The sequence below is a fragment of the Coregonus clupeaformis genome, chromosome 27 (genome assembly GCF_020615455.1).
Source record: "Coregonus clupeaformis isolate EN_2021a chromosome 27, ASM2061545v1, whole genome shotgun sequence".
Lineage (NCBI taxonomy): Eukaryota > Metazoa > Chordata > Actinopteri > Salmoniformes > Salmonidae > Coregonus > Coregonus clupeaformis.
Window position 1 is genome coordinate 49,461,621 of NC_059218.1, and position 144,179 is coordinate 49,605,799.

General features: G+C 42.2%; 1 protein-coding gene across 5 annotated transcripts; it reads right to left on the minus strand.

The window, feature by feature from the left end:
- Positions 1-11,899: 11,899 nt before the first annotated feature.
- On the minus strand, positions 11,900-88,705 carry zeb2b (zinc finger E-box binding homeobox 2b). Of its 5 annotated transcripts, none has more exons than XM_041851648.2 (11): positions 88,431-88,705; positions 86,768-86,920; positions 66,740-66,745; positions 33,278-33,529; positions 29,251-29,319; positions 23,550-23,774; positions 22,326-22,540; positions 20,111-20,219; positions 17,657-19,746; positions 15,705-15,807; positions 11,900-13,989 (listed from the first exon to the last, which is right to left on the minus strand). In XM_041851648.2, the coding sequence occupies exons 2-11, from the start codon at positions 86,838-86,840 to the stop codon at positions 13,412-13,414; spliced, it is 3,720 nt and encodes a 1,239-aa protein (XP_041707582.1). In that variant the 5' UTR covers positions 86,841-86,920; positions 88,431-88,705; the 3' UTR covers positions 11,900-13,411. The 5 variants fall into 5 exon arrangements, with proteins under 5 accessions (XP_041707582.1, XP_041707578.1, XP_041707583.1 ...); XM_041851644.2 differs by having other exon boundaries at positions 15,627-15,807; XM_041851649.2 differs by lacking the exon at positions 66,740-66,745.
- Positions 88,706-144,179: the final 55,474 nt, after the last annotated feature.

Sequence of the window (144,179 nt, forward strand, 5' to 3'; positions counted from 1 at the left end):
TTTTCCAAGAAAAAACGAAAGAAAAAGATTATCATATGCAAAGTGTTCTAATGCCTTTATATTCATGTTATAGAATTTAAACTACTTCATCTTCTCTTCAGTTCCCTGGGGAACGTTCTCACCAAGTTTTTCAGTCGCACATTTTGTTGGTGACTTTAATTCAACTTGGCACATATTTCTTAGAATACAGTGAGGCTCAGGGGAAAACATAAATGTGGTCTCACTTGTTAGTGGAGGTTTTGTGCTAAAAAACGATCAGACAATGGCTGAGGGAAAGGCCCGCAGTACGTCTTGCGAGGTATTGACACAGGAGCTATTGCAGAACAAAGTGGATCCGTGAGAAAGGAGAGAGAGAGAGAGAGAGAGAAGAGAAAAAGAAAAGATTATCTTAATTATCATTCAGAAGCCGCTTAGAGCAGCACCTGTGCATGAATAATATCATTTATAGGCACATTGAGATGTGCATAATTCCCCTTAAATCATACACATTAACAGTATAACAAGGGATGAACAAGTCTGGCTCTCTCGCAGGCTCAACTCGGAGCGAGGGGTAGTCATTGTCAGCCCCTCACCTCCTCAATAAGAATGTAGTTCTTTATTCAAAGGTTCAGGCTTTCTTTTCATTCCAACATTTGACTACTCAATGTAGTCCGGTGGAGAGGTCTTATTAGGCTACATATGCCCAATTTCATATCTTGTTTTGGAGTTTCAGTTTTTCAGCACATGAAATAACTATGAGTGTGTTAGTGATTGTATGGCTTCAACCTGCATTAACTTAAAGAGGTTACAGTGCATTCTACACACACCACTGTCTAGGTGTGAGAACCATTTCATTTGATAAACAGTATAAGTGAATGACTCAGATATTCCCATGTCACAAATAATCTGTTTCATTTATGTCACTCACATCAAACGATACAGGATCATTTGGTGAATTACAATAAGCTTAGGTATACAAACCTGTGGGTGAATAAAGATAATACTCATGCTGTACAAGAGCTTGATAAATGCTAAATAAAGCATGGAACAAGAAGATCAGAATAACCTTTCCTACAAATTGTATAGCATGTCTGTCTCACAATAATGCATGCGAAATTCCGTGACACAAGAAGGCCTTGGAACAGCATTTATCATACAAATATTGAGTAAGGGTTAGGATACACACAGAATCTGCAGGCCTGTTTTAATCAAAGCTCATGGGGGTATAGTGAACAGGACAGATGAGGTAAGGCCTGCATCGAGATATAGGAAGGAAGGTTGAATATTCACATGTACAGGGTTGCAGATAATGATATTATAATTACAGGGTACAGTGAAGTTATTGTGCTCCGAGCTCCAACAATGCAGGACAAAGTGAAATAAAACAATAAAAATAGATAATAATACAAATGGAAATAATAATATATACATACAGTACAGCAACAAATGAAAGTAGAGTAGATCAGCACACAGAAATGTCAAGTATTCACCCACTGCAGACCACAACCCGCGCTGTCAAAAGTTCAGTGTAATAAGGGAAGCCTTTGTGTGGTACTAAAATCCAACAGGCCTCCGTTTGAGTGGAATACTTCAGGCCGAACAATGCCAACAGAGATATGGCATTTGCCTCCATACATCTTTAGGCTGCCGACCGTCCACTACAGTGGGATCCATGCAGTGTTTGTGTGTGTGTGTGTGTGTGTGTGTGTGTGTGTGTGTGTGTGTGTGTGTGTGTGTGTGTGTGTGTGTGTGTGTGTGTGTGTGTGTGTGTGTGTGTGTGTGTGAATGTGTGTGTGTGTGTGTGTGTGCAAAACCTACATGTTAATGATGTTATTAATGTAATGAATGGGAAGTGAGGAGATCAAGTTTTTAACAAAGGATTAATCTCACGGTAGAACTGTAGCAACCTTCTACCCCTCTCACTGGAAATGGGATAACATGGGGTTCATGACCCCTGAGGGTTGAGAGTCAAATCTCTCAAATCTTATTTGATATGTCAGTCATGGCTCCGAGTGGCAATTTTGAATAAAGCATGTTCTAAATAACTATGGGTTCTTATGACTGCTTATAGCAAGCGGTATAATTAAAGGAGCTACATGTAGAATTTTTCATTGTAATTTCAGAAAATGTCCATAATATATCTGCAGTACTAGTGGAATGATAGTGCTTTGACAATATTTCTTCACAAAAATATTATCTTGGGCCAATACAAAGTCGCATTCTAAATGGCAGACTTTCTATTTGACAAAAAAGCCAGACAGGCTTCTGTTGTCAAGATGGGAAAACTGCACCCTCCCTATCTTACATCTGCATCACTAAAAGGCGTGGTCATCTCCTCCTCAAGCACAACGAACAATGACAGACTTGGGCAAGCAGCGATGTAGAAATCGCTCAGTCATTTCCTGGTTGCAAAAATTCTACACCCTTCCTTCTATTTATAGTTTATGTGAGAATTCAAGAACTGTGTAGGGAACCATCTAAATCGATGTGAAATACCTTTTCAATGTTTCTACGGCTGTTTGAAGTTGGTGGATGAAACTGAAAGTAAAAAAGTCTCCACCATGGTCCATGCTATCTGGGATCCTTGGGACATAACCAGCATGGTCCATGCTATCCTTGGGACGTCGGAAAGCACTAACCTCTCCACCGTGTTGCGGGACATTGGATGCGGGGGAGGGGGAGAGTTGTTTATCGTGTTGTTTCAATTCACCTAGCTTCCACATGGGTGAGACATTCGACATGTAGCACCTTTAAGCAATAAGGCCCAAGGGTGTGTGGTATATGGCCAATATAACACAGCTAAGGGCTGTTCTTAAGAACGACGCAAGTGCCTGGATACAGCCCTTAACCGTGGTACATTGGCCATATACCACAAACCCCCAAGGTGGCTTATTGCTATTATAAACTCCTTACCAACGTAATTAGAACAGTAAACAAATAATTTTGCGTCATACCTGTGGTATATCGGCTTTCAGCCAATAAGCATAAAGGACCCAAACTACCTGGTTTATAATGCACTATACTCATTTGTAATTAATGCATTATAAATCCTGAGTGCCTCATATAAACTGTTACCAAAATCATGAATACACTCCTAATATCCTAGTATTCTGCCAGTATGGTTTTAGTAATTGTAGTTCATTGACCTCAGGACAAGTGTCACAATAAGATTAAAGAATAATCCAGAGGAAATCAGTTTGTATGAATATTCTAATATTATGATGTCCTGGTTTATATTGAAATATTTGAACTCTGCTTTATTTTTCTCCCCACTGTTTGATTTCTATAACATATTGCATCACAATAAATTATTCATGTCAATTAGCTTTTCATCTTCTAAGATACAAACTCATGTGATCCTTTTAACAACTATTTATTTCATAGCGAAACAGAGCTCTCCCTGGAAGCATACCACTATCGCCTGAGGACATATCTCTTAAATAAAAGCATCAGATCTTTGCATACCTACGATTTGCATATTAAAGGAATGGGAGATGAATGTTAGAAGTATTTGGCATAGCAATCTAATCATTGCACTACCTCTGACTAGAATTCAAATTCTTTTGGGTCTCCCTTCTGAGACATAACAGAAAGAAAATTAAGAGGATCTTTTCAAGTTCATTATTCTCAAGACTATTTGAGTGCTCAGCACACTTTTACTTGGAGCGACAAGCCTTAGTTGGTTGTATGGTGCTCTGATTCTATTTCTGACAACTCAATTCCCAGAATTAATGGATAGCCTGTATTCTATCAACATGGAGTGAGTGTCGTTGTCTTGAAGAAAGCCTGTTGTTCTAATGAACCTGAAGATGCTCTTGGCGTTTACCAGATTAACTTTTTGTACAGTATATACACTGAGCGTACAAAACATTAGGAACACCTGCTCTTTCCATGAAAGACTGACCAGGTGAACCCAGATGAAAGCTATGATCCCTTATTGATGTCAGTTGTTAAATTCACTTCAATCAGTGTAGATGAAGGGGGGAGACTGGTTAGAGAAGGCTTTTTAAACCTTGAGACAATTGAGACATGGATTGTGTCTGTGTGTCATTCAGAGAGTGAATGGGAAAGACACAAGATTTAAGTGCCTTTGAATGGGGTATGGTAGTAGGTGCCAGGTGCACTGGTTTGAGTGTGTCAAGAACTGCAACGCTGCTGGGTTTTTCACGCTCAACAGTTTCCCATGTGTATCAAGAACAGTCCACCACCCAAAGGACATCCAGCCAACTTGACACAACTGTGGGAAGCATTGGCGTCAACATGGGCCAGCATCCCTGTGAAATGCTTTCGACACCTTGTAGAGTCCATGCCCCGACAAATTGAAGCTGTTCTGAGGGCAAAAAGGGGTGCAACTCAATATTAGGAAGGTGTTCCTAATGTTTTGTACACTCAGTGTATGTAGATAAACCTTCTGGATATATCCAGATAAACTTTTTGGATATAGGGCTAGCCAGATGTCCAGCATTTTTGGAATAATAACATTTGGAGTAGTAATACTTTTATCACCATGAAGGTAATATCTTTGACAAGATAGAAAAAATATGAAGTACTATGATACCACATATGACCAGAGTTACAGTATAGCATATAAATCACATCCACTAATCATTGTAAGGTCATTATAATAGAAACTGCCCTTGCAATTGCAACCTATGCAGATAGAAGGTCCAGCGAGGTGGCATGAACCAAACTTATTACCCTTATCAAACTGGCACACCATTGATTCATGTGCCCTATGGGTATACATGCCCTGTATATGGGAAGACAGGACTCGAGGTTGCCTGCCCACCAAAGATGACTGACCATGGCTCTAATGTGGTCATGGGTGTCACGGGCATCACTGCCACACCATGTATCGTCACTTTGACCAGTCCTGAGTCTGACCCACTTGTCCGCCTGGTCCACCCATCCACACGGGGCAGTGCGGCCTTCCACTACATCATCCCCAATTGGGCCTGACACTACAGAGGTCAACAGTGATGCAATCTCACCACAGGGCTAATTAGGATATGCCTCCATAGGATATTAGAGGAAGTAGATGAAGTATCCTCCCATTAAAGTCCCTCTCAGGGGAGACAGCAGATTGAAGCTCCACTGATCACTTAAATGAACCTCTGAGGACGGAGGAGACACTCAACTCATCAAACTTCATTCCTGTCCACTCACTGGCTAACTTCAGTTTGGGAAATGTCAGCATTACAAGCAGTACCCCGGAGAGATAGTGTGTACATGATTGGATTAATGTCAACATTGTAAGCATGATGAAATTATGAATCTAATTAAGCAACATTACTCCTTGAAAATATAGAAACCATGTTATTATAAATCCACATAATGTGGATAGTTCAATAGCAAATATCTAAAACCAACATTGTGTCTATCTATTCAGCTGTAGTCCCTCCCGTGGAAGTTATCACGTTTCAATTTAATTTGCATGTCTCAAAGACAGCAGAAACAGAAGCATGCGATGTTGTCTTAACTGTGTAAATGTATTCGTTTGAAGGCATCAGTACACATAGAGGGCTGTGGAGCATCACCCGTCTATAGATGGATCCCATTAAAAGTGTTTCCTGGAAGGTCATGTCTCATATTACACACGGGACAGACGTGGAGAGTTACAGTAAGACTGGCTTTGTTACACACAGAACATCTCAGCTACCACAGTGGTACAGCCTGGTCCCTGCAGATAGCTAGCAGCTGCCAAGGTGGGCCACACCACCCACTTTGCTCTGGTTTCCCCCTCGACACAGCACAACACAGCACAACACAGCACAACACAGCACAACACAGCACAACACAGCACAACACAGCACAGCACAGCACAACACAGCACAGCACAACACAACACAGCACAACACAGCACAACACAGCACAGCACAACACAGCACAGCACAACACAACACAGCACAACACAGCACAGAGGCACTTCCCAACATTCTTCTAATTCTACTCAACTCCAGTCTTAACAGAAACAACCAACTTATTTTTCAAACGGTTCAGTGCTGAATCAAGTCTCTGGCGTGAGAGGTCTCTGGGATTCACAAACCCTGGTTTTAATGAAGTAAAAACAACACCCACACAACCATCGCTAGCTTTTCCTGTGCAAATTTGGAGATGATTACAAGTGAGAAAAGCAGAGGGGGGTCTGGCTTTCTATCAAATAAATCATGTTTTTATTCCTTCCTCTTCTTCTTGTCCACACATATTTCTAGGTGATTAGTAATGATGTATGTTCACAACCACAACTAGATCTCATTTACTGTTGATATGAGATAGGTCAATATATACGTGCACCCTTAAATCAGAACCTGCTTGATATTGACAAACAGTCAAGCTTACCTCTACATGAAGGAGACATACAGTATATTTTTGAAGAAAGATATACTGAAGATATTGCAGGGTAGTGATACAGGTGTCCACACTACAAACCCTCCATGAATGAATAATCTAGTGCTAGTAGCCTACTCATAGGCTTTCTACATGTCCTGGCAGACAAATTATAGAAATAATTATTTAACATAAATACAGTTTAACCACATGAAATGACATGCAAATTAAGTATGCATAATATTATAACCAGTGAATAAGTTGGTACTACAGCCTCAAAACCTCCCTTTTAGAGTGAAAATATTAACACTTTTACAATACAATTTTTGTGGCCTATGATTGAATAATACTTTCTCTGGGGTCTTTGATCTTATAAAGGGGAGGCAACTTTAAATGTTGTACAGATTAAGGTTTCAAAGCAAAAGAATGACTGAGAACCCTTTTTTTGTAGCATGAGTCAAGTATCATTACACTTCAAAGGTGCAGGCCTTACACTAAAGCTAATCATTAAATAACTATCTGAAAGGAAATATACCTAATTATAGGAAGCAAATGCATATTATGCATCTCTCTTGCTCACAGAGCTGAGTGCTAGGAAATACATATTAGCCATTGAGGATTATTACTACGTTCACCAGCCTCACAACTGTTTGCATTATCAGCCAGGTTTGTTCCACTGACGTCCATAGAAGATGGCTGAAATTACTTCCTTTGAGTACAATAATTATATGCTTACATGCAGATGACACTGTCCCTTTTTCAAAAAGAAAGAGAGACACAGACACTGCCTTTGCAAGATGGGCAGTTCAGTTAATAAAGTTACTTTTCGATCCGTCTCTATCAAAAAGTACATCAATCTCTTCAGTTATAACAATGTTAGTCCATAATTGGTCAGTGTTATAGGTCCCTAGCTACACTTTATCATACAGTCTCCTTCAAACAGAACAATGTGCTCTAAAGACTTATTTTATTGAAGCATGTAGTTGTATTAGATAGGCACTTCACCCTAACAAATTGATGAGAATTATGTGATATTATCAATACTAGCATACGTACATGTCCATGGAAGGAAATTATACTTCCAAAAAGTGCTTTATCTCAACAATGTTTGTTATATTCTTTCCTTTTTCTTGAGATATTAAGCTATGTAATTACTGTTAAGAGCATTAAGGAGTGATTTTAAGTATAATTTGCAGTTCATGAACTGTTAAAAAAAATTACACTTAATATAATTAACTGCTGTCATTAGGCCTAATCCCAGTAGGATAGGAGTGAATGCTTGCTTTAAGAAATTACATATACTGTACGTAAAATTGCATTTATTTCAATCCAACAAAAAGGTTTGGGCTGCAAAGGTTTGGCTCCCTCAATGGCATAAGTATCTATTTCCAGAGTGTGCAGTGTAAAAACAGTGTTAAGTCCATTAACTCAGGCGCTTATTCACCGTGCATAATCATATACCTACCATGTACTAACCTCATAAATTAATTGGCAATGGCCTCTTCAGAGCCAGCGCTAAACATTGTACAGGGGTTACAGAGGCCATACAAACATCTGAGCTTCAATCATTCCAGCTATTAACAATACCCTGTTTACTATAATTCAAGCTGCGTACAAATCATACCTTGACTTCAAAAAGGAGGGCAAGCAGACAATGAGTCTTGCAAGAGTTAAATGACTACACGAACCATACTTTGAATTACATCGTCCTTTTGTCGTCTGGTGGTGAAGTATCTAATTAAAATAGAGATATTTTCCTGTCAAAAATAGTGGGGACCATGTTTAATTAAGTCAAGAGGACAGTAACATATTAGTGATATGAAAGTCTAGGCAGTCATCCACCATTTGCATGATGCCTTTCATAAAAAATGCATGTGCCCATCTTGAAAACCCTGAAGGCGATCGCTAGCTTTCAGAAACCAGGCTATGGCCTAATCACCCTATATGGATAAAGGATCAAGCGTTTAACCCTCTCATTGATAAGGTTAAAGAAGTGTCACTTTGTCCTGACCAATGGTTTAATCACCTCGGAATCATCCCATCCTCCTATCCTATGGCATCACAGATGATCGTTGTCGTCTGCCATAACTGACCAGTAATTTAAATAGATATGATTACACCTACACCAGCATGCTGGGCCTAGCGTGAATTAAACTTCCCTAGAAATGTGTAATGAGTGATGTTCCCTGTACCCAGCTGAGGCCCTGCAGACACAGCCATGATCCAGCATTCTAATCACCCGTCAGCCAAAGCCGCTGTTGCTTCGCATTAGAACCTGTGTTTGTGCATATCAAAGATCCCACAAATGCGTTGGCAAAACACATAATCACTTTCCCCTCAGAGAGAGGGAGGGAGAGAGAGAGAGAAAGAGAGAGAGAGAGAGAGAGAGAGAGAGAGAGAGAGAGAGAGAGAGAGAGAGAGAGAGAGAGAGAGAGAGAGAGAGAGAGAGAGAGAGAGAGAGAGAGAGAGAGAGAGAGAGAGAAAGGTTTAGAGATGGAGAGAGATAGAAAGAGAGAGAGAGAGAGAGAGAGAGAGAGAGAGAGAGAGAGAGAGAGAGAGAGAGAGAGAGAGAGAGAGAGAGAGAGAGAGAGAGAGAGAGAGAGAGAGAGAGAGAGAGAGAGAGAGAGAGAGAAAGGGGGTAGAGATGGAGAGAGATAGAAAGAGAGAGAGAGAGAGAGAGAGAGAGAGAGGGGGGTAGAGATGGAGAGAGAGAGAGAGAGAGGTAGAGAGAGAGAGAAAGAGAGAGAGAGAGGGTGAGAGCGAGAGAGAGAGAGAGAGAGAGAGAGAGAGAGAGAGAGAGAGAGAGAGAGAGAGAGAGAGAGAGGGGATATTTTTATAAAGGGGTGAAAGTATGGATGGATAAACTGTGCAGACTGATTTGCAAGAAAAGAAAAACAAACAAAAAGGGAAGGGAAGTCTTGGTAGTGAAACTCCCTGAAAACTGTATCAATGTGTAACGTTGATGCAACAACAGTGTGCCTTCTCTATGTAGGGCTGTGGTTTGCTATGGTATGAGAGTGTATTGATGGACTGGGGAGGAGGGGTCCAACTCACCACAACACAAGACCAACATAGTCTAAATAGCTTACTTACATACAACGCCAGCTTCTCCTGCCATGCCTCCTTTCCATACCACGTCAACTATGCTGCTAGGGTGTGAACAAGTGCATCAAATGACAAATGCAAAATAATAAAAGTCTATGCAGGGGTCTTTGCTCCACACAACGCCCAACCCCCTCCGATTTTGGAGCATTGTTGTCTTTGTGCCTTTACTGCTCGCCTGCCTCCTCCTCGCTCTGCACCTGCTGCATTCATCAGAGCAGGGAATGCAGGCAGGGCAGGCTTGGACCTCTAGTACTCCCTCAACTGAGAGTGATGGTATTCAGTCTGCTTGTCCTGATACTTTACCTTGGAAATCAATACATGAGATACTGTTGAAATACATTATAATTGTATGTCATTGATAAAGAATGTATTGTGATCAATGCATACTATACATTTACAGTTGAATATAGGTCTGTGTAGTTGCCTGTGTTACACCCCTTTTACTAAAATCTTGAATTTTACATCATGGGGCAGAAATCCATGTGTGTTAGCATCTTTGTCGCAGATGGTGTAGCCTTTCATGATATACAAGACATTTAAAAAGTTGAGAACTCCTTGGCTTGCCACCATTCTCAACAGTGCATTGGAGCACAAACTTCACGAGAGACGCTGCCCTCCAATAAGGATATAGTTCTGGATGGGTGATTCTCTTTTATTATTGTCATCATCATTTTTTGTCTGTTTTTGTCCCACCACTGGCACACTGGTGCACCACCTGCTCTGGGTCTCTTTCTGCTTGGGCCAGACTGAACAGCTAACAGCTGGCTGCTCTTCTGACACTCTGATTGGATAATCCCTACTGGTCACTTGTGCTTCTCCTGCCTGCCTGTCATTGAACTTTCTCTCTCCCAGTGCCAGGTCTGGGCCTTCTTCACAGGGGCCGTCCTTCATACGCCCTGAGAATGATATGGGCAGCATATGGGGATACGTAAATAATTTAATGAGGTCAAAAGTCTGAGCTCTCCTCTCCTACTCGCTCACCCTGGATTTATCCTGGATCCTATATCAACATCCTCTTCCCTTGAAATTTTTTTTTTTTTGCTAAATGTTTACTAAATGTTTTGGAAATAAACTAAACGTTTTGGAAATAAGTTGCATATCCTGTATTCAGAGTTAATTCTACTGAATATACCTTTTATTCAGTTCAGTGGTACACACTTCTATACACACTTCTATTTCAATTTCCTTTTCATCTGAGAACTTGTGCACGCCAAGGCCCATAAAGTTTCCCTATATAACATGTCAGCGAGGTACAGTATGTGTTGAGCCAATGACAATATTAAGTAATGTAACTATAGTAAGACTTGGAGATATTTATGGAAGCAATTGTGGCACCCTGAAGGCAAAATCTGAGTCTATACATAAAACCAGTGATGAATCATCAGAGTTCATATGTTCCAAACACACCACCAATCTGGCCAAAACATATGGCAATATGACACTATTAGGAGTTACTGTAACAGCATGTTGTCATTGGGTGTTTTTTTCCTCCCAAACATTCGACTTGCTCGGATAAGTATTTTTAAATAATGTTTTAAAAGGAAATTGTTATATACTTCAACATGATTGACTGGGGCAACAAATAACAAGTACAACTTCCCTCCTAACGTCATGATCTTTTTTTTGTGGTGCAGAAGGGTATTAGAATGTGTCAAATACATTCCACCTGGAGTGTTCTATTCTCCTTGAAGGTATCTTCTCCTTACCTCTGATCTCTGTGGAAGATTTGCATTCTTAATCGTCCCAACAGTTAACAGTACATGGTTATATTCAATGGCTAATCATTTAAGACCTCCCCTTTTATCTGTGAGATAGCATCGAATGATCAGATGGCATCAGGATCAATATGAAAATTGGAATATGCAAAGCATGTTCTGTGTTTGGCATTGCTCAACCTTTTCCCTTTCATCTAAGCCTTTTGATGTTGCTTTGAATCTGCATATGCAGTGTGAGCTGTTAACAGCTATAAGTATCTTCACACGAAAGTACATTTAGCTGGCGTCCACCTTTAATTTTAATGACTTCATTTGTTTCTTAGTTTTTTCTCTCTCATGGTAATGTGACTGTAATTGAATAATCATTAAGTCTATTGAATGTTATAAAACGTTTGAAAATAATTGTAAAAATAATTAATTATTGTGTGACAGTGCGTAAAAAGTTGAAATCATATGAGGCAAACTTCCAATTTTGGGGGGAATGTGGGTCTTTGACTTTCAGACAACTCCTTTTCTGAGTGACAGGTGTAGTTATGTGGTTCTATAATAATAATAATAATAATAATATGCCATTTAGCAGACGCTTTTATCCAAAGCGACTTACAGTCATGCGTGCATACTTTTTTTTTTTTTTTTTTTTTTTTGTATGGGTGGTCCCGGGGATCGAACCCATTACCTTGGCGTTACAAGCGCCGTGCTCTACCAGCTGAGCTACAGAGGACCTCTAGCACTGCTACAAAAGCATTACAAAAATTAAAACATAAGGCATGGTGTGTTCTGTAATTTGGCTACTTTTATTCGAGCATGGTCATTTCCAAGAGAAATACAAATTAAAAATTCAATAATACTTTTACAAAGACATTTCAGGAAAGATTTTCTTCAGTCATGGTATCATACATTGTATCTTAACAGTCCCTCTTCATTTTTTTAGCAAAAAAAAAAAATGAAGAAAGTGGAATTTTTTTTGTTAAAAATACAGTGTTTTCACAATATTGTATAAAAGTTCCCAAATTTGGAATTTCCAGTAATTGGAAAATAAAGGAAATAAAACAAAATAATATCGTTGAAAATTCGCAATTCACAATTAATGTTTCAAAACACAATAAATGCTCTCTTTACGTAAAATTTGCCCCAATGATCAATGCCAAGTTCCTTTTTACTAAAATATATCTATATTTTGAAGAACTATAATACTGTACACTACAGTATGAAATAAATAAAATTAGGAAATATAAAATGGGCCACATAAATAAAATGTTATTCAACCTACAAACAAAATGAATGTAATTTTGTTGTTTCAAAAAATTTGTTTGGTGTAATACTGACAAAAGTTAATGAAATAAACCTGAAAATTGCACAAACATATGTAAACTAAGGAACTGCTGCCTAGTGTACTAATACTGACATGGGTGCGTCAAAGAGTAAGGTGAGCTATCTCTTAATACCGAAGCTGGTGAAGAGGTAACATGTGTCACCCTCCTTTCACACAATACAAGGATGGCACTTGCCGAAACACACAGATTAAAATGTTTGCATATAAGGCTTTTTCTTATCAAAAACACCTTACAAAGGCTTTATCCTTCATTGTTCACACGATCCTTCCATCTACTGTACTTGTCAAACCGTTTTCCCTTAATTTCAAGGTCTCTTTAAGACTTCAATATCTTAAAATGAAACAGGTAATATCTGTTAAGTTCCTTCACAGAGAAATTCTGAGGCCTAAAACTGTGTGGCTAGCTGGCCTGACGACAGGGCAAAACTATAGACAACACATTAAGTGAAAGATAAGTAATAAAACTGATGGACTGTAGTGTGGATACCACTGCTTTTTTCAACAGTATAAATATATACATAGGCAATACTTTTTTATTATTTTTGTAGTGATTATAGAAGCGAAGTGCAATTTGTACAAGTCACTAGTTTGTGCTATAAAGACTATGGAACACAGGGTTTTTAGGATGTTAGCACCACACATATTTTTAGGCCTTAATACTGTACAATTTTTAAAATGTATTAATTTATTCATTTTTCATTTTTGCATAATGCAGCCTCTTCTTACACAATTCTCCCCCCTCCCACCGACCCACCCTAAAATTGAACTTCAAATCAATGTCTCCTTGGGCAGACATATACAACCACCACCCATTGAGTCCTTCAATACAAAGCTTCCTAGAAGCTTCAGGCACGTGCATGTACAGCTTCAACACAGCAGCGTTTAAAACCAAGCAGGTAACAATACTGAACAGAAAAGTAAGATGGGAAGCTTTTGAAATGCAGTCATTTTATTACATGCCGTCCTCCATATTGTCCTCGTGATCCGATTTGGTTTCTGTTTTCCCGTCCAACGAACTATCGTCCATCGAGTGCTCTCCGTTCTCCTCCTCATCCCTCAACGTGTCTGGATCTGTGTCCATGCTCTTGTTCTCGCTCTCCTCTTCCTCCTCCTCAAAATCCTCTTCCCTACGTCCTATTTTCACGTACGTTCCTTCAACTTCCTTCTGACGATCTCTCATTCCTCCGTTCATCCCTCCGTCCCTCAGAATGCCCTCGCGGTCCTCCAGGTCGGGGTAGCCCTGAGGAGTCATACCCTGTAAGTAGGCCCGGCTCAATAGTAGCTCTGTGGGTTCTAGGTGGCCCTTCTCCCGGGCCTCTCTTTCGGCCGCCTCCCTCTCCTCAGCCTCCCTCTTGCAGTAAGAGTAACGGTGGTTCATGTGCTGGGAGTAGGAGCCCGAGTGAGAGAAGCGCTTCCCGCACTTGTCACACTGGTACGGTTTCTCGCCCGAGTGCAGTCGTGAATGTTCTATAAGGTGGTGCTTGTGTTTGAATGCCTTCTTGCAGATTTGACACTGGTGTGGCCGTTTACCTGAGGAGACACAAAGGGACAGGAAAGCAGACATGAGTTTCCCATCTCGCTACTTTGTTACTACATTTCACACAATTAAAAACATCAGGAGGAGAACAAACACAAACTGAACGTACGTTCAGATGATTCGAATGATATGAAGCATCTTGAACTATCATTACAATATCAATGCTAACTTTGTCATAATTTACTTGTTTATTCCAAATGAGAAGATAAACAGCTTAAAAAACCACTGGGTCTGCCATGTGTTTACATTATGAAATTCCTTCCTATCGCTAAAGCATGGAGGAACAGAATCACAAACACTTATTTTCGGCTTAAGTGCCACACTGATGGATGTAACATAAATAAACCATCGCAAACTAAACATACAGAAAGCTGTGACAAATAAATAAACAAATAGGAGATGAAAATTGAACAAGAGACTCCTATGGCTACCCTGATAATCTCAGTAGAATAATTATAGTTTCTAGATGCCTCTGTCCCTCAATTATTTTGGGACTCATCTCTACTCTATTCTGCTCACCATGTAAGATGGGATACCCTGAATACAAAAGTGTGAGACGAGAAACTCGAGCCGCCGTACATTGATGGAGTGAAATTTCATTACATCATGCTACCAAATGATCTGGCTAAATAAAAACTCCCCCAGCAGCCAGCAATGGTGGCTGGTCATGGTGTATATCATGGGGTAGGGAGTAGGGGACAGTTCCACCCCTTTTGAATTTACTACACCTCAGCAGATCCGGAAATATAACAGTCTATCTGACACAAATCATAAGACAGAGTTTCTCCTTTGGCATTTCAATCAGCTCGTGACACCACTTGTGACGCCAAGCACAGACACTAACACATCTGGCCAATTCCTAGCCACAAATAGCCCTGGAATGCCTTCGACACCTTCCATAGCTGCCATACTTGCAGCACACCTCTTAATACCACAACCAGATAAACTGCAGGCTACATAAAGCATGCAGTATTCTGCTCTGCTGTGTGCTGCGTATAGTCATGTGTGTAAAGAATGATGCAACCTAGTGAAAGAGGTTTATTGTGAGAAGTTTAAAAAAAAAAGTCATCAACACACAAATGTTCAATGGGTTAAACCAATCTATCACTGATTAGAGTGATAGTCAATAAAGGACCGTTTTGGTCAAGTGACACCGTCAGCAGTCTGTCTCTGTCTCTTTATGAGTTATATACGTGGGTATGGTTAGTGTGTTTTGTAAATCATAATAGGGTTAATAAAGTAGCATGTGATGGATTTAATTAGAAATGGTCAAGGATGACATTTACTTCAGACAGTGCCCTCATGCATTATGCAAAGCAATGACACAACATTTCGTTAGGCACTTTCTACCCCATTTTGATTTAAGTATGGAGCTTATATATTCAGATAAAGGTATTTCTGGCATAACCCTGATAATGTAATGTCTTGCTCTCCATATTTTAGTAAGTATTTCTCCTCACCCCTGTCAATGAAGAAACAAGTTAGGTCTCGATTTACATACAACTGAAAAAGAACAAAGCAAGAAAGAAATGGGGAATAAACAAAATAGAACAATTGAAAGGGTTTAGTAACACAAAACATTACAAATAAAAGCAATGGGGTAAAATAAGTGTTCTAGAACAGTATATACCTGTGTGTTCATATTTGTGTCTTAGGAGGGAACTGCTCTTCTGGAATGTTTTGTCGCACAAGTCACACGCGTACATACCACTTTCTGTCTTCTTAATCTTCTTCCGGGACAGACAGGAGTCTGAATCGGTCATGTCATCCAGTCCTGACATATAATCTGCTGTTCCGTCTAGCAGCTCCCCCTAGAAAATAACACATTTATCAATCCACACATGTCAACTAAATATAGGTACAGTACCTCCTGATGTTTGCCTGAATGAAAGACTGAATGGAACTTAGTGTTTGACCTAATTACTAACACTCCAATACAGAGCTCAGGTGTAAATATATATATATATATATATATAAAAGGTAGACTACATTGTAATGGTTGAGAATCTACCCTGAATGTTGTTGTTTTTTAATCCGTCCTCCATATATTTGAATTCACATTCGGTCTAATTTTATACATGAGAGAGTTTTAATTCTATATGTATCTGTTCTTTATAAGGGAAGATTAACCCGATAGGCTTAAACTAAATGAATGGTGGAAAATATTATTACATTAGAAGGTCATAATAATAAGAGAAAGCCCTTTGCGGGGCATATTGTCATATTCTTCTAATTTCCAACTCATAATGATTAAATCAAGAGGTGTTCTAAATGACCAATATTGAGAAGCACCATTGCTCTCATTAAGAAGTGCTCGCTCTGGTCTGACAATGATTCCTTTGGCGGGGACATTTTCTTTCTTACACTGTTTTTAAAGAACAGAGCTACTATCATTCCGCAATCAATTTGAGCTAAATGCCCGTAGCTGTATTTTTTAAATCTAATTTAATAACTTAGAATAGGAAACATTATTAATACTTTTTATCAAAATGGTTCCCTCAATGTTAAACAGCCTTCAGCATTCAGTGGGAATGAACATGGAGCCTGTGCATTATTAATCTGCATGTAGAAACTCATTTTGGCTTTAGAGAGCTACTCTCTTTAAAATAAAATACAAGAAAGTGGCAGAGAATTGGAGCTGGAGTCAGATCCTCTGTGCTGTGTGCAGCTTCAGGGCCTACCCTTTACCTATTGCACAGATCACGTACACTATTTCCCTCACACAATTCACAATTCAAAATACCTAAGAAAAAAACCCCAAATAAACTAGGCTGACACAGATTGATTTTAAAGGGTACGTAGTAGTGTTTTACTCTGGAATAGACTACACTGAACAGCTGGAGACGTGATGCTGCCTGCACTCTGCAGTAAGGACAATTCACGGTGGAGTCTGGCTACAACCGAATCCCCCACATTATAACCTCCTCTGAAACACCAATTATATGCTGATATTGCTAATGACGCCTGCTTGGAGAACTGAACAACTCCAGGCTCGTTTGACAGCTGGTTATCTACCTGACTGTGTTTTCTCCCTGGTTCAATGTGCTGCAGGTGAGCATTTGAGCTCATTAGAGTACATTTTAATTAGTGGCACAATGAGCAGATCATTTTAGAGAATCTGAGAGGAGAGAGAGAGAGAGAGAGAGAGAGAGAGAGAGAGAGAGAGAGAGAGAGAGAGAGAGAGAGAGAGAGAGAGAGAGAGAGAGAGAGAGAGAGAGAGAGAGAGAGAGAGAGAGAGAGAGAGAGAGAGAGAGAGAGAGAGAGAGACAGAGACAGAGACAGAGACAGAGACAGAGACAGAGACAGAGACAGAGACAGAGACAGAAACAGAGACTGACAGACAGAGACAGACATAGAGAGAGAGAGAAAGAGAGAGAGAGAGAGAGAGAGAGAGAGAGAGAGAGAGAGAGAGAGAGAGAGAGAGAGAGAGAGAGAGAGAGAGAGAGAGAGAGAGAGAGAGAGAGAGAGAGAGAGAGAGAGAGAGACGAGAGAGAGAGAGAGAGAGAGAGAGAGAGAGAGAGAGAGAGAGAGAGAGAGAGAGAGAGAGACAGAGAGAGAGAGAGAGAGAGAGAGAGAGAGAGAGAGAGAGAGAGAGAGAGAGAGAGAGAGAGGATAAACCTGAGGCTTAAAAACTAAACCACAAGTGGCTTATCTATTTACCTGGAAACCTGGCTTTCGCTGGTATTTTCTCCTCTGCTGCTGTTGCATCTCAGCAAAGGTAGCTGCTCCTGTTGCATAAGTGTAGGCCATGTGTGGTAGGAAGCCCATCTGATCCAGCCCTGGGTATGGCCTCAGCCCAGGCATGCTGGCCTGCATCGGAGACATGAAGGTGGCAGGTGGGAACGCGCTCTGTTGCGGAAGCGATGTGTACATAGGTTTGTTACCGAAGGGGTTCATCCCGAACAAGGGGCTGGTGCTTTTGTTGAGGTCTCCATTGTGGTGGTTCTGGCCTCTGGCTTCAAACTCCTTCTTGAGATAGGCCAGGTTAAGTGGCTCTTCGAAGTGCTCTCGTGGGGAGGGAACACTGGAGTGGTCATGGTGGTTAATACTGTTTAGTTTAGGTCTGCTCTTCAAGGTCATGGCGTGTTTGGGCTCCTTCATGAGCTTTGGCAGTGACAGGTCCAGTGGTTGTTCAGACTGGTTCATGTTGAGGTTCAGGTCCTCAGACATCAGGCTGTTTGGAGTATATGAGCTACTATGGGAGTTTTTGGAAGATGTGGAGGAAAGGTTCAAAGGAGAAGGTGTGCTGCTCCTTGAGTGGTGGTCCAATTTGGAGTGGTCACCCATGTGTTTGGTGTGTCCACTGAACGTGTTAGCTTTCATGAGTCTGAGTTGGTTCTCACAGTTGTTGACGTTGTTATGGTGCTCTGCAATGGAGGTGGGCGTGATATGGTGGTCACGGTTGCGGTCACGGTCATTAGACTTGATCAGGGACACTGGGGATCTAGCTGCCATTGAGTCTTTAGCGGGAGTGTGGTTGTGGTTGTTTGCGGCTAGAACCATATCTGGATGGTTGTTCCGTTGTTCTAGTGGTGGAGTTCTTGGGGTGCCGTACTGGTAGACTTTCCTCTGCTCGAACCACTCTTTGACGAATTCCTGAGGAAGGCCGACCGCTATGGAGATCTTCAGTAGTTCCTCTGAATTGGGCTCCATGTTCATAGCGAAGTAGGCCTTGAGCACTGACATGTGGTCCTTGTACGGGTTAATGGGGCTTTTCTCAGACAGCATGGACGAGAGCAGGAGGGCATGCTTCTCCGTAAACATCCCCTGTTTTGTGGGCATAAGGTTCTCGCTAGTCTGGAGAACTGTCTTGATCTCCTCATTCATTTTACACAGGTAACGTTCATGCTGATGCAAGGGAATTGGGCCTGGGAAGGCTTCTTTGCAGTATTGGCAAGAAAAGGGTGTAAACATAATATTGTTCTCATGCATCTTATCATCGGTACCTAAATCTAGCATGTGGTTGGATTTCTCTCGTTTGATAGTGCTAATTTGTCTCTTTGAGTCCGTGGTCAAGCTCTGAAGACAAGCTTTGGCTTCGTTCACTTTTTCTAATGTGTAGTCGATGATGCTTTTAGTGGCACCGTTATGGCTGACGACTGGAAGACCAACCTGGTGACCCACCTGTGACGTCAGTCCCTGTTTTTGCTCCTCGATCTGGTTCCCGAGCTCCTTCATGTAAGCCTTGAGTCTGGAGATCTCCTCCGGTTTGCAGTCCATCTTCTGCCTGCACACAGTGTTGTCCACGATCTGGAGCACCTTCTGGACCTCGCTCAGGTTGTTGCTCAGGGACGGGTAGCCCAGGAGCTGTTGTTCGATCCCCATCCCAAGGTGCTGCATGGGGCTCTGGGCTGAGCAGTGGATCCCTAGCGGGCTGCTGTTTCCCCCCATGCCTCCGTTCATGAAGGGCCCAGGTCCGCCAAAGCCGTGGGAGGCCATCATGAGTTTGTAGTCGTTGAAGTCTAGTGGTTCTGTTTTGATGTTCAGGTGGTGGTTGTTCTGGTCCTGGTGGTGGCCCAGGGGCTTGCCATTTCCGTTTCCGTTCTCTAGCTTGTGTCTCAGCTGGGTGATGGCGGTGTTAGTGGGGGAGGACGAGGCTGATGTAGGGGAAGAGCCTGTCTTCATGTTGTTGCGCATCCTCCCGTTGACTGCTATCAGGCCGATGCACTTCTTGCTGCTGATGTGAGAGCTATAGGAGCCTGAGTGAGAGAAGCGCTTCTTGCAGTTTGGGCATTCGTATGGCTTCTCACCTGAAAAGAGACAACAACGTATACTTTAAAACAATATCTGCCATGAACACATTTAAAATGGCATAATGAACACACATATTCTCAATTATTAAATATAAGTGGGCTGAGGGAAAATGTATCAAGAATGAACACCTTTAATTAATGCCAAATTAAAGTGTAAACACTGAACTAATTTCAGGGAATTAAACTGCTCAATTGTAAGATTGGCAGATAGAAACAAAGAAGCTCAAGTCATCCATTGGAACAGTGGGAGAGAGAAAAGAAAAAGGGAATCGATTTTTGTACACCCTATGAAGTTCACCACAGTCTTAAATCAAGGTTATGCATATTCAAAGAGGAGTGCACAGGCCCCCTTGCTACCCACCACTGTGAATCCGCAGGTGTTCCTTCAGATGGTGCTTGTATTTGAAGGCCTTGCCACATTCTGTGCATTTGAACTTGCGGTTGCCAGCCCCCTGGTTCAGCAGTTGGTGCTATAGAGAAAGAAGCAGGTATTTACATTAGTTCTACTCACAACATTACAGGGGGAAAAGAGTTCACTAAATAATCACAATCAGCCCTCGGTGCAATCGACCAACATGCCAAATGGCTTGTGTTGCTACACAGCCCATCTAGCCTCTTTTTACTTCCAACTCCAATGAGAGAGTACAAGAGTGGCGCTGATAACAGACGGAATCACATACCTTTTAATTTCCTGGCTCTCGAGCCAAGGAAGCATGCCTTTAGAATTTGGCAGCCAATAAAATAAACTAAATGAAAGGGGCTCTTTTTTAAATATAGTTTCCCCCTCATTAGAAACAAGCAATCTGATCTATTTTTATTAATTTGGGTAATCACTCGAAAGACTATTTCACAAGAAGTCCTTCCCCGTATTTCACATACCTGCATACAACAGTAATTATACATGAAGAAACATTACATTTCCATAAATGTTGAAATGTCTTAATTGGACCAGATTTCCACTAATCATTTGAATCCTCAAATGTCTCTTTAATAATCTTAGACTACGCTGGATAGGATGGGCCTAGGCCTTGATTCTCTGTTCAAAGGTAAACATCAGTTGCGGCCCCACAAATTTGCAATTCAAACAGGGGGAGGCCTCTGCCTGTTTCAAAATCCAAATGTAATAGTAATATCAACAACAATAACAGCGTACGTGTAAAAGGGGTGCGCACCAGGCGTGCACAATTAATTCAGAGTGGGAGGTGAGCATGTTAAATGGTTAGGCAATACAAAAGATCTCTCAGCAGCACTCGCTAAGCAGGCAGGCATAGCAGGAACAAGCAGCCAGCGTCCTGATCCAGCCTGACAACTGCTGGGGTGTGCTGACTCTACCCACATTCCTGGGGAGACAGATGGCGTAAGGGAGGACACAGGGAGGATTGTTCAAACGGCAGCAACCTTCAAAGATCAAGCAGGAGTGGGTCTGTCTGTCGGTGGGGCCGCCAAGCACCAGTCAGGGACCCCACCGCTCGTATGTTGCTGAGTTGCATAAACAAACAGCAACAGCTGCTTTGGCTCCCGCTGCTTCCCTCTGAGGACCGCCGTAAACTTTAGTTGTGCCAATAAGATACAGTCATTCTCTAACCCTAATTGTCAATGGCACCAACACCAGCAAATGTGTTTTTGGGGAAGGGGGACTTGCTTTCCTACATGACTCAGGGAAGGTTAGGGATGGGATGTTGGATGTTGTGGGCGGGGCGCATGGGCTGGGTATTCAAATATTATTGGCTCGTATTAATTGGATAAGAAGTGTTAAGAATTCCAGGTTATTTTAGAATTTTTTATGGTGTTTATGGCGAGGGGATCTTTTCCTAAGTAGAGACAGCTATCATGGGACATGGGATTGGGACTTGCCTGTAAGCGATGCCACAATTGTTTACTAACTTCTCAACACATTTTTATCTTTCTTTTCTCTTTATTTTTAACCCCAAGAGGACTTAAATTGTCACTACCGGTTTTGTTCAGATTCACGTATTTTTTAACATGGTTGGCAAGCAAATGTAACATCTATGAATAGAAGGTGGGTTTTTTCCACACAGGGAGTTGGATGTGATGCATGCAAATTGCCAACAAATTCCCAGGTTAGTTTATATAAAAAAAGACATTGGTAGTGAGTGAGACTCAATAATAAGTGTACATGTCGACTCTGTTTATGAAATGTAAGGAAATGGTGGAATGTATGACATAGTACTGCATAAAGGAAATGCTTGATTTTAAAGAACATAAAATCTACTAGTTGAAGTGAAATTAAGGAGCAGATAAAATGTCTAAATTGGAAATTAACATAATCATTCGATCGTGAACATAAGACTGCAAAATCATATCAGACGGGGCCATCAAAAAACCATTTAGGGCCTCAATTAAAGTTATTACCATTAAAAGATCTGCATCTTCAAAATGGCATGAAAAATTAATAATGATTGCCAATCAAAATGATATATTTTCCTCCAAGGGAGTGAAGGGGAAGGGAAGGGGAGAGGAAAGAGTGATTGAAAAAAGAAGAAGTGAGAAGTGCATATGATCCTGAAAGTGATTGAAAACAGCACCAAAAAAAAACGAGGGCATATGATCCTCACCTGATCTCTGCCGGGCTTGTGCGTGGCCATATGTCGCTCAAGCTGAGTGCGGTAAGCAAACGTGTAGTTACACAGGGGGCAGGCGAAGTTCTCCTCATTCTTCTCATGGCGGTACTTGATGTGCTCCTTGAGCGATGTCAAGCGCTTGTAACCCCGGTCGCAGTAGGGGCAGGTCAACAGTTGGGCGAAAGCATCTGGAGTTCCAGGTGGCAGGTCTGGGTAGGGGAGACGGGGGGAGAAGGGGAGGGGGGTTGGGGAGGGAAAGCGGTCCAAAAGGTCAGCAAATCAATGGCAGCTAATGGGCGTACTGCCCGGAATGGTATGGGAGGTATCACTGCAATCTGCTCTACAGAGTGCCATCGTCTCAGGCTGGCATCCCTGACACACACACACACACACACACACACATATGCACACGCACACACACATACAGACTCTGCTCTCTCTCTTATTTTATATCACATACTAAGACACATGGAAATTCAGACATACTCAAATGAATTAGCTTTTAATTGACCTATAGAATGTGTTGCATAATATACTTTTAGCTTAAGTAATTGTGTTGTTTCTTTGACTTTCGACACAAATTAAACATGATATCTAATCTTACACTGTCTTACACTGATATCTTACAAATGTCAGTCTGAAATAAAGCACCTTGACCTGGTTTTTAAGAACACTACCTTACCCAGCCTCCCCCTCGTCCTTCCTTGCTCCCCTTAACCATAGTTCCCTTGCCTAATTGCTTTTAAGTGACTTATTTAATACAATTTTTCTCACACTTTCATCATTTCTGAAGTATGTATCATAAATCCATTCTAATTCAATCCCTGTTCCCCCGGGGTCTGGGAGGTGTACTATCTTATTTCAGACCTCTGGCAGCTGCTGCTGCTTAAAGACTGAAGGACCGAAGGTAAACACAGAGGCATCCAGTGAAGAATCTGTGAGACCAACAGCTGCCCATGTCACTGAGCCACAGAGATGAAGAAGAGTCCAGCCACACCACTGCTGCTCTGTTCTCTTCTGCTGGCGTATGTAGCAAGAGTCTCAAAAGAGGAGTGCTGATCCAGGATCAGCTCACCCCTGTCTATGTAATCTTATTGATTGTGATCTAAAAGGCAAAACTGATCCTAAATCAGCACTCCTACTCTGAGACGCTTTATACATACAGCCCCTGTCCCCAGTTCTGTTCTTGCCCTCCCTGGCTGGTCTCTGGATTCTTACCATTTTCCTCCTGGCTGTTTGTTTCAGGCACTTCGGGCGTGCCCAGACGGGACAGCTCCTCTCCCTCGGGTGCTTCTGGGTAAATGATGGCAGTGTCACCCCGCTGCAGGTACTCAGCGATGCTGACCACGTGGCTGTGGCTCTCGCTCAGGCTCTCCTCCTGGAGCTTACTGCGCTTAGCGAAGAACTCCTCAAATTCTGAAGTGCAATCAACAACATTCTTAACTGAAAAGAAGAAGGGAAAGCGAGAAGGGGGAGGGAGAGAGAGAGCCAGAGAGAGAGAGAGAGAGAGAGAGAGAGAGAGAGAGAGAGAGAGAGAGAGAGAGAGAGAGAGAGAGAGAGAGAGAGAGAGAGAGAGAGAGAGAGAGAGAGAGAGAGAGAGAGAGAGAGAGAGAGAGAGAGAGAGAGAGCGAGAGAGAGAGAGAGAGAGAGAGAGAGAGAGAGAGAGAGAGAGAGAGAGAGAGAGAGAGAGAGAGAGAGAGATGGGTTTAAAAAATTGGATTCTTCACTCCCCAAGAGAAATGTGTGTTACAGCAATTCTGGGAACATGTTGGGTCTAAATGTGATGAAGAAACACCACAATAGACATTAAGGTAGTAGTTGTGGGAGAATACATCTGAATTACTGTGTTATCTTGTCACACAACAGCCACTAAAACAAGAAATATGAGTTAATCTTAGAAAAGTACCACCTTAAATCATGGGAAAGTATTTTAGATAAACATATTGTATTTACTTGAAACGTATTACCAGTTACACAATAAATGTGGGGAACACAATTTAAACTGGTCAAATTACTTCTAATTTTCCTTATCATACGTGATATGAAAATAATTTGTATTTTACCATTTTGAATCTTTGAGATTATCGAAAGACATCCATCTATTTAATTAAGCCTCAGTGTTTAAGCCTCTCAATCAACATTTTATTTACACATTGTGTAGCAACAGTACAATAAAATTCCCTGTGGGGTCAATAAAAGGGCTCTGGTTAGTTGATTGTCTGTGGAACAGATTACTGAGGACAAACCACAATGTTGCACAAATAAAGCCTTACCATAGTCAAGAAAGTACTTTCTAAAGCTGTCTTTCTGAAATTGCTGAAGTCACACATTGTGTGTTTTTTTTTCATATTCTCCAGTCCCTTCTCTTTGGGGAATCCCAAAGCTGCAGAGTAGAGATAGCTGGCTCCAATAGCAAACAAAGCTAATCAAAATCTGCAACCTTTATTAGTCAACAGAAGATGATAGACCCTCAACGGTTCACGTTAATTCAAAGCTATACCATACAGCATTCCAACAACCTGAGGCAAGTCTGTATTCTATTACCCCCTATCAATATCACTGTTATAACACTTGTCACATATAACATTGTTGTGCTAAATGTTACAGGAAGTCACACAAACTGTTTTATTTGACTGGATTTAGATAGTTACTTATTTAATTAGACATTTCCAAGCCAAGGTATATTTTTATAATGTGATTCGTTCAGTGATTATTTTATGGGCCCAATTTGTGAAAGGTCAAGGTAGTGGATTTGGTTGTCAAAAGTGGCATGAAAATGTCACTGGTGCCAAAGGATCTTTTATTAAATCGTATGAAACAACTGTTAACTAGGCAGCTCAATTTCCTGCATTCTCATTAGGACTTTGTGTAAACTATTTGAGAATCATTTATTGTAATTTAGAGACACAAAACTGTGAGGATGCTTGAGATCTCTATGTTGGATTCACAACTCACCGTTGAACAAATACAGTGGGGCAAAAAAGTATTTAGTCAGCCACCAATTGTGCAAGTTCTCCCACTTAAAAAGATGAGAGAGGCCTGTAATTTTCATCATAGGTACACGTCAACTATGACAGACAAAATGAGGAAAAAAAATCCAGAAAATCACGTTGTAGGATTTTTAATGGATTTATTTGCAAATTATGGTGGAAAATAAGTATTTGGTCAATAACAAAAGTTTCTCAATACTTTGTTATATACCCTTTGTTGGCAATGACACAGGTCAAACGTTTTCTGTAAGTCTTCACAAGGTTTTCACACACTGTTGCTGGTATTTTGGCCCATTCCTCCATGCAGATCTCCTCTAGAGCAATGATGTTTTGGGGCTGTCGCTGGGCAACACGGACTTTCAACTCCTTCCAAAGATTTTCTATGGGGTTGAGATCTGGAGACTGGCTAGGCCACTCCAGGACCTTGAAATGCTTCTTACGAAGCCACTCCTTCGTTGCCCGGGCGGTGTGTTTTGGATCATTGTCATGCTGAAAGACCCAGCCACGTTTCATCTTCAATGCCCTTGCTGATGGAAGGAGGTTTTCACTCAAAATCTCACGATACATAGCCCCATTCATTCTTTCCTTTACACGGATCAGTCGTCCTGGTCCCTTTGCAGAAAAACAGCCCCAAAGCATGATGTTTCCACCCGCATGCTTCACAGTAGGTATGGTGTTCTTTGGATGCAACTCAGCATTCTTCGTCCTCCAAACACGACAAGTTGAGTTTTTACCAAAAAGTTATATTTTGGTTTCATCTGACCATATGACATTCTCCCAATCCTCTTCTGGATCATCCAAATGCACTCTAGCAAACTTCAGATGGGCCTCGACATGTACTGGCTTAAGCAGGGGGACACGTCTAGCACTGCAGGATTTGAGTCCCTGGCGGCGTAGTGTGTTACTGATGGTAGGCTTTGTTACTTTGGTCCCAGCTCTCTGCAGGTCATTCACTAGGTCCCCCCGTGTGGTTCTGGGATTTTTGCTCACCGTTCTTGTGATCATTTTGACCCCACGGTGTGAGATCTTGCGTGGAGCCCCAGATCGAGGGAGATTATCAGTGGTCTTGTATGTCTTCCATTTCCTAATAATTGCTCCCACAGTTGATTTCTTCAAACCAAGCTGCTTACCTATTGCAGATTCAGTCTTCCCAGCCTGGTGCAGGTCTACAATTTTGTTTCTGGTGTCCTTTGACAGCTCTTTGGTCTTGGCCATAGTGGAGTTTGGAGTGTGACTGTTTGAGGTTGTGGACAGGTGTCTTTTATACTGATAACAAGTTCAAACAGGTGCCATTAATACAGGTAACGAGTGGAGGACAGAGGAGCCTCTTAAAGAAGAAGTTACAGGTCTGTGAGAGCCAGAAATCTTGCTTGTTTGTAGGTGACCAAATACTTATTTTCCACCATCATTTGCAAATAAATTCATTAAAAATCCTACAATATGATTTTCTGGATTTTTTTTCCTCAATTTGTCTGTCATAGTTGACGTGTACCTATGATGAAAATTACAGGCCTCTCATAATCTTTTTAAGTGGGAGAACTTGCACAATTGGTGGCTGACTAAATACTTTTTTTCCCCACTGTATGTATCTTAAGGTTTCAAAAATACATCAAAAAGATCAAATTTAGACTAATTAGATTTAGCAAATGAAATGTAATTTAGGATGTCACTGTATTGCCAACAAGCTACAAGCTCAACCTCATAATGCCTCCTTTTAAATTTCCCCTGTAAAATAACAGGGGAATTTCTTCTCTGTAATAGAGGAAATCACCTGGATAAAAGAGTGCCTAGGTGGCAAGACATGATTGCATTTTTCATTTCATAAATGAAATCACATGTAATCTAGTGTGGGTTTTTTCTTCCAATGCAGTGCCTCTACATTGTTTCCACAGCCTCAATGTCCTGAATGGAAACATTTGCGATGTCTAAATCTCCACACAAAAAGTTACGACACATGCACAGGAACGCGTGTGCACGCACACTCACAAACATGCATGCTCACACACACACACACATATTCTCACACACACACACACACACACACACACAAAATCTAAAAATATATAAATAAATAAAAAGAAGAATAGAAGATTCCTAAGGAAGGATTCCCATTATGTGGTGAGTGTTTACTCGAACGGTGCCAAGGCCAATTGTCAGCAGCGGTCAGGATGATATCATGGAGGGAGAACTTAATACCCAAGAGGCTTGTGGGTGGAAATCAGCTTTGTTTACTTAATTAAAAATGGCAGGTAGGATTTGGTTCCATAGTTTTGTGTAGAAAGGACCATGCAGGGACACTAATGCTCTACACGGACACAGAGATACACAGCCACCCACACAGGGATTGGAAGGGTGGTTGGTCTCGGCCTCTTCTTTTAACACAATACAGATGTAGGATCTTGATTTGAGCCAGTTTTCTACAGCAGGAAATGAATCCTGCAGCAATAGGAAATGTGATGATGAGGGAAATAAGTATTTGACCCCTTTGCAAAACATGACTTAGTACTTGGTGGCAAAACCCTTGTTGGCAATCACAGAGGTCAGACGTTTCTTGTAGTTGGCCACCAGGTTTGCACACATCTCAGGAGGGATTTTGTTCCACTCCTCTTTGCAGATCTTCTCCAAGTCATTAAGGTTTCGAGGCTGACGTTTGGCAACTCTAACCTTCAGCTCCCTCCACAGATTTTCTATGGGATTAAGGTCTGGAGACTGGCTAGGCCACTCCAGGACCTTAATGTGCTGCTTCTTGAGCCACTCCTTTGTTGCCTTGGCCATGTGTTTTGGGTCATTGTCATGCTGGAATACCCATCCACGACCCATTTTCAATGCCCTGGCTGAGGGAAGGAGGTTCTCACCCAAGATTTGACGGTACAAGGTGCCGTCCATCGTCCCTTTGATGCGGTGAAGTTGTCCTGTCCCCTTAGCAGAAAAACACCCCCAAAGCATAATGTTTCCACCTCCATGTTTGACGATGGGGATGGTGTTCTTGGGGTCATAGGCAGCATTCCTCCTCCTCCAAACACGGCGAGTTGTTGATGCCAAAGAGCTCAATTTTGGTCTCATCTGACCACAACACTTCCACCCAGTTCTCCTCTGAATCATTCAGATGTTCATTGGCAAACTTCAAACGGCCTGTATATGTGCTTTCTTGAGCAGGGGGACCTTGTGGGCGCTGCAGGATTTCAGTCCTTCACGGCGTAGTGTGTTACCAATTGTTTTCTTGGTGACTATGGTCCCAGCTGCCTTGAAATCATTGACAGGATCCTCCCGTGTAGTTCTGGGCTGATTCCTCACCGTTCTCATGATCATTGCAACTCCACGAGGTGAGATCTTGCATGGAGCCCCAGGCCGAGGGAGATTGACAGTTCTTTTGTGTTTCTTCCATTTGCGAATAATCGCACCAACTGTTGTCACCTTCTCACCAAGCTGCTTGGCGATGGTCTTGTAGCCCATTCCAGCCTTTGCGTAGGTCTACAATCTTGTCCCTGACATCCTTGGAGAGCTCTTTGGTCTTGGCCATGGTGGAGAGTTTGGAATCTGATTGATTGATTGCTTCTGTGGACAGGTGTCTTTTATACAGGTAACAAGCTGAGATTAGGAGCACTCCCTTTAAGAGTGTGCTCCTAATCTCAGCTTGTTACCTGTATAAAAGACACCTGGGAGCCAGAAATCTTTCTGATTGAGAGGGGGTCAAATACTTATTTCTCTCATTAAAATGCAAATCAATTTATAACATTTTTGACATGCGTTTTTCTGGATTTCTTTGTTGTTATTCTGTCTCTCACTGTTCAAATAAACCTACCATTAAAATTATAGACTGATCATTTCTTTGTCAGTGGGCAAACGTACAAAATCAGCAGGGGATCAAATACTTTTTTCCCTCACTGTATGTACATCAAATCTCATCACAATGGATTAAATCAACTCACCTGTACCGTTTCCAACTGTCTGAAGAGTGGTGTCAGGCCCCATAGTGTCATAATCATCTTTCATTTCATCTGTGGAGAAAAGAGGGAAGGGAGGAGGGGAGGAGAAAAGAAGTTCAGTTCAATGTTCTGTGCTGTAGTGTACCAAGCAAACCCAAGCCTCACAATGAAGCCTTCAGAGGAAGGTACGGAGATATAAAGGGCTTGCTGTGTTGCACTGTGCCAAGGCTTTGTGTGGCATTCTTAATGAATGCTATCATCAGGACCAGACAGAGCCTTATTTACCTTAAAAACAACAAGCAGTGGGAAAGAAAGCTGCTCTGCCATTCCGGGGGTAGCGAGAGTCGCCAGAAAGAAAGATTAATTCAAGAAGCCAGCCCCATCCACCTGAACAATCAGACAGGAGTAACTGGCACAAAAGGCCTTGCAGTTGTTATTCCCTCACTGTGACACTACTTACAATCTACATGCGGCAGAAAAAATAACAAACTATACAGGGAGTTTTCACAGAAAAACGTGGGCTGTGGGCTTAGACTCTATTACCAATCAGTGTAATGCATAGTCTTAGGAACGACAAGGGCAGACTTGCATTTTGTCCTGGCACAGGTAAGACAGCCATAAATAAAGGACCCCAGATTGACAGACAGGCTCATAAACAAGGGAGAGAACAACTTTTGACATTGGTGGGTAAATTCTCTTGCCGTATAGGCGGCGAACAAGAGGACATTGTTGGTGTTCAAGTCCACAGACAATTAACTTAAAGAGTCCTCTGTGACTCCTTCCTTCCGTCCTGTCTTTGAAAATTAAATCAAGGTACTTCCGAGAAGATAGTGGCTGGTAATAAAAATGGCTCCTGTCTCTCTCTGTTTCTCCTTGTTCTAGCCATGTGATTTCTATGGTCTCAAGGATACTGTGTTGCCATGGAGGGGTAAACAAACAAATCAATGGATTAAGGGAATAGAGGAACTCTCTTCTTTACTGTCTCTTGCACCTTGAACTTAACAGAAAACATTTAGGAAATTCGTTTAAAAAGTAGCTGACAAGTTGTGTAAAATCGTCCTAATTTTTTGAGGGCTGCATTGTCATTGAATTAGCAATCACGAATCATACGCAGAAAAACTAATATATTATACAATATATATACCGTATATTTTCGTGTAGAGCAAAAAATCAGTTGTTTTAATGGTTGGTTCATTTCAATCATTAAGAGAGGCTTTTTTTCTGTTTATTTCGCTTGAAGTGAGACGGTTTCCTTCTGCACCAAACAGATAAAAAACCCAGCCAATAGCTTCAGAGAATAAAAAATGGACTCTTTTGAATGAAAAGTACTCAACTTTCCCTTGACATGAAGCTTGACTGTGTGGTGGATAAACTTGCCAGCCATTTTTCATTTGCATATGAGGGGGTTTGGAGTGCCGTTGTCTTCACAGTAATGACATCAAACCAGGCTGCACTCTAAGGAAATGGCCCTTTAGCAATATTGTTGAAGATACACTGGAGTATTGTGAGCAATCAAAAAAATCCTCCAACACAGCCACAAATATAATTCTGGTGTTTAAGAGACCAGCATATATGAATAGTTACTTTTTTGTTGTTTATAATTTACTGAATGTTAATCAAGCTCTCTTTTCCTCTTTCCCTCATGTCTCTTTTTCCTGGAAAGTGGACGAGTTCGCATGGATGCAGCCATTTTGGTTTTTACAGCCTTAGTAATCCAATTTCACTGCATATTTTTGATATGAGTCAAGGAGCACAAGAGGGGATTTGCCTTTTGTCCCTTTTTCTTCCCTCTTTACCTTGAAAAGTCCCTATTATCTGTATGTGGTCAAGGAATGAGAGTGAGAGAACTTCCAGCAGGAGGTAGGCTAAGACCACTTACACCTACCTCACTTCTATGGCCCTTTGCAAAAAAAAATGTTTTGGGCCATTTCTATTGCTTCTGACAGCTACACATCCATTGGAGAGAGCCAGTTTTTATAGTTGAAAGTGTAATGTGAGTCGAGAGCCAGTCTGCTCTTTCTGTCTGTCTCTACCTGATAAATCATGTAAGGAGAGGGGGAGTGTGAGAGAAGGCCTGCACCTCACTGAAAGACGATGTTTAATTTTCTGACTGCGACCCAGGAGGGGTCCAGAATACCTTTCCCCTGCCATAAGTTCACCTATTTACTTAACGCCATTGATGCTGTTTGTTTTGAAAACATTCCTATTTTTATGGCCAGTTACCATTGGAACAGGGCGCAATAAAAACACAGGTCCTCCTCCTCCTTTCTGTTAGTTTTCTGAAAGTCCTTGAACAGGGCCGGGCCAGGAGAAGAAAGAGACAAGGACAGAAAGGAGAGAATGCAGGTGATTTATTCTAGAATCTCTGTCAGTGATAGTGAAGTCATGGATTCCAGCACACTGCGTCCACCACCCCATTGTGGGATGAAAGAATGTCAAGGACAATTCTAGAACACACAACTCTGATCGTGCTGGCACCGGAAAGGCACAGCTAAGAAACTTTTGCAGTGCTCTTCAGTTCAAAACCTGTATCCTTTGGACAGAGTACTAAAGCTGATGTAGAAAAGGCAGGGAGAAAAGCACAGCTTATCTCAGGGTAAAGCTATGTGCTGAGGTATCATTGTAGACAGTAAGGCACCGTGAAAGAGGAAAAAAGACAGACAAACATAGTGCCCACAAGCTTGGGAAAGAGAAGACTCCCATCATCTACACTAATTAACTACACTAGGTCTCAGAAATATGGCAGACAAGACGTTTTATCACATGAGAAGCAGATTATCTGGGAAATGTAACATAAGTGAATTACAGACATTAAGGCACCACAGGCTTTTATCAAATAAACAATTACTGTATGCTTTGACTACTTGTTTATTTTTTATCTTGATTTATTTAAACGTTTCTATTTTTAAAGAATCAAACCCCATATGAACTGTTACTAGTGGGGCAGAAATATAAATATCCATAAACATAGCAAAATAATACATCGATTGTCTACGACAACTATGTTTCCGATTTTCATGTCGATAATCAGTAACCACAAAGTGAACTTCCTCCTTTTCAATACATGATAATTTTTTGAGCGTATTAACATTTTAGACCATGGAATATTTCCCCCTTTTCAGCACTCTACAGAGCCCAGTTCATTAGCAGAAATGAATAGCTAACACCGGCTCATTTAAATGGGGTGTCTTACATGAGTTCTCGCCACACTCTGTTTCTGTCACACCGCTGCAAGAATCATTGACTCTTATTATACATGTAAATGGCTATCATAAAAATAAAAATTTCATTTAAGATTGTTAATGACTTTTGCAGCAGTCTGGCTTCCTTTAATGATTATCCCCTAGCCCTAATTAAAAGTATTTATCTTTCAAGCATCCATGACTAGGCTCTCTGCTATCAGTGATGCTCCGAAGGAAAAAAAAATGGAAGGCGCCAACAAAGTTGTATGTATCACCTGCCTGCAATGATCTAAACTAGATTATTAGCAAATTAAGATATATCAATCACATACTGAAGGTTTGATCATATTGTGATAATATAGACAATCAAAAGAGGTAATTCTAAGAAAATGTCATGTATGCTCTGAATTTTATGATTGAAAAGCTATCTGTTAATATCATTTTATGTAACTCTGGTTTATCTTAGTGAGGATAAAGATGAGAACAAATGTTCGAGATTTAGCGTTGGGACGAGCCGGGTGAGTTTTAGTCATGTGGGGTGTAGGAATCTCCAGCATACTTCTGCCATCTTAAATGGCACCATCATACGTTTCCTTTTCATCATCAAGTTACAGTAATGTCTCCTGACTCTGCTTGCCCCTGTCAACTCACTGCATGTCAAAACGTAGTTTGATCTCATCCACTTCTTATGACTGCCAGGCGCGGTCAATCACTTCCCATGTTACTGTGGAGGTGGTGGTGGTGAAGGGGGGAGGAGTTGGCTAGCCTATTATCTCATGGAAACCAAAATAAATCGGAAACATTTTGGCCGTAATCCACGCGCGTGTGTGTGTGCATGTGACACTCACCAGTACCGTCGACTGAGGCGTGCAGCATGTCGTTGTCATGCCAGACATGGTCTACTCCGCTGTCCCTCATGTCATCGTCCTCATCCTCCTTTGTCATCAGGGCGTGGCCCACCCTCGGGGATCCAGCGTCATGGTTGGTCAGGCTGGCAGGGCTGCCCACCCCGTTAAGTAGGCCGTCCTCCTCCGATACCAACAGCTTGTCCTCATCTTCTGTCTCTGAACCAGTATCCATCACATTCTCATAGTTCAACGCTGCAATGAGGGAGAACACAAAACAAAAGAAGATGGGTCACTACAGAGGAATTCCCATTTGGTGCTCATCGTACTGACCCTGAAATGGAAAACAGGTCATAGAGGATTATGTCCTTAGATGAAGTCATGATTGCACTGCACTGTTAAGAGCTAGTAACACAAGCATTTCGCTGCACCTGTTATAACATCTGCTTAACTGTTTACGTGACCAATAAACTTTGATTTTATTTGATTACAGGTTAAACCCATCCCTGTTTGGGACATGGCCCCTTTCTTGTGGGGGTACATCCCAATTACAACAACACCCACCGTGATAGTCTGGTATCTGTAACTTTAACCATCATGGTGTGTGGAGTCAGTCAGCTGCTAGGTAGACACTCCAAAATAGCCACTCATTTTCTCTTGCAGTAGACTGCCTAAGATGCCAACCTAGCTACACCTTTCAGTTGGGCTCACAGATCTAAAGCATACCCGACGTGGCTGAGATACTCTGCACTTCTGATATTTACAAATGTCACATAGTCATACCACCCTGGATTGAAACGTCTTAAACCCTAGTCATTTCATCATATTCACCACTCCTAAATAAGTGACGCACCTACTGTACTGTATTTTCCCCCAGAACTTGACAGATATCAATCGTCAAGTCAGACCTTTACAATGATAAATGAAACAATACATATAAAATACCCCTAACTTAATCAAAACAGGACCTGCATCCCACTCCTTCCCCTCCGTTCCCTCTCCTCTTGTCTTTTTCAGGGAGTGTTTTCAATGAGTCATGGTTGCGGAGAGAAATACTGCGCAGTCAAGCCCCACATTAAAATAACTCACACAAGTAGCAGCCCGCTTGATTCCACAACACTTGGTCCCAGACACATGGCAGCTTTTCTTAAAATAGACACCCTGTAAATAAGGGCTGTGAACTCAATGGAAGGTGGCTGTTTATGAATTAGTCTGCCCTCACAAGGCTGGTTCTCTAGCCTCTCCAGTCTACACACAAGGTCCATAAATTGTCTGTCCTACGAAAGAAGTCAAAAGACTTATTAGAGGAATAAACACGGGACATTAGCTCAGCTAGAGAAACAGGACCGCCACACCACTGCATCATATACAGACACACCTCACTGCTAGTTCCTAAAACACCACTCTGGAGAAACACGCTCACAGCAACCACAGAGGGGGGAAATCAGAGTATGACATCATGGGAACCAATTTCAAATGTGGCTAGGGGAAGGCGAGGAAAAAGCAGAGTGCAAACATTTTTAAGGTCCATTTTAATTGCTGTACTCTAGCTATATATGACTAATAAATAAAAACCTTAAACCATAAAACCTTCGTAATTTCCAAAACTGAGAAGGGAGAATAAATCTGATATTTGTTTGTTATATACCAAGATTACACTGAGCATATACAGTATGTTCATACATGATCTTTGTATAATCCACGGGTCTGCACTTGCCTTCCGAACAACAGGTGCAAATTAAAATGAAAACGGCTGCAGAGACAGGGCCAGCAGAATCAGCTGACCTGGTTAGAATACCAATTGACGGCGGAAACAAAACCTTTTCAAGAGGTGTGACCACAAGGGTTTAGGCAAGTTCAGACTGGGTAATGCCCTCAGACATGAAAAAAGAGAAAGCCAAAGAAAAAGAAAAGCCAAAAAGAAAGTGAGACATTCAAACTCCTGCTGTGTGGTCCCAGATATACCTTGGCGCACAATTGATAATGTGTTATTATTATATTTCCCCTTTGGTCCCTTCCTAACTTACCCCAAAACCCCCTAACCCCACTCATCCCAGAGATTTAACAATTTCTTAGCAACACAACGTGCTGTGGACTCCCTACTCCCCTTTCTCCCAGGAGGGTTTCTAAGGGTGGCCTAGCAGGCGGGCGGCAGGGGGTAACAAAGAAGCAGGAGGCCTGGGAAGCTATTACCCCGCCCCTGCAGACCTGATCTCTGGACACAGCCTGAATACCGACAGGCCCAGGAGGAGTGAATGACATTATCTAAGGATGGACAGGTTTTAAAAGGCCTTTCTTTACACCCCAAAACTCTCATAGGGCGTTTTTCAGTGTGCTATAGGTCTATGTATAGCGTATAGGTTAATGCATGAAGAGAGGCGATACAATGTGAAGTCTTCAACATTTAGCAACGGAGCTGGAGACAATGGGCCTTGGACATAGAGGAGAGGTGAAGATCATCACACTCCCTGCAAACCTCTAGACATCTACAGTTGTCCAAACCAAACCATGAAAGCTACTAACGCCAGGTTGGGGTTCTGTGCTTCCATACAGGTCTACATGTTCAGGGGAGAGGTAGGGAGCAGGAGAGGGGAGCTCACTGGAACATTGGCTATCAGACACAGCAATACTCACCAAAGAGCTTGGAGAAGACAGAAATGACAGTGTGTAACTTGTCAATCAAAGAAGCAAGTAGCATTGACTTCAGAAAGCCTGCTTTGTTTAGGTGACATCTCTGGCAGACGCCTCAGTATACTATAAGCACCAGTCTGACGTTGGGCATTGTACTCCAAAACAAAGTCATTTCGAACTAACTAATGTTAGCCTACACTATGCCATTATTTTGTTCTATACCTCACTGCTAATCAATCTTTTGTGTTTCTAGATGAGATAGACAAAGAAATCATGTTTACTTTCTAGGCTACGTTTTCTTTCAGATGACACTTTCTATGTTTCTCCTCCTTTAGTTTAAGTGCCACCCTCAACAAAGGCAATTATAGCTGGCATTTTGACTGATGCTACCTGTTACCAGCTGATTTTACCAGCTCTCTTTTTTCTCCTGATTGGAGGTAAATAAAGGGAACGTCTTTTACAGATAATTAAAATGACACTTGTAATTGCTCTCTTGAGTCTTGCTTAAACGTGTCTGACATAACCCTTTCAGAACTCTGGTATTAGAACCCTTTCAGAACTCTGGTATTAGAACCCTTTCAGAACTCTGGTATTAGGCTGTCAGGCATACCAGTACAGATGGCAGTTCCAATAGTGTATTGATTATGATGACTATAACCTTCCAAAATGACAGTTTTTGTTGAAGGATGAGAGAGAGAGTTATCCTTTCAATGTCTGTGACAAAAAGAAGGAGTCTGATTGAAATCTCATCATCTTTCTTAAAACAAAGAAATAAAGACATTTGACAATCAATATTTCTGCTGTGACAGTTTCTCTGTACCATTATAATAAAAAAGGGCATATAAAGTACTCTAAAATGGAAAGTATTCTTCCAAAGAGAAAAGACAGCATGTTAAGAACAAAAAATATGACTATGTTTTACTGTTGAGCTGTTAAACTAACCATAACTCTCACAATATGAAATCTGTGTGTCATACACTCAGACATCAATCATACAACCTCTGAGTCATACAATGACCATCTGAACATACCCAAAACACACACTCAAATAAACATACCTTGGATGAATGTGCCGCAAACGTGCATCTGTGTGCCTACTCTTTCCCTTTCCCTACGCTCTTCCACAAAGCCCTCTCAACAGGTTCCCAAGCTGGGTTGCACTGGATCCGCACTGCATCCATAACGAACAACCCAGACAAATATCCAAATAACCACTTTAGAACACATGAGACAGAAGGCGCCAGAATATCTATTCCACCCCGTGTGTCTCTATGTCCATCGCAGTACCCTATATTTGGAGGCAGAGACTTTCCAGTTTCTAGCCAGCTTCCCATAGAGGTGATGGAGAAAGGTGGTAGGTGACTCACACTGAAAGCCTGGCTAACTGGCCATTGAGGCTTAGCTCCAGGTAATGTTGTGTTTCCTGTAGCTATCAGTGGCAGTAATGAGCAAGGACATTCACCCTATTGGAGGATAACTGCCCTGTCTCATGAATGAGAAACATGCAGATCACCTGAATGGCTAGGAGGGCAGAATGGGAAGGGGGGGTGGGGGATAGAGGTGAAGAACAGGGGGATAGGGGAGGTAGAGAGGCATTAAGGTAGAAATGAGGTCATAGCCTTGTGGCTACCCCACTGGAAGGGGGTTTAACAATGACCTTTTAACTGTCATAATTCATTTTCACAACAGAGTTTAGGGCTCTGAGTAGGCCATTCCGTGAATAATCATCCTTTTAGGGTAGGAAGCGTTTGGGGGTTGTAGGTGGGAGGAACGGAGGGAAGGTTTAAATATATTCTTCTGTCTTCGGAATTTTTAATATGGCTAACTTTGGATTTTTACTCATTAGGAGTACTGGCTGTTTTACATTCATTACATACCGAAAATGCTTGTGACTGTCTGTCTCTATTCCAGTGAGATAAACAAGATTGCTTGAGATCTTGTCCAAGTCTACTAGGCTGGTGTTCCACAGGGGCCATAAGCAGTAACAGGACTGGCAGAGGGCAAACAAAGAGCTGAAAGGAGAGGAGCAGCTTTGTAGAGGCGATGAATGGTCAAAATTCAGCGATGTGTAAACCAACCTGGGAGTGGGGAGTGTGTGTGTGTGTGTGTGTTTGTGTATGTGTGTGTCTCTCTCTCTGTGTCTGCTTGCATGGGAGTGAGTGGTGAGTGATTCTGAGTGTGTCAGGAAGGGGTTGGTTATGTTTAATAATGTCTGCCATGAGGCACCCACAGTAGCCTGACTCTAATTGAATTAAACTCCCATTTATTTGCAGAGGCCTGAGCAAAAGGCTGGAAAAAGAAAGCTTCAAGGTTTGCTCAACTGCTTAGAGGGCCCACCTTTACTCGCCCTGTACAGATCCACCATCTGTGCATGCCTGCGTTCCTCCTCCTCGACAAATGTTCTGGGCCCCCTCCTCCCCAACGCAGGAGCCAAAAACAGGGGGGGGGGGGAAGAGGCAAGACACACAAAAGCTCCCTAGACTGCCATCAGGACTCGAGGCAGAAAGCTGGGGAGGAATGTTATTTTTTATTTTTTTTAATAAAAATAACAATCTCCTAAGATCACCGGCTCAGGTGAGATCGATTTCCAGCGAAAGGTTCCTCTGGCTGCTGACATACGTCAAGCAAAGGAAAAGGTTAAAATTAGAAAATTTAATTTATTTGATAATTTCCCAGAATAATTAGTGTTAATATGGGTTAATTAATATGCAAATCTCTCAGCAGATGTTCTGCAGCGGGTCCTTGCTACGAGAGTGTGTGTGTTTGTGTGTGTGTGTGTTTGTGTGTGTATGTGTCTTTGCAGCCTCTACTTTCTCCTGTCTGATTTTGGCTGTCACTTATTGGCTATAATTACTGTAACTAACCAAATACACACAAAACCTTTCGGAGGAGGAAGGATGAAACACTTTCCAGTTTGAGTCGTTCATCGTGGGCAAACTGGTACTTTGCTCACATAAAGGGAGACAATTTCTAATTTTCTTTGACTATAGTATAAAAGCCCCTTTTTAGGCTTCTTACCCCTTTTTCCATTGAATGCAGCAAGCGGGTACTTAAACTATTCTAAATGTGTGTGCTTTTGTACGTAAATGTGTACAAATGTAAATTGTATAGTAATCACTGCTGAGAATACCAAGGGAGCACCACCTGCACATCAATGTCCCCTCCACGTTGGACTGTTGACAAATCACCTACGTCTGCTCAGTTTATGCAGATATTTATAAGCAGATAAATAATGAAATGTCCTGAAATAAGAATAGGGGATCAAAGAAGTAAATAGATTGTGCTTTATGAAGAAGAATCAGGTATCCTATCAAATATTAATGTTACCCCAAAAAGTGCTCAGCTGGAAGTCTCCCCTCACACACATCAACCCTTGTATTATTTTTTCCCTCAATCAAAATATAGCATATAAATCCAATGTAGAAGCCACAAGGAGAATTCATCTTGCAGTATGTACAAATGTAACAAATTTCTTTTGGAATTGTATTATTTCTTGTTATATTTTAGCTTCCTAGATGTTCTCATCCTGCTAGCTGGGTACAGTGCTCTGCTCTGGCGAACAGAGTATCCATGTTCTTGATAGTGGAGTAGTGTGTTGCTATAAGCTGAGAATCTTATCTGGACCTGTCCTCTCTCTCTCTCTTTCTCTCTCTCTGTGGCCCTGTCTCTGTCGGGCCTCCCATCTCTCCCTCTCTCTCTCCAGCCCTCCTCACCAGTTGCAAAGGGACACCATGGCTCGCTGCCACAGGTTCACGCCCCCCACCTCCGCCTCCCCTCCCCAGTGTGCCCTCCCCTCCGAATGCTCTTTTATAAACACACATGCACTGGCATCGAGAAATACACACGCACGCACACACACACACACACACACACACACACACACACACACACACACACACACACACACACACACACACACACACACACACACACACACACACACACACACACACACACACACAGTTACAGTTCCGTTCCAGGTAAAGGAATCTGCTGACGGGGGCCTGAGCAGGGCCAGGGCCTGTTGTTGGTTTGATGTGTGGGGGGGAGGGGGGGACTCTGTTTGTCTGTTGTAGCTGTGAGTGAGCTCAGGCCCTCAGAGAGCCAGTGGGGCCTTGCACCTTGTATACAGCCACCACCATAACACCACTAGTCCCCCCTTTATTTATTCATGCATCACTGTCATCAATTACAGTCTACTGTACTGCAAGTGAGTGGCTGAGCTCCCATGTGTGTGTGTGTGTGGGGGTTGCAGAGTGAGAGAGAGAGGTGTGTCTTCTATCACATTTCTGTTTATCAGGGACAAAGAAAGAAAAGGTGCGTCACGAGGAGTATCATCTACTCTTACCAAGGCCACAGAGCATGACAGAGTGACTGCGGTAGATATCAGAAACATGCCTCTTCACAATGGAAACTCTCAACTATATCACATTGACAAAATAGAGCCTATTGTTGTTGGATACAGGTCATATTGATAAGTCATAACCTCTTCATATAAGGTAAACCTTGTAGGAAGCAGTTTTAGCTGTAGATTTTGCTTGCATAAAAAGGGACATGCTATTTAATGCAACTAAAGTGAGGATGTTCTGTGGAAAAAGCAGCAATGTTTTTTTTAGCTCAAGGGCCATATGCCCCATTTTAATAAAAAGGAATCCATGAAAATAAATTACTTGCACTAAGTATATGCAAATTCAAATGTAAGCAATCAGTGCAAAATTAATTTAGCCAGAACTGATTAAAAGATTTAATAAATCTATATACAGTATTGGTTCAATCTGATATTGTAAATGTATTACACTTCCTGTAAGATTAATTAGTATGCTACAATAACATATTGCACTGCCAGAATGGATTACTGTAGGTTTTTGTTAATAACAGCTAAGCAGAACCTGAGTTGTAATTATGCACTGTTACAAAGTCATTTGATGGTGATTTCCTTTACAATGAGAAGAAAATAGGCAAAGTACAAAAAAATGCACAGAATGTGTAGGCCTGAGGTAATTTTTATTTTATTTTGCTGGCTTGTAAGAAGCTAAAAAGAAGCTAAAATCCTTTCACAAGTCAGACAAGTTGAGTTGTTTTGTGTTCCAACAAATGCTTTTCACCTTTCCTAACTCGCCATAACTATTGTACAGACCCTGAGATAAGTAAATGGGTAAAAACAACAGTTTGATCTGGTCAAGGTTGTTACGCATTCCTGTCCAGGCGGCTGTAGCCTACAGCTACATTTATCTCAGGAACACTGAGTTTGCACCTGAAGCCTAACACAATCTGTCAGTTACTCTATTCTCTCTCTCTCTCTCTCTCTCTCTCTCTCTCTCTCTCTCTCTCTCTCTCTCTCTCTCTCTCTCTCTCTCTCTCTCTCTCTCTCTCTCAATTCAATGGGGCATTATTGGCATGGGAAATGTGTGTTTACATTGCCAAAGCTAGTGAAATAAACAATAAACAAAAGTCAGAAGAAAAGTATCTCTCTCTCTCTGTCTCTGTCTCTCTCTCTCTCTACTAGACTCCATCTCTCTCTCTCTCTTTCTCTCTCACTCCCCCTCTCTCTCTTTCCCATTCTCTTCCCCTTCTATCTCTCTATTAGATTCTAATGAACAAAAACAGGAGAAACTGTACACAGTTTTAAACACTGCAGGAGACAGCTTGTCAACCTGACTAAACCCATAAGAGAAACACTGACTCATTACCATACAGCAATGTTTATTTATTACCGTTTCTTTCCAAATTCTTCACTAAAATAATTTACTGGTAGCCAAAACGATGACCACGTTTCATTTATTACCTTTTACCACATAAAATATTAGATATTTTTGTAGACTATGAATGAAATGTATCCAACGTATGAAATAGAGGCTCCCTGTCACAAGATAGCATCTTGGAAGACATCCAAGCAAACCGGCATTGTTCGGGATTCATTGTTAGGGGCTGGGTTAGTAGAATATTCCTGATGTCTATTAAACACAATGAACGAGGTAAAAAAACTAAATTGGTGTGAAGGCACATTTTCTGAATAGCATCTGTGCTCCGAGCTGGAGAGAGGAGAGAGACAGAGAGAGAGAGACAGAGAGAGAGAGAGAGAGAGAGAGAGAGAGAGAGAGAGAGAGAGAGAGAGAGAGAGAGAGAGAGAGAGAGAGAGAGAGAGAGAGAGAGAGAGAGAGAGAGAGAGAGAGAGAGAGAGAGAGAGAGAGAGAGAGAGAGAGAGAGAGAGAGAGAGAGAGAGAGAGAGAGAGAGAGAGAGAGAGAGAGAGAGCAGAGGAGAGGAGAGAGGGAGGAGAACGAAAGAGAGGAAAGGTTGCTCACTGTCATAAAACTCTGCTGGTCTGCCAGTCTGTCACCAGCTGGGGGCCAGGGGGAAGGGAGGGGAAGGTAGGGGGGTTTATAAGGGTCAGAGGGGGGAGGTAGGGGGTGAGGGATCAGGCCCCTCAGATGGGATAAAGATCAGAGGGGAGAGGAGGAGAGAAGGGGAACCCATCCATCCATCCAGGTGAGGACCAAGCAAGGCAGTGGGAGCCCCCCCCCATCCCTCCACCCCGGTCTGGTCTGCATGGCCCCCAATCTGATCTGATCCAGCCTGGGTCTCAGCCTTCTCATTCAGATGCTAATGAGTGTGTAAATCACATCTGGTCCCCCCTCTGTGCCTGGATCTTTGTCACCTGAATAGCATCCCCACCAGGTATCAAACGAGCTGCAGGAAATGGGCCTCTTTTCATCCCCTCATCCCCTCTTCCCCACCAACCTCTCTCCACCTCTCTCCACCTCTCTCCAATCAGCAAATGAGCGGCGGGCGAACCCCCTGACAACGGGCCCCAGCGAGGCTCGGCGTCCTACAGGGAGGGAAACAGCCTCGGGAGACTCACAGGGACACAGACACAGAGCCTGACACTGTTACCACTTCCCAATTAGCTAGAGTAACCAGGAGGACGCAGCTTCCAAAGAGGCCTCATCACCTTACACAGACATAAACGAGGATACCAGGAAACTCATTGGATGCAAAAACTAGGATGCTCTTATTTTAACTAAGACATTGTATGATGAGTCAGATAGATTTCAGAACCATGTGTATGCGAGATGAGTTGTGTTAGTCGATAGGTGTTATTCTAGGAGGCAGATGACAGAGGTGTAAGTAACCTCTCTCTGTCTAACTAAATGAACAACATCATCACACGTCCCAGCCCATAAGTTATGGATGACGTGGGTGTGTGTAAACACTATCAGAGACAGATCTTCTCACATTGTCTGCCTCCGCCTACTAATTCCATGTTTCACCTGCCACCCAGAGCAGAGCAGAGACTACACCTTTAATTACATCACAGGAGGGGCTCCCCATCCCCACAGTAGGAAAAAACAGGGCTGCTTCTTCCTAGTCAATTATAATTATGATTTCTGACCAACAGAGCGGCCGGTCCACAGGAGGACCCGCATGACACATGCGGACCCCTTAAGGGTCTTTCTCATGCTAAACACACCTTTATAAGGCCTAATCTTTAACCAGGATGCTTAGACAAAACACACCCCATCTAGTTTATTGCGTAACAGAGAGGTTTTAACATAACAAAGAGACACCTATATCCATTTAATTTGTTTCTTCATCATTAGAATGAAGAACATCATTGCTTACTGATGTTGCTGTTACAACAACATAGTATAGACTCATATTTTTTAGAATATCACAAATCAAAGTTTAAAGTCATACTGTGACATTTTCTAGCATACGATGTAAAACAAATGTTGTCTTTAATGCACAAAATCCATCAAATTCAGTCGTTTTTAATAATAAAGCAATTTCATTGAATATTGCCAAAAACATTACCTCTTGCCTGTCAGTCCGTGAATAAAACGAGCTATCATTAAAAACAGTTGTTTTCCATACTAACCACACAAACCCATTTCCCTGTCAATTATTGGCATACTTGGGTACGTACTGTATGATATATGGTATATGCCCGTACCCCTTACATAATTGAGCAGTTTTCTTTGGCATAGATGATGTGGAAAGGGACCTGGGAAACGTAACGGTGCATGCATACACACTGAGAGTTTCTTTATCGTAAAAGAGTAAAAAGGAAATTTTGATCTAAGGCTTTTTTTCCGCCTTAGCTCTACCCTTGGGTTCAGCCTCCCTGTGTTTCTGTCAATCCGTTCCTTTTTTGATCAGGAGCATGAAAGAGTGAGCATGTGTGAATGCTGCAGGTACCTGGGGTAATGCAAGGTGCTAATTAGCTCAGCGGGATAATTGATGTGTAGATTACACCGCGAACAAATGCTTCGACTTGTTTGTGCTTCTCACTTTTACCCTGCTTGCTCCCTCCTCCCCTCCCCTCCCCTCCCAACACCTCCTCTTTACCTCAACCTTAATTAACAATTCACCTGCCTTGTTAAGAAGATGGCAGGGCATGCCAGGCTGCCAAAGCAGCAACACAAAGTGGTTCGTAGGAGGAGGAGGGAAATACAGCTCCAACAGGTAGAGATAACTTACATTCTATAGTCTATGTCAACCCCGGCTCTATTCCCTGTGCCAATAGCCCGGCCTGGGGAGAATAGCAGCAGCTATAGCTGTTATATACTGAGAGGAGAGAGCTCTATAAAAGAGCAAGACAAGCACATAGAAATTCTGAAAGGAAACCATTTTTAAACGAAAGAGCATTCCATTAGAGTGCTTCCAATAGGCCTCTATTGTTATGCCCCCTATAATGCTATTTCCTTAATCTTTTGTCTTTGGGAAACTATTATTAGCTAAAGCACTCACAGCTGCCTGTGAATACGTTCAATAGGGGGAGTTTGAATTCGTTCATTAACAACTGAATATCCGCTAACACATTTGCTGAGGCTTGCTAATAAACTAATAATGACCGTTTCTTTTAATTGGGAGATTGGAATGAGGGAAGAAATTAAAAAGGTGCTTGAGGTTTGGTAAGACAGAGGAGAGAGAGAGAGAGAGAGAGAGAGAGAGAGAGAGAGAGAGAGAGCAAGAGTCTGGGCCATTAGCAGGCAAAAGGTGAACAGTTGAAATGTCGCCTCCTCGCCTCGCTGCAATCCACCAGTAATCTGTCTCCGACTAGTTTACAAGTTAAACACATTATAGTGCTTATAGTCTCATGTTGAGACTGCACCGACACACACACACACACACACACACACACACACACACACACACACACACATACACACACACACACACACACACACACACACACATACACAGGGCTCTGTTACTGTCTGCGAGCTATCACCATTCTTCTAAGACACACAATAAGGACTAAAGGAGGAGAGCTAAGCCAGGCAAAGTGTTAAGCTCATTGTTTTCTTGATACTTCCTCAAAGTTCCTTGGAAACGTCATTCTCTCTCTTTAAAAACCCCCAGTGACTTAGCGTGTATCAAATGTTCATCTCGACCGGAAGTCATATTAATTCTACTTTCCCTGTTAGGGCTCTCTCAGGCAGAATGATTTGTACAATGTAAACTAGAGGAAATGTGCTATGGGAGAAGACTTCCCTGCTGGCCCCGTTTAACTCTATACCTGCTAGGAAACTGCTTTAACACTACACTTTACACTTTTTCACAGATTTAAAGGAAAAATAACTAAAGAAAATAAGGATATGACTTTATATTTATATGCACACAATTCCCTAAATATTCTATAATCATTATATGTATTTTTTAAAAATATATATACAGTACCAGTCAAAAGTTTGGACACACCTACCCATTCAAGGGTTTTCCTTTATTTTTTACTATTTTCTACATTGTAGAACAATAGTGAAGACATCAAAACTATGGAATAACACATATGGAATCATGTTGTTACCAAAAAAGTCAAAGTAGCCACCCTTCGCCTTGATGACAGCTTTGCACACTCTTGGCATTCTCTCAACCAGCTTCATGAGGAATGCATTTCAATTAACAGGTGTGCCTTGTTCAAAGTTAATTTCTTTAATTTATTTCCTTCTTAATGCGTTTGAGCCTATAGTTGTGTTGTGACAAGGTAGGGGGGGGGGGGGGTATACAGAAGATAGTCCTATTTGGTAAAAGGCCAAGTCAATATTATGGCAAGAACAGCTCAAATATGCAAAGACAAACAACAGTCCATCATTACTTTAAGACATGAATGTCAGTCAATACGGAACATTTCAAGAACTGAACGTTTCTTCAAGTTCAGTCGCAAAAACCATCAAGCTCTATGATGAAACTGGCTCTCATGAAGAACGCCACAGGAAAGGAAGACCCAGAGTTAACTCTGCTGCAGAGGATAAGTTAATTAGAGTTAGCTGCACCTCAGATTGCAACCCAAATAAATGCTTCACAGAGTTCAAGTAACAGACACATCTCAACATCAACTGTTCAGAGGAGACTGCGTGAATCAGGCCTTCATGATCTAATTGCTGCAAAGAAACCACTGCTAAAGGACACCAATAAGAAGAAGAGACTTGCTTGGGCCAAGAAGCACGAGCAATGGACATTAGACCGGTGGAAATGTGTCCTTTGGTCTGATGAGTCCATCAGATGACCTGGCTACCACAATCACCCGACCTCAACACAATTGAGATGGTTTGGGATGAGTTGGACCGCAGAGTGAAGGAAGAGCAGCCAACAAGTGCTCAGCATATGTGGGAACTCCTTCAAGACTGTTGGAAAAGCATTCCAGTTGAAGCTGGTTGAGAGAATGCCAAGAGTGTGCAAAGCTGTCATCAAGGCAAAGGGTGGGTACCTTGAAGAATCTCAAATATAAAATATATTTTGATTTGTTTAATACTTTTTTGGTTACTACATGATTCCATATGTGTTATTTCATAGTTGTGTTGTCTTCGCTATTATTCTACAATGTAGAAAATAGTAAAAATAAAGAAAAACCCTTGAATAAGTAGGTGTGTCCAAACTTTTGACTGGCACTGTATTTTTTTCTTCCGTTTTCTTTTCAAGATGAAAGATATATGGGGGAGAAAGGATGAGATTTATGCATTCTTTTTTTACAAGTCCCCAATGTGCCTTTTCTCAGACAGATAGATGACTGTGTCCTCCAAAAGGTTAGAGAAACAGAGAAGTATATTTGTACTCTGCAACATTGGGGCAGAGTCAGACAACAGTTTCCGTCACCAATCTGATAATTCTCCCAACATCCCTCACCCACCCTGGCCTTTGTTTTCCCTCCCACCCGTTTTCCTGTCGCCATCTCGGTATTTAATCTAACACGGGCAGGCGGCAAGGAGGGTTTACTTTTCCCCTCAAAGACAGTGTAGGCTACGCAAGAAGGCAGGAGGAAGAGAGTGGAGCTAGGAACTTGCTAGGGACAGACAAGGGAGTTAGCAGAAAGGCACAGGAAACCTGTCCTGAGCGTAACTTTTAACAAAAGCCTTTCATCTTCCCAGCTTTCCTCAAGACAGTGTACTTCCAACAGTTTCTCCTTTTAACTATTACCTGATAAGAAAACATTTCTTTTTTTATTTAGAGAGCTACAGAATGGAAACAGGTTAAACCTCTCATCGCTTTGAACATGAGATATAGCTCCTTTTATCCCTGCAAAACCAGTTTCCAATGGCTATTAACTCATTCAAACCAGGTAATTACAGCTGTGGCAAACAGAGCTGTGGCAGATCAGAGTAGAGTAGCAGCTCAGGACCCACTTCACCTTTGCAATCATACAGCGTCTTAGGTTGCATCCAAAATGGCACCCTATTCCCTATATAGTGCACTACTTTTGACCTGGTAGGATGCCATTTGGGACACACTTACTACACTTAGTGCGTTAGGTAGTTAACAGGACAGAGGTAATAATGCCAGGCTGCTGAGGGATCCATTTGCGGATAACTGCTCCGTCTAATCCATTTAAGTCAGGAGGTCTTTGTGTAAGGAGGGGGCTGTGTGTGTGGAGACGGTGAGAGGGGAGAGCACCCGTGGGTATATCTGATGGGTGGGTCATAAATCACATGGAGAGAGAAGTTTTAAAAAGTGGAGCTCAGGCTCCCACAGTGAGGAGTGGATGTGGGGAACGCCCCTCAGAGGGAGAGGGGAGAGACTCTGAGCCTGAGACAAACACTGGGGCTATCAACACTGGGTTAAAACAGCCGTGAGCCCTGATGAATGGAAGGGGAGCTACACCGCTACATTTCTACACCCGTCACCCCCTCTCTCTTTCCCGTTCCTCTTCTCTACCCCTGGCTCCTCCCCTCCTAGCTGCACTCAAATATAGGGAGAGAAGGAGAGATGTTAACCCAAATAAAAAGAGGTGAAGTATTAGTTTGCCTATCACTGATCTACAGTAACAGGAAGTCCAAGGCACTTTCAGCGGTGCCCTTCGAGAGAAGGACTCATTTCTTTCTCTTTCTCTCTCTCTCTCTCTCTCTCTCTCTCTCTCTCTCTCTCTCTCTCTCTCTCTCTCTCTCTCTCTCTCGCTCTCTCTCTCTCTCTCTCTCCTCTTTCTTGATTGTTGTTTCAGTTAATGAAAACAAAGAGCTGACGAGACATTTTATGTTGTTCCTGTGACACACACGACATGCCGAAGACTCCCACATGGGTGCTCAGGGTCGGACAGGAAGGGCCAGTCTGACAAGGTCCCTAAATGTTCTGGTAGTCTTTACCTTTCTGTTTATGTTGTCAAACCTCCCAGATACTGATATATATGTGACTTTTCTAACATGAAAACACTAAATCCTCTGTAATGGACAGTTAGTACATCCCCGGAGCTTACACAGGGTAAAGATAGAGCTTTCTGTTGATTCTAGTGACAGACAGACAGAAAGGTATTTGATTGGCTCAACCATTTTGTGAAGCTGCTGTGTGGTGTTTCAAAGGTGCTATGTCTGTCTGTTTGTTTCTTTTCTAGTTCTTATCTGTTTTGGTCGGTGTAAGGTGTGACAGAACAAATGGGCAACCAGTTCCCCTTTTAACTGTGTTCACAGGGTGACAACCACCCAGCCGATCTACTGCAGAGAGGGTACTAATCATGCATTGACACCTTGAACCGTTCAAGTCTCTCTCTCAGAGTGTAGCGACCACATCTCTCCCCCTGCCTTTCCTGTTCGCTCGCTGTCAGTGCTACAAATTGGCTTCAAACTTGAATCCAAGGTGCCAGAGAACCATTACACAGACAAAGGCTTGAATTCCACACAGGGCCTAATGTGTCAAAATCCTTACCCTGTACTACAGAGGAATAAACCTCTTCATTATTGCTCGTTATAGACTCTGTTGTACATTTGCTTTGCCAATACCCTAGCTCGTTAGACTGAGCAGAACTAAAGCTATTTTCCTATTGCTTTGGTAAATGTCTATGGATCACTACAATGTTTGTCTGTGTCTTATTTGAGAAAAGGATATTTAGCTACAATCAAATCACATGAAAAAACACCTGAAAAATTCCTGACAGAAAAAGATGCTGAAATTTACCCACGAGAGCAGCTATGTAGAAGTAGGAGGCTTTTCTAAACCTCTATTCTCAATAGGGTTAAAAACAAACAAGAATGCAACAAGGGCATACCCAACCCAAACAGACACCTGCACTGTTCGGTAAACAGTCTACCGCTGACGGAAAGCTGTCTGTAATTAGAGAAAGTAGTAATCTTGCTCTGACAGAGAGGATTATATTTGGTCCCGGTGTGACTGGGGAAGCCGATTTCATTTCCTGGAAAAACCTTTCCTTCCTTCCTTCCTCCCTCTCCGCTCCTCTCCTCAGCTCCTCTACAGTTACCTGACTCAGCTGCTTGTAGGAATCAAATTCAGTCAACAGATAACAGCTAATCATTTGTCACCCTGAGAAGCAATTCTCTGCAATTGCCAAGGAAGAGTGCGGCACTTTATTCCGGCGCTCTGTCAGATTGCGAAGAAATTGCATTCCTCCGCGCCGCGCCTAACCTCTTGCTCTCCAGAGTCACCCGTAACAACAGTTGACTTCATCAGGAGGAAGCCACCATGCCCAACCCTGAACAGCATCGATTCAGGCGAGGCCCACCCCTGGCCCCCTAAGCTCCCCTACCAATCCCCAGACTAGGCAACCCAGCGGAAATACAGACAGACGCCACACAGCTGTTCCCTTCCAGTATTCCTTGAGGTGTTACACCGTGTCGCTCCTTCTACCGTCTTAATCAACTGATCGTCATTGCCGTAGCTACGGTATCAAAGTACCAGAACATATTCTAGAAACAGAATCCCATTCCAAATTCCAAAAGAGAATGGGTCCATGTTTGTTGGGACTGGAAGTAGCCTAGGCTGCTTATTTCAGAGCAAACTGTCAGGGCTTTGCTTTTCATGTGACCTGACAAATCATTTATGGTTTTAGAAAAAAATGGTTCATAAGGGTTATAATTTGTGTTTGTTAACTGGCTCCTGGAATCCAGTCACACAGCTACTTAATGACATTATGCATGGCATGGAGATGTTCGTAGCAGACAGATGGAGAGAGAAAAAACACAATATTGCACAAGTACCTTTAAAAACTAGCAAGTTTAGTGATTTATTTGAAAGGGACTATTCTATGAGATTAGCAATGGCATATTAGCGACAATTTGCTAAAAGAGGCTAACCGAACAAAAGATCTGTGAAACTGCAACTTTTCAGAGAGAGTGCTAATGTTGATTACGTAATGCTATGTCTGTGTGTTGCAGATAAGAGTCTAGTACAGATACAGAGCAGGGCCTGGATGGTTTGTAGCCTATGTGTGTCTCGGTGAGTACAGGAGAGAGACAGGTGGATGGAAGGTCATAGGAATGAAACATCCATTGAGTGTTTTTCTAAGAAAAGGAGTCAGCCCTTCTGTCAAACAAGTGTCTAAGCACAAGCAGGAACTAGTGAAGCCGACACCTTCACAAGGCCTCACCGTTTCACACTGTGGTATAGGGTGCAACATTTCTGTCTGTCTGTACATAGTGTATCTACAGTATTGTAGATATTTCTAGAAGTAGATGAGTTATCATACATGACTCACTATAGCCTCCATATAAATTATAACTAATGCCTTTGCAGAGTAAATGCAGTCAGAAATATAATGCGTCCACCACTGAATATTTAGAGAGTATTTTCTTCAAAATCTGAATATTTTACTATTTCCAAATATTTCCATCAATTAATTGATGGAGGCTTTAGTTATTGTGCTGGGAGGAAAGAAAACATACACCCCTCTGAAATTTAAGTAGGCTGCAATCAGACACAAATTCCCAGGGAGAAGTCAGATTTTCTCAGGATAAACTAAATAATGTATGCATACTTTCACTTTGGCATGATGAAGCAATTTTAGCCTTTACAACCCAGGAGTACTCAGGAGGGAACAAGGCCCAGCTTCCTGCATGGCTGAATTATTCAAATATCCAGGTGGAGGAGTCTCAGAATACTTCTGGTTACATAAAGGAAGAAGAAGAGGTTTCAATTGGCTAATACCTAGGAGAGTGTCCAATAAAATCTCACAATATTTGCCTCTTCAAACAGATATTACAATAATACATATTTTTTTGTTGTTTGTAAGAAGACAGAAATTGACACAGGATAACGATTAACATCTGTGTCAGTAACAAAAAAAAATACAAAAAAAGAAACGACAGACTAAGACGTAAACAGGCGACGAAAAACACAAACGTGGAGAAATCGAAGGTATTGTAATGAGAGAAGGTTTGGTTACCTCCCCACTCGGTCTGTTGGTCGGAGAGCATCAGAAGTCAGAACCCAGATGAAGGTTAAAAATTGCATTCTGACTCAGTGTGTGTGTGTGTGTGTGTGTGTGTGCGTGTGTGTGTGTGTGTGTTTGTGTGTGTGCATGTGTGCATGTGTGCGCGTGTGTGTGTGTAAAAATGACATTGTGAGTCAAAACCCTGCTGGCTTCTTGTCAGGTTTCAATATGTGCCAAAGGGAAATTCATACGCCTTCTCTCTCACAAATCTGTGATGACATGCTCAGGATCACTCACAACTCACTGCTGCCTAGAAGTTGCTGGAGTTCAGGTTGCCCTTGGTGAAAGAAAATACTTAAAAATAAATGTATCTTGAGTGAAAAAAAATACAAAATAGAATTGAGGTGTTTCAGACATCAAACAAGATTGTGTCTGGCAGTTTTGATGTGGTACATGGTCTGGGAATGGATGGATGGATGGACACCTAGTTGGTTTGTGCTCTGAACAGATGTAGGCCTCCAGGACTGAACTGTGTGGGGGATTCTGCGACCAAAAGTGAGCATGTTAAAGGGTATTAAATGAAGGACATAGCTCACTATCTGAATCCCAGGACAGCTCAATCCTAGGTTAAGCCTATGGTTGCGAAAGTTCACAATGAGCTGAGGTATCCAAGAAGCCTTCACAAGTGAGCTCACTAAGGAGTGGGAACACCTCTATTATTACAGTTTAAATCTTAATAACAGCAACACTGGAATTATGGTTTCATTATTGTTTGAAACAATACAGAAACTAGACAGGGAAGAGAAAAGGGGGGAAGAAAGAGGCAGAGAACTAATGGAAAAAGAAAACAATGGTATCCCGGACTAGAGGAGGGATGTGTATGTCTATTTATCCTTCTACCTCATACTCAACACCCGACCGGCGCTCAATATTTACTGCCCTTGGTGGCCAAACAAAGAGAAGTATGTCGTCAGAAAGTAATAAAAATCAATAAAGCAGGAACCCCCCACCTGGCCAAAGGGCCCCAGTGCTGTTTTATATGTTGTAAGAGCTCTGATAATTTTCCACATCCAGGCAGCTAGGCCCTGGCTTCCTACGCCAAGCCAGAGCAGTGCAAGGAGATTGGGGCCGCTGCTGCAAGGCCATCTGGGAGGGCCTGGAGCAACATGGTTCATCCCACGGAGTTGTCCGGGTGCCAGCTCCATTGCATCAGTGTCAGTACCGGAACGCAGGATTACTGGACACCTCTGACCCCATTCCCCGAACCACCTCGCCGCTACGAACCTCGACCCCCAACCCAGTCACCACCTACTCAGCCTGGCAGGTCTGCATCAAACCAAACTTCCTTCGCAAAGTGTTAAAAAACTTCACAGGTCCCCGGGGATGAGTTCTTGCATGGCGGACGCGGTGGAGGTTGCCCTGGCTAATTTAATAGTCAGGTCTCCACACTCCCCCGTGGTGGGTGACCTCCCTCCCTCCCTCTCTCCACACACACACACACACACACACACACACACACACACACACACACACACACACACACACACACACACACACGCACACACTCCTTCTCCTTCTCCCTGCTTAGGAAACAAGGTAACTGGCAACATGTGGCTAAACAACATAAAAACCTGATGTGTTTTAAACTAAACCCTGAATCATTCAAATTCGAGGCCCAAACAGTATGTATGTGACTGAAGATCAGAGGAACCTTGGCTCAACTCTTATCCAAGAGAACCTGTTACTGTTCCTGTGTAACCACACCTAAGGGCAGGTGAGCAGTTGGATGGTCTTGTTGAAGACTGTCATATTTTACTTCACAGTGCTCCGAGGATCCAGACTAATACATTGTGGGGTGAAGTCAGTACTACTGGGTTGGAGGCTTGGCTTGCTGTTCATTCCTGGCTTGCAATCTGTATTAAAAGCTAATCAAAAGGGGAGCATCACGCTCTCCCAGAAGTATGGTAAATAAAATAATAAAAAGGTGTGATGGGTCCGCACTCAAGAAGATGTTGCATAATGCTTACTTTATTTAGATTTTTGTATTATTTTCACTGCATCAGGGATAGCGTACACAGACATTTTTTTGGCTTTGCAGTCTTCTTCAGTGTGTAGATGTTGCTTTATGCAACATCTTTTTGAGTGCGGACCCATCACACCGTTTTGTTCATGCAATCTGTATTAGACAGTCTTTAGTGGGCTGTTTTTTTCTCTCTCACAGGGGCTGCTTCCCAAATGGCACCCTTTGCCCTATATGGTGAACTACAAAAGTAGTGTAGTAAATAGGGAATAGGGTTCCATTTGGGACGTAGCCAGGGTTTGGCCGAGGATAAGCCACATTTGCCGAGTGAGATTCCTGGGATATGTTGGGCCCTCCCACACATACCCTCCTCATCATGAGTGGATATGCTAGGGTCACAGATATGAACACGACCTCAATTCCGTGGGTCTCTCGAGCTAAGGACATTACAATGTAGGTGGATGTAGTGCTGTTAGAGCTAGAATATCTCCACAGTGCATTGTTGTTCCCCTGTGAACTGCATACAGTGCATTCTTGGTTCACTGTGAACTCTACATTATCAACATAAACGCTGTAGGGATTTGACATCATTAGCTATTTACCGACCAGGCTATTTTTCTTCTTTGTACACTTTTTTGTTATGAGCTAATTCCTTTAATCTTTCTTGATCTGTAAGTGTTACCTAAAGCTAGTAAACAACATACATCTCTTATAAGAAGACATTAACATTGATTATTGAGCACGGTTGATAAATAAATACATCAATAACTAGGTCTATGCACTTTTTTTGATTGAAAAGAATATGAACATTTGCATTAAGCACCTTGGCTAAAATATATTTCCTCCAAGTGTATCACATCCCATACAAATCTGCATTCATTAAGCCTTCCTCTGTCTTTTATCAGCTGTAGTGGGGAGAGAAAACAAGAGATTCAAGCATGATGTCTAATTACAGTCCCAAAAGGAGAGCTCCTCGCTCCCCCACTCTCACCCCGCCTCGCCTCCCCTCCAACCTTCCCTTTCAGAGAGACAGAACATTTTGAGGACAAGGGCAGGCATTTTTTGAAATAAACATGACCCTTGTGAATTCTCCCAAGGAAAGGAGTGACTATTTGCGATTGGCTAGGAAGGGAGAGAGAGGGAGAAAGAGAGAGAGGGAGAAAGGCTTTGGGCTCTTGACGGTGACACCTCCCCTAACAAAAAGACAAGGGCCTTTATCAGACAGAGGTTGCCCGTGATAGCACTCAGGCTAGGGAAGTGCTACTCACTGGCACTTACAGCTGTGCCTGTCCATAGCCTCCATAGTCCCTAAGAATAGCATAAAGTTAAGTTGATAAATGAAGAATTATAACGCACCACAACTCTAGACCTCCTTCCTTCTTGTAGGTTAGGAAGGCAGAGGAATGGGAGGGAAACAGGGTGAACAGAAGTTGTAAAAAGAAGCAAAAGACTATTTGAAACTCTTCAATCTGATAAAGGATTATGACACAGATAATAAATATACTCAACCTTATAAATATTTTAGCTTGGCTACTCCCTGGGCTTAATGTGCTGTACAGCGTCTAATTAAGCATGTATCTGATAGATGCCACTACATAATGATGTGCTGATGTCTAGGGGGTTGGCCAGGAAGGGAAGTATCCATTGAAAGGCATGATTTGTAATAATGATAGCCATGATAATGATGCTACTACTACTTCAATTAAAAGTACTTACGAGTACAGCTGCTACTACTTTGACCAGTACAACGGCCACACGCGCGCGCACGCACGCACGCACACACACACACACACACACACACACACACACACACACACACACACACACACACACACACACACACACACACACACACACACACACACACACACACACACACACACACACACACACACACACACGCACACTCCAAGAAATAGGCATTGATTTACATGGCTCAGTTACAGTATCTCCTCGATTAGGTAGAACTACCTTTTCAGCAGTTAAGGGACAGTGTTATTTCAGTGCACCTATTTGTGTAAATTTCCTGCTAAATTTTGCAGTAGTGAAACTGGTCTGAGTTCTGCTGATCAGGGCAGTTTGGCCTCCAGGACCTGCTTGGCCAAGCACTATTTGAGCTGTGATACACTGACGCTGAGGACTAACACACACACACACACACACACACACACACACACACACACACACACACACACACACACACACACACACACAAACACAGACAGACACAAACACAGACACAAACACTCGCTCCAACCAGTGTCAGAGTTCTAACACACACTTACACACAAAAAATGGGAAGTGTCACACTAGCAATAAAATATCTTGACTGTGCAAGACAGAAGTGTGAAGTCCTGTGCTACTAAGTCACTATAATAAAAAGGACCAATAGCTCACCGATCCAAATACGTTTCCTTTTTAGGTAACAGATTTTTCAAATGTATGGGTCCTAATGTCGTTGGTGAAAGCCCATAAAAGGCCTAACAATCACAATAAAGAAAGGAACCCTAGCATCGTTCTTACACAGGATCTTGAGACAATTTATAGTCCCTGATTACATACAAAAATCACCAATCGTTCTCTACTCTGGGGAAAATTCAAATTTGGACTTAAGTATTTGATTCTTCTGAGCTTCCCTTTATTTAAGGGTCAACGGGGTTAGCAGCGTAACATTGAGAATGGCTTTTTCAATGCCCTTGGTTCAAAATGTTACCTATTGTCCCTTGAACTTCTGTTCCAGCTCCTGCATTAGCTCTGCCCTGAGTCAATTTAGACACTGTGGGAGAAAGAAACGCTAGCTAGACAACAACAACCAACACGACTTCATTGCTCAATTATTTTTACATTTGATTCATATGCTAACCAGTTGATCGATGTAGATTAATACATGTAATAGTCATTTTGGCAGCGTTCCACGCCTCCGGCCACCTTGTAAAAAGCTAAGTGAAGCCTATAGACTAGACTGGCTTAGTGCAAGCGATGGGGACTACACTATGCCCTCCGCTCAGGTACACCGTACACACACAGGCCTTATTCAATTACCACACCAGTGCATTACACTATTACACTCAGAGTGTAATGCCTGCAGTTTAATGCACCCCCCTCCCTCCCTCCCTCCCTCCCTCCCTCCCTCCTCCCTCCCTCCCTCCCTCCCTCTACGTCAGTGACCTGGTCTGTGTCTGACAGGCTCTCCCCTGCTCTTATTTCTCTGCAAACACGGCTGCCAAGTGCCCATGAAACAGGCCTAATGAGAACATCATTGTATTTACCTTAGATAAGGTGAGCTGCCTGAGTAGATAAAGCCAAGATAACACTTTGTTTGAATGGAAAACGTATACGTAGTCTATACATAGGTCCTTTGGCATTCGAAGCACTCCTTGCGGCTCAACATTTTACTGTACTGTATAGTAAAAAAAAAATGTCTAGCATATTAAATGTTCGTGGTGATTTTAAAAAAAATCTAGTACATATTGGCTAGGCTACAAACCAGTGAAATAAACTGTCAACAATTAAAATAAGGGTCAGTTAGCAGTAGTTTTAAAGCAGTGTTTGTTCATGCGTGTTTGAGACCTCATATCGCCTCTCCGGTGTGCTAATTGCTAACTGATATTTCTCTACCAAGTGACCCAGTAATGCTCACACTGGAGGAAAGGTCATCGATGACTCCTTTATTTTATCATCTCTGGCTGCCGCAACACATCACCGCATTACTCCCTGGAGCGCTCTCTTCAGATTTAAGGCATCTCTCTATTTATTAGACGGGGATCTTTAAATGTGTCACCTATTGACCAAGGTTCAGCAGAAGGTCATAAATACATGGAGGACCTTGACAGATAGACAGATGGACACTTGGAGCGTCTCGCAGCTCAATAATATAAATAGGATACAGCCATCTATAGACGAGGAACAAAGCTGAAGTGTGGCACGCTCCATGGAGGAAAAGGAGGTATCCACCGCTGTCAATTTTATGTATTTATACTTCCTGTTTGAAAGTATTTTGTCCCCCGGTGGCACCTATAGTGTGCCAGATGTGTGCCTCCTGCATGTGACCTGAGACAGCCCTAGAGCCAGGAGCTGGGGTAATTTCTCGCTCTCATTCTACACCGTCGATCGCGGCAGCTTTTTGAGGTGAGAGAAACTGACAGCATTAACTCTCCAGGGCAGAACTTTCCAGTCAAGTGGATCAGAGGACTGAAAAATAGCTTATGAATAGTCATTAGGCCTTCATTACAAACCCCTCACAACCCACTTCTTCCAGTGCAACAAAATGCCTTTTGTCATCTTCACAAGGTGCATCATTTAATTGCCAATAGATTTTTTTTCCTATATGACAACATGTCACATAACAAAATGCAGCCCCAGCTTCCCTTAGGGGCAAGAAGGCAGTTGTTGCTCTTGGCATCCTGTATGGCTGTGAATAGTCTTTAAAAAAAAGAAATATCAAAGAAAGAAGAGGATCCTTCGCTAAAAAAAGCTTAAAGTGCCTTGCATAATATTTATAATTAATGCTACGTAAAAATGCATATATGTGCTAGGAGGACCAATGCTTGTTTATGTGTATTTAATACCCCTTTTCGGGTTCACTCTATTTTCAAGGCATAACCTTCCAAAGCTCTGTTGGCTTATGGTTTTACATAGTGGAGGCAGATCATGTCTTGTGTTTTGATTTACAAACATGTCCATTCACTGAGGAATATACCCATCACTGTCCATGACACTAAAAGATGTGGCATACCTATTTGTCGCACCATAAATAAAGGACAAATGCCCTGATCGCAATGGAGGCAAGCTATCAAAAGATGTTCAGGTTAACATTTTGGTGACAATTTATCTGACAGCCTTTCAAATTTCCCTTTTAGACATCCCCCTTTTCTGTCATCCTGTCTTACCCTCCTCATGTTTGAACTGAACGACCACTGAGCATGCAAGATGGAAAGAGGAACAAGAAACATTGCAAGGGCATGTCACTTTCCTCCTGACGCATAGTGTGTATAAACCTATTTGATATTGCAATGCTCAACATGCTTATACATCTGTCCTGTTATTGTTATAACCCTACTGGTATTCTGTACTAAAGAATTGGAGTGAGTGCGCTCCCTTTTGTAATGACATACAGTATCCAAATCAACAGGGTTATCAGTCAGGTGCACTTCGCCTGGCTCCGTCTCCTGGGGACACCAGTATTGTGTCAGCCGGGCAAAATATTATAACATCACCGTATTTACAGAACAATTTCATCTGCCTGCCTGCGCTGAACGGATTGAGCCTGAGCCTGCCTGTCTGCATTCGTCTAGCCTGCCTTCAAATGTGAGTAAATCAACACAGTTCCCCTTTGACACAAAATGCAGTGCGATTACCGAGTTGGTACAGCCTTAATAAGCTGAATAATGAGGGAATTTCAGAAATGCACAAGCGCCATTATAGCCCAACAATAAGAGCTAGGAGTGACTAAACCAGCGCAGGGCAGAAGGTAGGCGTGGGGATATAATGAGGCCAGTGTTGTAAGTAATGTACTCTCCATTGTGCTACCATGTAAATGCTGCTACCCATTTCTTCTTCACATGCATACACACACAGCCACGGATTTAAGCCAGTCTCAGTCTGAGAATTCTTCTCTTTTTCGAAGAATGGCACAGTGGTGTCCCTCATTCTTTTCTCTCTTTCTCTCCTCCTTCTCTCTCTCTCTCTCTCTCTCTCTCTCTCTTTCGTTCTAATTTTTTTCTCTGTTTAGTGACAGGCAGTGACAGAAACTGGCACCAGTCTTGCTTGTCTTGCTTCTTGAAAGCAAACATTAAAGCTCATAGGATGAGCTGCAGGTGTGTTACTGCCAGACTCGTAAACATGCCACTAATTACATATTTTCCCCTCCGAATGACAATTAAGGTCAGTGAAATAATTGCAGTTCTTTATAATCCTTGCTGCTCTAACTGGGAGTGATAGGGATGGTTAGGAATGGACTTTCTGCTCCTACAGTGTTTGGACTCCTCCTTTGTTGAGGTGTTCCTCTTTTCCCTGGTTTACTACTGTACTAAACACTGTCTGTGAAGCCCTGTGTCTCTGATACCTGACAACCCTCTTATGATATTACAGGAAAATGTAAACAATTACAACTTGATCATTATCGTCATTAATTATATTGACATTTCGCGAGACAGTATTTGTCTTACCATTTGAAGTATGTGTCTGCATGATACTAAATTATGTCACACCACTCACAACTCACATCTTTGGCCGGCTCAGTCATTTTCTCATTGGCAAATGGTTGGAGGAGTGCAGCATTTCAGCTAAAACAATCTCAATCTCTTCTGCTCTACTGTCAAGAGGCAGGGGGCACTTTGTGAATAGACACATACATCAAAAGAACTGCCAAATAATGGTCTGTTTTTATTAATAAGTCCCAAATATTGCTGTTGGACAAGGCCAGTAGAAGTGCCTTGGTCTGCATTTCTTCTTCGTCTCTCCTCCTCCAACAACTTGTCTGTTATTGTAACACAACACAGGTGCAGGATTTAACAACACATACTTGCTTGGTTGTCATGAGGACGGCCATAAACTGTGCTTGTCTATCAGGACCTCCCGGAGACCTGGATCTATTGAGACAAGCATCCAGTCGTGCTTGAATATCTGTTCCGTGTTTCTGGGCTTCGGCCTAGGCCATCCAGGTGGATCACATTTAACAGCTAAGTTCTACCAATTCCCCATAAAGGAACGAAGAGATGGCCCTCTCTTATCCATAGAATTCTACAGAACTATAGAACCATTCCATAGAACTCTGCGAGCCTGAAACGGATGATCAACCTTCCTTCCATGTTGGGTGTAAGGCAGATGCTTTATATGACATACCAAGGCAACTTTATAGGAACCCTAATAGTACAGAGTAAAATGATTTGTTTGAAAACTGAGGCTTGATTCAATGCACTTTGTTTAAGTATCTCTGTTCCATTTGTTAATGCTAATCTTTGCAGTACTTTTTACAAGCTGTTAATATTGATTGCTGCAGAGAGAGGATAGGAGGGAGGTGGTTCAATCACAATAACAGCATTCCATTATGAAGACGCAACAAAGAACCGTGCAGAGTGTGCAGCATCTCTCGCTCATATACCGTAAAGCCATGGTGTTTAGAATATTATCAAGTAGATACAGACTCAAATTGATTTGGGTAATGAATGCCTGCACCTTGAAATATAATAGCCACTTATAGTAATTACCTTCACAATTATCAAGGTCACCTAACAAAACAATGGCAGACATTTTGAGGACCCTAGCTGACACACATTTACTGTGACATGATGCTATCTTCGAATCTTTATATATTTTAAGTGATACGTGGGCTTTAAAAAAAAAAATACATTGGTTTGTTTTCTAGTGTATGACAGAACTATGGGTTGTGTATGTTGTACCAATTCACTTAAAATAATCTGAATTGTTTTAATTGGGGAAATTATTGAACTATGAGAGAAACACATAAAATGAGTTTCTGTTCTATTTTTTCCTTTATTTTTTTGAAACTGTCCTTCACTCTGTTTCCTTCACCCAAGCCCTTGATGCATGTCAACGTGTCAGCCAAATTTGGATGACAACAGCGACACAAGTGAACTGTCACTCAGAGCACTTCAGCTTGCCCACTCCAAGATATCCAAATCTGTTTGTATCAAATCAAACATATTCATATCAAATTGTGTACATGCTTGAAGAACACTGCCCCGTTTTAGAATACAGAATATATATTTTAAAAAACAGTCAAACAGCTGAGTCTGACATCTCTTTTATGACACGTTCAGGCTCGGAATTCAGATTTCAGCGCAAGGGCAACACTCCATACTTCGGATTTAAAATGTCAATATGAAACATAAACCAACTTTTACTAATAAGTAACTTTTTACAGACTAGAATTCATAACTAGCTTGTTAGGAAAACCACACAACTAGCCAAGTGAGCTAGCCAATGGTTTTCCCCATGCAGTGCTAGAGTAGAGTACTATTAAACCAACTATCTTTTTAAGGATCATTTGACCATCAAACAATGTTGGAGTGGGTTTCCTTTCACACACATAGCCCAGTAATAAACGCTTGGCCTTTGTCTCACATACTCTCGGCTAGAAGGATGACCTCAGCTTCAAAACAATAAAGGCCCTGTAATGCACTCTCCAGAGGCCTGCTGCACTAACTTTGTTTCACTTCAACGCAATTTCGGAGAAAAAAAAGGAAATACGTTGGACCTTATCAACTCTTTCTGCTCTATCCCAAAGTATGTAAAATCTGACATTAGGGCATACTAGTTAGAGAGACGCTACAACATACTGGGACTATAATATGAGTGTGATGAGTTTCAGTGTGTGGGGGAGATCGAGAGAGAGAGAGATCAACATAGAGAGAGGGAGAGCGTGACTGCGCATTTGGTGTGTGGTGGTATAGTGGTATTGGGGGGGGTGAAGCAGGGGGGCACCCTGAACAGCTAAGAGGATCAAATATCTAAGCAAAACAAAGGCTGTGTCACAGGGGCGTTCAAGTCACAAGCTCTCTCACTCCTACAACAACAGACCCCCCCAAACGTCTAGTCCCGTTGCCCCGACAGCGCTGGTCACAAAGAGACCCCAGATAATACAAAGAACAAAACAGCGGACAGATGTAGGTATTGTTATGCAGAGTATCTTCCTCTTCCCCCAGGGCTGACCATTTCCACTAAACGTCAACCGTGAAAAACTGCAATCTCTGCAATCTATACCACTAAAAAGAACAACAAAATACCAAGCGTTTCCTTTTTGACTTGGGCCAGTTTAGCAGTAGATCAAGCTGACCAACTTTCTATTTCTGCACTTGCTAAATGCTTCTTTTTGGCTTGGCCTTACTATAGGCTGATGGAGTCTCGACTAGGACAATACGGCTTGGTTCCCCCCCACCCACCTCTCTCTTCATGGTCATCTCATAGGATCTGACCCGTGTCTGAAGTGGCCCAAGATGAAGCTGTGTATTATTACAGCTGGGAGCCCAGCGAGACTCAGTGAGACTCAGGGATAGGATGAGCCCTGATTGATTAAGACCAGATGGGCGTCGTCCACCGTCCACAGATTGCAAACAACAGAAATAGAAAGGCCTACATTCTGAAGTAACACTCACATTGGAGGATTTGATTTGATTGTGCTCCTCTTTAGTAGTCAGACCTGGACAAACATTGTCTTCACTCTCATCCTACTCCCTAAGACCTTTGATCCATCTTTAACACTAAGGGAATATTACTTACAGTCTATCTTGGGATAAAAAGTTTAAAAATAGTGTCCAAACAAAAGGTTGGCTTTAAACCTAAGGTCCCTTATGGTCTTACTGTAGATAGGTTGAACCTGCTAGGTTTCAACCTGACCTGACTGTTGTGGGTCTGTAAGTAAAGCTCTCTTAAATTAGACATGACTCTATCTAATTGTTGAATGTCATGTGGTCCAAACCACAGTGTAAATCCTACCCCAGTCTAGACAGAATTCTTGACAGTCCTACACTAATGTCTGTCGCAGTCAGATGGGGTAAATGCAGAACAGCAAGGTAATTTGACATTAGGCACTTCTCCCAGGCAATAATATAATGTGGCAGCAGAAGCAGCTTTTTAAATAAATCAATTAAGTTTTAAAAAGGTGTTCCTGGCTGGCCAGGATGAGGAGAATTATTATTCTGGAGGATTGAAGGGGGTGGGTGGGCGGATTCTCTGGGAGCAGAGCAGACCTCTGTCTTTCAGTGCCAGTGGTCTCCCAGCCCTCACACAGCATGAAGGTTTATTTCCTGCTCACACTGTGGCCTTAAACTGCTACCTTCTCGTTATAAATCTTCTCAGGTTTCACCTCCAAGTGTCTGTGCTCCTGATCTCTGACTGGCGTTACTAGCAGCTATGTATGACTCCGTGCCTGGAGGGCACTGATGAACTGAAGCCTTCTGCCCTTGCTCTGTCATACCCTGTTTAAGATGAGCTATCCCTTTTCAAAGGGCTGCTGCGATTGGTTCGGAGGGGGGCTTTGGGATTGAGGTGCCAGGGTAGAGGCTTCTGACTCTGGGGAGAGTAAATGGGAGAAAGTGGATTCAAAACAGTTGGGTTCTTTTTATAAAATCCTCCGTCTTCGTTACATATGAGGTAAAACTAACTACTGCTGGATTTCAATCGGTTACAACATGTAGCCTTCCCTATCAAAGAGGTAGACAGTTCACCAGGAAAAAGGTGCTTCTACACCTAACATAGGCTATAACTGTTGTCTTGGGGCTTGGTTCTTACAAACACCTTAGCAAGCAATCACATTGTCTTAAAGGTTTCCCTGTTTGATCTACTCATAAACAGGAATCTTTTTTTCAAAGATAGTCTACTACTTCAGTGAGCGTAGGCAAGGTGTGTTGTACTCAGCAAAATAGCCATTGCTTCTTGAGCCTCTCAACCACTTGTCTGTCCCCACCTCCCTCCCGCAGTCCTTGCAACCATCAACCAAAAGGGGAACAGGCTAAACACATAACTCTTATTTATGCCGTTCAATTCAGCCTCAGCAATTCCGCAATTCATTTTCATGATCAATTACAAAACCTGAAGGCATCTGTAATGCATTTTGTCTGACAGCACACACACACACACGCACACAACTACACTGACTAGCTGTTCATAGTGTTTGCCTAGTGTTCCTGCAGGAATACACTCAACTGCTTAATTTTCTTTTATGCCATTTGTTTTGTGTTTTCCCCAGAGAGCTTGAGAGACACCTAGATGTTTGGTAATTACTTCCGGATTTCTGTTTGGTAGAGTCTAGTGAGTTTTGAGAGACACCTAAATGTTTGGTAATTACTGCAGAATTTCAGTTTGGTTGAGACTGGTGAGTTTTGAGAGACTGCTCAGGAAGTAGTCAAAATGTTTTGGAATGAGAATGAGGTGAAAGCAAGGAAAGGAATAGAACGTGCGGGGGAGCCAGGTACCAAGCTCCTAAGACTTGACCTTCTACATTAATAACATACTTTTAATGTAAATATATATATTGGCCAATGTCAGCATTATTCAGTGCCTTATTTGAGATATTCAAATAAGCGAAATGTGTTTTTCAACATTACTTCTCATAACATGTTAGATTTTATGAATCATTACGTGGTTCTCTAGGGAATATTCTGCATTCAGAAAGGCTGGTCTGAACAGTTTCTTTCTCATGGACAGGAAAATTCATTTCAATATATTTATCTTCATGAATACATTTTTGTAGTGGAAAAATAATACAAAATAACAAAAGTGTGTTGGGGGATGAATAACCCAGATGCATGATGGTAGTTGGAAGCTCCACAAAACATTAGAAAGGGAAATTGCACTCAGCAGGAAGAAAAATCATTGCGTTACCCCAGGTGAAAAATATTGTTGCTTTGCTTAAAAGTGCATGCAAGGCAAAGGCAAGCTACATTATTAGAATGTTTAAATATTAATTATTCTGCTGGGTAGTAAAGATGATCGAGTCACATTGTCAACTACTTTATTTTTCTTCTAAAAGCCAGAGGAACTCTTTGCCATGAAACGTGATCATGTATTGTTTCACCATCTTGGCAAACAAACAAATGTCTTTACGGTTTTGTGGTTTTACTGTTTTTACAGATTTTGAGTTCTCTTAGGACTAACGGTACTTGCTTTTAATTTCTTCATTTTTATGTATCTATAAATGTCTCAATGCTTTTAGCAGGATTACTGCATAATGTATATAGGAGAATTTGTGCAATCATATATTTGGCACAATGGCTTTCGAACTTCTTTCAGGTGTTTCACACAAATGACTCTATACAGAATCTGACATCTTAATTTAAAAGAACTCGGAAGGCAAATTAGAATTGATCTTAGTTGTCAATACTTACAGGTACCAGTCAATACCTACGTCAGATACATTCATATTCCCTTACAACATAGTTTTGAAATGACTTCAGAGTAATTAATCTGAATAGTGCCACTCCTTTTTCCTTTTCTAAGGACATTAGTATAAAAGGCTTTCTGCTATCTTTTGTCACAAAGGCAATACAAATAGACTCAGATACATAGGGTTTGCCCAACAAAGCCCAGTATTATTTCTGAGGATCTTGTCTGGCTCTCAGGTAAATCAGAGAAAGCTGCTAGTTTCCCCTCTATATGTCAGAGAGAGATTCAAAGCCGCTGGCTTAAAGATAGGTATTAAGAGTGTAAGATCTAAAACACTTTGGGAGCCTTCAGAATAAAATGGATAAAGACACAGAGGGCTGAGGGCTGAGACTTGAGGGACAGAAAGAGAGGGGGGAATAGAGAGAGAGAGGGGTGGGGGGGGGAGCTAGAGAAAGACAGAGAAAGCGAGAGAAGAGGCCCCGGCTTCAGCTCTCTGAGACTCCTCGCTCCTTGCTGTCACTCATGGCTGCCCTGCCAGTATTCCCCACCTGAGACAGATTGCGATGCATGTTCGAGTCACTCATGCACAAGAAGCAATACACAAGTTCGGTGTAAAGCCACTTTAAAAGCTCATCAGGCGCATACTTTGCTTGTAGGAAATACCTTATTCATGACGGAGGGAGCTGTAGCCTAGGTAATTACTTGAATCAAGGTGGCCTCGGAAATGTTTAAATCTACAAGGACGTGCAGGAGCATGAATAATGCAAAATAATTTGCATCTAAATTTTTTAAGTGTGCTTTATTCAAAAACTAAAATGCGGCTTCGATTAAAGTTTGATGAGTGAAAGCTGAGAGCTCCGTGCATGCTGAGAAAAGCTCCTTATTTGTAGAAATTATTTAGAATGGTGATAAAGGGACAGGGAGAGGAGAAGAAATGGGGGAGAGAACAAAACCAGAAGAAGAAACTGCCAATAAATAATAATTAAGGTAGAAGAGCATTAGTGTGTCAGAGAGGGTATATTGTATTGCGAGAGGGATATTGCAATACGCTGCCTTGTAAGAAAAGTTATTCAGACAAGATGTTTGTAACCACATACAGTACATAGAATCACACAAAGGAGAATGCAGTATGTAGCTGTGTAATGCTCTTTCACACAATCATTCATTTTTCTTAAAGATGGCATTGTGAGACCTATTTGTTTTCTATGTGGATGCATGTCATGTTCAAATATCTAGCGGTGTATATTCCCTAAAATCATGTTTCTTTAAAAAATCATGCACGCTTTCATTGCATGAAATGAAGTTCACAAAAGTTGACAGTTAACCTTCTGTTTGTTTCACAAAGTACAGTTACAACATGAACCATTTCACAGTGCTTACCTGCTTCTTGATGAACGCACACCACAGCAAATTGGACAGCACCGAGAAAAAAAGAAGAAAAAAACATTGATTAATTTAGGGTCATAGGTCATGTTATTGAGACAAAAATAATGAACACTTTCCTTTAGAAATAAGGAATAAATGATGCTACACAATATTGTATTGACTACTGTGATACAGAAAGGCACACAACAAGAGATAGTCATTGTAGGTTATGTAGTAAGGTCATGATAGGTGATGACACCATACAGGTCTAAATAGACATTGTACATTTAGCTCATTCCTTACAATGACCTCTTAGCTTTGTCAAATGAGCATGGCACTTGGAAGAGCAAGTGTGAGTTATGTTTGATATTATTCCTTAATAGTAAGTGTGAATTATTTTGGATATCATTCCTTAATAGTAAGTGTGAGTAATTGTTTTTGTCAAAGACACTATTTCATGTATTATAGTCATTTGTTGTCCTATAGATTGATTTAATGGGTAAATGCAGAAAATCCCATCTCTTCATAACTCCTTCTGGTTCACTATACTGTAAGTAACATGTTCATTATTGCTGTCTGGTACTCCTGCTCAATTTGCATTTAACCTAGATTTAGTGTCAAACAGGAGTCTCTGTTTACAGCCTCGTTTCATCCAAACGTCCTCAATTGTCCATCTGGCTTGGCAGTCACTATTGAATATACTGAGACTGAAAAAGGAGACCAGGGCCTTATTTCTGATCTTAGGTCCCAGTGTGATTCTTACACTAAATATCATCTTAAAAGAAACAACCTGAACTGAGGCAATATTCTCCCCTCCATCCATCCACACACCCACCCAACCCACACACACACAAATCAGCACACACATCCCTCCTTTTGTTAAACAAACCATATATCACCAACTTTTTTTCCTTCCTGCCTGCATTGCATTGGCCAGCCAGACTAAAGAAGGGGGACTATTTTTAACGTGGGCAGTCCAGAAACAAAGGCCTCTCCTGAGGCAGACCCCCTGCCTAGTGGGTCACCTAGCTCTCTGCGACGCTGCTTCTTTTCCCACGCTAACCTCAGGACTCATTTGCATTGCGCTGGCTGTTGGGGCGATTATGTTCAGGTGAGCTGGTTTGTATGGGGCCGGAGCCATAAGATACGACAGGCAGAGGGGCTTGGGGGCCTGGGGCCTGCCGCCTACCCCTGATCCTGTCCTTAATTGCGACTGACTGGCACCAGACACAATCACCCTCTTGATTCAGCAAATTGTCCTCAGAGTAGCTTGTGGTGACCGCGACCTGCGCAAATCATCTCACAGCAGCTGGCTGAGGTAAACAAGGAGTAATCTCAATTCAACCAGGACAAAAGAGAGGGTTTATATATATATATATATATATATATATATATATATATTAATACTCTATCACTACAGGTCCTCCTTTATGTAAGGACAGTTCTTGAGAAAGGATAGCACCAAAAGATCCCAGCTCAGTGAATCCAACTGTATTTGTCATATTGCAATATAAGTAGTGATGCTGATGCCTATACAAATATCAGAATTAGTTGAAAACCAAACCAAATCTAATACAACTACATTTGAGATGTTACATACTAGATGTGACACGGGGAAAGGTCCTAAAGCCGCCTGTGTGTGTGTATAGTGTACGTGTATTTCTCAAACATAATTGTCAGCATCTGGGCCTGTCCCTCCCAGTCTCACAGAGAGCCAACAACGTCAGACAGGACAGGGTTCTGTGTTCACAGAGGAGTGTAATTATCATGTTTCCGAAAGGGAGGATGGAGGATGTAATCTCAGGCCTCTGATTAAAGGGGAAATAATAGAAGTGAGCAAGTGAAGGCTCCCTTACAAGTGTGCTTCCAGGGAGACACCTTTCACAACCATAACACTTCCACTGACCACTGACCAAGGAGATTACACTTACCAAGAAGGAAGGTTAGTTAGCATTTAGCCAGAGGTGGAAGTTGGACTCACACTGTAAATAAATATGGCATCCAACTGATAATAGATTACAAATACAAGGTACTACAATGGGCACTTCAATGGGATCCTTTGAATATGCTGTAGTGGTATCTTGTGTATTGGCAATGCTAAATATATGATATCGTAGTTACCTTGTATTATCAGGAGAAAATGGAATGTAAAAGGGAGTGCAGCTTTGCTTCCAACAAGAAAAAAACTGGATAATTGTCAACATTGCCCCTGCAAGGTTTTCAATCTGTCAGTGTGTCAAGCTACCTTCATTTCCCTCTCGTCCCAGAGAAGTGACCATTTGAACCCACCCGAGAAACTGCTCCAACACATTTCAGATGCAACATCTCCTGTGACAGAATTCATTTTTTTAGACTCCCTTTATTCACTCAGTCCAAGAAAAAAATCAGCATGAAGAATCGAGCACACTACATTTGTTCCCAGAACATCGGCCTATCAGTCATGCCGTTTTATCAATGGTATATTTCGAATTAAGTTGAATTTCAAGATGTTATACCGTCCCTACCCACTTTCGAACAACTGCTATGCTCAATCTTTCCCCACAAGTATATCATTTTCTACCGTTTGTCAGTTTCGTGTCCTTTTCCCTAGATTAACCTGCGATTGTGATCTGTTTTCACTCCTTCAGAGAGGTTGGCATTGTGGGGAAAGTGATGTTTATCACTGGAAGATGTGCTAACACAGAGCATGACCAACAATGAGATGGGAAATACAAAAAGCCAAAGTGTAAGAAATGACAAATAACATCCCAAGAATTGTTGGGGGATGTTCCTCTTCCTCACTTTCTTTCTTTTTTCTTAACAGCTTTTCTTGTTTCACTTTGCTTCAGTTTAGTGGCTTCTATAGTGACATGTATGCTGCCTGTCTCTGATTGGATGAAAAGAGAAAACAACAACAAAAGCAGCCATTTCACCGGTATGCATTACCATGGCTACATCACATGATAACTCTACAGACAGAAGGTTGACTGGAATGGAAGCTGAATCTTCAGAGCCAAATCGTCCATTTTAGTAGCATGGATGATCAAATAGCACTAATAAAGATCCCTAATGATGAAACAGAAGAGAACGTTTCTTGGAGGCCTCATTTGGTAAATAAATGAGCTGAAAGAACTGTGCAAAAGTAAAAAATGGTCTTTCAAGCTCTTCTAAACATGCCTGGGCTGAGTTACGCATCACTGAGACTATAATCTTCACTCAATCTCAGAAAATTACCCCCCTCCTCCTTCTTCCTTCTCCTTCCATCCAAAAAACCTTATCAGCAGATACTCCCCTTCACTTTATTTCATTTATGAATTACAAGAAAGATGCTATTATATATTATTAATTTTGGTGCTGTTCTTTGGCTCTGGCTTCGTTCGGCGGTGAGCTGCGGATGTCGGAGCGGTGTAATTATGTTCTAGCCGGGCAGCCATCCGTTTCCTTTCAAAAATTTACAGGATTCTTAATCACGTTGCTCATTTGGGTGCACAGTAGCGAGGATGGCGCAACACAAACAGGGCACGTCTGTTTACACAGAAACACCTGCTTAGCATTGATAGCAGATGTCAGTCAGTGAACAGAACAAAAAAAAGGAGGAAAATGGAATTAAAAAGGCAAGCATCACCAACTTCTTATTTACTTTACTGCGAAATGAACTACTATAATGGTGGATAGAGCGAGAGGAGAGAGGAGAGAGCGCATTACAAACGCCAAGAAAACTAGGACTCATAATTATGCATCGGTTTTTTTTTCTCTCTCTCTCATTATTTTTTATTTTTCCTCTGGTTTTCTCCCACCTGCATGGAATGAGAGCAGGCAAGCCAGCATCCTAGACATGATGAGATTTGGAGCCTGTTTTTCGCCGCTCTTTTCCAGTTAAGAAAACATCTATGGCCTTATATTTCTCTCCGTTTGCATCAGTCTTTACTGCATTATTAATTTGCATTATAGTGGGTTGGGTAATTAAATCTCTCCTAGCTGGGATGCTGTTTGTTCATTTGTATTTAAATTTAATGTGAATATTTTTGTGATGAAAATGCAGAATGCTGTTAATCGACTTTCCTCACCTTATAAATGGATGACTATGGGCGAGCAAGCTTTGAAAATACTTTCTTGTTCTTGCCAGTCTTACTAAATGGCTTCTTCTTAAGAATAATAGTCATAAGTCAACAACTGCATTGACAAACATATTTCGCCGGATGTATGTGCTCGGCCAGGGATATTGGATCCCACGGTGACCTGGCTTCCCCCCACCCTATAGTAAAATATCAACAACAAAATGGCCACTGAGGACCTTTGTGACACACTGAGAGACACAGACACAAAGATACAAATAGCGGAGACACTGTGCCTTTAAAGCCCATCTGGCCTGGAGACGTAATAAAATTGACGTATTGATTCCTTTGAATTTACGAATGCCTGTTTCATAAACTCCATTTCCAAAGCCTAGCCCTCTTTAGAGCGCTGTCATTTTCCCCCCAAATGGATCAATTATGTGCCCACGTAATCCCGTTACCTGTGAAATCCACGCATACTTCTCCCATTTGCGGCGGTTCCCAGGCGGACAGACTCACATTAAGCGCACATAAACAAACTAGAGGTTTTCCCTGATATTAGGGATTGTTTTCTCACTGTATCTTATGCACTGAAGAAGAGTTACTCCCTTAGGGTTTAGGGGAATAGGAGAAAGAAGCCCTCTCCCTCTTCTCTTTACATATGAGTAAGGGAGGCATACCCACCTTAATAGATCCCATTCAACATTCCCTCCCCGCGTACCCTGTCTTGCCGCCCGCCTAGAAAAAACTGAATACAATAATAATGTCTCATCTTTATCTGCTCACAACAAGTTAATACTACTCTATGACACAGCAAATAAAACATCCAATAAACTGACAGGGATATTTTTTTCTCAATCACACCATACAATTTCCTCAATATGTGCCAATATACCCTCTAAACATTTAACATCAATCTCTTTATTACTTTGCTTTGAACACTGTATGAAAAATGACTATACTGTATTCCTTTGCATCCATTTTCACCACCGCTCTGTCACGGATCAAAAACAGAAGGTGGGAAACATCCGAGGTTGTAAAACGTTGAACCTACATTACCCGGTGTCAAGACAGATATGGGATGACCTGTACCAAGGCAAGGTAGCTAGGCATAATATGACAGGATAAGCCCACTCCCTCCCACCCCATCTCCAGCCACTACAAATCTGTGTTGCTATCTTAAATTCTTGAAGTTAAAAAAAAAAGAAGCAGAAAAAAATGTGTCCTGAATCTTATTTGCCACACTCCAGCGGGCAACAAGCGGCTCAGTTACACTACACTTGCACTGAACAATCTGTCTGGTGAAGGTTCACAAAATTCTGAAATATCTTGCCAGATACTGCCTGACCTGTTCAGCAGAGTGACTCTGAAAATAATAAAATAAAATAATAATGAAGGGATATTCTGTGAAGAAGAGTGAGGAGGACGGAAGGAGGGAGAGGAGGGAGGTGGTGCAGCACATATGAAAGGAAGCACTTTCTGCCTTTCTTGCTCGGAAGCTCACTGCTCTCTCCTCACAATCAGCCGTGCACACCCCAGCCATTGTGCGCAAGGGGCTTTAAAGATAAATGGCTGCATGTTAACCACATTTGACATGCTGTACAGTAGCAGCCACCTTTGGGTCTCAGGATGCAGCCAAACAAAAAATACAACAAACAATCCCAGCAAGGATGTCAAACATGAGGAAAAGCACAACAATTTGTCACATAGCTGTAAAAGTTGGGGAGCTTTATGGCTCGCTGAGTGCACCGGAGGATGGAGAGTGAAGGGAGGGAGGTGTGTGTTGTGAGGGCTAGAGATTGATGTGCTAGGGATCTAAAGGCACATACTTAGCCACACCTGAGTAAATGTTGCCAATATCCCAAACAGAAAAACTTGTGTCATATCACAAAACAATATCTAAAACACCACAATCAAAAAGTGATATTGTGGGGGACATCATGTTACATTTTATATCCCTCTCATGTCAGTGCTGATGTCACAAGGTCAGTCAAGTGTTAAACACTTAGTTAATAAACATACAACATATTCAGAAGTACAGGCCATCAGTAGCTAGCCTGTAGTCTGCTCCTTCTACAGATTTCTCTGGAAAATCTGACTGAGGTCGTAACTGAGGCAAAGAACCTGACCGTAGAGTTCTGGAACCAAACCGAGTGGTTCTGGAACCTGACCGTAGAGTTCTGGAACCAAACCAAGTGGTTCTGGAACCTGACCAAAGAGTTCCATCCCAATGTGCAGTGCTGCTAAGAAACTGTTGGATGGAACCGGACAATGGAGAGAACTCATTGTTTTTACAACTGGACAAGTCTTCCATTATCCTAATGACACACACACATTACCTTATTCCTTGGCACTGCTTATGCTTTTCTGATGGATTTATCTGGGAAAAACACTTAAAAGACCTTTCAAATGCCACATGTTCCTATCTCTGGTGTTTATTTTATCAGTAGCAGCCGAGAGGAATTGCCAAAGTGATGCTAACGAAGACTGAATTCGAAATAGGTTCAATGTTTTGCAAACAGTTTCACCTGCATGCTGGGAACAGAGAAGAGCAGACAGGAGGAGGATGGCAATCTCAGTTTGCACAGTCTCCGCAGTGCTGCTCCTTTTATAAATTACCTCATCAGTGACTGAAATTAACACCGATTCTTGCAGGCAATTTCTCAATTTCCAATGCTAATTACGTTTTTCTCTTTACTTTTACATTCTGTACCACCTGTTTAGGGGGGGAAGACATCTTAGGCAACGCAGCCGCATTTAATCACAATTTTAATTAACCACAGTGTAGATGTGAAAAAGAAGCAATTATAATGCAGATGAATGATGATTTTCCCACATTAAATTGTTTTGTTTCTTCGTTGTGTTGATTGCATAAATACAGGCGGTGAACAATTTTTATCTACTGTAATTTTGTAATTGTTTTGCGACAAAAAAACATTTGGATAGACAGACTGAGTTCATCTGTTTACAGATTGTTTAATTTTGTTTAACCCTGTAATTGCCGCCAATACGTGTTTGGGGTAAAACTTAATTTTGACAAGCAGAAGCTAGGTACCCCTGCTTCTGATGTACTTACACAGTATCATGCCCAACACCTAATGTTTGTACACATTGTGGCATCTCTGTACACTCATCCTCTCAAGAAGAAAAATAAAAGAAAAACTTAACTACATCTTTACCTCCATCGACCTTATCCAACTATTTAACTAAATGAAAGTCACTCTCCCCCTTCACTCCCCTTTTACAATTGAGCAGACAGTTGCAAATGAAAGCACAGATGGGTACTACAAGAATGGACTCATAATCTTTACTGGCTCATGAAAATATCATTGGGTTTGAAGAAGACTGGTGTCTTAGAGGACTTTTACAGGCTGTGTTCTCAGGAACTTGCTTTTATATTAATGTCACAAGCACTGCCACAATAAACACTAAAATACATCAACATAGCAAATTCCCCTAAAATGGTATTGTTTCTTTTGCTAAAAGCATTTGTTGGCTAACAAACTCAACTGATATAGAGATGTACCTATAAGGCGGATGTGTTTGGCACAGAGGTGAATTAGATTGACCTGACTCAGATACACACACTGTCATGGCTTTAATGGTGGAACCAACTGACCCATTAGAGACCAGAGGACTGTCCACATTACTGTCCACATTTGATGAGGAGATGAGATATATGGCATGGCTGATGGCTTGGGGCCTACAGGCCTTTCACCCTGACCTGGCTAGCATGGTCTGCTACCGGACATCTTTTCCCCCTTCCCCTGTCTACCTTCCCCCAGCTGGCTGCCTGCCTCCCCCTCCCCTTCACTAATCTCACTGCAAACAGCTTTCAGTTTGAGCAGAGACCATAAAGAGGAGGAGAGAGGGGAGGGGAGGCATCGGAGTCCTGCAGCCACAGGCAGTGCAGTGAAGCTTCTCTATGAACAAAACTTCAGTATGAAATAGGGGGGTACAGTATGTGCATGCAACTATAATTCGTTGCTTTTGTATGGGTTTTGAAAACTGGTTTGCGTGAGAGTTTGAGCACAGTGTGTAATTCCAAAAAACAACAACAAAATCCGTAATACTGGTCATGAAAATAACCCATATACACTATGCAGTAAACACAGAACTTTTGAGCATACATCAACACCAAAAAATATAATATTTATGAGTCTCTCCTCTTCTGACTTTCCAAGAGCACCTCAAGAGATTCACAGCAAAATTTGGTATATATATAATCATATCTTTGGAGAAAAGAGGCAACCCTTTCTGAATATTAGTGGTGATGGCTAGGAGTAAACAGAGCATAAAATCCTGAGGAACTGTGACAAGGCCCATATGCACGCAGACAATACCAGGCCGGCATCTCCATGCCTTTGTTCCCAGCTTAACAAAACTCTGCCGTCACACCACTTTGACTCAATGCTGCCTGTCGAACGGCCATCAACCCGTCAGGCCCTGCCTGTCACATGCAAAGCTCACAGAGAGAGGGGGAGTGAGAGAGAGCGAGAGAGAGGGGAGAGATGGAGAGAGAGAGCAAGAAAGAGAGATTGAAAAAAATATATGTGAGAAAGTGTCATACTTCTCCCAGGCTCTACGGCTGTTAAAGGGGCAAATACATTTTAAGCATGTGTGCGTAGGAAAGATAAAAAAGAGAGCAAAGATGAATACAGGAAACAATGATAGTCACCCAGATCTCTGACTTCCCCTTTAATAAGAATATATGTTAAGAGGCTTTCAACTCTTGCTCCTTAGGGGATTTGAAACATTTTACAGCAGAATTTTCGTACTGCTATGTGACGTCGCAGAGACAGAATTGGAGCAGCGAAGAATCACTAAAAGTTTCATCAAACAAATCCTTATCTCGATTTCTCTAAGGGGTATAAAGGAGAGGAATTCAAGAAGATAACAGTACATGTCCTGCTGCAGCCCACTCCTATGTAACTCAATTGCATTTGTTCTCTCTCTCTCTCTCTCTCTCTCTCTCTCTCTCTCTCTCTCTCTCTCTCTCTCTCTCTCTCTCTCTCTCTCTCTCTGTGTGTGTGTGTGTGTGTATGTGTGTTTGCGCGTGCACATGCACGTGCGTCTGTGCATGCATGCGTGTGAGTGTCCAACTTTTTCTGATGCACAGAGTAACTCTGAAAGCCTGACGCTCAATATCCACCATTGCACTCACTCACTGAGTGGTTTTAATCCTCATCAATATCATCCATTGCACTAAACCAATTTTTCCAAGTCAGTATTCCAGCCAAACAACAAATGCTTGTCCTCATATCCATCCCCCCAAAACCCAATAAAAGACAACACTAAAGGTGGCCATTACCACAGAGATTCGGAAGCAGAGAAAAATGGAAGAAAAAGCTAGAGAAAAAAGGCCTACTCATCCCTTCATCCGCCTAACTTTGTGCCCATTACCCCTGTGACCTAGCTCGCTCAGGGCCCTTTTCTCTCGCTCCTCTCCTCCACCCTGGCCAGCCAGGGAGAGATTTGTCTCACCATCCCGCCCTGCCACTGTCAGTTCGCTGTCTCTTTCCCCGGTCCCTACCCTGGCTGTCAGGTTCTGGCCTGCCAATTTCAACTTGAAGCTTGACTGAGCTGATTTGATGCAAATACCTCAGGGGAGAATCCTGAAACTGATGAACAGTTATGTCAAGTCAATTTTGCACCGTTGGGAAAAGGTAACCTCTGCGTCGGAGGAAGAAAAAAACACAACAAGGTTAAAGAGAGAGAGAGAGAGAGAGAGAGAGAGAGAGAGAGAGAGAGAGAGAGAGAGAGAGAGAGAGAGAGAGAGAGAGAGAGAGAGAGAGAGAGAGAGAGAGAGAGAGAGAGAGAGAGAGAGAGAGAGAGAGAGAGAGAGAGAGAGAGAGAGAGAGAGAGAGAGGCTTTTGGTGCACATGTAATAGCGCCCAGCGCTGCGTCCCCTCGTTGCCTTTTACCGCTCCTCAGAAATGGTAACTGTCAGTAGAAGTACTAATTGCAGATGTGCCAAGCTGCCATTATAATAAAATCAGAGGCAGTGTGGACATTAAAAATGGCTGCCTCATTTGCGAGACTGCTGAAAAGGTAGGCATAACTGAATATTTCATGACTTTAATTACTAAGGAATATTCCTTTCCGGCAGTATGGAACGAGTGTTGCTGTAACTAATTATGAAAAGTAATAACATTAGAGATCCTGTGATTGCCAGTTTATAAGGTAGCCTACTCGGCACGTTGAGATGCTAGAATATCCCAGACCCATTCAATATTAGAATACATACAGGGAAATGACTGTGTGGGAAAACACACTCTCATGTTCTCTATCTCTCTCTCTCTCTCTCTACCTTTCTAACTTTCTCTCACTCTCTCTCTCCCTCTACCTCACCACCTCTCTACATGTCCCTGCCATTTGAATGAAAACAGACAGAATATTGACAGACTTTCTCCTCCTACACATTTTCTTAACAAAGCACTGATGCAACCAGGTACCTGGACCGTGAAGTGCAATTTTATTAATCCTTTAATTCACAAGACTAAGTACCTGTGTGGCTCTAACCTAACTGTCGCGCTGCCAGCCATATATTTACATTACTTCATCATCCTGACTCCCTTTGATGTCAGTGGCTCAGTTCGATACGACTCTGCCTGTACATTATTAAACTATGCTGCTGCCAATGGCGCATCCCGGGCGTAATGTACGACCACTGATATGGCCGTGGAGAGAAGGAAAGTACAGGGTCTGCTTTGATGGGCATGCTAATTCTAATACCCCTAAGTAGTAAGAATAACAAAGTGATGGAGAATTTATCTCAGGAATGTTGGAGCAAGACGCTGGAGTGATAAGAGTGAATCTTCCCTTGGGTAGGAAAGCAGGGAGTAGCCCGTAATTACTGATGGCTGGGGTCTAGCCTGGCCTCACAGAGTGTAAACAGTCAGTGATAGAGCAGGTAGAGGCTAGGGTAGTCTAGGCACCGAGTCAGCCCAGGCCTTTTCTTAGCCACAACTAGTCCCAGCCTCAGCCCCAACCCCAGCCCCAGCCCCAACCCTAACCTTAGCCCTCTACCCCTGCCCAAACCCTCTACCCCTAACCCAGCCCCAGCCCCAACCCCAGCCCCAGCCCCAACCCTAACCTTAGCCCTCTACCCCTGCCCAAACCCTCTACCCCTAACCCAGCCCCAACCCTAGCCCCAACCCTAACCTTAGCCCTCTACCCATACCCCAGCATTATACCCTAGCCCTCAACCCCAGCCCTTTTCCCCTGCCCCTGCCGCCACCCCATGGCTCTGGTCCTGTGTGTCAGAAAGGCTGAGGACAGGCCTGTCGGTGTGATTATCCTCCAGCTACCTGAGGAGGTGTTTGTTTGACATTGGTGTTTGACAGCGGTGGGACGCAGGCCGTTCAGCGGGGGCTCCATCGCCAGTCAGAACCTATTAACACGAGAATTCACCTCTGAGTTTTTACAAGGCCAGACTGGTTCACACACTATCTTTACACATGTCCTTACTACCGATGACATTTAAAGGGGAGGTGTGTGCTTTCTTTTTTCTTTCTCTCCTTGGCTCACTTTTACCAAAGGTTAAATGTATGTTTGAATAACAAGGGGAAATGTAATTTCATACAATTTCCTCTATTGCTGCAACATTCGGTTAAGAGCTCATTTGATCAAACGATAAGATGAAAGCGTTTAAAGTGACAAAAATGGAGTGCTACAAATGACTGAATCTGCACAGCAATCAACTGCAATTGTATAGAAATAACAGTGGCACAGTTTACTTGCATAATATTCAACGCGGACCCAGTACGTCCTTAATCAAGACAGACATGACCTTCTCCATTTCAACCAGGCAAAGGTAGGAAAGGAGAAAATCTCTCTAGGTGACTTGGCTTCTACATGATTCAAACACATGAAAGGAAATGACCTGGAATGAGGCAACATGTTCTATTAGGTCTTATTAAGGGTAATAGTATAACAGTGTAAAATGCATTGACTCATATGTGAAAAAGTCTTACATTTCCAAATGTCATGATACCTTAATCTAACAATCTCTTATTGATTGTCCCATGTGTCCATGACCTTGCCAGAAGTGCTCTTTCACCCGACAATCAAACATACATCAAAGAGTGTGTGTGTGTGTGTTCGTGTGCGTGTTCATTTGCGTGCGTGCGTGCGTGCATGTGTCTGGTTAGACAGAGAAATACAGTGCCATTCATACCTTACCAACCCCATCAAAAGCCATCTAATGAGATAAAGGGCCTTTTATTTTCCTCACAACTAGTGTTGCTACCTTCCTTTTTAGCTTTTTAGTAGACTCCTCCCCATCCCCGACAGCATTATAGAGTGCTATACTCTTAGTTATTACCACTAGCACACCAATATTTCTATAGGCCATAATACAGTCATTATTGAACTTGCGGAATACATGCTGTTTAGGCTATGGGGGATGTGGAGCAGCCACAAATGTCATGCATGTGGACTCTATACTTACTCACTCATGAGGAAAATACAGATGCATATTGTAAGAGGAAAATCAGCAATTCTAATCATCTTGAAGGATGGGAGATTTACATTGTGATTTACATTGTATTTTTCTTGAAGCACAGACGGTGTATTGCTAGAACTGTCAGCCTACGAGTTCCTGTGTATTATGCCGACTGTAAGTCACATGCAATATATCATAATGAAATATTCTAGAAGTGTCATTTTGAAGATTATATGTACAAAATAGAGTGCCTTTAAACTTGCCATTTGTTTCATTAAGAAATCTAAATGTTACTTCACACCTACTATGCAACCTGTCGTGAGTCATACCAAGTGTACCTTGCAAATAGGAAAGTTGACACGTGGAACATTTTGAAAATCAAACGCAAGCCATTGTAAACAACTAGATGTGTGCAAACAGCGGGATGGGAACCGAATGGATGGGCTGAATAAAGACTTTGCATTTTCACTTGAGAAAATGTCAAATGAGGCATGATATTTTTCTAAAATGTATTTTTCTTACCCAATGCATAAAACATTGTGGGCTTAGGATAAGAAAGTACACATATAAATGAAAAGTCCAAATGCATGCAATTATTTGCCAGTCCACTGAAGTTTCAATTTCAGTGTTTGCCTTGTGTCCGTATCACACACAGAAAAAAAGAAAAAGAGCCAACGAACGAAAGAAGAGAAAGAAAGAAAGAAAGAAAGAAAGAAAGAAAGAAAGAAAGAAAGAAAGAAAGAAAGAAAGAAAGAAAGAAAGAAAGAAAGAAAGAAAGAAAGAAAGAAAGAAAGAAAGAAAGAAAGAAAGAAAGACATTCGACTGAATATGTTCCAACTTCACTTGTGTGTGAGTTCCGTGACATAGTTCAGGCGTACATCACCTTACAGGGGAGTGGATATGAACTGTCAAATCACAAGAGGACGGTGACAGAGACAGGCTTAGAGGACGAGTCACGGCGGAACAGGCGCCGCAAACACCTTTAATTCTGTCACTTCTCCTCCATCATTCAATCTTTCACACCCGTGAGTCGCTAAAGTCCTCACACACACACACAACCTGAACTACTGACAACACACACAAAACCAAATATAGCATGATATGATCCAGCACAGGACAAAGAATTAGAGGTGGATAAAGTGAACCGGGTCTCAAAACAAGTCAAACTTAAGACTTAAGCCTCATCAAAACATTATCGCTTTGTCTATTCAAATGTCTATTCGCTTTAAGCATTATGAATATTGAGACATTAAATCAACATATTAAGCCAAGGGGCTTGAGGACTGCCTTCTCATTGGTTATGATTCATGCATTTTTTTAGTCACTGATGACGCAAGAAACTCAGCAGTACTACTTACATTCTGTGGTCCTCAGCAGTAGCACAGAAGACATGGACAGCAGAACAGCAACTAGAGCTCAAGCTATTGCAGAGCGAAGGAATTTCAGCTATAATGATGGGTTGGGTATTCTATAAAGCCAAGCGAGTCCCCTATCCAAGATCTGGCAGCTTTTCCACAAGCAATACAGAGCAGAACATGGAACAGGCTGTCCTGACTTTGGAGTCACATTCAACTCTTTACTTTGGAAAACTGAAATAAGAAGAAGTCATCGGAAGGGAGAGAGGGAAAGTTTTCAACAGAGATGAGAAAATGTTCCATTCATGAGAAGAGCAGAAATCTGAATTGGCCAAGTAAAGAGTGTGTTCACAAAGAGTTAACCACTTTCCCTGGCATCGAAGCATGGGTTAATATCACGCCTGCCTAGTAAAGCATTATCCCTGCACCTCTCGGAACAAAAGACTTCTTTTGCAAACAGACTCCTACTTTCCCCCAGTGTCCAAAGGTGTTTGCTGAAGTAAATCTGTCTAAATCCCGGCCAGTTTGGGAAGGGGGGAAGGTGTACTGATAATCCTTTTTTTTCTTAACAAAAAGTTCTGGTTGAAAAGGAAAAAAAAAGAATCTGGAATTCATATCACATGATGCATTTAAAGTTGTAGGCTGAAGCATCCCCCCTTTTCTTAGCTTGGCAATGGATTTGCATACATGATTCTTTAGTCTGATTGAGAGAGAGAAGAAATAGATCTCACTACACAATAAAGATATCTTGCCAACCAACTTAAGAGAAGAGTGGAGGCATGCAGTTAATCTTTAGTTCAGATTTCTAGGGGGGGGGAATCTAATCTTAAAGTAGAGAGAGTACTGAGCTATATAGTAAAAATAAACAAAAATGGCAACACTGTTTGAATTGATTTTTATTTTCATCTCATAACACAACTACTAAACTTTTCCCAGTAAACCCAGCATAGTGTATCAACTAACATGATACTTTGAGAGATCACAATGCATCAACTCCAGAAATAGTCTCTCCTATTGACCTCTGACACACCTGTTCTTCTAGTGACATACAAACACACATCCACAAGGAATCCCTACAATATCATGTGAGAATGCAATTTGACAAATAACAGTCTTATGAAGACATAAGCACTGCGTCGCTCCCCATTTCTTTTTTCAAAATGGAAGAAAAAAACACACACAAAAAAAGCCATTGTGTCTAAACACACCTGCTCCTAGCTAGTATAGACTTCTTAAGTTAGAATCTGATCCGTCTCAGACACATTTACTATTTTTTTTTTTTGTGAGAGTGAGTGTCCATGAATAGTACAGGCATGCCATCTCGTAACACTATCTGACTGTCAGGAGGGCCAGGCCTACCCCGGTAGAGTAGGAGCTATATTAGGCTAGTAACCAGGGGACGCCCAACAAACAGCCACAAACACCTACGTTATTTTGCTCACCACCCACCCTTCTGCCTTTTTTTGCTTCTTCTTTTTTTTTGCTTTTGCTCCCCTCTCTTGCTCTCCTTTTTCCCCTTTTCATCTCGGCCTTTCTGATGCTGAATGCAAATGTAGCCTGCTGGCGGTGAAAGGGCTGAATTGTGATTAAGAAGAAGAAGAGCTCCTTTCTTTGTTCTCCCCTCGGGGGATGTTTACTGGGAGAGACACGGCGGATCAGATATGAAAGACATTCAGGTCAGCATTGATGTGAGCGAAAGTGAAATCATACCTAAGGCATTCCAAAGACCGTGGTGTCAGGGGTTCAGCAAACGGTGCCTGTGTGTTCTCCCCGTTAGGCGAAAATATCTTCACAAGCCAGAGAGGGAGAAAAAAAAATAGAACCCAAAACAAAAAAATATAATGGGAAAGAATTTTAAGAAAAAACTGACTAACTGTTTTGGGATAAAGTTAGGTATCGTTGTCCGACTGTGGAGATGGTGATTAGTGTTCCGTCAGATTCATAATCATCTGATACTGGCTTGAATCTGGTTTGTCACAGCAAACACAAAATGGGTTTGTGGCTGAATGTGATATTAAGGAGGTAATACAAACATCTATGTAGTTTTGAATGGACTAAAACATTTACTAAGTCGAAAGTCACCACACAGGAAATGGAATGCATATGGGTTTTTTAATTATTCTGGAAGTTCTGAAATCGAACAGGTAGAGAGATCCCGTGTGTTCAGTGGTGTACGTCCGATTGTAGTACTCTGAGCAGATGGATATATTTAGCTTATGATGACCCCTGTTTGATAAAAAATGAAAAACATCAAACTACAGTGATGCATCAACCAAACTGTATCTGCTTGAAAAGGGTGAAAAGGGCAACAAAGGTCTCGCATTACAACATACCAGAAATCAGGATCAGGATGTTGTTTTGGAACAGTGCACAAAAACACACATCCTCAACATGCTGTATCTATCATTACCAGATACCATCAGTCTATGAGTCTAAAGTAAACAATCTAATAATATCTCATCATATGAAATAGCTTTTCTAAAAACCCTGTTCTCTGTGAGTCTATCTGGACACCACATGCCTCACCACTGTCAATGCTGCCATGCGAACAGTGCAGCCCCCTGCCGAAGGGAGATTATTTCTTGCTGGCTCGTAATATCTGCAGTAATTATTTCACTTGCTTAAACAAAATAATCATTTTCTAAACACTGATGCACCACGGCAACATCACCCTTTCCATTTTTGAGCGAGTGAAAAAGCCATCAGAAAAGGTGACTAGCTTTGGCTGCTTAGACAATTGCACCCTTGTGGGAATGGCAGCATGAATGGTACAGTGGACGCCCCAGCACTATTGACGTTATAAACATGTAAATGAAACACATTACGACTGACAATCAATTGTCCGTGAGCGCTAGCGAACCTGCCCTCCTTTTCCCTGTGACAGCAACAAAATAGTGCCTACCTTGGGAAGAGGAGGAATTTGTGAAAAGGGAAGAAAGAAAAGGGAAGGGAAGGGAAGGGGAGATTCTCTTCGACCGGGGAGCAAATGCACCTTAAAAGCAAATGAATAATAGAGATGGACAAAATGTTTAGACTGGAAGGAATCTGCCATTGTTTGGGCTGAAAGCAGGGCTGAGGCTAAAGAATTAGTAGGACTCCTTTATATCTATAGCGTGAATGCACACAGGCTTTTATAGTCACATTCACAGCATTGTATTAAACTATTGGAGCCAGAGAGAGAGAGACAGAGAGAGAAGCTGGACAGCTTCTTCTTTTTTTATACCTTCAATTATGTAATCAATATATTCTGGAGCATGGGAACATCTATGGAGAGGCTTTCTGTTGATTGAAAATGTACAGGTCTTTGTATTGTATTACAGGAAATATCAGAAAAACAGACCTTTGGGAAAACAGAATTGCTACCTTTACATTTTAAACTTCTCCTGAAAAAGTGGGATCATTTTATGTACCACCTCATAAAATGGCACACCCAATACAGGCAAAAACACATAACACACACAACTCCAACATTACTCCAGAGTTGAACGTAAACAAAATAGATGCGCGAGAGATACTGATCAGTACCACTGTATGTCATTCCCATAGTGCATTTCTCTTTACCCATACCGAGAGAGCAATAAAAGTGTGGAAACTGAAAGTGTGCCATTCAAAAGTACTCATTTTTAACAGCATTGGTTGATTAATCAAGTTACAAGGGAAAAGGTTTGTGGAGCACTTTGCCAGCTGTACTTACAAACACACAGCGAGGTAGACCCCCACAGCTGGGTCTGACTTGCAACACCTGGGTATGCAGGCAGAGAGAAAACTGCAACAAACTGCAGGGTTGCCAATATCAAGTTGCACCGAACTGTGAGAGTGACTTTACACTCTTTAGCTTTGGATGTGATAGGTATATATAGTATCATATGTGGGCCTATAGAATCACACGCCAAAGGTGTGTTATCAACAAACAGTGAAGCCAAATACACCATGCATGGCTAGAAAAAACATTATTACCTACTATAATGTGACCAAATAACCTAATCTGAATAATTTAACCTGGAATTCCAGAATCTCACGCTAAGGTCAGAATACTGGCTTTAGAATTATCTATAAATATGAATCAAAATGTTGAAATCCTACTCAAAAATATTCTATAACTACAGATAAATGTCTTCTGGAAAACATGACAAGCTGTCATGCATAAAATCATTTATTTTTCTACCCAATATCCTAAATAAATCATTTATATCATCAATCTATCAATATTAAAAATATTTCAATTGATGGTCAATAAAAAATAAAAAAATGTTTTATCTTGTTTACTGCATTCAAGTAATCTCAGTATATAGGCTATCGGCCTGATAAGGATCATCATTTATATAGTGGTGTTATCTATGGGCCAGACACACAAGCTCAGCTCCTATGACATCTCTCCATGCATCCAGGGGAGAAAATAAAATCCACTCTGTCTGAATAGCTCAACCACAACATTCCCAAAGGGAGAGAGCTATTGAAGGCATCTCATGAAGAGAAAATGTAAATAGGGGGACAACTCCGTGATCATGATGGCATATTCAAAAAATATGATAGAATCAAGTATGTCGAATTTCTACTTGCTCAGTCAGCCTATAATATGTGCACACTGCACACCACATTGGCACTGAGGGGGAAGCTACTAAAATAACATGCTAATTATTTTGCATTGATAGTGTGTGAAGTTGCTTGCTGCTTGCTGCTGTTGCATGGAGGGAATTTGAAGGGATTTTTGTTTCTGACAAATGCAAATATCAATCATCAGGTGTGTGTTTGTCAGAAATAACTTACTTGAATGGAGTGTTTAAAGTAATCCAAACTTTTGTTTACTAGAACAGGTCGGAACTGATGCTCAGAGGCAAGAAAAGAGGCCAGAACATTCTTAATCTCCTAAAAACTACAGTGAAAAGGGGAACCTACTTTCACTCCTATCTTTTGTTATTCAGAACAACAACAAGCTTGAAGCTACACTTGTAAGCATCAATGACTCTCCTTGTATTGATTGTACGAAATCAATACACAACATTTAATAAGGAAACGAGCCACATAAAGGGAGACATTTCACAAGTATACGCAAAATGTATGCGCATTTGATAAGGCCACTTTGTACAACAACATTCCCGTGTAAGAAAAGATCTCGGGACACAGACATGTGGTGATGCTGGATTTACTTGTGCACCGGGTGTATTGTAGTCTACAGGCTACAAAGGGGAAAGGGACAAACGTATATTCCCTACGAAAATCCGTCCACGACATGGCTCAATAACTCTAGCATGTAACACAGTTCGGTGGGTGGACAAACATTTGACAATAGATTGACAAACGTATCCTTCACCGCTATTTGCTCCACACAAACATTTCATATTGCTAATAATAAAATAAATGACACGAGACACACCACCGGTCAATATCACCATCTTAGCGCACATGCCATCTTATTTGTTTATAATAAATTAGTAAACTAAGCTATTGCAGCCTGTTCACAGCGACTTGTCCACTCATGTTCTGTTTCATTTTCTTGTCAGTTGCCAACGGTGTGGGACGCTAATCATTCCCTACTAAAATGGGACTATGCTTCGAGAGAAAGTAGATCACACGTAACAAATCATTTGGGTACAACGCGAGAACTAAACATACCAATAACGTTTAGACATATAAAAATGAATTACATTAATGTCATAAAATACTCAGAAGTGTGAGAGTCTAAGCAAAGTGCACCATAAGGAACAAACACTTGCTGAAAAAAATGCTCAAACAACTAAATCTACAGGTACGTCAACTACAGAACTGCAAATAAAATCAGTCCTCATCTAACGGGTTTGTCCCATTGGGAAATAAGGGACTTCGCGACTGAACCGTTATATGGGCAGGGCAACTTTCTGAAATTCCTCCCACTGCTACTCAGTCTTTTCGCTCAACGATAAACACTCAACTTATTACAACTTCCGTCAAAGCGTCTCTGTAAAAATTACGAAATGAGCAAAGATGTTGTGCTCCTTATTTCACAATGAAGGATAGACAGTACAGTACTACAATACGGGCACATTACGCATTCTTTCCCAGTTAGAAGTGTCCCTTTATTTCCTATGAGACGAGAGCAGAACAGAACACGCATTTGCCAATTCGCAGCCAGCCCCTCTGAACTACAGTCACAGTGACAACATTACAGCTTTAGATCCAAAACAAACATATTTCGCAAATGACAGTTTGTTATTTTCATGTGTTTTCTTACCGTTTTTCCTTCTTGGATTGGCTTGTTTTCGCCTCTTACACCTGGGGCCATCCGCCATGATCTCGTGCTTCATTGATAAGAGTGGATCAGATGGCAGCTCGCATGGACTCGACTCCTTGAATCAGCAGCAGCAGCAGCACGCAGGCTCAATATCTAACAACCAAACACAGGCAGCAACAATGTGGGTACACTGGACTGACTGGGAGAACCCGTTTAAATATCAGGCACCAAATACAACTGAAAATAATAGAAAACCCAACTAATATACAAAAAAAATCATTTCATACCTATGCTAATGTGCGATAAGGGGCTCGATCAATGTATTGTTGATCTGTATAATGCCAGTGATCGGGATGATGGTAAGTGGAAGGAACATTGACGACGGGGAAGGAGAGGAGGCAGAGAAAGGGGGAGACAGGGAGTTACACCTTCAATATGAGGCATAATTCACAAGGACTGGCCGTGCTGGGTTAAGCATGCGTTTTACATTGTGTTAATTAAAATAAGAAAAGTTTTACCATTGCTCCTTTTCTTACGTTTGTGCTGTTTTCATGTTATGTTCTGCTTTGATATATTAAAAAAAGACCTCGTATATTGCAAACAGTAGGCCTACATTGATTTCTCTGGGTTTATGTTTTTTTAACCTACATTGTTAATTGAGAGTAACCTATATTGATTATGAAACAGGCAATGTTAAAGTCATGAGATCAACGATAGGCTTTGTGTCAAATTTAAATATCAGAAGGCTGAAAAAAGAGCAGTTTCACTCCGCTAGGCCTATATCACTTACAACACAAGACAATAAAAAATAAAGATGATACAAAAAGCTATGTTGTGAAATATGTAGGCCTAAATGTTTTTACCTGACAGTCCTCCACTATTAATTTACGAAAATTACTAAATTTGTTAATTTAAGATTAATTTTAGATAGCATGCATATTTTACGTTTTAGGCCTATCATGCAGAAAAACGTACATAAATGAATAAGTCAAAACAGACAAAACATGAAAACATTCATGCTTTCAATGGACTAATCGTGCAAAATGAGTGGGTTAAATTCTGCCATTGGATTATTTTACTATGGGGAACGACCCATGACAGGAAAAACAAATAAACACACAAACACTAACAAATATAACAAAATGATGTGTCAACAAAAAACAATTATCCAGAAAGGATATGAAACATGTTATAGCTATCTGAACAAAATAATGTAAATTACGTTGATATGAAAAGCGAATATTGACCATATTGTGAGACAGACAACTTCTACTCTCGAAACCAAAGGATACAGAAAGACACTAACAAAAACGAGGTGTATACAAAAGGGTGCCTGCATGGCTCCGTGAAAGTGAATCCAAAACTGAATAAGACCGGGCTTGTTATATATTTTTTTCATGGTTTTTCGGCTGGAAGTGTAGGCTTTTCATCAAATTCTACAAAACTGCATCTTCTCTGTTGGAACGCACTGTTGGAACGCACTGCAAACTAGATACTTAAAGCGCACCTCTACCTCATCCACCTGTGCAGGTAGATAAAGTTTAAAGTGAACGCAATACTATAGCACCAAAGCCCCTATAAAAGCTCTAAGTCGCAATCTCAAAAATGATAAATTACCTATTGCATAAAGGTTATTAGTCGAGGTAAAGAAATGGACACATACCTGATTTCGTATAGTAGTATCTTTTCGGTTGAGTTCGGTTGTAGTGATAACACAAGACTGCAGCAGTAAGCAATTGTGGAGAGAAATGTGCAGGGATCCTTGCAACGATAATAAAGCCTTAGAAATAGTGGTTCGGAAGGACCGTTATTCCTGCTAGGGCAGGTTAGGACTGATCTCTTTCAGACACTCCAGGAAACAAACCTGGGGACGGACTGACGTGTTACGCCTCTTCTAATGACATTTTTTCTTTTTCTTTTCTGTAAAACAGAGGAGAGGAGAGAACCAACCCTGGGACACGCGCCACCTATCTTCACGGGAGGGGATAATTGAGCAGGACCAAACGTGAGCATCTTTTGCTAAACGTGATACGTTTTTTTTTCTCTCCCAGGCTGTTTGATCCGAGTGAAATGAACTGTGACTGTCGGACTATGACTACCATGTATATAGCAGCCGAAGAAGCAAGAATATTATCCGGAAGAAGAAAAGTTGGAACACTATCATATTCAACCCACATGACCACAACTGAAAGGGGGGAAAATGACCAAAATGATAGCGTTGCAAGTTTGACTGACTCTCACACATACCAGGGATGAAAATAGAAGGGTTGCAGAGTGTTAAGGAAGTGAGCATAAGAGGTTTGGGTTGTTAATGTTTTATGTTTGTAAACGTTTATTTGTTTGCCTCCTCTATGGACGTGCGTTTATTTTTACTATCGTAATAACGACTATGAGTGGAGCATGTATAACGGCGCATGCCCCATGCACCTACTAGAGCGACAGAGATGTGTATATTGAGGTGCATCTCGCACGTGCCAGGTGGTTATGTGCATACAGGTACTTCAGTTGAAGTTATCCCTGTGTGTTTTAAACAAAGTGTATGTGCTCTCATCACTCTGACCAGGATTGAAAGACTTAAAGTGTATACTTTAATAATTTTTTTCACAGGTGTTATTCAAGGTTATATCGAAATAAATGTTTCACTCTATTGCAACTATATGACATGATTATTACTCCAATTAATGTTTCTCTATAAGATGTATTTATGTATTTCCTTGTGATGCTGCTGTTTCGATTTCTGTCTGTCTCTCGCTATAGACGGAGAGGGAGGCTCCACCTTTGCAACGCTGTGATTGGTTATGTAAATAAAGTATTATATTTTCTGTCCTGTCCTTATGCAGTTATCAACTATATGGATAATTAAATCATCAATCAAGAGTCTCGACTGTTTGATGCCTTTGTCCAAAGCCAATCAGATTCCAGAGAACTCAGAAGCACAGCTCGAGAGGAAAAGGTGCTCAACATCTGGCATTAAATGTTCCAAAAGGCGGTCGATATTGACAACACAGCTGAAAAGAGATTGCTATTAGAGTATATTTTAAGGTTTTTATCTTCAATTAATGTGAATTCATTATGTATAATTGTATTAATTATTATTATTATTATTATTATTATTATTATTATTATTATTATTATTATTAAGAATATTCATATTATTTTTATTTGTAATAGTATGATTATTATGTTTATTATTACTCGTCCAGGATTGTATTTATTTATAGCCTACTACTATATTTAAATTGCACTGTTTTATTTTCATTAGCTAGTTATGGACAAAATAACTTTGTTGTCATTTATGCAGCTGTTATTGGTCGCACGCAGGTGAAAGTGCGTTACAGACTTGAGGAAGGGGACCACGCTTTACTGCAGCTGGTAAGTAGGCTACTCCTAACTGAAGTTTTCCAGCTCCACGGAGTTCTCTGCTTTGTGTGTTAATGTTATGTACAGCATGTGTGTGTGAGATGAAAACTGGCGTAGGCGTGTGATTCGCTTCCGACTGACAGCAAATAATAGCCTACAATTGCATGCCAGATAAAGACCCAAAGTCATTCATTTTAAGTGCGCACTGAATGTATGTCAAGCAAGTGCAGGGTCTCTGTCTGACTTGCCAAATCCCCCTGTGCTGCCGCTCCACAACTGTAGCAGTGGCCCTGCTCATTCATCCCCGCGCGCTCTGAGTGACACCGCTCCTTGCTTTCAGCTTGAATATTTTATACAAACATACAGCGTGAAAAGGGATTACTGACGATAGTTGACCTATAGGGGGACCTTAGGGTTAATGAATCTGTTAATTTAATTGAGAGGAAGCACAACACACTCTGGTGGCTCTAGAAAGCGAGTATCTTTATTTTTACGTTCCGTGTTTGCTGGTATGAATTATATCAATACAGCAAATATATGCCCTTTGTCAGTTTTATCATTACTTATGCATTTAGCAAGGAATCAAATATGACCCTTTTATGAAGCAGTAAATACATATAGGCTGTGTCAATTTTAACTAGGTTGACATTTAAATGATGGTATGGTGCAACAATAAAACTGTATAGCTTATATCCTATTCACCACAGAAGCAGTATAGGCCTATGGTTTATAACATAGTGTTGCTGTACAGAATACACAGGGGAATCAGTAATGATCCTGGTATTTAACCTGGTAGTTATTCAACCAGTCACCTGGTTTACACACCTGTCAGGTACAAGGATTGTAGCATTAAAATACAGTGCATTTATATATTTTTTAAAGTAAGGATTACAAAAAGTCTGTACTATTCATGATTATATCAGGTACCAGATGTTACTTCTCACATGCTATAACTTTATCATAAGCATAATACACATTTTCTTTGTATAATAATAAGATGTTTTATCTGACCATAACACATCGACAAGTTAACTTGTCAGGTAAAAGTACAGAAATTACACAAATCCATAGTCTATTGTATGATTACAAACCAGCCACAAATTATTATATTTTCCAAAGATATAGAATTTCTGTTGTCCTCCCCATACAGCCACATGGAAACACAGCTATCTTTGGATTCCAACTCCCTGCAGGACTGCTGTTCTGTGCTGGGAAAGGAGCAGCTATCATGATGGGATTGCTCCCTGGAAATGTACTAAAACTTAGGAGGAGGAGGAGAATGCACAGGTGGTGGTGGGGAAAGAATCTAATGGAATCCCCAAACTAAATAAGAGAGCGAGGGGAGAGGGGGATGAGAGGAGGAGGAGGAGGAGGAGAACAGGACTCTGTCATTTCCTGTACATGAGAACATACCCCAAAGCTGCTCTACATTTCACTGTTTTAATGTCTCCCCTGAATCATTTCACCGACCGCAAGTATGATATATGATACATTATGTTAAGTAAGATTTATGTTAAAGATAATTCAATGTCTTACACAAAGTATGACTACTTATATCCTATATACAGCTGACAGCTTCTTACAACGATGGTGAGTATACAGTATGTCTAAACATACAGTTGACAGCCTTCTAAAGATGTTCGGTATACAATACAATGTATAAGTGCCTAAATGATAATGGTGTGATACAAAGCATCTTTCCCAGATCACATCTATCCCTCTAGTTTGTTTGTAACTCTCCCTCTCTCTCCCTATGCTACAATGACAACAAGAACATTGGCTGTAGATCTCTCTATGGGACCCGTTCTGTAATATTTTGATCCCACTGCTGTAGATAGCTGTAGATGTTATGCCATTTTATGCTCCGCCATTGCTCGCAGTGTACAGAGTAAAGAACATGAGAGATTGGTGGACAATTAGAGAACAGAGGCGATCGTGTGTGTGTGATCTTCGAGGAGTAGTCTCAAACACGCAAAATGAATTTAGTTTACATTCGCTACAGGCCTCACAGGCAAACAAGCACTACTCCTTTGCTTGTGCTGTTCTCAAAAACCCTTCAGATGTTTCTCAGTGTATATAAAAGAAAGTGAGAGAGAGAGAGAGAGAGAGAGAGAGAGAGAGAGAGAGAGAACGAGAGAGAGAGAGAACGAGAGAGAGAGAGAGGAGAGAGAGAGATCGCAAAGTAACAGAACATATTGCTTAGAAACAAAAAGCTTACATCAGAAACGTATTGATTTTTCTTCTGTTGGTTGCTCTTGTTAAAATCAACAGAGTAAGTGCATGGTGACTCTATCTGAGACTGCAAATGACAACTTATTAATTTGAGCAGCTCAAATAAGAGACAGATCATATGTTCTGCTTTACTTTGTATCTTTCCTGTGGAAAGAGGTCAGGTCCCCAGTGGCCAGAATAGTAACAGATTGGTGGAGGGAGGCTGTGAGGGACTCAGAAAGACCAGCATTTCTGTTTTAATATTTTGATATTCCCTTTTTGTGAAGCATATATACCCAGAAGGGATAAAGACAGAAAACATAGTCCATTAATATTTGGGATGGACAAAAGTTAGTCCTCTTTCACCCAAAGTCTGTTAAAAATAAAAGGTAAGCTGCTCAGGAAAACAGGAAAATGTATTTCACTCTCGACTCGAAAGATGACTTATCGTTCCCTGGAATTAATAAATGAGAGTGGCTATGATGCATTATTAATCAAAAATTTGAATAATTGTTGTATCTCTAATCTCTACACACATTTGCATATCAGTCTTTTAATGTCTGCTTCCATATATGACGCTAGCTACTTCCTCTTAGGACATAGAAATATAATTAATATAACTAACTTATATCCTCAAACCAAACCATGTCTATTCTCTCTCTCTGTAATATACAGTGAGGGAAAAAAGTATTTGATCCCCTGCTGATTTTGTACGTTTGCCCACTGACAAAGACATGATCAGTCTATAATTTTAATGGTAGGTTTATTTGAACAGTGAGAGACAGAATAACAACAACAAAAATCCAGAAAAACGCATGTCAAAAATGTTATGAATTGATTTGCATTTTAATGAGGGAAATAAGTATTTGACCCCTCTGAAAAACATGACTTAGTACTTGGTGGCAAATCCCTTGTTGGCAGTCACAGAGGTCAGACGTTTCTTGTAGTTGGCCACCAGGTTTGCACACATCTCAGGAAGGATTTTGTCCCACTCCTCTTTGCAGATCTTCTCCAAGTCATTAAGGTTTCGAGGCTGACGTTTGGCAACTCAAACCTTCAGCTCCCTCCACAGATGTTCTATGGGATTAAGGTCTGGAGACTGGCTAGGCCACTCCAGGACCTTAATGTGCTTCTTCTTGAGCCACTCCTTTGTTGCCTTGGCCGTGTGTTTTGGGTCATTGTCATGCTAGAATACCCATCCACGACTCATTTTCAATGCCCTGGCTGAGGGAAGGAGGTTCTCACCCAAGATATGACGGTACATGGCCCCGTCCATCGTCCCTTTGATGCGGTGAAGTTGTCCTGTCCCCGTTGCAGAAAAACACCCCCAAAGCATAATGTTTCCACCTCCATGTTTGACGGTGGGGATGGCTCCTCCAAACACTGCGAGTTGAGTTGATGCCAAAGAGCTCGATTTTGGTCTCATCTGACCACAACACTTTCACCCAGTTCTCCTCTGAATCATTCAGATGTTCATTGGCAAAATTCAGACGGGCCTGTATATGTGCTTTCTTGAGCAGGGGGACCTTGCGGGTGCTGCAGGATTTCAGTCCTTCACGGCGTAGTGTGTTACCAATTGTTTTCTTGGTGACTATGGTCCCAGCTGCCTTGAGATCATTGACAAGATCCTCCCATGTAGTTCTGGGCTGATTCCTCACCGTTCTCATGATCATTGCAACTCCACGAGGTGAGATCTTGCATGGAGCCCCAGGCCGAGGGAGATTGACAGTTCTTTTGTGTTTCTTCCATTTGCGAATAATCGCACCAACTGTTGTCACCTTCTCACCAAGCTGCTTGGCGATGGTCTTGTAGCCCATTCCACCCTTGTGTAGGTCTATAATCTTGTCCCTGACATCCTTGGAGAGCTCTTTGGTCTTGGCCATGGTGGAGAGTTTGGAATCTGATTGATTGATTGCTTCTGTGGACAGGTGTCTTTTATACAGCTAACAAGCTGAGATTTAAGATTGTGCTCCTAATCTCAGCTCGTTACCTGTATAAAAGACACCTGGGAGCCAGAAATCTTTCTGATTGAGAGGGGGTCAAATACTTATTTCCCTCATTGTATGCTATTTAACATACGCTTTTATCCAAAGCAACTTACAGTCATGCGTGCATACATTCTACATATGGGTGGACCAGGAATCGAACACACATTCCTGGCATTGCAAGCACTGTGCTCTACCAACTGAGCCACACAGCACCTCTCCCGGTCGCTCACTTACACCTCTCTCTGTCTCTCTCTCGCTCAACAATTTCCATACAGTCTGTTAATTTACACTAACCTGGTGCATAGCAAGGGTAATATGTCATGGAGAAAAACCCAATAAACTACATTTGATGAGGCTGAAGTAACAATGCAGAAAATTATATGTAATTCCTCCCCCCCACAACTACCAGCCACTGTTTATGTAATGGAATTATGGTAGGACAATTATCAGGTTGGATATCTACCAAGAATCAGAGTTCATCACGCTGTAATGTATATGGTTCGGAGGGGGGGAGGGGGGGTTACTTTGACTCTCAAATGACCAGGATGTAAAATAGTAGAGCTGTAACACTGTTTATCTTAACGTTGTTGTGATTTATTTTCATCCTCACAGAAATAATAATCACAGTGAAGCTGCTGGTCACCACCAGGTAGGTAAAGGGTGTTCACAGTTAACAGGTACACCTGCAATGGTTTCTCCTACACTGGTACACCTAAACAGTTTAGGGACATAAAGGTGTAAATTTACTCCTGTTTCACCTTCGTCAATAACAAATTACATTTGCTATTACGATACTCTGTCACACAATACAAACTGTACGAATATGTGAGTCAAGCTTGTTATCAGATGTAACTGTGGGTGACTGCTGTCTCTTTGTCCTGTATATGGAAGACAACAATACAGGAGCACTGTCAAATATCAGGGTTATACAACTATAATGAACAAATGACTATTGTGATGTGATAATTTCCTCTCTCTCCTCTCTCTCTCTCTCTCTCTCGTCTCTCTCTCTCTCTCTCGGGATTCCACCTGTAAAGCGGTGGTGCGGTGCCCTCTCACTCTCACCTCTCACTGCAGTCTTTTTGGCACTACCATAAATAGAGAGAAATTGAAGGGAGTTGATTCCTCTTTGATCCTGGTGCTTGTTGTCAAAGCGCCTGGGATTGAAGAGACTGTTGGCCACAATTGACTGCGACAATTAGGAGATGATCAGAGCCCTGGAGTGGAGCACTTAAAGGGTAATTTACATGTCAGTTTGTAAAAAATAGAAAAAAAAGAAGAGGGCCGAAAAAAGATATTCAGCTCAGATTTTTTTTCTCCATTTTATTTTTCTTCTGTGCTCGCCTAGTAAACTGTAATTTGTCCTCTTGCTAAGGAAAAACCTGGCAGAGGAGCTAGGATTCCCATTACCATTTGAAAAGAAGCAATCATGGGGCCACTGCTGAGCCTATTGTCCAGTGAAAATGCTGATTTGCAGGCAGTGAGTAAAGGGAAACCTTCTGCTGAGGTAACTCCTATAGTAGCATCCTAATGGTCTCTTCTCTCTTCTTCCGAGTTGAGGTTTCTATTCTAAACACCTTCAACCCCCACACTGCCTGTCCCATTATTGGGCTGTTTTATAGCTAGGGGAAGGCAGTGGACTCTAGGCAACCTCCTGGTCACTGAAAAAGAAGAGAGGAGGGATAGAGGGAGAGAGGAAGAAGGGAGGGCGGTGGTGGTGTAACGCTAACAGCAGGTTGATAGGATAATACCCGTCATCTGTTGCCTAGGATCATTCCCATTGTGCCCACCCATTTTTGATTTCCCCTGCGCCTGGTCCCTCCCTTTACTTCATTTCTACTGACTGCTATGTCAAGTCCGCTACCACTGTTTTGTCTGTTAGTCTGACTGGGGTTGTAAACTCAGTGGGACAATACAGGGACTAGGGAGAGAAGGTGGAAGGGCTTTGAGGTGTTTTTGTCCAGCCAGGTCTCCCTGTTTGAATAGTCTCTCCCACAATAATCCCTCTTTTTCTACTGTAGATGAACTAATCCAGATTTTCTTCTTTCCTGTCAACATATAAACATGTCCCTAATCTAAATATGTGTAATGCCCAATTAAGTTGGGCCCCGTGTAGCTCAGTTGGTAGAGCATGGCGCTTGCAACGCCAGGGTTGTGGGTTCGATTCCCACGGGGGGCCAGTATGAAAATGTATGCACTCACTAACTGTGAGTCGCTCTGGATAAGAGCGTCTGCGAAATGACTAAAATGTAAATAAATTGAAATGAGTAACATAATCTATACTGAAAATTTATATAAATATAAAATATAAGCGCAACATTGAACAATTTCATTGATTTTACTGAGTTACAGTATGAGGAAATCAGTCAATTGAAATACATTCATTAGGCCCTAATCTATGGATTTCACATGACTGGGTATACAGATATCCATCTGTTGGTCACAGATACTTAAAAAAAAAAAATGGGCCTCAGGATTTCGTCACGGTATTTTTGTGCATTCAAATTGCCCTCAATAAAATGCAATTGTGTTCGTTGTCCGTAGCTTATGCCTGCCCATATAATAACTGCACTGCCACCATGGGGCACTCTGTTCACAATGCCCACACGACGTCATATACATGGTCTGACGTTGGAGGTGGCTTATGGTAAAGAAATTATAATTCAATTCTCTGGTAACAGCTCTGGTGGACATTCCTGTAGTCAGCATGCCAATTATACGCTCCCTCAAAACTTGAGACATCTGTGGCATTGTAAACACATTTTAGAGTGGCCTTTTATTGTCCCCAGCACAAGGTGCACCTGTGTAATGATAATGCTGTTTTATCAGCTTCTTGATATGTCATACCTGTCAGGTGGATGGATTATCTTGGCAAAGGAGAAATGCCCACTAGCAGGGATGTAAACAAATTTGTGCACAAACTTTTAGAGAAATACGCTTTTTGTGCGTATGTAAAATTTGTGGGATATTTTATTTCAGCTCATGAAACATGGGACCAATACTTTACATGTTGCGTTTATATTTTTGTTCAGTGTAGTTTACTAATCACAGGAAAATCAGATTGATTAATCTCTCTGCTCTGGAAATAAACCCGGCTAAATGTAGAGACAGGTGGAGGTGGGATTACAGATGACAGATTACCCCAGATTGAGAATATATGCCCAGTCATTCCGTTCACACTCAAACAACCATACTGTATAACAAAGTCACAATAATAAAGACATGCATGAATAAAAATATCACAATTTGTAATGCATTTATTCCTGAAACACCACAATTTGAGTTTAAGTGTTTAAGCTCTTAAATCCTCACTACTTAATTATGTTGTTAATAATGGACTGGCTATGTATAATGCTCTATTCTAAACAGGCAAGATTGTCTTTGGTAAAACACACACAAATAAATACAAACGCACGCACGCACGCACGCACACACACACACACACACACACACACACACACACACACACACACACACACACACACACACACACACACACACACACACACACACACACACACAGGGTAATGAGAGGTGGAGACACACAGACCGATATGTGTGTGTTTGAGTCTTCGCCTTGTTCCGTCGGAGTAGACAGAGAGAGGCGCTGGCAAATCTGGTTCAAAGCTCAGCCACAGCAGGAGGTGTAGGTCTCCCAGGTAATGGTTCAACGACGAGCAGATGAACTGTCAACCTATTGATTTAAGTATTTTGTTCCAGCCAGTCACTATTAACTTTGACTTCTTTTGTCCCTTATATTCACAACGGTGAGGTACTGAATAAATAGGTGGGTGTAACAAAATACCAGGAATTCAAAGACTCTTTTTTTTTGTTTGATGTGTAATGACAGAAAAATAGAAGTGTCTCCTTTATGAAAATGGTTGTCTGTATTCTGTGCATGTGGCCTTTATGCTTTCATTTAGTGCATATTATATCTGTTGTCAGAGCATTAAAGTACATCAACTACGATCCATTTAATAAAACATAACAATAAAGTTAGCCTTTTTATAATCTCCATACCATCTGCTAAAGGTTAACCATTGCCAATGACCTGACCTGATATTTGACATTGGGGCTTATCAGTTGTCCCAACACTTGTTTTGCAAAGTTGTTTCCAAATACAGGTGAGTGGTGTGTGGCTCAAACCTTTTCTCACCCCTATGTTCATCTCTCTTTTCTCTCCAACTCACTCACTCTCTCTCTAACTCACCACCCTCTCTCTTTCTCTCTCTCCCTCTTACTCTCTCACTCACTTCCACTCCCCCCTCCCCTCTCTCTTGCTGACCCCCACCTCTCTCTCTCTCTCTCTCTCTCTCTCTCTCTCTCTCTCTCTCTCTCTCTCTCTCTCTCTCTCTCTCTCTCTCTCTCTCTCTCTCTCTCTCTCCCCCCCCCCTCCCTCCCTCCCTCCCTCCCTCCCTCCCTCTCTCCCTATTTCCCTCTCACCTGTTGGTTTAGCTCTATCCTAACAAATAGGTGTTTGTATTCCAAACAGTGTCACAGTAAATTTACATTTGATCCTCTGCCAGCGATGACATGGTCCATGGATATTAGGGTTTATTGTCTGGCCTGATGCTTTTTTTTAAGGTGGAATGCTTTAGCAATAACTATTAATGTTCTGGAAATAGATACATATTTTCATTTTCTCAGATCATTTCCATAAAAAACGTACTTGTTGCATTTCAGTGCTCAACAAAAACATTATAGTTTTTACCTATAAAGTGTCAATGGGTCTTTGAATATATTTCAAAATATTGTCACAAATATTTTGGTGAAATAATACTGAGACTTATCCAATTATATATTTTCCTAAAAAAATCCACACCAAAATCCACCCTAAACCCAAGAGCTCTTCTCTGCCCTAGTATTCTGTTTCCCTCCCCAGCTTCCTCCACAGAGTTATATTTGGCTTTTTTGGCCCCTCATTACAGAATTGTTTATCAATAGGTGCACCAAGTGTCAGTAGTTTTTCTCATCAAACAAGGTCTGACAAAGAGAGTGCGGTGCATGGGAAAGAGGCAGCTAGGTGAAACTAATGCCATAGATGTTTGATTCATCAGGGGCTTATTGTTAACAGGGACGTCTGATTGTAAAGGCTCAGTCAAGCAAAAGAGTGCAGAGTAATCAGTCGGATTTATAGTTTGCAGGGTTCAGAAAAATCAACGCCACAAACCTTTGGGTCTGGCCGAGATGGGTCTAACCAAACCCCCCCCCCCCCCCCCCCACCCCCCCACCCACCCCCCTACCCTAACCCCCTCCCACACGCAAGCATAGGGGCACACGCACACAGACAGGCGCACAGACGCAAACACACACACACACACACCAGGCAGTTCTACTAACCTGCACCCTGCATGCCAAATAAAGGCTTCCTGTCAGGTGGTAAGAGGTACAGTGGGATTACAGCTGTATGGCCGATCAACCTATCATACCTTCTGATTTAAAGATAACAAAGACTGCTTTGTACTCAGCTGTGTTCTTGTTTTCTGTTCTTCCTTGTGGAAAACATTTGTAGTTTTGTTATTCATCGCTCACCTCTAGAGATCAGGGGCACAGGAATGGGGTCAGCGGGGTGGCCGGGGTTGGGGGTGAGTCGGAAGTGTGTGTGTGTGCATGTGTGCGTGCGTGTCTGTATTTGCACATGTACGGAAGAGAGAGAGAGTAAGAGAGAAAGAGAGCAGGAAAGAGAGAGTCAGATGAACAGAGAGAACGAGCGAGATAGAGATGGACAGAGGGAGAGAGAGGAAGTGAGGGAGGAAAAACTGCCAAGGGGGATGAACACATGCTATGATGCAGTGGATTCCTCAAAGCTGGCTTTGTGTTTCCACATTCTTAGACTTTGAGAGAGAGAGAGAGAGAGAGAGAGAGAGAGAGAGAGAGAGAGAGAGAGAGAGAGAGAGAGAGAGAGAGAGAGAGAGAGAGAGAGAGAGAGAGAGAGAGAGAGAGAGAGAGAGAGAGAGAGAGAAAGAAAGAAAGAGATGTTTACTGTAAATTTTTTATGTTTCCCATACCAATAAAGCCCCTTAAATTGAAATTGAGAGAGAGAGAGAGAGAGAGATTTTAATTTTAATAAACTCCCTTATCTACTGGGTGAAAAACCACAGTGTGCCATCACAGCTGCAAGATGTGTGACCTGTTGCCACAAGAAAAGGGCAACCAGTGAAGAACAAACACCATTGTAAATACAACCCATATTTATGTTTATTTATTTTCCCATTTGTACTTTAACTATTTGCACATTGTTACAACACTGTATATATACATAATATGACATTTGAAATGTCTTTATTCTTTTGAAACTTCTGAGTGTAATGTTTACTGTTAATATTTATTGTTTATTTCACTTTTGTTTACTATCTACTTCACTTGCTTTGGCAATGTTAACACACGTTTCCCATGCCAATAAAGCCCTTAAATTGAAATTGAAATTGAATTGAATTGAATTGAGAGAGAGAGAGAGAGAGAGAGAGAGAGAGAGAGAGAGAGAGAGAGAGAGAGAGAGAGAGAGAGAGAGAGAGAGAGAGAGAGAGAGAGAGAGAGAGAGAGAGACAGAGACAGAGACAGAGAGACAGAGAGAGAGTTGTCACAAGAAAAGGGCAACCAGTGAAGAACAAACACCATTGTAAATACCACCCATATTTATGTTTATTTATTTTCCCATTTGTACTTTAACTATTTGCACATTGTTACAACACTGTATATAGACATAAATTACATTTGAAATGTCTTTATTCTTTTGGAACTTCTGAGTGTAATGTTTACTGTTAATATTTATTGTTTATTTCACTTTTGTTTACTATCTACTTCACTTGCTTTGGCAATGTTAACATACATTTCCCATGCCAATAAAGCCCTTAAATTGAAATTGAATTGAATTGAGAGAAAGAGAGCGAGAGACAGAGAGAGCGAGAGAGAGAGAGAAGGGCGACTAGGCTCACTCCTCCTGCTTCATCCACCCACCACCACCCATCCCCCGACAACTGTCACACACTGCCCACCCTGCCACTGACGTCCCTCTCTCCAGCTCTGTCCCCTCCCCTTTTCACTCTGTACCTTGCAAATTAGAGACAGGCCTTATTGAGAGGCCGATGTAGGCCTCCTAGCGAATGAGCGGTAAGCTGTTGTACTTTAAGCCTAATGGGAAGTTTTATATGCAAGAGGCCTTGAACTGATTAGTATAATTCCTGCTTTAATACAGCGGTCCCTCCAGATTAAGGTAAACCAAATGTTGCAATCAGAGATTAGTGTACCTTGCTGGTTATTAACATCCCTGCTTGTTCCCAGCAAAGCACGTCAGAGAGAAGAGAGAGAGAGAGAGAGAGAGAGAGAGAGAGAGAGAGAGAGAGAGAGAGAGAGAGAGGGAGAGAGAGAGAAGGAGCCTTACTAAAGCTGTGCATTTATTCTGAAGCTGCTCCCCAAAAAGTGCTGAAACTTGAACTTCTGCACCTGTTGGGTTCTTGGTGGTGTGTGCTGGGAAGGAGCTTGCTATGGGGGAGGTGTGGGGACTGGAGTGGAAAGAGTAGGGAGAGTGTTGGTAAGGAAGCACAAGTGTTCTAGCTGTAGTACCTGTGCACCTGCTTGGTCATGTCACGTCTTCACGGGAGCTCTGCCAAATATGTCACATCCTGACTGGACTCTTGGAACGCTTTGTCCGTCGACTCCGCTCGACACACTTGGCCTCTTGTGTCTCTAATCCCATTTCCTTCCACTTCAAGACACACACAATTAAACAAACACGGGTCAGCAGCAAGCAGCAAAACAAGACAGACGTGTTTGGCTTCATAAACAAGACGTTTCTTCTCAAAGATATCCGAAAGATGTGTCTGTGTCGGGTGTCTGAAAACATTTCCAAAAGCATAGATGAGAGAGAGAAACCTTGTGTTATGTTTAACATTTGGCTGTAACATGTTTGTTGGCTGAATATGTGCCAGGCCAGACAGTGTGTATTTGTCTTTTGGTTTGCACTGTTTGGAGGAACATAATTGAAGTTTTGCAGTTCAGTGAGAACGCTGAAATGCCTCGGCAGCATTTCCATAGCTAACTCGCTCGCTAAGAGCGTCCATGAGATCTACCAAATGTGGTAACACCACTTATTCTGCCTCTCTGACATTGGTTAAGATGGTTCACTAGCTAATCCTCTATGATAATGCAGGATATCAAGGTCAGCTGTATGCCAGAGGAGATGCCATTATTATGGACAATGACCCAAACAAACAGATGATTAGAATACAAACAATGCTTCACCCCCCAAGTACGTGCAGGAATACATTACACGATTAGAACTTCAAATGGCATGTTTAGACATTCCGCGCGCGTTCCAGTTCACCTGAGTATCCGACGGTTGATTGCAGACAGGCTAATAGGTCAAAAGTTAACAACACTTGACTCATCGGCCGCTGCAATCGTCTATGCAGCTTTAATGTCGAGCACAGACTTCCCACTGTAGATCCCATTAACCTGGCAAAGACCATTTAAACACTCCAACTGAAAAACCTATTAGGTTCAATTTGAAACCCCTTGCTAACCGGTCTGTACCATTCAACTGAAGTGATCCTTAAATGACTGTGTCATCTATCGTGTATAGTTCAACTTTACGCTGAAGAAATAACTAAATATCGACATTAGCACAGACTTCATTTGTACAAGGTGTTCAATGGTCATTACCAACTGACTGTTGATGAGAATGTAATATTATCTGAACCCTTGTCCACATGCCAGTCAACCTGCAGTATGTTTCAAGGCAATACCAAGAACAAAGACATCACAGAGGTAACAGTAAAAATGTGTTTCCTGTAACGTGTTCATATTAAAAGCCTTGTTGTAGAGGAGCCGTTATGCCCATGAGTTTAGATGTAAGAGTAAAGCTCAACATTTGCACCACTGCACTGTGTGTGGTTGATTGTATTAAGGTTCGATGCTGGAGTGGAGGTAAGTGAGGAAGCCTTTCATGCATCATGCTCCTTCACAATGTTCACACACATCTGATTCAATCTGGGCAACGTACAATAATGTGCACAGCAAAAGGTAGGCCTATGCTAATGTTCTGCCCCATATTTCAGAATAACATTCTCATGTAACAAGCACAATTCTGACTCACCCTACTGAGCTGTCACCTTATGATGAGGACTCTAGGCTACTTAGGAGTTAGGAGCTTGGAGTTAGGAGTTAGGAGCTAGGAGCTAGGAGAATTACAATAAGATACATCACTCTGGTTCATTAACCTGTTCCGAGGTGAATAATAATATTAATGAATGCGTCCTTTGATAATTGTTAAGAGAAATATTGTGCCACACTATTCCTATCCTATGTTTGTTATGTGCTTCTGCCACATTCTAGTGGCTATTTAAGTATTCAAAATATTCTGTTATGATTAACATCCATTTGGACTCTGTGCTAGAGAGAAACAGATACAGTTGAGCTCTTCATTTCAGAGCCGTACTGAACCATGCAGAAGAACAATACAAAACCAAGCCCCATGCAACCCCTCACAACATAATCAAATGGGGACATGGTGACAGTACGAGCGTCTGACAAGTCGACAGTTCGGATGGGTGCCTGCCAAGCAAGCCATCGCTAAATATACACAAGGGTCAGTCTTTGGCAGCTCTTCTCCATTGTCAGTTGCTGGGGCTTCAGGTTTTCTGATAAAAGAGGGCTGGTTGCGAAAGTCAAGTGACAGCTTTGACAGGGGAGAGGGTGTGGGTTGGGGCCTCCTCGGCTGGGCTGGGGTTGTGGGAGTATGGGGGCTGGTGGTGGACGTGTGTAGAGGGACCTGGTAGTCGTGACCTGTGGGAGGTTGATAGCTAGGCACAGGCGGCCGGCAGGGAGATAGGACTTGTCATGGAGGTCCCCAGACGTTGTGGCCAGCTAGAGTGATGGTACTGACTGCTGGTGGTTGTCCTGCTCTTTCCTGTCCTGTCTGGGATCTGTGGCTCTGGGCCGCGGCCGCAGAGCTTTGATGAACTCAGCACAATGTTGAATGGGAGTGTTTTGGCAGCTGAGACAGTTGGGCTAAAGCTGCAGGTCAGAGATAACACAACCTTACAGAGCTCCCTGTGTGCGCCCACTAGTCATGGCCGTCCCGTCACAGAGGAGGAACAGGAAACAGTCCAACAGGTTGTAGTTAAATAGGCTAAACTTCTGGCCCCCTCTTCTTCTTTTGTCTTCCTTCATTTTTGGGGGGTTGTTGTCTAAATGTAGTCTGACAGATAGGGGCAACTCCTCCCACTGACTGTACCAGTCACACACACACACACACACGACACACACACACACATACACACACACACACACACACACACACACACTTCAATTGTGTCATCCAAAGACGTCCTTTTAGATTTAGAAAAGCTCTCAGTACAGTGATGCAGGTCTTTAGATGTTGTACACATATATATGTTTTATATTATTAAAAGGACATATTTGGGTGTTTTCTGCAGAGCCCCCGAATTGCACAACAAGGATGAGGAAGTGACTCGCTGGTTGTTTCTCAAAAACAAATGAAATCGCAAAAAAAGTGTCTGGACACTTCTATAACATGCCATTTACATAAAAAATAGAGATTAGGTTGTAAAAAAGCTATATTCTCCTTTAACTACTTTACCTCTGAAGTAGTCATCAGGAAGCAGGGCCTAATCTCAGTAAGATAACAATAAGGTGATGCTTGATTTTTCAGAGGATGTGACTGGCCAATGGAAGCGCGAAAGACCTGTCGACCGTGTCAATGTGTGTGTGTGTGTGTGTGTGTTTGTGTGTGCGAGCGAATGTGTGTGTGCGTGCGTATGTGCGTGTGTGTGCATGTGTGTGCATGCGTATGTGTGTGTGTGTGCGTGCGTGCGTATGTGTGTGTGTGTGTGTGTGTGTGTGTGTGTGTGTGTGTGTGTGTGTGTGTGTGTGTGTCATCACATGACGAGCCAGGTCTCTGGGAGAAAAACAGGACTGTGTCTCAGTCAGGAAGGAAGTGAATGCAAGGTATGATAATAAAACACTATCAATTATAAATGTGCACACCTATGTAAGTCAACAGTTTAAGCCTCTGTCTATGTCTCATCATGTCCAACCATTGTTGTGAGATTTCATTACTGAAATATTTATTTCACGCAATAGAAATAGAATGTTTCACAAAAATTGCAGTGTTTTTCAGCGTCTTGCTGTGTTCTGATGTCTTATAAAAACTCAGAGAAAAGCAGCATCACACAAGATTATACAGTGTTTGCCTTGTTATTTAGGAAATCCCACACATACTGTATCTATCACACAAAAACCTGACAAATGTTCAACAAACATAATCTGAACGACACCATGCTCACACTCCGTTTTGACGGCGGCTGATCTCTCACAAGGTATCAAAATGTTGGATTTGGCCTTTTTCGCAAACAACATAGGAACCTCAATGCTACAGTAACTCGGCAATACAGGAAATGGGATAAGGGCTTGATCTCCCCTCGGAGACAGAGAAAGAGAGAGAGAGAGAGAGCGAGAGAGAGTGGGAGAGAGAGAGGAAAGGAGAGGAAAGGAGAGGAGGGGGGGGTACCTGACAGTTCCGAAACTGAATTAAATCAGAGGGATTAAGGTTACCTGTAAAGAGCTGTCAGGTAGGTTTACAGGGCCTGCTAATAAGTCGAGCAGGAGGGTCTAAATACATGCTGGCATCCCGTTGCTAACAGCCAGTCAAAGGAAAAGAAAACGCTTTCATACACACATACAGACGCACAAACACACACAGACACCAAGCCACCACCCACTTTAATATGTGCCTTGGGGGGCGGGGGGGGGGGGCAACAGCTGCCTTGATCCAGGGGAAAATACACAAATTCCAGAGAACACTGACATACAGGATTGGTCTCCAACATACACAGCAACGTGGCCCAGAACCTGTCCCCCAGGATCCCCTGCTTCGCTAGATCCAAGCTCTGGGCTGGCCATGGAGACACAGCTGCAGTATAAGCAATCATTCAACGCCACCAGATAGCTGCACCATATCACTGTCGTATGGAATATCTTCTTCTATGGCCTTTCAAGAGCTGGAATGAACATTTAGTAGAACTATCAATTCAAAGGCATTGGGGTATTCAACGCTTTTTACTAGCTAAACACACAGTTCAGTACTTATATTCAAGATACAATGTAGCAAACAAAAGTGGACTGAAACTGTGAATCATGGATTGTTATGTCACGTGTACAGCTAAGTCACAATACACACTCTGTCACTGTTTTTGAGAGTCTTCACCTGATAACACAGTGTAGGAAAGAGTGGTTAACAGTGTTGTGGTAGAGAATGTGCCAAGGGTGGAGCACTGTTACATCACCAGCAGGCCTACAACAACATCCATGGTCCTCGTGTGTAACTGTACAGTCATCTGAGAGCAAAAGTGAGTAAAGGTTCCTCCCACTAGTCTTTGTATATCTTGAACTGATATTTGTCAGTGAGTCTTTGCTATATGCTACATGAGTTTGCTATAGGAGTCTTTGCTCTATCCTGAACTGATACTCAGGACATTCATAACTTTCTCTTGGCCGTCATGGACAGAGTTATGAAAAGTAATTGTTTGCAGATATTCAGGTATGCAGGGTTATCTCCTGAGTAAAGCAAAGGCTTTTGAAAACGTTTTGCTACACAAGGAGGTCAACCCCCACCCTAACAGTCTGCACAGATAGTTCAATATATTTTCCCCAATGTAAAATAGATTTAACATATGGTAGCACCAAGGGGCAAAGTAGCTGTTAAAATGTAACGTGAATGGCAATGTACAGTATTTGTTAATATAACGCTGTAGTAGAATTTAATTACTTATATCATTAGGTTATTTTTGACATTTAGATCTAGTTCTAAAAATACTTCCTACAATCAAATCAACCATGCAGTATTCTACACACTTAGAGAAATAAATGCTATCTAGAACCTAAAAGAGTTATTCAGCTGTCCCCATAGAAGAACCCTTTGAAGAACCCTTTTTGGTTCCAGGTCAAACTGTTTTGGTTCCAGATAGAACCCTTTTGGGTTCCATGTAGAACCTTTTCCGCAGAGGGTTCTTCATGGAAGCCAAAAGTGTCCTTCCTGGAACAAAAAACAGGTTCTACCTGCAACCAAAAATATTATCATATGGGGGACAGCCGAAGAACCCTTTTGGAACCATTTTTTCGAAGAGGATAGTGTGTACACTGCCATAGTATTTTTCATAAGAACAGGGGTGAATTGCATTGTGTAAAATAAAATAAATCTCATTGCAATGACCTGTCAGCTAGTGTCAGTTACAGCCGCATGTTAACCAGTCCTTCAAGACCACTCAGAGTCTATGTGAAGTGGTTCAGGTCCAGTTGGGGCTAAGATCTACTTTGGTGTGGGACTCACTTCACCTCCACTATATGCTGTCTTCCTCATGAAGCCATATTTCCTCATAACATCTGAGTTATGGCTTGCTGAATTCTGCATCCCAAATGCCACCCTATTCCCCCCATGGTACCTGGTCAAAAGTAGTGCACAATATAGTTAATAGCGTGCCATTTGGGACTACACCGAAAAGCCATTTAAGCTCTGAGCAATGGATTAAAAGGCCTTTGCTTATTTTAGGCATCAAGGGTACGAACCCAACCATTTCTGAGTAATTCTAATTGAAAACATCAGTTTGCAACATTTACAAGGCCGCCGTAAAAAGGATATTCCCCTGTGCTGTATTAAGTCACTGCACCTCCGTGTATCCACAAAATATATCATCACTCCTCTCACCGCCTGCCGCTGAGGTGTGTATGGGAAAGCAATTGACAATTGTTGAGCTATTTAGTCTACTTTTTGCACTTTATTTATGTCCTCGGTGTAGCTAAGCATCCTTGCGAGGGTTGTCTTGGAGGGAGTTGCTACAGGTCGGCTTTCAAAATGCTTGGAAAATACAAGTTGAGATAGAGACCAAGTCCCTTGTGGGAATGTTCTCACCCCTACAGGATTAGGAAATGCATAATGTATACACATGTTTTATTTGATAGCATGTCAGTGAACTGCAGGTGGGGAATGCTAGCTAGGAAACTAACGTTACAAACTGATTTTGCATCAGGTGGTTTGACTCAAACAAAATAGGAGCGAAGCTTGGAAAGGTTATGTACAATGAATAAGAAAAGGTTTGTTGGGTCATGGTGTCTCACAGTATTCTAAATAAACATTTATAAACATAACCTGTTATAGGTTACAGAACTTGCATAGATTAGCATATTTCAGAGTATTTGGAGACATAAAAAAAAATCAATACATATGTACATGAAAATCCTCTAGAGCATAACTTGGCAGACTGATATACAGTAGGTGGTCACTGGTGAAGAGAACATTCTGTCTTTGTTTTCCAGGATATATCAAGAGCAATACATTACATTAACAATCACCTCAACCTCCAGAACCACCCACCATTCTTCTCTCCTCCCACCGCTTCAGAATACTCTACGTCTGAGAGAGGTAATGTTTTCTAACCATGACAAAATATGTTTAGCTTGGACCAAGGAACGCTCTCTAGATTTAACACAGACTATGAGCTGAGAGGTTGGTATGGGTCAGACCTATTTTTTTTTTTTATTCCATGAAGATTGCTGGCATCCCACACGATTGGTCATAGACTACTAGACAGTCATAAAATGTTTGGTTTGAATATGACACTGACAGGGTTTAGCTGCTGGTCCAAAACGGTACAGAGCCTTATGACATTTCATGGAAAGTATTTTGAGGTTTCTGACAGTTATTTATCAAGACCAAGAAATATACAATATCGAAAGCATAAATGTATCACATCAGCGCACATGGCATATATGGTTGGCTATACAACACAGTATAATACAGGTACTAGTAGGCCCCACACAACCATGTTTCCAGCGATTCCACTGATAATCATGGCAACTCAGGAGGAGCTTTTTTAGTATTTTAGTCTTTGTTGAGCAGCTGGTGGAGACAGATGAAAGCAGTGAGCTAGCGTTCGCATCGCACCTCTACAACAGATACATAAACGATTGCATGACGGAACACAAAGAGCTTTACCCGGCAAGGCTTTGCCAACATCAGCAGCTTCATCAGCGAGCGATCACAAAGAAACCAGGAACTAAACGGCCTCTCATGTTGAAGAGGGAACAGGCTTTGAAATGCAGATTGGATAACTATCAACTGTCACCTGTTCTGAGCACTCCGACTCCTAGGTTACATCCCAAATGGCAACATAGTCCCTATGTAGTGCACTACTTCCCATAGGGCCCTCGTCAAAAGTAGTGCACTACATAGGGAATAGGGTGCCATTTGGGATGAAGCCCTAATGTAGCTGTGGCTACTGAAATGAGTATTTTCAAGGAACACTGTTTGATCTTTATCAGCCGGCAAAGCCAATTGGGTTGATAGCTCTATTGTTGCTGTCATGACGGAGTAAGGTGTTTTATCCTCAGTCAATATGAGTTCTAGTGCCATTTCAGTTATGACCAAAAGGGATGGCCTACAACCACACATCACAAGGGAAACAATTTATCTTCACTATAACTTCATAAACCTTTAGAATTTGTACAATATTACAATTAGAGTTCTGAGCTAGAAAACCCACTGCATTCTGTAAGGAACTGAGTAGAAAAAACAAATTGGATACAGGTTTAATAGTGGGTCTTTACTGTATTTAGCCTACTGTGTTTTGTACTTTAAAAAATTATAATTCAAGTTGAAATACTTCCAGCGATTTGACACAATTACACCGCCTCTTCCCTCTGCATTAACGTACGTCCCATTGGAAATTGCTCATTATCACGAGGCTTTGCCTTTTAGATAAATTATAATGAGGATGGTGGTGTTACATTTTGCTTTTCTGAGTGTACTGACTTCAAACAGACCTACTTCAGCCCAATTAGAGCTGCATTAGCACTGAAATGCCGTTTTTCTTCCACATAGATATAGGGGCAAGCCATGGTCAGCCAGTTGCCACTTGATATTGTGGCACATTCAGTCATTCATTCATTCATATTTTCATTTATTCATTTTTCTTTTCATACATACATTCATTCATTCATTGATGTTGAATCTATGACACCTATGATTCATGCCCAAAACATACAATTTATAGTAGACTTTCACTCCCCCCCCCTTGTAATAATCTCATTGGGTGTCATGGTAACTCTCTGATAGGTAGATATTTCACATAATTAGAATAATAGACTTGTGAGAGGACCCCCTTTGCCCTTGTTTGACTTGACACTTTGCAGCTTTCCGCTTGAGTAAGTGCTAGGTGTGTTTGGTTCGTGGGCGCCAGATTGTTTCAGTTAAAATGAGCAGCACTGAGCTGGTCCCTGAGCCCAGTGCTTTACCTGCCTGTCTGTCTGTCTGGGACAATAGCCAGCTTCCTTTCCCATAATGCAGTTCCTCTCTCCGTAGCACAGAGCCTATAAAGCTGTCAATGAGCATGTAGGCCACGTCACCTTTGCCACGGTTTTACAGACAAACCCACCTTACTCACACACGGACGGATGGACTTGCAAACGTCCACACATGCACGCAGACAGGCAGTCACACTCACACACGCACACATACACGTGCACACACACACACACAAAAACACATGGCTACAGATTATTTCATCAGGTTAATGAATTCCTAAAACAACAAGCATTTGATTCACCTCTTCCCAAATAAGGCCATGCAACACATTTCACTTTCCAAAGAAGTATTGCGTTATGAAATGGATTAGGTGTATTTCTTTCATATCAGTGAGCAGTAAGAGTATTTTATGAGGAGCCATTGACACTCAAAGGCTAAATCCTAAACTACTGCCATGTTACAAGAACCCAATGTCAGAATGATCTAGATAGATGAACTGATAAAGTTCTTTCCTCCAGTTCCATACAGTCATTCAGCTCCCTCCTCCTGTGTTGTAGCAGTCTGTCACACACACACACACACACACACACACACACACACACACACACAGAGAGAGAAAGAGAGAGAGCGTGAGAGGAGAGAGAGAGAGAGAGAGAGAGAGAGAGAGAGAGAGAGAGAGAGAGAGAGAGAGAGAGAGAGCGAGAGAGAGAGAGAGAGAGAGAGAGAGAGAGAGAGAGAGAGAGAGAGAGAGAGAGAGAGAGAGAAGAGAGAGAGCGTGAGAGAGAGAGAGAGAGAGAGAGAGAGAGAGAGAGAGAGAGAGAGAGAGAGAGAGACCGTAGACTAGCAGTCCGTCCACACTGAAGTGGAGTGTAGTGGGAAGCAGGAGGGGAGGCAGGAGGCCTGCAGTCCAGTCCAGGAAGAGTAGAGTAGAGTATGTAGGGCCAATGGCTCCTTGCCCTGACAGGGGATTATAGAAAACAGATGACTTACGCTTCTAATTTGTGGGCTTAAATTGCAAACAGAGTTTCAGGAGTCTGGGAGAGTAACACATGGCAGCAGGGGAGAAGCCACACACAGCCACATCACTATGTGGCCATTGTAGGTGAAACTAAATGAGAACAGACAGGTTATGATGGTTTAGTGTATTACGGTACACAAATCTTGAATTACCACAGTGGCTATGGAAATGTAGGTAAGACATTACCGCCGTGAGGGAGACATCATTGCACTGAGTGGGGGAAACCAACACTAACTGTAACTATTTACTCTAAGTTATTTAACTATAATTATCTGCTTATTGTCATAACCTCAGGGTATAATGAAAGTTAAAGCCCATACTAACCGACAGGAGATAGAGGCTAGTAGGATAGGCAGTAGAAGTGCATATTTTTCTAGTACTGTGGTCTTGGTTGCATCTACATTAATGTAAGTGCACAAACAAAGTTGCATTAAAAGTATACAGTACCAGTCAAAAGTTTGGACACACCTACTCATTCAAGGGTTTTTCTTTATTTTTATTATTTTTACAGCCCTCTAACCAATTGTACTTTCTCAACACTTTTTTGTTTTGTTTTATTCTACTTTTTTATTAAAAATAAATGCACTGTTGGTTAAGGGCTGTAAGTAAGCATTTCACTGTAATGTCTGCACCTGTTGTATTCGGCGCATGTGGCCAATACAATTTGATTTGATTTGATTTGATTTGATTAATAGTGAAGACATCAAAACTATGAAATAACACATATGGAATCATGTAGGAACCCAAAAAGTGTTAAACAAATCAAAATATATTTTATATTTGAGATTCTTCAAAGTAGCCACCCTTTGCCATGATGACAGCTTTGCACACTCTTGGTATTCTCTCAACCAGCTTCAAGAGGAATGCTTTTCCAACAGTCTTGAAGGAGTTCCCACATATGCTGAGCACTTGTTGGTTGCTTTTCCTTCACTCTGCGGTCCAACTCATCCCAAACCATCTCAATTGGGTTGAGGTCGGGTGATTGTGGAGGCCAGGTCATCTGATGTAGCACTCCATCACTCTCCTTGGTCAAATAGCCCTTACACAGCCTGGAGGTGTGTTTTGGGTTATTGTCCTGTTGAAAAACAAACGATAGTCCAACTAAGCGCAAATCAGATGGGATGGCGTATCACTGCAGAATGCTGTGGTAGCCATGCTGGTTAAGTGTGCCTTGAATTCTAAATAAATCACAGACAGTGTCACCAGCAAAGCAACCCCACACCATCACACCTCCTCCTCCATGCTTCACGGTGGTAACCACACATGCTGAGATCATCCGTTCAGCTACTCTGAATGGGTGCTAATATTCCCACAATCACCCGACCTCAACCCAATTGAGGCGGTTGGAACCAAACATTTGGACTCATCAGACCAAAGGACAGATTTCCACCGGTCCAATGTCCATTGCTCGTGTTTCTTGGCCCAAGCAAGTCTCTTCTTCTTATTGGTGTCCTTTAGTCGTGGTTTCATTGCAGCAATTCGACCATGAAGGCCTTATTCACGCAGTCTCCTCTGAACAGTTGATGTTGAGATGTGTCTGTTACTTGAACTCTGTGAAGCATTTATTTGGGCTGCAATCTGAGGTGCAGTTAACTCTAATTAACTTATCCTCTGCAGCAGAGTTAACTCTGGGTCTTCCTTTCCTGTGGCGTTCCTCATGAAAGCCAGTTTCATCATAGAGCTTGATGGTTTTTGCGACTGCACTTGAAGAAACTTTCAAAGTTCTTGAAATGTTCTGAATTGACTGACCTTCATGTCTTAAAGTAATGATGGACTGTCGTTTCTCTTTGCTTATTTGGGCTGTTCTTGCCATAATATGGACTTAGGGCTATCTTCTGTATACCACCCCTACCTTGTCACAACCAACCTGATTGGCTCAAACGCAGTAAGAAGGAAAGAAATTCCACAAATTAACTTTTAAGAAGGCACACCTGTTATTTGAAATGCATTCCAGGTGACTACCTCATGAAGCTGGTTGAGAGAATGCCAAGAGTGTGCAAAGCTGTCATGAAGACAAAGGGTGGCCATTTGAAGAATCTCAAATATAAAATACATTTTGATTTGTTTAACACGTTTTTGGTTACTACATGATTCCATATGTGTTATTTCATAGTTTTGATGTCTTCACTATTATTCTACAATGTAGAAAATTGTAAAAATAAAGAAAAACCCTGGAATGAGTAGGTGTGTCCAAACTTTTAACTGATACTGTATGTAAAAATATGCAAGCAATGTGACTTACATAGCTGCAGCATGATTTGTAGGGCATTAAAGGCCACAGTCAGCAGCACATTAAACCTCCACCTGTTGGCAATTACCCTCTTTACTGGTCTTCAAGGTATGGAGAGAGACGTCTGGTTCTTGTGGCTGTTCCTGAAGAGTTGTGTGAATGTGACTATGAATGTGGCACTGTGGTCTTGAAAACGGTCTCGGAACCGAAACATTGACAATAAATGTGAGGTAAAATTGTGTATGCGGGAGTCATATTTATTTTTGCTACATGGCACTGAGGGGGGGCATCGAGTCAGACTGAACTGAATCTTTCAGTTAAACAAGGGCTTGGAGGCATGAAGGGTTGGAGGCCACAGGAGCACAGAGCAAGGGGAGCGGAAATATACTCCTCGTCTGGGACAGATGTGGCGGGGGGGTTACAGGCACCTGTCACCTGTTTGGGTCCTGCTGGGGGGGTTACAATGGTACAATGTTGGCCTTACGGCCAGGGAGACTGGGGGAGGGCTGGATACACCCACTGCAGGATTATCCCCTAGCCTACTGCACCATCTGAATCCATAGTCCCGTGGCAATGGAATTCGCCGGTACGTAAAGAGATTATAAGCGCTTATGAGTTGTTATGGACGCTTATAGTCAGCGTTATAACACATTGTAAGTGTATTATAAGGCATTATAGAGGATGTTGTCTGTGCCTCAAATAAAGTGTTACTGATAAATGTAACCAGATTGCTTATGAATTTAGAGGAGCTTCTGTTCTGATTCTGAGTGAGGAACAGGGGAGAGGGGGAGACTGACTGTGACAAATGATGAATACATTATGTCTTATGACTGTGTAATGAAGTCCGTATGTAGGTATCCTTAAAAAAGGGTTACCCCTTATTGCTTATGTATTTAGAAGGCTTCGGATCTCATTGTGAATGAGGAACAGGTCAAGGGAGAGGGGAGACTGTTCTTTTGGAGACAGGCCACATCACTGACTGGTCTGTCTGACTGGGAGTTAACCCCTGTGTGGTTTGAGGGATCAGCCCTGTCCAGTCTAGTTGTGAGCAGTAGAATGGTTGGGTAGACCTGGATAGACACTCATTTCCACATTGTGCACAACAAATGACATCCCATCAAGTTGATATCGGATTTGACATGTTGATCGGGGGCTTGCTGAGAGGGCTGAACTACAGGGTTAAAGGAGATGTCCATTGTGCTGATTTCATGGTGTCTAAAGATAGTCTTGGGATAAATATGTCCCAAGCTAAACAAACAGTGTATTACATCTGCGTTTCATTTAGATTAGTATGGAATACAAATGTGGAAGAATAGAGAAGGTACATGCTAACACCCCCCCCCCACACACACACACACACACTCAAACACGCACACATTGCGTAGGGGCACACACACACACACACACACACACACACTCAAACACGCACACATTGTGTAGGGGAAATGCAATTTACTAGAGTGCTATACTTTATAAATTCAATGTTAAGAGGCCTTTCTTTTTATAATGTTAGTGGTGAATCCTTGACAACCATCCAAACACTGAAAGAGATATAAGACCTCTTTTCACAGTGTGGGTTCTATATTTAACAGAAGAATGCTGTGCTCTTTGAATAAACGGGGGAAATAAAGGACCATTTCAAAGTTGTCCCTGCTGTTCCGAGCCAGAAGTAGTGGTAAACACAAACACACCAAGTATTTTATGCACTTATGAACTCACACAAACAAACAACTATAAAAAAGGTAAACTCTGCGTCTTTTGAAAGGGTGACTTGATGTTGCAGCATTTTTCCTCAAATATAATAAAACATCCCATTCAAATATGAGTGGATAATTCAGCCTGGTAAAGTTCCCAAATCATAAGTGAATTAAAAAGCAGGAATAGTTCTGTAAAATTCCCCTTTAATGTTCCTGGTTATTCATGGCGTACAAGGAGGTAACAGAATGCTAATAAAGGAAATATTCATTGGGAAAGGGTAAGACACATTAGTGCTGGAATGCCACACACACACACACACACACACACACACACACACACACACACACACACACACACGGTCCCTCAGTCGGCCCTGTTGAAAGGTACATTTCTCCAGACATCACACACGCTAGTTCACATTGCCCAGACAACACAGCCTGGCCTCCGTGGTTAATTGTGCAAAAGTTGGCGGACAATCGCGATGGTGGTCCACACTGTACTTGACACTGGAGGTGAAGCGGGCTGCCGGCTTGACTTAGTCCATTTAGCAGCACAGTTGAAGTGTTTACAATCGGTGTGTCTGTCACCCCATTGTCTCAGAATGAGGACATTGGAATCACCTGGTGGGGGAAAGGGCTCCCGAAGAGGAAAGCCTTTGTCTGAGCCGGGGGCGGACCGGGGGAACCCAGGGACCTTCCCTGTCGTCCTCTCCCAGGGTAGTTTTTTGTTGTTGTTAAACCCTCCCTCAGTCAGTCATTAGTCGGCTACAGTGGGGAGGGAAACGTGAGGCCCTTAGCGGGACCTCAACCTTTTCAAAAAGGAGGAACGCCTTTTGTTTTTGCACCCTGTCAAAAACGGTCACCTAATTAAACCTGATATCTCTGGCCAAAGAGAAACCATTTGTTAATGGCACTTTTGGAATTTACTTAATGAGTTTAGATGCCCATTGTGTTGGCGCGGGAGCTCCTGTAAGACAATGTTCTGAACAAGAACACACACACACAGATACACACGCACACACACACATAAATGAGGGGTGAAGATTGAGCAATGGGAGCAACGAGCTGACATGACTGTGGGCTAAATAGACAAGGTGTAGCATGAGGGAAGAGGGCTATGGAATCAAGGCAGGTCATTAAAGGGGGAACAAAAGGGTAGAATACCCAGGGGCCTGGTTCTACAGTTCCAGCCTGCCTGAGCATTGTGTTGGTGCACCGCGGACATTTCAGGAGCTATCTACACAACACCTTGATCACATCAAGTCGTTGACACCATTTTCTTCCGCAAACTCCAGCGGCTTCTTTTGGGGGCCCTATCAGTTGTTTTTCCCGCCCCCCTCCTCCCTCCATTCTATTTCTATGCTTTTGTTCATGTCTCAAGGCTTCGGGTTTCCCTTTCTTCTTGGGTCTATGGAGAGGGAACAAGCTTGTTAGCTGGCATGGATATTTTGACTGGAGCTACACTTTGGCCACTTGCCTATGGAAACAACCTGGTATAATTGTCACATCGGCAAGTCCTGGGAGAGGTCTTTGGTGAGGTTCAGCCTGATAAATATCAAAAGATCCTCACATCTCTTTTATTTTTATTTATCCCTTCTTTATTTGTCCAGTGAAGGAAACTTGTAAATTAATCTCAGAGTCAAAAAAAGACTTTTTCTTTTTTGCTTTGGATTCTCTCTCTAGTTATTTTTCAGTTTTTGTCCCAGACGTTTTCATCAAAGGGGGATAGTGTCTGAAACCTAGTGTAAGACCATGGTTGCAATTTAAAGATTTGATGTTTATTGAGGTTTGCAGGCCACAGTTTATTTAATGAGAGTCAGACTCTAAGCTTCAGGAAAATAAGTAAACAAATAAAATGTGGATTTTGGTTTGGGAAAGACCATGGAATGGAGAGAAAGTTAGAAAGAAGGGGTAATGACATTACTACAGACACAAACAAATACAGACACAAACAAATAATTAAGGTATGTCGTGTGACATACTGAAGCTTAGAGTGTAATATACAGGTACGTTCATTTGCACATACACAGATGTTACAGCAACAACTGCACGTTTTCACCTATGTGGCATTATGAAATACGATCTGTTTCAATGCCACAATATATTCACAAACATAATATACATAACAAATATACTTTTGACCCTGGTCTTCGATATCATAATCTTAATAATAATAGAATCAAATGTATTTTGATTATTGCTATCTGATTGATGGATGATATATATTTTAACAATTTGAATGTACGTTTCTCAGCATCTTCAATATGCTATTGCATGTGAAGTACATTCAGTGCCAACATCACAGAGGCCTTGGCCTTGGATGTTGAACCTGATGCATGTCAAGCTATTACTGGCCCTAGTAAAAGCACACTCTGTTGCCGCTTAGGTTTCCGAAAGAGACGCTATCCTCTCTCAAAATACTACACCACCAGGAAATGCAACTGAGAAAGGCAGATGGTTCAGATGCTTCTTCCAATTAATGAAGAAAGGAAAGCATAGGAAGATAGGCAGGAGAGAGAGAGAGGGAGAAAGAGAGAGAGAGAGAGAGAGAGAGAGAGAGAGAGAGAGAGAGAGAGAGAGAGAGAGAGAGAGAGAGGAAAAGAGGAGTGCGCCTGGGATTTTTTATAACCCCACTCTTGTTCGTGCCCTTGCCTTAGTTAAACCAGTTAGGTCTGTTACATTAGCCATTGGAATGGTTTATGTACTTGTACCAATTCAATTATTTGTTTCTGCGAGTCAGCTGTGGAGGAAGCCAGGGAAGGCACTCACATAAATTCTAGCTGTTAATTTCCAAGTAATGCAGTGGCCGTGATCATTTAAGACAGGACAATTGATACTGCTGTCAGTGGAGAGGCCTCCGTAAAGGATGTTTTTACAGAACATCATGGTGACACTTTGCTCAGATGAATGTCCAGGAAAGGCTTTTGATTAACGTAATGTAATAAAATAAATGGGGGCTAAAATGCCTCCGCACGTCTTGTTAAGAATATTTGATTCATCAAATGAAATTCCAAACTGTTATTTTCTCCCAGCCATCCGCCGAGGACCTTTCCATCATTTTTTTTGTCATCAGTCAATATATGTGACATTGACAACACTTAAAGTCCCCCTCCCTCTCTCTCCCTACAGCATTATATAGCTTCTCATTGTCAGGGCCCTCCATAGATATGTATTTCCATGTCATCTTTCGGAGGTGTCAGAGTCAGGGAGATGGTGGTGGATCGTGGGTGAAACAGTAATGTCAGTTCATTTATGTCACCGAGCTGGAGATGAGGAGGGGTGGAACGGAACACTTACATTAAAACACACAAGAAACGCCCAGCTCCGGGAATATTAGCACCCATTCAGTTGTATGACTTAACCCTCATGTCATACGCTTGACAGTATTTGGACGTGATGTAGGAACCTCATTGATCTCTCTTTTGACTCTTTGTAGCGTAGAGGCTTTACAAAAGAAAAGTTCTGAACTTCAACAGAAGGCTGTAAGCTCCGTTGACTGCCAAGAACAAGAAACAATTTCCATGTCACAGATCTACACCAGGTTGGCTTCTCTCTCTGTTCCCTTGTGAAGTCAGTCTGCACCACTCCAGAAAATTATCCCTTTTCTTCCTCGTCCTGTGGATCTGCTTCTGTTAACCAAATTCACTACCAAGAAAAATCCCCTCCATTTTGGCTAAAGATTCGGTTTACATTCAAATATAATATACAGTATATCTTGTCTATGTGTGCTGTAGGCAGCACTAACATTTGCTCACTATACCGCCTCAGTGGAGATGTATTTTATTCTGTTTTAAGGGGCACATCAGCAGACCACTATGGAGTATGGAAAGTGACTCCAGCTGTGAACTATATGAATATGTTACTCATCCGGACCGCTCTCGGGAATAACTAAGGCCACTGTCCTTAGGCGTCATCAATTTTGGGGCCAAGCAAGTCATATGTTTTCAAACCTGAGTGACTTTTAAACATATCATGTTAATGAATAAGTGTTAACTGTTTGTCTAACGATAGGTGAGGCCAAAGTCAAGCCAAGGTTCACTTTATTGAATGTCACCATGTTGCAACTCACCTGAAAAACAGCTAAGGTAAGGTAGCACGGGATGTATTGGCCCACTGAAGAAGTTACATGTTGGAACATAGTTCCATACTGTATCTCAGATGGGTCTGTTAAATTGTGGCCAGCTCCACCTCAGTAATGTCATGATGACCTTACCTTTGAGACAGCAGGTTAACCATTTTCTGCAAAGATACTGATTGAATATTATCTTCCTACCTAGATGTTCCCTAATAAACTCATTCTCAGAATGACTAAAAATAATAATCTAGGTATACATGTTGTGTAAATTGTACCAAGGGTTAAGGGTTAATACTAAGCCTAGCATTTCCCAGCATTTGGTTCATAACATAGAGCAAATATACATGTATTTTGGAGTATTTAAGGTGACACCTTGCTTGGTAATCCACTTACTGTCTAATTTCTGGCGTCTTGTAAACAAGTTGATGTTATCAATTGTGATGTTGGCAAATATGGAAGCCGATCATCTGGTTGTTGAATGTTTATCTACCCTCACACTCTCCCACCTGCTAAGAGGTGCCACGCTTTAATGAAATTGTTTGAATATCCCGGCCTGGTTGCTAAGGAACAGTGTTTCTTGTTCCCGGGGATGTGATGCTTGCAGATTTCTGTCATCAAATAATGATTAGAGATGTGCTAACCTCAAGGTGTGCGGAGCACTGATGGGTGTATTCAGATGGAGATTTGCAAACAGCTCCAAGAAGGGGGGGGGGACAGGCCTTTGTGTGTGCGCGTGCGCGTGTGTGTGTTTTGCAAGGCTTGGCTTAGGCACCAGTTCCAGTTCTGGCACTTTAAAAGGAAATATAATGTTTTTCTCTGTGAACCAAGGGTTTGTCATAGCTACAGTACCTCTGATGGCTTCATATCCTAATGTAATTGGCAGTGGTTTAATGTAGATATTTTTAAAGGAATAGCTTGACAGATTTTTGTAGTTTACGGAATGACGTTAGTGAGGAATTTGAAATATTTGTTGACAAGGTGGCTATGAAAAAAAATGTCAACAACATATTTTCTGTGATTATAACTTGCCACGGTCAACTTAACCCAGGACTCTTTTGATACTTCCTTCATGTTTGATCTCTTCTCTTCCATCACATCCTTTCACATATTCATATCAGAAAATGTATCGAAGTTGCACACAACTTTACACAAAATTGGTATTATACAAAAATGTTTGACATCAGGTATTCATGAATGCATCTAGGAATAATGTACCTAGGTGTGTGAATGGTTGCCAAATTATAATTTTTCTTCATTTCAAACAGACAGAAAAGGGCTGATGAAATGCTCATGTACTACATATGAATGTGTTATGTATGGATTATGAATGTGTTAGGAAGTCCTAATGTAGCTACCCCTCAAAAACAATGTTACAGAGTGCTACCTAAGAAGTCTGGTCTTGCTTTATCCCACTCTGTGATGGACAGTCTTTCCACTGTCCTCCAGCTTGGCTTCCTGTTTGCGTCACATTGATTGTTGTCCCCCCTGACTGCAGGCGAGCCTTTGCACAATGGCATACGGAGAGCAGCACCTCTCCACAGGCTCTCAGAATGGGATTCAATCAGCATGAGGCAGGAGGTCCCCAGATTGCATAGCTCCAGAGCCTCTGATCCATGAGGGCACTAACCCCCACGCACCACCCCCCAAAACGTGAACCCTTTCAAGGTATCATTATTGGCTTACTCACCACTGGTTTGGATCAATTGTTCCTTCGTTAATGGATAATAATTGAAGTGTGAGTACCGTCGTACCACCATACCGCCTCATACAAAGACAACACTGAAGGACGCGTTTAATTCAAGTTCAGAGTAGCATTAACGGGAGCAGGACCTAAATTGACATCTCTGTACACTCAGAGTAAAGACATTTCCTTCATTCACCAAGGCTCCGAGGCACACTCTTGATAATTACAAATTCCACAGTATAAGCTTCCTTCCGTTCTGACTAGAAGCCTGAAATGCAGACACATCAAGACTAGAGTCATGCAGAAATGGGTCCTCTCATAGGCTATGCATTAACGCCCATATCAATTGAATGGTGTTTAAGTGCTGTGAAAGGAGCACAGTGCCGCGTTACACAGAGCAGCATACGTTCGGTCAGCACATCTTGTGATCTGCGTCTCTAATGTGGATTGAGAGGAACGTTAACTGTGAAAAAGAAATGTCATCATCGAGTCCTTTCATTCGAGATGTTCCCCTCAGATAAGAATTTCTATGGTTCGGACTCAGCAACTCAAATCAATCGACACAATTAGAGGCCCGAGGCTATTACCATTGTGCACACTAACACATTCGCTACACTGAATAACCTCTCCTCATTGAGAGCAGAAGAAAGCCAGTTGAGTTGAGTGACTCAATGGGGTGAGGAAACCTGAACAGATACAGCTTCTAATCGGAGCCAATAAACCCCTGTTTGAGGTGAATCACATGTTAACCTCAGTCGCGTCATACATGAACACAGTCAGAGGTTATAGCCTCAAAACACAAACATACAGGAAGTTTGTAGCCACACAATAGGATATGGTAATCATACACAAGTGTTTTGGAGAAGTAAGGAGATCACAAGATTAACTGGGTATTGTAAGAGGGGTAAGGAGAGCGGATCTGAGGTGGAGTGACTCATCGTCAGCAATGGTTAACAGGAAAAGGGGGTTGTGTAACCGTGACCATTGGCCATCAAACACACACATGCACGCACACACACACACACACATAGCGGCTGTGTTTTTCCGAGGCATGAGCTGACTGGTGGGGGCCGATTATACACACCTGTTCTTCTGCCTGGGAGATTTTGCAACCAGGGGAAAGAAAAGGAACAGCCCAAAACCACAGCTGTGCTTGCAGTTAAACAGATAGAGGATGCCGGCCGCGATTATGTGAACTTAGTGTAACACTTGGTATGGTGTGTGGGCAGAGAGAGAGAGAGAGAGAGAGAGAGAGAGAGAGAGAGAGAGAGAGAGAGAGAGGGGAGTTAGGGATGGGGCATGGGAGATTACAAATAATTCTTATTGTATTTCTCACCAAACGTTTGCCAAATAAGACAAAATGAGAACAAATCTGTCAGCATGAACAAATAACAGATACGTTTCTGATTGGTATTGTATTGTGGTTTAGCACTGAGAAATGCCCAAAGGCACAACAATAGTATGTCATGTCTAATAAATAATTACTTATTAAGATTAGGAGTGAAAATAATTACAAGTACTTGCTAAATACTAAATATTGCTAATTATGTTTTATACAGCAACAGCAGCAGCAAAAGCAGCAGCAGCAGCTATATATCGAGAGCTGAACTGACATTGTTTACCTGTTTTTACAGATAATTAAAAGGGTATCTATTTCTTAAATTACTATTTCTATAGGACAACTTCTATAATGACTATCTCTATATATAAAACAGTCATACTGTAAATATGGACTATTTCTATAAATAAATGTTCTACCATGACATGGCATAAATTACTACTTATGCACGTATGTACTATTTCTACCAGGACCTTTTCTACATGGACTATTTCTATAAGGATTATTTATATAAGAACATATTTATTTAAGGACTATTTCGATAATGACATTTCGATAAGGACAATGGTCACTGCATATATTCTCTCCAGAGGTCATGCTATGTCATTTCTTCCTTAAAAAAGAACAGGCAATAGAGTCGGAGTCGGGATCTTGCGTAATGGAATGCAATTAAAACCTGCCGGTGTGAGATGCCAGGTTTTCAATCTTAAAAGGCTCCTCTGAGTCTTACCCTAACAGGCTGGCTTGGCAACACTCAGGTTGACTCCAGACCCGAGACTTCCTCAACTAAATGAACGTCGGGACAGGCCCAGATTAGTCCTTAATTGAGAGGTTTGCACACCAGCCAGGTCTCCTCCGCTCTGTCTAAATACCGCTCTGAAACCTGTGGTAGAAGAAGTCTCATCGAGCCTGATTGCCCTGGTGTTACACCATCCACCATCCATAAACACAGAGCACAACAGTAGCTACGAGAATGGAAAGAGGATTCCCTACCAGACCTTGGAATGATGAAACAGTCCATTCACACAGCACAGCGAGCCTAGTGACAAAAGGGTGTATGAGGGGGAGGACTCGCTTGGTGCCAGGCAGCCAGTCACAACAGTTCCCCCTCTCCTTTCTCTCTCTGTTACTGTGAATAATCAGGTGTAACATCATCCCCACCTCCCTGTGTAGTAATGTCAGTGATTTCTCTATTGACATGAGAAGGTAAAGTCCCACTTCATATGTACCTGATGACTGATGACGGTCCCCTGGAGGGAGCTGAAGGGAGATGTTGACACAGTGTGCAGGTGGTGGTGTAATGGCGTGCGGCAGCGTGGAAGTAACGGGGTACAGGTGAGAAAGGAAAGGGTGCAGTTAAGCCACGCTAGCGGGCAGGTTGGAGGAACGCTCGCTGTCAAAAGGGTAATAATTAATGATCACATTTTAATGGTGACGGCGGTGGGCGGGCCTGGCGGGGTCGGGACTAGCGGGGCTGCTGATGCCATTAATTCAGCCCAGTGGAGCTAGGCTCTGCTCAGGACCTGCCGCAGCTGTCACCGCGCTTGCTTAATTATCCTCCCGCCCACGGCCGCCTCTCTTCTCCTCTCGACGTGCCTCGCCGCTCCGCTCACTCTGTGACGCTGACTGTAGGACAGGACAGTACGGTGGCAGTCAAGCAGCAAGGGGACACACAAAGCTTCCTGGGCATTGCCATGCAGGCTAAAAGGCATAGCAGAGAGGGCAGGGCATTATGGGTGAGCAAGAAGGCCCTGTTCTTTGCGTAGACGTCGAGTCTCAATGCATATTACTGCTGATGGATTGGAGTGGGAGTACACTATATATACAAAAGTATGTGGACACCCCTTCAAATTTGTGGATTCGGCTATTTCAGCCACACCCATTGCTGACAGATGTATAAAATTAAGCACACATCCATGCAATCTCCATAGACAAACATTGGCAGTAGAACGGCCTTACTGAAGAACTGTGACTTTCAACCTGGCACCGTCATAGGATGCTACCTTTCCAACAAGTCAGTTCGTCAAATTTCTGCCCTGCTAGAGCTGCCCCGGTCAACTGTAAGTGCTGTTATTGTGAAGTGGAAATGTCTAGGAGCAACAACGGCTCATCCGCGAAGTGGTAGGCCACACAAGCTCACAGAACGGGATCGGTGAGTGCTGAAGCGCGTAGCGTGTAAAAATGGTCTGTCCTTGGTTGCAACACTCACTACCAAGTTCCAAACTGTCTCTGGAAGCAACATCAGCACAGAAACTGTTCGTCGGGAGCTTCATGAAATGGGATTTCATGGCCAAGCTGCCGCACACAAGCCTAAGATCATCTTGTGCAATGCCAAGCGTCGGCTGGAGTGGTGTAAAGCTCGCCGCCATTGGACTCTGGAGCACGCTTCACCTTCTGGCAGTCCGATGGACAAATCTGGGTTTGGCGGATGCCAGGAGAACACTACCTGCCCGAATGCATAGTGCCAACTGTAAAGTTTCGTGGAGGAGGAATAATGGCCTGGGGCTGTTTTTTATGGTTTGGGCTAGGCCTCTTAGTTCCAGTGAAGGGAAATCTTAAGGCTACAGCATACAATGACATTCTAGACAATTCTGTGCTTCCAACTTTGTTGCAACAGTTTGGGGAAGGCCCTTTCCTGTTTTAGCATGACAATGGCCCTGTGGACAAAGCGAGGTCCATACAGAAACGGTTTGTAAAGATCTGTGTGGAAGAACTTGACTGACCTGCACAGAGCCCTGACCTCAACCCCATTGAACTCCTTTGGGATGAATTGGAACGCCGACTGAGAGCCAGGCCTAATCGCCCAACATCAGTGCCCGACCTCACTTGTGGCTGAATGGAAGCAAGTCCCCACAGCAATGTTCCAACATCTAGTGGAAAGCCTTCCCAGAAGAGTGGAGGCTGTTATAGCAGCAAAGGAGGGACCAACTCCATTTGAATGCCCATGATTTTTGAATGAGATGTTTGACGAGCATGTGTCCACATACTTTTGGTCATTTAGTGTATTACATGGGAGATGGCATACGTCTTTAGTTTTTACATCCAGCGTGAATTACAATAATTACAATAATATGCCATTTGTGACACTCTGGCTCCAGGGACTCTGATTTATGGAGCCAGGGTTGTTCATTTTCATTTGGGTGTATTTCTATGTTGGGATTTCTAGTTGTGCATTTCTATGTTGTGGTGGTTCTTGATTATTCATGTGACTCCCAATCGGAGGTAACGAGTGACAGCTGTCGGCTCGTTATCTCTGATTGGGAGCCATATTTAAACTGTTGTGGTTTCACTGTGTGTTTGTGGGTTTTTGTTCCGTGTTCAGTCGTGGTACTGTTGGACTTCACGTTTCGTCAGTGTTTATTGTTTTGGTTAGTGTACTTTATCTTAATAAAGTCATGTTCACTCAACGCGCTGCGCTTTGGTCTACTCATTCGTCAGGACGACCGTGACAGAAAAACCCACCATAAAAGGACCAAACAGCGTGTCCAGGAGCAAAGAGACTGGACATGGGAGGAGGCGCCTGGTAAGGAGATCGAGAGGCTGGCGATGGCCCAGGTGGGCAAATCGTGGTCCTGAGAGGACATGCTCGGGGGCAAGGGACCTTGGGGGAAGATCAAGGCCCTGGCGAGAGAGGAGCAACGGCGCAGCAGGGTCATCGTTGGAAGGACGAGAGGCAACCCCAAAAAGTTTTTTTGGGGGGCAAATGGTTTAGGGCGGCTGGGCAGCAGGAGGCTGCCACAGGGAGACGCGGAGAGAAGGCTATCGGATTACGGGAGCATTGGCGAGTAGAGGAAGGGAAGTTGTTGCGGCACGGCGTGAGAGACTGATGTGTGTTACCAGTCCGGTCCGGCCCGCTCCTGATCCCCAGTTAAAGCCAGTGGTGTGTGTTCCCATACGGACCGCCTGTTCCTACTCCACGCATCAAGCCCACGGTGTGCGCCGCCAGTCCAGCCCGGCCTGGTCCTGCTCCACGCACAGAACCTACGGTGTGCGTCGCCAGCCCAGCCCGGCCTGTTCCTGCTCCACGCACAGAACCTACGGTGTGGGCCAGCCCAGCCCGGCCTGTTCCTGCTCCACGCACAGAACCTAAGGTGTGCGTCGCCAGCCCAGCCCGGCCTGTTCCTGCTCCACGCACAGAACCTACGGTGTGCGTCGCCGCCCAGCCCGGCCTGTTCCTGCTCCACGCACAGAACCTACGGTGTGCGTCGCCAGCCCAGCCCGGCCGGTTCCTGCTCCACGCACCAGGGATATGGTGCGCTCGCCAGCCCGGCGGCCTGTTCCGGCCACTCGCACCAGGGATACGGTGCGCGTCGCCAGCCAGCCCGGCCTGTTCCTGCTCCACGCACCAGGGATATGGTGCGCTCGCCAGCCCGGCCCGGCCGTTCGGCCACTCGCACCAGGGATACGGTGCGCGCGCCAGCCCAGCCCGGGCCTGTTCCTGCTCCACGCACCAGGGATACGGTGCGCCGCCAGCCGGCCCGGCCTGTTCCGGCCATTCGCACCAGGGATACGGCATGGCGTCGCCAGCCCAGCCCGGCTGTTCCTGCTCCACGCACCATAAAAAGCCCTGAGATGCGTGTTCTCAGCCTGGGACCACCAGTTCCGGCACCACGCATCAGGCCTACGGTGCAAGGCCCCAGGGCCCAGCATGCCCTGTTCCTTCTCCCCGCACTAGCCCTGAGATGCGGTCCTCAGCCCGGTACCTCCAGTTCCGGCACCACGCACCAGGCCTACGGTGCGCCTCAGACGGCCAGAATCTGCCGTCTGCCCAACGGGGCCTGGAACTGCCCGCCTGCCCAACGGGCGCCTGAACGCCCGCCTGCCCAACGGTGCCTGAACGCCCGCCTGCCCAACGGCGCTTGAACTACCCGCCTGCCCCTACGGGCGCTAAAGCCGCCCGCCGTACTGAGCCTGCAAAGGCCGCCCCGCCTGCCATGAGCCTTCAGAGCCGTCCCGCCAGATCGGAGCCGCTAGAGCTTCCGCCAGACAGGAGCCGCAGAGCTTCCGCCAGACAGGATCAGCCAGAGCCGTCTGCCAGAAGGATCAGCAGAGCCTTCCGCCAGACAGGATCAGCCAGAGCCTTCCGCCAGACAGGATCAGCCAGGAGCCTTCCGCCAGCTATGAGCAGCCAGATCCGTCAGCCAGCCACCGAGCAGCCAGAGCCTTCCGCCAGCCATGAGCAGCCAGATCGCAGCAGCATGAGCAGCCAGATCCGTCAGCCAGCCATGAGCAGCCAGATCCGTCTGCAGCCGGCATGAGCGTCCAGCCAGGATCCGCCAGAGCGTCCAGCCAGGATCCGGGCCAGAGCCGGCCCAGCCAGGATCCGCCAGAGCCGTCCAGCCAGGATCCGCCAGAGCCGTCTAGCCAGGATCCGCCAGAGCCGCCAGCCAGGATCCGCCAGAGCCGCTCAGCCAGGATCCGCCAGAGCACCCAGCCAGGATCCGCCAGCCAGCCAGGATCTGCCAGAGCCAGCCAGCCAGGATCCGCCATTTAGTCCGGTACTGCCCCTTAGCCCTGTGCTGTCCCTTATCCTGGTGCTGCCCCTTATCCTGGTGCTGCCCCTTATCCTGGTGCTGCCCCCCATCCTGGTGTGCCCTTAGTCCGGGTGCTGCCCCCTTAGTCCGGTGCTGCCCCTTAGTCGGTGCTGCCCCTTAGTCTGGTGCGCCCTTAGTCTGGTGCTGCCCCCTTATCCTGGTGCTGCCCCTTCTCCTGGTGCTGTCCCTTAGTCCGGTGTTGCCCCTTAGTCCGGTGCTGCCTCTTAGTCCGGTGCTGCCCCCTTAATCCAGTGGGGTTATATTGGAGGGTGGTCATTTGGAGGAGGCTACGTAAGCGGGTAGTGACTATGGTGGGGTGGGGACCACGACCAGTGCCAGAGCCGCCACCATGGACAGACGCCCCACCCAGACCCTCCCTAGACTGTATGCTGGTGCGCCCGGAGTTCGCACCTTTAGGGGGTACTAGACACTCTGGCTCCAGGGACTCTGATTTATGGAGCCAGGGTTGTTCATTTTCATTTGGGTGTATTTCTATGTTGGGATTTCTAGTTGTGCATTTCTATGTTGTGGTGGTTCTTGATTATTCATGTGACTCCCAATCGGAGGTAACGAGTGACAGCTGTCGGCTCGTTATCTCTGATTGGGAGCCATATTTAAACTGTTGTGGTTTCACTGTGTGTTTGTGGGTTTTGTTCCGTGTTCAGTCGGGTACTGTTGGACTTCACGTTTCGTCAGTGTTTATTGTTTTGGTTAGTGTACTTTATCTTAATAAAGTCATGTTCACTCAACGCGCTGCGCTTTGGTCTACTCATTCGTCAGACGACCGTGACACCATTTAAGCAGACGCTTTTATCCAAAGCGACTTACAGTCATGTGTGCATACATTTTTACGTATACGTTATGGATGATTTAATGGTAAGTCTCTGTACATCTCAAACTGAAAATATTTTGTCTCGGCTGGCTTAAAAAGACCAGAGATGAGCTCGATGACATTTTGTCTGCTCTCCTTGATATAAAATTATGAGAAAATTGGGCAATATATGATATAAAGAATTTAACTAAAATATACTTCTATAATTGAGTTTATTCCAAGAGTAAAATGCAGGGAACCTCGGGCCAAGAAGATGAACAAGAAGAGAACAAACTTGACTAACACACACTTGCATCTAATATTTACTAGTGTCCGATATCTCAACCTGTCTACTCTGAAAGAGAGAGGAAAGTTTACCTGCTCCTCTCAGTGCTATCCGAGGGCATACTCTCACTCTAACCAATAACCTTTAATATTTTATCCTGCACTGGGGTGATATGTTTAGAGAGCTCGCTCTCTCTTCACTCACAAGTTGTTGTCTAGGAAGATGAGTGAGAAGAGAACAGGCAATAGAGTCGAACAGGCAATTCAGTCTCCAATTAAACCCATGCTCAAAATACATTCACCCAGTGTAAGAAGGCCTAATAGAAAGACAAGACTATTGCAAATTACATTAATGCTTATTATTGGAAAATGACTGAACAAGCTAGCATTGCGCTAACCAAAGCCAGAAACCAACTGACCGGCACTAGGTAATAGCTAACCGGAGCTAGCTCTAAGCTAGCAGTTTTTCTAACATTTACAGTACAAAAATTACAAAGTTCTTAAACATCACAGTTACAATATTAAATTCTATAAACCCTTAGGATATTGTCAGAAGTGTCTTTTTCAAAATATTATTATGTTCAAGAGTCAACAATTTGGGGGTTTTCTAGATCAAAGGAATGCATTGCCATCATTTCATTTTACACTCGACATGCATTTTCTGTCTAGTACGAAGTTATACAATTACTATGTTTTTCAAAACCATTACATTCACTTCAACAGACAAGTTACAAAACTAATAAAATAAAATAAAATTTTATTGGCCACATGCGCCGAATACAACAGGTGCAGACATTACAGTGAAATGCTTACTTACAGCCCTTAACCAACAGTGCATTTATTTTTAATAAAAAAGTAAAATAAAACAACAACAAAAAAGTGTTGAGGGAAAAAAAGAGCAGATGTCAAATAAAATAACAGTAGGGGAGGCTATATATACAGGGGGGTACCGGTGCAGAGTCAATGTGCAGGGGCACCGCTAGTTGAGGTAGTTTAAGTAATATGTACATGTGGGTAGAGTTAAAGTGACTATGCATAAATAATTAACAGAGTAGCAGCAGCGTAAAAAGATGGGGTGGGGGGGGCAGTGCAAATAGTCCGGGTAGCCATGATTAGCTGTTCAGGAGTTTTATGGCATGGGGGTAGAAGCTGTTGAGAAGTCTTTTGACCTAGACTTGCACTCCGGTACCGTTGCGTGAGGTAGCATAGGAGAACAGTCTATGACTAGGGTGGCTGGAGTCTTTGATAATTTTGAGGACCTTCCTCGACACCGCCTGGTATAGGAGGTCCTTGATGGCAGGGAAGCTTGGCCCCAGTGATGTACTGGGCCGTACGCACTACCCTCTGTAGTGCCTTGCGGTGAAGGCCAAGCAGTTGCCATACCAGGCGGTGATGCAACCAGTCAGGGATGCTCTCGATGGTGCAGCTGTATAAGTTTTTGAGGATCTGAGGACCCATGCCGAATATTTTCAGTCTCCTGAGGGGGAATAGGCTTTGTCGTGCCCTCTTCACGACTGTCTTGGTGTGTTTGGACCATGATAGTTCGTTGGTGATGTGGACACCAAGGAACTTGAAGCTCTCAACCTGTTCCACTACAGCCCCGCCGATGAGAATGGGGGGCGTGCTCAGTCCTCTTTTTTTTTCCTGTAGTCCAGAATCATCTCCTTTGTCTTGGTCACGTTGAGAGAGAGGTTGTTATCCTGGCAATGGCAATGACAATGGCCCTGTGGACAAAGCGAGGTCCATACAGAAACGGTTTGTAAAGATCTGTGTGGAAGAACTTGACTGACCTGCACAGAGCCCTGACCTCAACCCCATTGAACTCCTTTGGGATGAATTGGAACGCCGACTGAGAGCCAGGCCTAATCGCCCAACATCAGTGCCCGACCTCACTTGTGGCTGAATGGAAGCAAGTCCCCACAGCAATGTTCCAACATCTAGTGGAAAGCCTTCCCAGAAGAGTGGAGGCTGTTATAGCAGCAAAGGAGGGACCAACTCCATTTGAATGCCCATGATTTTTGAATGAGATGTTTGACGAGCATGTGTCCACATACTTTTGGTCATTTAGTGTATTACATGGGAGATGGCATACGTCTTTAGTTTTTACATCCAGCGTGAATTACAATAATTACAATAATATGCCATTTAGCAGACGCTTTTATCCAAAGCGACTTACAGTCATGTGTGCATACATTTTTACGTATACGTTATGGATGATTTAATGGTAAGTCTCTGTACATCTCAAACTGAAAATATTTTGTCTCGGCTGGCTTAAAAAGACCAGAGATGAGCTCGATGACATTTTGTCTGCTCTCCTTGATATAAAATTATGAGAAAATTGGGCAATATATGATATAAAGAATTTACACCTAAAATATACTTCTATAATTGAGTTTATTCCAAGAGTAAAATGCAGGGAACCTCGGGCCAAGAAGATGAACAAGAAGAGAACAAACTTGACTAACACACACTTGCATCTAATATTTACTAGTGTCCGATATCTCAACCTGTCTACTCTGAAAGAGAGAGGAAAGTTTACCTGCTCCTCTCAGTGCTATCCGAGGGCATACTCTCACTCTAACCAATAACCTTTAATATTTTATCCTGCACTGGGGTGATATGTTTAGAGAGCTCGCTCTCTCTTCACTCACAAGTTGTTGTCTAGGAAGATGAGTGAGAAGAGGGGGAGAGGGAGCAGCCTGTCCTCAAAGACGTAACATAATAAATGTAAGTCTGTGACACTCAATTCAGTATGATACAATATGTTACATTTGGTATGGTTACATAAGCCAGATGGTTACTATAGGTCCAATGCAGCCGTTTTTTATCTAAATATCAAATCATTTCTGGGAAACAATTAAGTACCTTACTATGATTGTTTTCAATTAAAATGTTCAAAAATAAACAAAAATAGTTTCTTAGCAAAGGGCAATTTCTTAAGCAAGAATTTTGCTAAAACTGTCTGGTAGTGGTCTGAGTGGCGATGGGAAAACTTAAAATTAGCTGTTATTGGCAGAGAGGTTTGGAACTCTCTTTCTTATTGGTCTATTAACTAATGTACTGTTAATAGACCAATATTAGTTTTTTTCAAACAGCTGTTAGACTAAGAAGGCAATATCATAATTTTCACAATTTCACAGTATTATTCCAACCTCTTAGTGTGAAAATATGTATAAAACACAGGAAAATCACATTTTTGACTGCACTGGGATTTTAAGACAAAAAAGAAAGGAGGGAGGTTGGTCAGGGAGGATGGTTGGGCGTATAACACGAACGCCTAGCAACCCAAAGGATGCGTGTTTGAATCACATCAAGGACAACTTTAGCATTTGAGCTAATTAGCTACATTTGCAACTACTTGCTTCTTTTTAGCTACTTCGAACTACTTAGCATGTTAGCTCACTCTTCCTCTAACCCTAACCCTAACCCTAACCTTAACCACTAACCCTAACCTTAACCTGCCCTAACCCCTAGCCTAGCTAACAGTAGCCACCTCACCACCTAGCTAACGTTAGCCCCAAAAAAGTGGAATTCGTGTGACATGTTACGTATTGCAAATTCGTAAAATATTGTACAAATTGCTTTTCGTAAAACATATCATATGAATGGTAATTCGTAACATATTTTTACGAAATGATGGACGATGATGGACATCCATAAATTAATTAATACCATATGAAACATAACATATACTAAATGGAGGGAGACAGGTTTACCATTACTATATTACATCTATCCAGGTTGGAGGGAGAGAGAGACGGAGAAAGACGGTGAGAGAGAGAGAGTAAACGAGAGAGAGATAGAGCGTGACGGTGAGAAAGATATCCACTCTCGCTTTCCTGGAGGATTATTTCCGTACCTGTTCAAACATGCTCCTTTAAATAATTCATTTTGTTGAGCCCCAGCTCTCTTGTACATACTCATGCTTTTACCTCTCCGGTGGATATGTACCTAGTCTCATGGACAAGAAGGGCCAGGGACGACATCAAAGCAGTGATGTCTGCCTATGGGAGTGGCAAAACAACATTGGTTGTGTAAGAAACAAATGCACCACTCTTCACAACCTGTGTTCGCAAGTTGTAGTGGGTTGTGAGTTATATTAATTATAGATACCTTAGCTATGCCATACTCTCACAAAATGGATCACGTAAGGTTGTGCTGCGTGATGCATACCCAGAGTTAACTTGATACTCCCCATACCTCCTCTTACAGACAAAGTGAGCTTCTATTCTTAGTCCACTTTTGATGTGTTTTCGAGGAAAGGTTTAAGGTGAGGTGCAGTGTTAAGTGAGAAACAAAGTACAAACAAGTATGTCAGAGAGCCAAAGAATATATATCATGCCGACTACGCCAAATGAAGGACATTGCATACTATATGCTACTCTGTAGGGTCCCTCTTATGTGGAGGACAATCAGAAGTGCCCTAATTGCAAGATGAGACGTGATTCTTTAATAACTATGGTGTGGGCCTCTTCACTTTGGTATAATCAGGGAAGAGTGTCTTGAGATGAAAGATTATCAAAGGGACCGCTGTGCGATAGCTTACAAATTAATACTATCAAATGCTCTCAAAGTTCACTTATCTGAAAGGTTGTATGATAATTAAATCTAAAAAAATAGCAGAATAACTTTTTTGAAATGCACATTATCATGATTAGAGCTAGTTTATCTCAATGGAACATTTCATTATCTATGCAAGGACAATAGGGAGAATTTAATAGCAATGTGATTAAAGACAGATCTTCAGTATGTCCAGAATCTATAATGTACTAATGGTGTATTTTGAACTGATGGACTGATTCAGCTGCATTGTAAATGTGTCTTACTGACACAGTTTACTGTCTCGGATAAAACTAAGGCCCCTCTCTTTGACAACAGTGTATTTCAGATTCCAAAATTATCATATTTTTTTTAACTTATTCAATTATATATCATTATAATTTCTGACACAGTTAATAAATAAATACAATGTTTAAAATTAAATGATATCTTGTGGGAATGTTATTACACTATGGCAAGACTCACATTCTTTGGGGGAGAGTTTGTGTTTGATTAATTCCTAAGTGTTGTCAATAAATATATATATATCACAGTGACAACAATGGTGTACTGTAGACCAATCCTGGTCTTACAAGTTACAAAAATGGGGTAAAAACAGCAAGGTCTCAGTGTAGGATCACAGTTCAGCCATCCCCAACACTCAGAAAGTCCATTAATTTTTTCCTCTTTAGCCAGCCACATCACTGCAGCATGCAGGTTCTCCTCTCCCACTTCTCTCCTCCCTTCCTCCCCTCTCTGCACTGGGGGCAGCTTTCTGCATCAGAAGAATTCTTGGCAAATTAATGCGCTACCTCTTGGGCTAATTAAATTAGAAAGGATCAAAACTACAGAGCAGCTTTTGTGGTGGACACAATGTTGTGCTTCATGCATCTTTGCTCAGGGTGGAATTTCTGCCATTTAGCCCCTTCTTTGCCCACAGCGTGATTCTGGACTTTCTAACACAGTCAAGTTTGCTAATTTGTTTGAATGAAAAATAATTATTAACTGATAATAAGAAAGGGAGCAGCGAGGGCTTCGGGCAGGGATGAGTGGAAAGGGTGAACTCTACAGCACCTGAAGCGGATGCAATTTTTATTAATTCCTGCCTAAAACGAGGCATTCAGGAGTAAAATTGCTGTGCAAATGACAAGAACGATTATGGTTGTAATTCCTCTGCTTTGGAAATGTGTGCAGCTTTGTTTCAGCTCTAACTGGATTACATTACTAACAAGTAGACCACTTGCTTTGTTACTAACTGCATATTTCCGACCCCTCTAAGGCCTGATCTTTCATTTAAGGGTTAGTGCTTATGTTACAGGGCCCAGTTTTGGGACTGGAGCAGCAGATAATGTTCCTGTAACACAGGATAAATGATGAAACAGGAGAACGTGGCTTCTCTTTCAATTATTTTATTCCACATCCTCTCAAGGGCAAATCGTCTTTTTCTGTCTTTTCATTGTATTTCAATGTTTTGTTTAGTTTTTTTCTTTAAAGTGTATTTAATAATCTGTCTAATAAATCCCTGACATCTTTTTCCATAAACATATCAAATATACAGCAATTCACACATAAACAATATTACATTCCAATCCAATTCACATCCTAAAATTCTTTACATTTATACCCAAAACACATTTCCTCTTAACTTTAATTCACCTGTTTAGGTTATAATTCTGTAGTTGACTGTTGCCCACTATAGCCCCATAGGAGACTCTAAAACATGAAAGGCTTTAAAGACTGGTATAACTCATTAGAAGTTATTTTAAACCCATGCTCAAAATACATTCACCCAGTGTAAGAAGGCCTAATAGAAAGACAAGACTATTGCAAATTACATTAATGCTTATTATTGGAAAATGACTGAACAAGCTAGCATTGCACTAACCAAAGCCAGAAACCAACTGACCGGCACTAGGTAATAGCTAACCGGAGCTAGCTCTAAGCTAGCAGTTTTTCTAACATTTACAGTACAAAAATTACAAAGTTCTTAAACATCACAGTTACAATATTAAATTCTATAAACCCTTAGGATATTGTCAGAAGTGTCTTTTTCAAAATATTATTATGTTCAAGAGTCACAATTTGGGGGTTTTCTAGATCAAAGGAATGCATTGCCATCATTTCATTTTACACTCGACATGCATTTTCTGTCTAGTACGAAGTTATACAATTACTATGTTTTTCAAAACCATTACATTCACTTCAACAGACAAGTTACAAAACTAATAAAATAAAATAAAATAAAATAAAATGTTATTGGCCACATGCGCTGAATACAACAGGTGCAGACATTACAGTGAAATGCTTACTTACAGCCCTTAACCAACAGTGCATTTATTTTTAATAAAAAAGTAAAATAAAACAACAACAAAAAAGTGTTGAGGAAAAAAGAGCAGATGTCAAATAAAATAACAGTAGGGAGGCTATATATACAGGGGGGTACCGGTGCAGAGTCAATGTGCAGGGGCACCGGCTAGTTGAGGTAGTTTAAGTAATATGTACATGTGGGTAGAGTTAAAGTGACTATGCATAAATAATTAACAGAGTAGCAGCAGCGTAAAAAGATGGGGTGGGGGGGGCAGTGCAAATAGTCCGGGTAGCCATGATTAGCTGTTCAGGAGTCTTATGGCATGGGGGTAGAAGCTGTTGAGAAGTCTTTTGGACCTAGACTTGGCACTCCGGTACCGCTTGCCGTGAGGTAGCAGAGAGAACAGTCTATGACTAGGGTGGCTGGAGTCTTTGATAATTTTGAGGACCTTCCTCTGACACCGCCTGGTATAGAGGTCCTTGATGGCAGGAAGCTTGGCCCCAGTGATGTACTGGGCCGTACGCACTACCCTCTGTAGTGCCTTGCGGTCGAAGGCCAAGCAGTTGCCATACCAGGCGGTGATGCAACCAGTCAGGATGCTCTCGATGGTGCAGCTGTATAAGTTTTTGAGGATCTGAGGACCCATGCCGAATCTTTTCAGTCTCCTGAGGGGGAATAGGCTTTGTCGTGCCCTCTTCACGACTGTCTTGGTGTGTTTGGACCATGATAGTTCGTTGGTGATGTGGACACCAAGGAACTTGAAGCTCTCAACCTGTTCCACTACAGCCCCGTCGATGAGAATGGGGGCGTGCTCAGTCCTCTTTTTTTTCCTGTAGTCCAGAATCATCTCCTTTGTCTTGGTCACGTTGAGAGAGAGGTTGTTATCCTGGCACCACACGGCCAGGTCTCTGACCTTCTCCCTATAGGCTGTCTCATCGTTGTCGGTGATCAGGCCTACCACTGTTGTGTCGTCGGCAAACTTAATGATGGTGTTGGAGTCGTGCCTGGCCATTCAGTCATGGGTGAACAGGGAGTACAGGAGGGGACTGAGCACGCACCCCTGAGGGGCCCCCGTGTTGAGGATCAGTGTGGCAGATGTGTTGTTACCTACCCTTACCACCTGGGGGCGGCCCGTCAGGAAGTCCAGGATCCAGTTGCAGAGGGAGGTGTTTAGTCCCAGGATCCTTAGTTTAGTGATGAGCTTTGAGGGCACTATGGTGTTGAATGCTGAGCTGTAGTCAATGAATAGCATTCTCAAGTAGGTGTTCCTCTTGTCCAGGTGGGAAAGGGCAGTGTGGAGTGCAATAGAGATTGCATCATCTGTGGATCTGTTGGAGCGGTATGCAAATTGGAGTGGGTCTAGGGTTTCTGGGATAATGGTGTTGATGTGAGCCATGACCAGCCTTTCAAAGCACTTCATGGCTACAGATGTCAGTGCTACGGGTCGGTAGTCATTTAGGCAGGTTATCTTAGTGTCCTTGGGCACGGGGACTATGGTGGTCTGCTTGAAACATGTTGGTATTACAGACTCAGTCAGGGACATGTTGAAAATGTCAGTGAAGACACTTGCCAGTTGGTCAGCACATGCTCAGAGTACACGTCCTGGTAATCCGTCTGGCCCTGCGGCCTTGTGAATGTTGACCTGCTTTAAAGTCTTACTCACATCGGCTACGGAGAGCGTGATCACATAGTCATCCTGAACAGCTGGTGCTCTCATGCATGCTTCAGTGTTGCTTGCCTCGAAGCGAGCATAGAAGTGGTTTAGCTCGTCTGGTAGGCTTGTGTCACTGGGAAGCTCGCAGCTGTGCTTCCCTTTGTAGTCAGTAATAGTTTTCAAGCCCTGCCACATCCGACGAGCGTCAGAGCCAGTGTAGTACGATTCAATCTTAGTCTTGTATTGACGCTTTGCCTGTTTGATGGTTCGTCGGAGGGCATAGCGGGATTTCTTATAAGCGTCCGGGTTAGAGTCCTGCTCCTTGAAAGCGGCAGCTCTACCCTTTAGCTCAGTGCGGATGTTTCCTGTAATCCATGGCTTCTGGTTGGGATATGTACGTACGGTCACTGTGGGGACAACATCATCAATGCACTTATTGATGAAGCCAGTGACTGATGTGGTGTACTCCTCAATGCTATCTGAAGACTTATGGCCTTATACAGCTCATTCAGTGCAATCTTAATGCCAGCATTGGTTTGTGGTGGTAAATAGACAGCTATGAAAAATATAGATGAAAACTCTCTTGGTAAATTGTGTGGTCTACAGCTTAACATATGATACTCTACCTCAGGCGAGCAAAACCTCGAGAATTCCTTAGTATTTGATTTTGTGCACCAGCTGTTGTTTACAAATATACACAGACCGCCACCCCTTGTCTTACCGGAGTCAGCCGTTCTATCCTGCCGATGTAGCGTATAGCCCGCTAGCTGTATGTTATCCATTATTGTGGTATTCAGTGTATTTTTGTACTTTACTGACCTGTAGCACAGGATAAATGATAAAACAGGAGAACGTGGCTTCTCTTTCAAAGGTTCTCTCAATTATGAGAACACACAGGTGCAGGCTCGCATATTGTCCCAGTGTGAAGTGAACACGTCGCACTTCCCCCTACTGGCCAACAGTAGTATAAGTGCACCGCAATGGCGAAACTTGGTGGACTGACATTTCAGTAAAAGCATTCTTCCCCAATACAAAAGAAACAATACATAAATACAAAAGTGACCATACATTTTGTGTGTCACACTTAATATGGGAGACTGAGTACAGCTTTAAGATGGTGGTGTACATGACAAGATAAACGTGTATTATTTTAAAGTGTCCTTCTGCATCTTTGTTTAAAACAAACTGCAGACATGGATTTTAGAAATGAAGGGAAGTATAACTATTAGACCTACAGTATGTAATGTAAGTAGTACTGCTAGATACGCATTGAAAATAGTCAGTATACTATACCTGTAACAAAAATGTCTAAAATTTGCAATGGAAAATGTGGAGTATGCATAGAATAGCTGTGTTAATATATAAGGGTAACATTACACTCAGTGTGAATTATATCGTGACATCTATGGGCCTAATAGTAAAGACATTCATTTTAATGGTAAACATTTTACATTTTAATGTGGCATAAACACAACCAGTCATGGTGTTTTCATCTGATTGTCAAACAAATCACTTAAAAAAGTAGGCTACCTGTGCAAGTTCGTCCACTCCAAAATAATTCCAGCATCCAAACAGTGTACTGTGATCCCGCCATTTGATGAAGGGAAAGAGACATCTGTTACAAAACACCCCAACATGTAATGACATTCGGCAATTGTCATTAGGCCTAGCCTGAATTAAACAATACATCTTGCTGACAAATGGACCTCTTTCCTAAAAAGAAAAGTTGGGGTACCTGAAAAGGGGCTGAAATATGGGATGCAAGTACAGGTGTGTCTGTCTCAAGCTCATCCGTGTGGGAAACTGAGGACTAAGTTGAAACAATGTTGCAAATTCAGGTAACACTTTACTGTAGGCATCCTTTTTCATGCATTCATAAAGCCTTTATAACAGCTATAGGTGTTTTAATTGGTGTATGACTACTTTGATTTTGACCTTATTCTGATTAAGATAAGCAAAGTAAGGTGTTTACGTGACTATTGCATAATTTGCCTACTTCTGCCATAAACAGTTTAATATCGAATTATTACTGTGCATGTAAACGTACTCAATGAAAAATATATTATGAAAAAATTGCTAGTTAGTCAGGTAACTAGTTATATAGCTAAGCAGTTGATGTTGGTATTGCATTTGCAACATTTTGTCGACCCACCGATGGCTAGCTAGCTACCTAGCCATCTGTTAGTGCTAGCGAGCTAACTAACCTCACTAGCTACAGGTGGAAAAATGTTATTTGTAGCACATTGCACAGTAACATCCTCTTTCACTTACACTTCAAACGCAATTGCCTTTTCATCTATTTAACTCTTACTAGCTAACGTTATTATTGTCCATGTTATTTGCTGTGGCTAGGTTTGCTTGCTACATGAGCCGACATCTGTCTCTTTTCACGTGTTATATTAGTCCTAACCTAATGTAGCAGGCGAAGAAAGACGTATTAATCCCACTTTTCTTCTTCTTCCAATTTCAGCGATATGATTAGCTGGAACAAGAGCTCTAAATAACTTTTAATTGGATCTCCAAACAGTCCATGAAGTTTCAACTAGATGATTCGCTGACACAAATGGAACGTTTTCAGATCCGATGAAAGGTTATACAGAGCTCTTGTGTCAGCTAATCATATTGGTGAAATCGGAAGAAGAAGGGTTGAATTTATCCATAATTACAACAACGACGACATATGGGAAGGGAGATGATCAACCCATGGTAAACCAACAGCAAAGAACATGGATAAGATAACATTAGTTAGATTGAGTTAAACAATGTATATTAAGATAAAAAAGCAATTGCATTTAATAAAGTGTATGTGAAAGAGAACGTATTGTGTGATGTGCTGCAAAGTCAGCTTTATAATTTGGGACTCCTCCTGCTGTAGCTAGCTAGCAAAATTTAGCTAGCACTAGCTCTATTTAGTAAGCTAGCTATTCATTGATGGGGGCACAGTGGGGCTGCTAGTGCTCATGTCATGGCCCTACGGGTGAATGTATGGCTAGCTAGCTGGTGCCAATACTTTCAAATGTGTGTCAAACAAAACACTGTGTTTGGACTGTGTAGAGTGGGCTCTCCAACCCTGTTCCCGGAGAGCTACATGTTGCAATTATTTAGAGTGCTAGCTACCTTACCCATTTATGTTATTGTTACTGTAGCCTGTACAACTTCCTCTTTTCATAGCTGTGACAAATCCTGTTGTGCCCCAGAGTTTGATTTGTTCATTGCGCCCATTTGTCCATGTTTCTTGGAGATCCTGCATGGTTTAGTGATACTCTCAACTCACCTTGTGGTATTAAGCACATTTATAACAGTTTTATAACACCTCAAATTAATGTAACTTTACTTAAGGTGTCTGTGCACACTATATAGAGAGGCAGACAAGCGGAATAGAGAGATGAATGCGATTGAAATAACCTCCGCGTAATTCGCACACTGCTTACACCGAAATGAAGTTACACTATAAGGCTTAGCTTCACATTTAGCATGGAGAGGAGAAAAGGGGGAAAGTAGGGGCATTTATAATATAATAATGTAATACAAGATAGTCACACATTACGACCAATTTACCCCAGACTTAATCAATTGAACAAAGTCGCCTTTAAGTGGCTTCTGGGCAAAATAAATGTCTGGCTAAAAACTAATAAAAAAATCTGATTTGGATCAGCAACAAAAAGTATTGAACATGTTTTGCATGCCTTCAGGAAATCTCTTAGAAGTCTGAGGAAGTACCTCCCACTACAAGGCTCTGGTCGTGTTGAGAGGTTTGTGCCAAAGGATTAGGAATTAATTCAGTCATCAAAGCCCCTTTACCTTGTCATTAAAGGTGGGGTCTTCCTCTTTTGCTGCTGATGAAGAGACATCTGCATTCCCTTGTTCAGCCCTGCCTCTTTCATTACAACATGCATAATGTAATACACCACAACACATAGGGCCAAGCCGTTTTATACTAGTTGGTATTGCTAATCAACTTCTATTCATAAAAAAAAGATTGAAAAGGATTTTCAGGTATTCTGGAGAAAAAAACTCAGAAACAAATATATGAAGAAAACTCAAATGTCATACAATGGCTTGCGAAAGTATTCACCCCCCTTGGCATTTTTCCTATTTTGTTGCCTTACAACCTGGATTTAAAATTGATTTTGGGGGGATTTGTATCATTTGATTTACCCAACATGCCTACCACTTTGAAGATGCAAAATATTTTTTCTTGTGAAACAAACTAGAAATAAGATAAAAAAACTGAAAACTTGAACATACCTATTCACCCCCCCAAAGTCAATACTTTTTAGAGCCACCTTTTGCAGCAATTACAGCTGCAAGTCTCTTGGGGTATGTCTCTATAAGCTTGGCACATCTAACCACTCAAGTGTTGATTTAGCAGTATGCTTAGGGTTATTGTCCTGCTGGAAGGTGAACCTCCGTCCCAGTCTCAAATCTCTGGAAGACTGAAACAGGTTTCCCTCAAGAATTTCCCTGTATTTAGCGCCATCCATCATTCCTTCAATTCTGACCAGTTTCCCTGTCCCTGCCGATGAAAAACATCCCCACAGCATGATGCCGGATGGTGTTCTCGGGGTGATGAGAGGTGTTGGGTTTGCACCAGACATAGCGTATTTTACTTGATGGACAAAAAGCTCAATTTTAGTCTCACCTGACCAGAGTACATTCTTCCATATGCTTGGGGAGTCTCCCACATGCCCTTTGGCGAACATGTGTTTGCTTATTTTATTTTTTTAAGCAATGGCTTTTTTCTGGCCACTCTTCCGAAAAGCCCAGCTCTGTGGAGTGTACGGCTTAAAGTGGTCCTATGGACAGATACTCCAATCTCCACTGTGGAGCTTTGCAGCGCCTTCAGGGTTATTTTTGGTATTTTTGTTGCCTCTTTGATTAATGCCCTCCTTGCCTGGTCCGTGAGTTTTGGTGGGCGGCCCTCTCTTGGCTGGTTTGTTGTGGTACCAAATTCTTTCAATTCTTTAATAATGGATTTAATGGTGCTCTGTGGGATGTTCAAAGTTTCGGATATGATCTGTACTTCTACACAACTTTGTCCCTGACCTGTTTGGTGAGCTCCTTGGTCTTCATGGTGCCGCTTGCTTGGTGGTGACCCTTGCTTAGTGGTGTTGCAGACTTTGGGGCATTTCAGAACAGGTGTACATATACTGAGGTCATGTGACACTTATATTTCACACAGGTGGACTTTATTTAACTAATTATGTGACTTCTGAAGGTAATTGGTTGCACCAGATCTTATTTAGGGACTTCATAGCAAAGGGGGTGAATACATATGTACGCACCCCTTTTCCGTTATTTATTTTGTATAATTTATTTTAACAAGTAATTTTTTTTATTTCAGTTCACCAATTTGGACTATTTTGTGTAAGTCCATTACATGAAATCCAAATAAAAATCCATTTAAATTACAGGTTGTAATGTAACAAAATAGGAAAAACACCAAGGGGGATGAATACTTTTGCAAGGGACTGTAAGTCTATTTCAATCAGAACTGTAAATCCATTTTATTTATAGACCTGGAATTCAGAAAGCAACATTTCCCCTGAGATGTTACAACTACTCTGTTCTGCATTCTCCTTTTTTAGTTAATTTCATTAAATCTAGTGGTAAATGAGAGTATATATTTTCAAGGGTTACTCTTAAGTAAATCAATCTCTCCAGTATGTTCACTCACATGGTACTAAGGCAATTGAAGTTTTTATTGGTCCATGGCAAGGGTCCTAGAACTGTACCATATTCACTTTACTAAATGCAACCTAACTCATCACAATATAAACCTTTTTCATGCAAAAAATGAAATCAAAAACAATTATGCAAAAGACAATCTGAGCTATGAAAAATAAAGTATTCAGTATCAGGGTTCGGTGCCCAGTGTACCTGTCATGCTACAAAAAGCATTTGAGATGATTGCAAAGAAAACAGTTTACAATACTAATACATACCACTGTAATGAATAACATTGTATCAACTGCATCAACTGTAAAATTGATAGAGGAAAATAAATTAACTTGCTGTCCCCAAAGCAGATGATACAGTGACTATAAGATGATTAAACTGTTATAGTGTAGCATGTTATCAAAACGTTAATGTATACGAATTTTCACTCTGCCATTTTTAGGTTGGCCAGTTCACTTATAGGTGGGATTTGAGCAGGTACAAAGTAGAGCTTTCACCCATACATGAAAACAAAAAGAATCCCAGTCCAAACAGATTCCATTCGGCTGATAAAAATAGTAATACGTACCATGACCAGAACAACCAAAACACAAACAGGGCCTTGACTTGACACACGCAGTGAACTAGGCCTGGTCTAATAAGGCAGTAGACAGCTGTCTAAATTGTAAATTGTTTACTAATC

What these genes read in the sequence shown, in the direction of transcription:
- zeb2b (XM_041851644.2), bottom strand. Translation starts at nt 86,840, where the DNA reads ATGAAGCACGAGATCATGGCGGATGGCCCCAGGTGTAAGAGGCGAAAA. An exon ending in GACAGTTGGAAACGGTACAG is followed by an intron (nt 23,775 to 29,250) that starts GTGAGTTGATTT and finishes TCTTCTTTTCAG; the next exon opens with TTAAGAATGTTGTTGATTGC. An exon ending in AGCGAAAGCCAGGTTTCCAG is followed by an intron (nt 15,808 to 17,656) that starts GTAAATAGATAA and finishes GTTATTTTCTAG; the next exon opens with GGGGAGCTGCTAGACGGAAC.